Source organism: Gavia stellata, chromosome 4 (genome assembly GCF_030936135.1).
Source record: "Gavia stellata isolate bGavSte3 chromosome 4, bGavSte3.hap2, whole genome shotgun sequence".
NCBI lineage: Eukaryota > Metazoa > Chordata > Aves > Gaviiformes > Gaviidae > Gavia > Gavia stellata.
Window position 1 is genome coordinate 61,268,736 of NC_082597.1, and position 144,179 is coordinate 61,412,914.

A 144,179-nucleotide genomic window follows, 5' to 3' on the forward strand; every position below is an offset into this window, starting at 1 on the left:
CTTGAAAGAGCAACTTCCAGTATGCATCTTGCTTTGAATCTTCAGGCAACTCATGAAACAGAGTTTCTGGACAGGAGAAGACATCTTGCTTCCAATTTCAAAGGCAGCAGTGAACAGGACATCAGGACAGGGGAGACGAGAACTGAAGAAGGCACAGGGGGCTCAAGAACTGAAGAAGGCCAAGCAAATACAAGTGCAATGTACTCCATCAGCTAGTATATGAAAAAGTCTGTATTGCTGTTGCCTGCAACGTACCTATTGAGGTTAAAAGAAAGTATGCCCCAGTCCTTTCTTGTAAGAATTAGGACTCACTTCCAGAATTGTACCCCATAGTTACAAAAATCAGATGCAGTGACACACCTTCGCCTTGCACTGTGCATATGTGAACAACTTTACATAAAATATTACAAAAATCTTCCCTGTAAGCCATCAGTGATTAAGCATCTAGACCCAAAACATCATAAAATTCTTTAGTGACCTGGCAGAGCAGTTAGATATCTATCATACAATAGTCATTACGTTAACCTGTTCAGTTGGTGCTAAAGGACAAAAAAAGAAGTACAGTACTGATGAATTCAAGGTGTATTTTTGACACAGTTAAGTTTTTCTGCACTATTATCTGTCCTATAGTCTGCCCAAAGCAGTAGGCAGACAGAAAGGTACTTACGCTGTATTTTTTCAAGTTTCCACAATCAAGCAAGTATATGATAACGAGATAAAACTACTCAGTTTCTGAAAAGGGTTTAAGCAGCTCTTTGTGATGCTGGAAAATTTGAGAGATTTTCAAAAGAAGTTTAAAAGTTATTCCCATATGGTATCTCCCTTGCACCCAAACACAGGTGTAGAGCACATTCTCCTCCCCTTTTCACCACGTAGAAGAGCACCCGCTCCCCAGCCCTCTCTTACCATGGCCCTAAAATTGCAGCGTCAAGCCCACCCAGTTCCCTTGCATAAGGATCCTCTATTACACCATCAGATGCGTTTTTTTTCCCCTGATATGACCACTAATTAATTCAATGCACAGCAGACTGATTCCTCCACCAGCACCTTATCCATTTGCTCTGCCTCGCTCTCCTCTTCCCCACTTTCCTTTTCGTGCCAGCATATCCAAATCAGTCAGCTCCTACGTCCCTCCAATCTGTCTCCATACAAGCAGGATCAAAAACTGAGAGCATGAAGAAGATCAAATGGTGGCTCTATGCTCCGTGCCCTGGCAGGCCCTAGCTGGAGCCCGCGGTGCAGGGGAAGGCCTGCTCAGCCTTTCCTTGTCCTGTGCCGGGACATGCTCTGTTGGGAAGATGAGTGGCGCGGGCTCACGCCGACGTGGTGAGACAAAAGAGCATGCTCGGAGTGCAAAGGCTCCGCCGGGAATTTCGGTGCTGAGCTCCCGGGCTGTACGGAGTGTGCTCAGACAAAGCAGTGCGTGAAACCGATGGGAGTGTTTGTCGGGCCAGAAGCACTCCCTCCGGCCAGTCTAGGCAGCTGTTGTGTGCCCCAGGGACCAGCCGGATGCCAAGTCTCTGCTCTAGAGGCACTAGAAACGGGGGGCTGGGTTGCGTATGGAGAAAACAACTTTTTCTCCACACCTTGCTCTCGGAGCTTACTGCAATCCTATCTGCCGAAATCACAATCAAGCAAAATAGAAGTTGCTTGCGGCAGGAGCCCGCTGCGCTCTGCCACCAAAACTACATGCAAGACTAAAAACCGGCAGCAGGACGGAGCTGGCCTTGGGGGCACCTGGGGGCCGGGGGCTGCGAGGGGGGAAGCCCCGGCGCACCCCGCTCGGAGACCCCCGGGCCGGGTCCCACGGGCAGGAGCGGCCGACACGGCCCCGTCGAGGGAAGGTCTGTCGCCCTGGGGCTGGGCGGGGGCCGAGCCCGTGTGCGTGGCGGCTCCCGCCGGGAGGGACAAGGCCCGTCCCCGTGTGCGTGGCGGCTCCCCGGGGCGGGGGCCGGGGCGGGGCGGGGAGCGCGGCGCTGCCCGGGCCGGCGCCCCCGCCCTCCCTCTCTCCATCCCTCCCTCTCTCGCCCGGTCCCGCTGCTCCCGCTCCGCGCACGACGGCGGCGGCGTCCCGCCATGTCGGCCGCCAAGCACCGGGGCCCTAAGGGGGGCAGCCCGCCCGCCGCCGCCAACGAGCGGGGCGCGCAGCCCGGCGGCGCCGAGGAGGCGGCGGCGAAGAAGCCGACGGCGGCGGCGCACGGCCGGGGCGGCAGGGCCGCCGCGGGGAGCGGGGGGGGCCGCTCCGGCGCTGGCCCCCGCCGCAGCTGGGCGCTGCTGCTGGGCGCCGCGGTGGTGCTGGGCGCCGCGCTGCCCGCCGGCTGGTACGTGCGGCAGCTGCGGGAGGAGGTCGGGCGGAGCGCCCGGGAGAGGGAGGCTTCCGGCCGGCAGCGGCAGGAGCTGGCCGCCACCCTGGACGCCGTGGTGCAGAAGGTAGCGCGGCGCCGGGCACCGTCGGGGGGCGGGAGGGGTGCACCGCGGGACCGCTCCGCGGTGGCGACGCCGGGAGAGGGCGGGCTGGGGCGCGGGGACCGTCGGGGCGCGGGGACCGTCGGGGCACTCGGCATTGCTCAGCGGGGCGGGGGGCGGGAGGGTTCACGCCTTAAATAAGCAGCCGCGCAGCGCTCGGGTAGCCCGGCTTGCGGGAAAGCAAACGTGACCGATTCCCCCCCTTCGCCTTTCCCCCTCCGTAAAGATGCTTTCATGGTATTGGAGGGACAAATCGAGTCTGCGCCGCGGTTTTTCCCAGCGCCTGCAAACGTGGCCGCCCTAAAGCGATAAATCCCCGGCAGGCAGCGCAGCGCAGCGCAGAGCCGGGCCGGGGAGGGGAGGGGAGGGACCGCGGGGCAGGGAGGGACCGCGGGGCAGGGAGGGACCCCGCGGCGGGCGGCCCCCGGGACAGCCCGCAGCAGCGGCCGCAGCCGGCTCTTTGCCCAGCTTGCTCTTCCAGCGCTTGGGCGTGAAGCCATTTTATGCAACGCAGTCAGCACGCTTACGTGTTGGCAGCAGTGCAGACCTGCAGTTTCCAGAGCCTGCTGGCAGTAATTTTGTATCTTCAACTCTCGCAAATAATTTAAAACCGAGTGTGGCAGATGGGCTGCTCTTGGTTGCTGCGTCAACTGGGCAGGTGGGCGCGCCAAGGGAGATGGTGCGGCAGCGCGGTTGGACGTGGCAGGATCCTACCTCGAAATCCCTGCGCGCTCTAGAAAACAAAACCTGTGCCAGGTTCACCGCGTGTCAGAGACGAAGTCCTACCCGGGCTTCCACGTTCCTGCTGCTGCCTCTGGTCGAGGGAGCGAGACTCGCGGTGTCCATGGCAGCCCAGGACTGAGGAAGAGCTGTGAAGTAGTTAGCAAAGGGTGTGGCTCAAGCAAAGCGAAGGGAATGCTCATTTCCCTCATTTTTTTAACTCGGGCCTTATTAGCCCCCAAGCTAGAGTTTAACAAGTGGCACTGTCAATCTGGATATGTCTTAGGGTGCCTAAAACCTTTAAAAAATGGCATGTGTGAAGGCATATCATCAACATATAATCAGACTCCTCTCTGGCGAGTAGGTAAATTGGTTGGAAAGCAGTATGTAAAGTTTTGACTGAGTCAGATCAAAGAAAAGGAAATTCTTGTCTCGGCTTGACTGCTTTCTGCACAGCGAGCTGTACAGATTCCCCGTGTTCCCTGTGAGCTTGGGCCGGGGCCACTGGTGGGGGGACAGGGCAGTGGGACAGGCGCTGGCAGAGATCCTCCGTCCGTTCCGTGGAGCTCCCAGGAGCGCAGCAGCCTGCACATGTGGAGTTTGTAGGGTCAGTCTTGGTGTTTCCTCTCCCTTACAAGAAGGAGAAAAAGGAAGACTCATATGAGCAGGGAAAAGGGTTGCAAAATGCAGAGCTATAGTGTCATTTCTGAAGCTAATTTTAAGTCCTGGGGTTTTTACTCACTAATGACTGGACTGTGATTTGAACTAGCAAGGGTTGTTTTTTCCTAGTTTTTAAGGCATTTTTACAGACTCTTTGTATGAAGGAAGAGATTGCAATGGCAGGACATACGGGATGTAAGATTACAATACCTGAGTATAGAACCCAGCTGTATGTGCAATATATAAGCCCTTCTAAGCATAGGAATGGGTACATTTTGCTGCCTCCATCTCCATGTTGTTGCAGAAAATCCTAGATATATGTTACATATTCTAGGAGAGAGGTATATACCAGAATTTTATAAATAGTTTGTTTCAAAGGTAACCGAAACTATTTGCCTGTATATAGCAGATGGCTGATGTTAGACATAAATACAGTAGTGCAAGAATAAAAGGCGGGGGAAGAGACAGTTTCGATGTAACCCTTGAAAGCTTTGCTTGCTGTGGTTTGGTGTTGCCTTTACAGAAGAATGTACTTGAGGGAGAGGAGACCAGGCTGTATTTCACTGCTTTACAAAAGTGTAGGGTCCTGTGTTAGACTTTCAGAGTGCTGTCAGCGCATGCTGCTGTGTGGAACTGGCTTTGCCCTTCAGTCTTTTACTGCAGAGAGCTCCTGTCAGGAGTAAGCGTTATATAAACTCATCTGCTTTACACATCAGCAGTAGGAGGAGAAAGGAAATGATGTGGAAGTTTAGTCTTTAATATAGCACAGTTCTCGAGAGAGGCCGAGGTTGTTTGGTGTTTGAACACAAGATAGTATGACCGGTTAGAGAAGACTTAGTTGTTAGCTATAGACATACTTTTATGTGCTATTTATTGTGTTAAACCTTTCTGTGGTTTCACGTTTTCAAACCTTAGCAGCCACGAACACCAAACAGGCAAACTCACATGTACGTGCACACACAAACCAACTGTGTAGTGAATATGAACTCTTACTTTGAAGTTGTGAGTTTTACCCCCCTCGTGCAAAGGTTTGCTTTGGGCCCTGGTGGCTCTTGGTTAGAACAGATCAGATTAGAAGCTGGTCTAATCTGAAGACCTCGGTCCATTTTATTATATCACAGCTCTCTGATCTTCAAGTGGCTGGTCCAGCTGGAAGTATAGGAGAATAGCTTCAAGTTACACCATGAGCATTGCCCAAATGCCGTGGAGAAGCAGGTATAAAGTACTTCCACCGCAGGGCGGGGGATCCCTCTCTGTCAAACCTACAGCAGTGGAGGCCTCCTGGCCCTCTGGAGAGTTCTCCTGGGCATTTCTGGTGCCTTTTCTTAGACTGACGTTTGAAGATGGTTAATTGCAAATATGAATTTGGTGATTTGGTTGGAATGTGTCAAAGAAAAATAAATTCTGTTGTAAGAGGGAAAGGAGAACTTCCCTGTGCCCTCCTTCTAGATTTCTGAAGTCCATGTATAGTGATACAGAAAAAACTCTCTATGTGGAAAAAATTGGAATGAATGACAGCTAAGACATAATGAAAATCAGGTTGGTAATGGCTGGTGTCCTGCTGCAATGCATATGGTAGTACTACCTGCTCCCCCTCTCCCCAGCTCATTTCTAGTTTCGTATGTGAGCACTAGAGAATACAAATATAGGGATTGGAAAGTCATGACAAACCCTTTTACATAAGAGGGGGGAAAAGAAAGTAATCTTTATGGGTATTCTTCAAACTGCGGGGATCTATTTGAGCAAGGGCAGGCGTTGTGGCCAAACTCTACAATCTTTACACAGTGTAGACTTCCATGAAAACCAAGGAGGATTTGGCCTGGGATTTAGTCTTGCAAGAAGACATGTGAATAACTTAATTTCTAATTAGTAATTCTGTTAGGTCTTTTGAGATTAATTTCTAGGTTCTGATGGGGAACTGCTGGAGCCTCCTTCAGTGAAAAAGGAAAAAAAAAAGGAAGCTCTGTATATTTCTAAGAACATATAAAATATACTTCCTTCTATTTATAAAATAAAACCACCCCTCCAGCTGTGCATCTAATCAGTAAACATGGCAGCCCATGTGGCATGACTGATTAATATACCCCTCAGACATAGGGAGTAGCATGAGGCAAGGCATTACTCAGCACTTGCTGTCCTGCCAGAGCCTTGAGGTATTTTCTACGTGATGGATTCCTGTTGCAGCCAGTGGGAGTTCTTGCATTGCTTTACAAAGTTTAAAAAAATACAACCCACACACGCACAAAAAGATTTCTCCGCAGTCTTGAGACTGATATTCTGCTTGGCCTCAAAATTAAGTAACATGTGCTTCCCCGTTGGTGTGCCTGGATCTTACGTTTAAAGGTGAGAGTAAATGCATGTGGCTGCCACTCAGCCCTTGACCTTTTCCCTGTTGCTGCTACTAAAATCAACCATAGTTTTTGTAATTGTAATTGGGAAGCTTAATAGCATACCTGATCCAGTGGTAACAACTTTCTGTGAGTATTAACCTGAGATAGATGCAAGCCAGTCCCCTTGGCAGCTGCTATGGCTTTGTTCTCTGCCTGTGTACATACGTGTGCCCCTGTTCACTAAGAGCATGTGGGTGTATGCATGTGTGTGAATAATGAGGTACTAAGTATTTAGAACATAAAAGCCTTTCTGTGCTTTTTATTTTAAAAAAAGTTAACAAGAAAAATCTGTGTCTCCATTGGTGTCTAGGAGCAGCAAAATGTCGTGATTACTGCTCCCATTCCCCAGCCATTCCCAGCTCCGTTTTCCCCCTAATTTTTCCTGTTACTCTTTCTTGTCTACTTTGAGACTTCTTTCATGTTCAGGAATTGGCCTACGGTCTGATTGCCTGCCAAAGTCTAATCCCAGCTTTTCTGTATTCAGAAGCTGATGGCAGATGTTCTTCAGGTTTTTTTCCCCCCCTCTCTTTCCTCCCTTATGGACCTGTGGCCCATAGAACCAGGAATCATATAGGGGAGGGATGGCTCAGGGGTCCAGATGCAAACTCTGGAGGCTTGAGTTTGATTTTCACTGCCATGGATTTCCTGGACCATCTGTGACAGGTCAGTGGGGCCAAGGATCCTCAGCAGAAGTTGTCTGTATCTATAGAGCTGTAAGGCTCTAGATGTGCCTCCCGCATCTGTATACCATAGGGTCACCTCAGGTAGGGAGCATGAAGGATTGCAAGGTGATCATTTCATATGGTAACAAGGGCCATAAAGATCTTAGACACAAAGGGTAAGGATGTAGGTAAGGATGAAATTGTAAGTATTGACCATGTGGGTTTCTGTTTCAGGTGCGTTCCCTTCAAGCCACATTTGGAGAATTTGAATCCATGATGAAAATTGCTCAGCAGAAGCAGGAGGTTACTGAGAAGGCTGTGAAACAAGGGGAGAGTGAAATAAACCGGATCAGTGAAGTGCTTCAGAAGCTGCAAAATGAAATTTTGAAAGACTTGTCTGATGGCATCCACATGGTGAAGGATGCAAGGGAACGAGACTTTACATCTCTGGAAAACACAGTGGAAGAGAGACTAACAGAGCTAACCAAGTCTATAAATGATAACATTGCTGTATTCACTGAAGTTCAGCAAAGGAGCCAACAGGAAATCAACAATATGAAAGCAAAGGTTGACTCACTAGAAGAGGCAGACGTGTATAAACATGAAATTAAGGTGCTAAAAGATGCTTTTGATGAGATGCAAGTGTCCATGAAAACCAAAGAAAAGGACATAGAGACCTTGAAGAGTACAATAGACTCCATGGAATCTGATGTGTATACTGAAGTGAAAGAGCTGGTCAACCTCAAACAAGAACATGAGAAATTCAAAGAGGCTGCGGACACTGAACACCTTTCGTTAAAAGCTTTACAAGAGAAAGTTCTGAGAGCTGAGGATTCTATTATGCAGCTTCCTAGTGACATTAAAAGGCTCAATGAAGATTTACTGCAAGTTAAAGCCAACCTCAACAAATGGGAAGAAAATGAACTCTTCAGAAAAGCATTAGAAACTTTTGGGAAGAACAGTGAAGGACTGGAGTCTCGATTGAGGCACATAGAAGACAGCCTGGAGTCTCTAACTTCTGTTGCTGCTCAAAACAGTGAAAAGTTGCAATCTTTCCTTTCTAAGGAGGCAGAATATGAGAATAAGCTCAGTATCCTAGAACAAAGCATTACTGCTCTTCAGGGGATCTCAGATATGGATGTAACTTCAGTCACAGACATTCTGAAAAATCTTGGTGAATCACAGACCTCACTGTACAATGACGTGGAAAACTTGAGGAGAAGCATCAGTGACCTGCCATCCTCCAGTGCTCTTCAGGATGTCCAGAAGCAAATTAGTACTTTGTTGGATCAAGGAAATCTTCAGACAGGTCAAGCACCTTCTCAAGGCTATCTTGAAAAATTTTCTTCTGTGGAAGGCTCTGTAGATGAACTGAGATCTTCTGTCAGCCAGGTGGATTCCGATTTGAAAATGATAAGAACTGCAGTGGATAGTTTAGTCTCCTACTCGGTGAAAATTGAAAATAATGAGAACAACTTGGAGTCTGTGAAGAGCTCAATAGATGACTTGAGGAATGATCTGGAAAGGTTGTTTGTGAAAGTAGAAAAAATACATGAAAAAGTTTAGGCAGTGGTGCTCCTTGTGCAAATAATGGATTAAGGAGAATAGCTTTTGTATGCCCAGTTTTTTTACTCTTTTTAAAAGCAATTTGATACCTCCAAAGAGAATAAGAATACTTTTATAATAGAGACAGTTCTGCTTATTTCCTTTATTTCTCTTTTGTGTAGTGTTTTTGGTTTTTTGGTGTTTTTTTTTTTTTAATTTTGTTTTAAGAAAACATGAGTTTATTTGGGGGTTGAGTTTCTAAGGGCTCATCTTCTCTATATGTACGGCTGTAACGATAGTGGTGTAACTAAGGCACTACAGCCCCGTTAGCATGGGCACATATTTAATGGCATGAAGGTGTTTCACACTATGACACTAGATAGCCCACGCAGAAGGGCTACAGCTCTTCTGGTACAAAAAGCATACTGCTGTACACACAGAGAATTTTACTGGTATGTTTTGGTTTAAGAAACAATGAACAAAACTGCACCCCTATCTTAAACCATGTAGACCGGTAAACTTAAGTGTGGACCAGGTTTGAAGCAACTCATCTGTTTCTGCAGTTTGGGACTCAGCTATGTGGTCAGTTTACCAGGTGTCAGTTGAGCAGTAGTATATTTCTGTGAGTCCTTAATCTGTACCAAGGAGCTAACAAGGGGTTAGCTGAACCCCCCAAAGGGAAGGTTTGAAGTAAGTGGCATTGCTTGGGGCTAAGACCTAAGAGAGGTGTTCTGTCACATGGCTGGAGAGATTCCTTCTTTGTGATCACAGGCTTCTTTCCCAGCATCTTCAGCTGCTGATGCCGAAGATCAGTGCTTAGAAGGGACATCTGAAGGAAGGGATGAGTTTCAAGAGGGTACAGTAATATTTTTGTCCTATTTTTGGGCTGTTTACATGATGAAGCTGTGTCTTTCCTGGAAAGGCCTTATTTGTCTGTGATACAGTATTTTCTGTAAAAACGATCATGAATTTGAATGAAGAAAGAGATGGACTAAAATTGCACCTTTTGTGTTCCATGTATACCAAGCATGCTAACGATAATAGTACACTCCAAAACACACAAGGGGGGAAATCACCATGAAATCAGCAGAATTGCTTCTGAGGTGTATACATTTCCAAGTTTTCACACAGCTGACAGTGACCTGAACTCTTGTTACATATTCAGGTCTTGGTGCCTGATTTGTGTCATTGTTGTCACTGGGTGCCTGCCTGGGGCATTGGTAGCAAAGGATCCTTCTATGAACTGGTTGAGAGTGAGGAAAAAGTGTCTTAGTTCTTTAGATGTTCATTTAAAAAAACACTTCCTCATGAAACTTACTCAGTTTTCTGTCTTTTTGGAAACAATTTCTAATATCCCTCCTTTTCAAGTTTACTTTTGAACTTTATCCAAAAATTTGGTAAAGGGATCTGCACACAGATACCTTGGAAGTAGGTCGTGCACATCATGCCCACCTCAGCCTGCACTAGCCAGATCCTTGGCTACGTTAGGAGAACTCCTAGAAACAGCACCTCCCAGTAGTGGTGTGCTTGTGGGAAAAGGAGTTCTCCTCGGTAAATAAGATACTGATCCATATCTAATGTTGTTCCCAGTGTAAATAGGAAAGAATTGCTGGCAAAGAAAGAGGGACCCATGGCGTTAAGGTAACTGTTGTCACTGTTGGAACTGCACTGTTCTTTGTTGACTTATCAAGTTCTTGAACAATGTTGTTTAGGTTACTGTGAAATGAACTGTATGGCTTATTTGCGGTATTTTTAATACATAATAAACATTTGGAATATTCTTTGCACTTTTTTTGATTGCTTTTTACTTAACGTTGCGTTTCCCAGGATGCTTACAGTGGGGTACAGCAAAGGGCTTGGGGGGAGCACCAGACGTGACGCAGCCCTATACTTGTTCTCAGCTTTCATAGGGGAACGTGGAGGCAGTCCTATCTGTTGTGGTTTCAGACCAACTCTTGAAAACAGGATCTGAGTCAGATCAATGCAGCGGTGTTGACCCCTGGGCTCAGAAGCCCAAGATGACAGTTGCGAGTTTGAAACAGGTGATTTATGCAATGAATGAATGCTATGTCAGACACCACCAGCAACGCCTTAGTAAGACTTTCTCAATGTCCAAAGCATGTAGAACAGAAATAATGTACAGAAAGGACCTATATGATCTTTCCAAAGTGGCTGCTCCTTTTGCATAGCTTTGAATGCTGGATTGCAAGGCCCATAAACTGATACCGTCTTCATGATGGATGCCTCACTTTCAAAAGTTTGGGAAGGGCTGATTTCAGCAGTATGGGCATCATGATGCCCTGGCAATTCTGGAGGCCAAATTCACAGAAGTAGGTAATCCCTGTTACTAGACTACCTATGTTCAACAGAACAGGTGAGCACACAAGCCCTTCCATCTAAAAGGGATTCGATATAACCTGTTGACAGCAAGCTGGCCATGAGCGTGCAGTGGCTTTAAAGGGTGGTAGCTACGTGACGAAGGAACTTAAAGAGGCTGTAAAGCCGGCAGTGCAGCTGGGCCATATTTGGTCTCAAAGATTAAATGAAGAATTACTAGTTACACTTCTAGTAACTTAATTTTTATGGCAAGCCATTGAAATTATTTATTTCGCTAAATAAGAATAATAATTCTCCATAAATAATAATGTGGCTGGAGGCAGGCACAGCGGCAGGGATCCCTTGACAGGCTGGAGGTTCAGCTTTTCTATTTGGTTCAACAGTTTCATCGAACACAAACACTTCCCAATTCCCTCATAAATGCTCATGGAGCACATCCAGTCCACGTGCTGCTCTTTACCATTGTTCTTACACTTTGCAATAAAGCAGTGGAGAAGGTCTCAACCAAGACGTGGTCTATGTTGCCAATGTTCTTTTTACATTATTAGTAGTTCATCAATAACACGCCGTTACAGTAACAAATTCAACTGAAACTGTCCACCTGATTGATGAGGTATTGATCGAGCCAGTTCATTAACAGTTGTCTTCATTTTCAGCTCTCATAAATGGAGAAGCCATTAGGCGGAGGCACTGTGGACTTGATCACACTTGAAAGGACTTGCCCAAATAGCTACGCTGGCAAGTGTGACGGAGATAAATCTTGTGCTGCTGCAGGGACTTCACCCAGGAGGGCTTTGACCACTGCCTTAAGAGAGATAACCTATAACGGCAAGAGCTTCTGGTGGCCTAAATGCATGTGTTAGAGGTTTTATTAAAGCATGGATTAGTGATTTAGTCTTTTTGCCATCTAACTTGACATAATTCAGCTGGTAGTGTAAACAAAGCTGCAGAGAAGTTAAATGACTTACTCAGTAAAAGGCTTACTGAGATGTACAAACACCAGAACAGGCTAAAAACACCCAGCGTGGGCCCTCCGTTCTACTCAGCACTGCGAAGGACAGTCTCTGTACGGTTTGGGGCACTTCAAGGCGGCTGTGGCTGAGCTGGAGAGACTCGAAGAAGAAACTGATGATGATCAGAGGTAAAAAACCAGAAAGAACCAGATTGAACAATTGGGCCTGTTCAGACTTTAAGAAGAAAAAAGTGGAGGGAGGATTGAAGGGAAAAGAGGAAAGAAAGAATAAACAATCTCCAACTCCCTAAACGGCTGTTCTGTAAAAAGAACGAGCCCGTTTGCTTATTGCGGGGAGGGTGAGGTGCTGCAGGCGGAAATGCCGCAGGTGAATGGCAAAGGTGGCGTCATGGCAGCGGAGAGGCCGAGCGGGTAAGAAAGGCGAAAGCACTGCTGGCGCCGAAACGGCCCGCCGCCTCCGCCGCTGCGGCAGGGCGGGCGGGGAATCCCGCTGAGGAGACAGCCAGGGATAGGGGATGGCAGCCAGGCTGCCGCACGGCTCGGCCGCCGCCGCTCCCCGCCGCCGCGCCGGGGCGGGAGCGGCGCCGGCAGCGGGGCAGGGCGGCCGGCGGCGGCGGGCGCCCTCCGGTGGCGGCGGCGCGGCGCGGCAGCCGGCGGCTCGGGGAGGGCTGTGCGCCTGTCCTTCCGTCCGTCCGTCCGTCCGACCCACTGGAAGTCCTTCCCTGGGCGCGGGCCGGGAAGGTGCCCAGCCTGGCGCCTCCTGCTTGCACAGGCCGGGCGCCAGCTCCCCCCTCGCCCTCCTCCGGGTCCCACAGCGGCATCCGCTCACGTACTCTCCTTATGTGATATCATCCCCCTGAAAAAACCTGCGTCCAGTGCTGGGCTGATTCTAGAAGCAACTGCTACTTATCCTGCCCCGTTTACCCGTTTTCCTCATAACTGGTCCCTGGCGCATTTGTTGTGTCATCAGCTGCTCAGTGTATAGATGTTTAGGAGGGGGAAGCTGTGGTTGTTTTGATTTTAATATCAGCTATGTATGATACTTAGCACTGCGAGATGCTAATCCCTGTTCGTCCTCTGAGTGCTCCCACACTGCTGCTACCCTGTGCTTCCCGCGTGCATTTTAGTCATCATCAGCCTCTGCCACCTATGAGCAGATATTCACCGATGTCCGAGAGGCAGAGTCAGAATATTTACACACAGGACTTTATCAACACTTATTTGTAAATCCTGGCATGAGATGGTTGAACAGCATACAAAGTGATTCCTTCTCCCAAGAATCCCTTTGGTCTAATGCTGACCAAGGATGCTCAAAGAACAATTCTGCCTTGGACACCAAAGCAAAAAGTGTATTTTCTGCTTGCTCATGTAGCAAAGCCTCTCCAGAATCTCTAGGGTAAAATACCTTGCAAGCTCCCAATATAACATATCTTCTCAGGAGTCAATGCTTGCTCATGCATGGAGAAAGGGAACTCAGAAATCTGTTTATAAGAGCAGAGTTTGATGATTCCTGCATTTATAATGCAAATACTAAACCCTGGAGCTATTCAGAATTAATGCAGCACCACATTTGTAGCCTGCTAGACCTCAGACAAAGAGATCCTTGAACTCTGCTTTTTTTTTTAATATTGGAGCTTATGTAGCAGGTGTTTCTTTGGCTGATACGGATATACAAACAATACATCTCAAAGTCTTTTCCAAGATGATGGCATCTAGATGTTCAGTTCAGCATTGGGGGACAAACCTTTTCTCAATGAATGATTCCGTTTTCACTGTGAGGAAAATAAAAGCCAAAGAAGCAATTTCTCATTTTGCTACATACCCTGTTTAGAAAAAAATAGTTTAGATGAAATAGTTATTATGCAGTTAACTCCTGCGCCCCACCCTGGTGTCCATCCACAATTCTAGAGGAAGAAGCTAGTTCAAATAAGGCCGGCTTTGTTCCACTCAGAAAGATTTTCCTTTGGCACTCTTTAGATGTAAATATGTCAAATTCCTGTGGATAATCCTTTCCTGTCAATACTGCTTAGGTTGGGGTTGGGATGGAGTCCTACAGTTATGAGTAAGGACGGAAAACATAACAAGCAGAGAAAGAATCAGGGTTATCTTGAAACCTTCAACTTTTTGTTGTGCTCTGACTTTCAAACAAAGTTCTGACAATGCTTTCTTTTCCCCCCCTTTCTCCCTTTTTACCAAACTTCCCATCAATTTATACATGTCAGGGATGCAGAATATGATGTTTAAATATCTGCTTTACAGTAATAATTTGAAGCCACAAGCAAAAACAGGCCTTGAGATGATAGCCACTGCAGAGCCACCTGTTTAGAGAGAGCACTGCAAGAGACACGATCTAAACAAATGAGCTGACATCCGTGTTAGTGGCAGGTAAAAATGAAACATTGCAGTTCCCAGAGTGTGTTTGGATATTTCACCCTTTAGTGTCACTCAGGCAAAAAAAACTTTCCACCAAGTACTTTCCTGCCCCGGAAACTCAAAACGCTCCGCACAAGGGAGCGAGATCCAACCTGCAAGGTGGTCTACCTGGGAGCCAGAGACCCGGGAAGGGCAACAGGCTACCTCCGAGCTGCGCAGCCTGGGAAGCCTTGCTCAGATGACGTGTGCGGACTGCTCAAAGTCTGTAAATTTAAAACAGTGAGGTCTTAAAGAAAATTTCCAATCAGATGGGAAACTTAGAAGTTATGGAGAGACAAGGGTCCTGATCCAGATCCCACCAAAGTCAGTAGCTACACTCTCATTTCCTTTCCTAGTACAAAATCAAGGCCAAAGCACTTCGCCCAAAGCCACACTGAAAACGCATAATAAACCCAGCAATGATTTCCAGTACCTAAGGCTCAAAAAATCCTCTCCTTTCCTTCGAGTGCATCAGAGCTGTTTACCAGAACACCTAATAGCTAACAGATCTTCCCATACTGAGCAAACCTTTCCTTTTTGAAGTCCCCTTCTCAGGGTCTGGACACAGCAGTATAAGAACATTATCAAAGGAGGTGGTACAGGCTTGTATGGTTTATGTTTTAAACAAATATGGTTTATCGTGTTGGGGAAGCAGGGCCTCAGGGCATGTTTACTAGCTATTTCTGTTCAAAAGATTGCAAACGTTAACAGTATAGACAGCCCAATGCTCGTCATTAAGCTCCAGAGTAAACACCTAACTGAGGGACAGCCTTCTCGATGCTATTGTTTCCAGCTGCCTGGAGTTTCAGGCAGAGCGGCTACGCTGGTACACGTTCAGCTGATACCTTCAGGGATCCCATCACAACCCTCAGAGCTAGAAACAAAAGGGACATTGATCTGAATGTAGCGCCCTGAGTGAATGAAGCTGTTGTTATTCCTACGTCATGTGTAGGAATGCTGTCACCCAGAGGTTCAAACCCTATCCTAACAGGCACTGGATGAGAAGACTTATTTAGGCACCTGTCTGCTGGGATGCTCTGGGCACCAAACTGCTCTCCCAATGGCATATTTTGTAGGATTAAATGTGGACTTCAAGCACTCGATTCTGATCATTTTTGCCTCATCCCCATACCAGATTTCTAACATCTGAAGATGGTATGGTTCTTAGCACTTTCATTAAGTATTACGCATTCTTAGGATGGTTTATAAGAGAGGGAAAAAACCCTCAGTTCTGTCTAACGTGTTTAACATTTAAAAATAAGATATGCAAGAAAAAGATCAGATTTTCCATTCAGGAAGGAGATATTTGTATTGCTAAAAATAGCCCCACTCAACTTCATGAACATGAGATTGATGGAAGGATAATTAATGTTTGCTGGAGTCTGAATCCTTACAGATAATTAACTGAGGTGATAATAACCTCTTAGACCCATGAAAAATACCTCTGTACTTGAATGTGTTCAGTGATCAAACTGCATTACAGCATCCCAGAAGAATGTCACAGCCTTCCAGTGACTGCAGGTTGGTGGCACGACTGGAAAAAGCCCCGTACCTCCTCCTAAGTCATTGGGGTTTTAAAGCCGCAGCAGCTGTAGAGACAGCAGGATGACTCCTCATGGCCTCCTTTAGGTTCAGGAGAACCTCCTTTGATTAAGTCAGGCCAGGACATCGTAGAGCCTTCAGAGTGTATATCACACATGCACTTTTGTTTTTTTCTGTAACCACATGGGGAAAAAATGCAGCTGTGGATCTGTAGGAAGTGAGGGTGCAGGCTACATTCGTCCTTTGTGTCACTGTTCCCTCCCTCCACTGTATAGTCACATAAAACACTACCTGCCCAAAGGAGCTGTTCAACCAAAGACAGCAGAGTGACAAAGATGAGGTGTGCTAGAGCAATATGTGGCACACATCAGAGAGATCAGCCAGTCCAGGTGGCTGGTGCAACCACTGTGCCTGTAAGATTTTTATAATGTTAACTTTTAGGTGTTTCTGCACTTTCCATTTCCCGTCTTCTGTGGGATCACATCTTTCATGGGATATGATCTGAGGCCCATAGACATCGGCAGATCCTTCTGTGTTGATTACCATAGTCATTGGATGAGTTGTGAGTGGGAAGGGGATAGGGGAAGGTGAAGAATTCAGTTACAGAGCAGAACTTGCAAGGACCAAATAAAATAAGACACCTACTGCTTTCCAGCCTCCACCCCCCTTACATATTTTCCAGGGTTTGGGAAGCTTTATTAGTTTATAACTTTTTCCAGGGCAAAGAATGTTCTATTTCTTCTGTCCATTCTTTCAGTATGGACAGGGAATACTTACAATGCAGATGACAATAAATGGTGGTCTTATTTATTAAATACAACCCTCAAAAATAGTTTCTGGTTCAGGTCACTGAAGAAGATCAAGGACTTTAAGCATTGCAACTAAGTGCTCCAGAAGTGTTGGCAGCTCTGTAATGCAAGACAGAGATCACGTGTTTGAACTTTCTAGAATTAGTGTATTTTCAGCGAAGTCCACAGGACTCACCAAGGGTTAGGTGAGGGGTTGTATTTGGATTTCACTCATTTGTTCATCTGGTTTTGGGGATCACTACTCACATGTAATCTTGCTGTCGTAGTAGAAGCTCTGCACATACTTTTGGCAGAGAAGTATGTGTCTCATATTAATGTCTTAGGGTCATGCCCCTTGCAGGATGCATGCTGACTCTCTAATTAACATGGTTCTGTGATGCAGCTCTTGTGCATGTGAAGGTCTGCCCCCAAACCTCAAACTGCTGGATAAAAGGCGTCATCTATCCAAGGGTCCTACTACATTGTCCTTTGTTCAGAACTTGATTTGCCTTCACTTGTCTTCACAGAGCTTTTCAGTTTCCTTAAGTTTGCTATTTTGTATTCATTAGAACTGGTATAATTTACTACTTTACCTATAAATTTAATTCAGTAACAGAGCTGCTGTTTCAAATGGTTGCACAGAGCTAAATCCCTGTTTGTGAAAGTATTTGAACTATAAAAAGAAGCACATCTATTAAAAAGAGTTTTTGGAGTGATGTTTTTATTGTTCTTTTCAATTTCTCTCATGTCACCATAACAAAATGTTATTCTCCTCCTGAAGAGCAATGAAATAAATCTAAGTGCTTACAATCTTCACTGCACAATCCAAGTTCAAGACTAGATGTGCTTTCTTGTGTTGGCAAAAGAGAAGTGAACTGAGAAAAGATGCACTGTAGCAAGTGAAGTTCAGTATTTGCGGTTTTGTCTGAACTATTAGAAGCAGCCAGGTGGTTAATACAGCCCTGATTTCAATGTTTCCTGGATGAAATTTGGAGATAAGTTTGTCTCAGGATGATGGCTGAGACTAGCGATCTACACTTGGTTCCTGCAAAAATGAAACAAGAATGCAATAAGTAAATGCACGTTGCCACATTCTTCAGTGAATCCAGCCAACCTCAACACCGTTGCATGCGAAAGGGAAGGGAGTTTCAGAGGGTGCAGCTATAACATACCTTGAGTGTGAACCCAAGCCCATGTTCAAGTCAAGACTTCTTTCATGCCTAAACCATTTGGCCAAAAGCCTGTGCTCCCTTCCTCCCCTCCCTTCCAGTCTGTATCCAGAAAGCAGAAGCGGTGATTTACTATGGGTTTATATAGACAAAGGGGGCTTGGGGGCTCAGGCTGAGAGCCCACTCTCCCACCAGCACAGTCAAAACCTCCAGCCCCAATTCAAAGTGCTTACGTCCCTCTGAAGTTTGTACTGAGTAAAGATAAACACATCCTGAAGTGCTTTGTTAGTACCACAGGGATGGGTTTGACAGAGGGACCTGGTTTGAAAGAGGAGTTCTCCACTCCAAATGAAAAAATCTAGTCACCAGGTGATTTATTAGTCCCTCTTCAATGATACTTTTGTTTTAAGAGGGCTTCAGTTACCCTCTGCTGACTGGAAATTTTCATTTATGTTGGAGAAGTATTGCTCCTTGACTTGAAAAATTACTTCCAGTGAGCAATAAATGCTGCGGGCCTCATCCTGTGGCTTTGGGCATGACAGCTCACCACCGGTCACTTTGCCACAGGATCCTTGCCATCTTTCCCTGTTTTCTTTTTCTTGCCTGATGCTTTACACATGTTTGTAATTAAGTTTTGTGTTTTTTTAAAGTTGCCTTGTTACATCTCCCTCTGTTCCAGGCTGTCAGCTATGGGTTTCCCTGTATTTAAGTCCCAGGCATTCCTCATCCATGCGCTTGCTGAAATGCTTTTACCGCAGGAGAAATCCTTTTTCCACATTGTTTCCAGTACAGTAAGGTAGAGTGAGTCCTTGCAGTTAAGGAAAATTCCCTCTGGGGAAAGATCTTAAGTGCAGTGAAAGACTCAAGACCACCAATCAACCTGTTTTCAGAAATAATGGCAACATTTAAGTGTGGCTGAAATTCTTTTTGTACATTTTGATCTTAGACATTATATGCACATTTCTGACAATGAAACCTCTGGCTGGCTGTATTTTTGAGTCTCCTTCGCAGTTATCAAGGATAAAGGTTGGGTGTTTTGGCAGATCTCTAATGCAGATTCTATCAGTAAGTTTATTCAAATCAACTCTTTTCTTTAATACGAGTCCTGATCTTGTGGAAAATCTTACAGCTTCCTGTGCTTCTACCACAATATTGCTCTACCTTGTATTAACCCTTGGTAGGGAACTGTGGGGTCTGTCTGTTCTTTCCCTGCCTTCTCCCGCTTCTTTCATTAGGAGTATTTGTTACAGTCAAACACTGTATTTCAAGGCAGTTCAACTCAACTTACTCTTTTCAAGGTCAAAATTAAATCATTTTAATGTAGGCTTTTTACTTACCAAAGAAACTCTTGCATACTTACAAGAGGAAAAAGGCACTTTGTTATGATGCTCTAAGGATGTTAAATGTGTAAATGTGAGTAAGCAGCTGCGTGGGAGACCTTCCCAGAGCACCCAGATTCAGCAGGGTGCAGAGCTTCATCCATGCCTGGTCACCCTTGTGCAGAGGGCAAAGGAAGACTGCAGCACCCTTAGGATGAGAGGTAATGCTGAAGCCCCTAACTCTGCAGCGTGGTTTGTTGAGACATGAGAGCCCCTTCTCATCGTTCTGGCACTGTAAATGTACTTTAAAGTTAAAACAATTCCATAATCAGTCAAGAACTTGCATTACTTAAGATGTTGTGTAGAACAGGTCTGGTAGTGCCCATCTTTGGGCTAAACATGTTGATTAACTGTCTCTTGCTGTCCCAAATCCCATACTATTCTCAAACTGGGGCAGAATTTCCCATTTGCTGCCCTAGCAACACGTAGGGAGGCTGGCTGTTGCTGACCAGGCTTTCTGCGGCGATTGAAGAGATCACATGAGAAATTCACACACCATTTGCTAAAATACATGTGGACCTCTGAAGAAGAACATTGATAATTTTTTATAAATAGTGTATAATTATAAACATTACAAGTCTTCCCAAATACAAGGATATATTGCAGTTATCTTTCTAGCTGATTTGCCTGTACAGATTTAGACAGATCTCCAACACTCTGATAATATCTTCTGACAGTGGCTGATATTCTCCTTATATTTCCTTATATCCTTATATAGGATAATGGGAGTTGTGCCTGGGGATTCTTCCACAGCCTCCAGCTCAGCTACTGCAATAACAATGAGCAGTACTCAGTCCTGTGGGAGTAACAGCGCGTCTTGCTTCATACAAGATTTAGACTTCAGCTTTGTGCTGAGACTTCTTCAAAGGCAGCCAGGAAGAGCAAGGTTGCCAAACCTTACTGCAACCCTAATGGGATTCAATCATCCAGTTCCCCTAGGCGCTGTGAAAATCCCACTCTCAGCTCCATATCTTGCTATTTGCGTAATGTTCACACCCCCATGCTGTAGCTTGACTAGCATTAGTCCCTAGGAGGCAACTTGTCTTTGGCTGTCTTAAAGAGTTGCAACTTAGTTGATATGCCCAAAGAAAACACAGGAAACACTTCTGAGTAAAGAAGGAAATCAAGAGAAAATCAGATGACAACACTCATCCTCAGCATTGCCTTGAAAGAAATGAGTTAGATGTAGAGAACAGAAGGAGCAGCTACCAACTAAATAGGTCAGGTTACCAGCATGAGGCTATTTAGACAGCGATAGTAGGAATGGTGACCCGATATGCAAAGCTTTTGAGACGTAGATTTAAATTCCCCCTGTCAATGGCATTGCTCCAGATGTTCTTTAATGTAATGGGGCAGAATTTTTTCCACTGTAATCCTGCTTTCTCCTCCAGGTTTCACTGACCATAAACTTCTCATTAGTGCCCTTAACACGAGGCACGAAAGTCTTCGAAGTAACACCTGCTGCATTTATTTTTATAAGCCAAGGGACTGACTGGTTCCACAGGGGATTCAAGAATAAAACACATTTAGTAGCCACAAAGGTTTTCTATTAACTTTATGTTTCTTTTCCTTTCAAAACTTGGGACTATATAGCCTATATGTGCCACCTGCCGCTGTTCCTTTTTGACGTAAACCTCTCTTTGTTTTGCTCCTTTAAACTCGGTGCCAGATTCTGCTTGCGTTTGTGCCCATGTAGATCCAAAATGTCTCCTGGGACACTCATGATGCAATTCCAGGCTCTCTCTGGGGTAACTGAGAATAGGAGCTGGCCCTTGTCAGTTCAAATTTACCCTTGATGCAATTTCACTGCGGGTGAACAAGCTGCCATGAGGGTATTTTGGTATCACCGCCTCATGTCACTAAATGTTTCCTGCAAGCTGCAAGCAGTTTGAGTGTTGTCCAGTCAAACATGGTGAGTGCAGCGGGTCACATACCTCTCATGAAGCTCTGGAGCTAAACTGGGTCAGCGGAGGCATGACAGTCCACATCAGCTAAAGAGTGGCCTGAGATATTTATGTGAAGGAAGAAAAATATGTGCAGACGCATCCGTCCAAACCTGTAACTGGAAGTGACAGAGGTGAAGGGAGTTCCCCGCACTGCTCACTCATCGGAGATCCCTGATAATAACCCCCAATGGAGAAAGCCTCTTCCTGGGCAGCTGCGGATTTAATTTTGGTCTTTGTCCAGCCCAAGCAGCTCAGATCTCTAAAGAAGTGGATTTTCTATACAATAGGGGTGGTAAGCACCGAAGCGTGAAGAGGAGGCGGGACACCAGGTGTCTATGAATGAGCTAACGAGGAGCCCGAAATGCCTCCATATCCCTCCCCTGCCCCCTTGTTCTGCCCTTGGACAGAGCAGCACAATGAATCAGTATCAGCCCCGGCACAGCTGCGAGAGGTCAGACCCTGCACTTTTGTACGGGCGTCTTTAATTTAGGCTCCTCGGGGACTCATTTTTCAACCGACGAGAGGGCTAATGCTCAAGCTATTGGGGGAAATTACATCAGTCAGGGAGAGGACAAGCATTTAAGAAAGGCAGCTTGTACTTCAACCTCTCCTACCACACCCTCAGTGTGATGCTTAGGTAGCCTTTTCTGCCTTGGCCTCTTTTTAGTAGCCTGTACAAAGTAAATAGCCCAAATCCGTTCACTTATTCTGCTACTGATTTTCAAGAATGCAAAACTTAAGGAAATAGGGAATTGCTCTTGGTGGCATTCAGCACAAGGTTAAGTCCAGTGGGACAAAGTCTGACAGTAAAAGAGGCAGAGATAGATGTGTGCTTTTTGTTAACTGTATCATATGGAGAGTTAAGATTATCTTCATTCTGGTCTACTCTCCCGACCGCTAAATATTAAGCCCTTTTGATTGGCTCTGATGCTCTACAATACTGCCTGCTACTTGCATGCTATTATTTTCTACCTAGTTTTATTGACATCGCTTGTGTTATTAACTGCAAGCTATTTCTCCAGGGAATATTAGGTTGTGCAGTCAACCCGCAAGGAAGAGAAGGGATGCCTCATGCACATGGAGCAGGACCCCTCTGTCTCTAGTCTTTGGACAATTAACAAGTAGCATTAATGACCTACTGGAGGGCACAGCCCTTCCCAGCTAGAATGGTGATGGCTGCGATGGTGGCAGGAGGGAAATGCTGGTGAAGACAACAGGGCAATCCTCAGCACCAGGAATGGGATATGCACTAGGAAAAAAATCCACTCTACGGAGCGGGTACTGTACATGGGCACTGAAGGCCTGGCTGCCTTCTCACTGAGACTAAGGAAATCAGAAGTAAATGTAGAAAAATCAGAGAAAATGCACCTGCAGGAAAAATTAGAGTAAAGTAGGAAAGGAAACAGGCTATGAAATTTGTTATCTAGCATCTGCGCTGAAGAGCAAAAATAAAAATTTCCATGACTTACACTGGTATAAATTAGTATTATTCCTACCAAAGTAAGTCGAGTCACACTGGCATACACACAAAGGAAAATGAGATCTCATAAAGAACAATGGTATCTGGATTAAATCCATCACTGGGGTAAGCAAATACATTCCACAGACCTCAAAGGACCCATGCCTGCTTGTACCCATGGTGAATTTCGTTCATTTTCCCTGGAGGCCTTTTTCCATTTTAAATATAGCGTGCACGCAGATGGCCAGAGCTACAATGGGGTGCCCAGCTTTGTATTAAAACAGGCAGCTTGACTTCAGCTTGAACGTAATGACATGCTCCACTGTGATTATATTTTTAGAGCTATCAGTGAAGAATATTTCAACTCCTTGTCAGCTTGGGCCTTCAGATCCTCAAGCATCAACATAAACACAAAAGGATGTTTAATATTGATGGCTGATATTGACAGGTTCCCTACTATAGCTATTTAAGCAATACAAGCTTGCATGTGTAGACACATACATGTATGTAGATATAATGTAATATATATATGTATATACATATGCTGATTGATATACCACAGACACACACACACATATATGCACATAGTTATTATTGATTATAATAATCCCTTGGAAATCAGACACTGCCATGTGTTTTGACTCAATTTATCTACTTCCCCTCAGGGTCAATCCAGCCTTCTCTTCAGGAGTGCTGAATAGTCACTGCTTCCATTGAACACTGTGGCAGCCATCCATAACCACCTCCTCTGAAAATCATATTTAGCTCTCACAAGCTTGCTTATGATGGGTCCTGGTCTTCTGGTGCTTCTCTTATTTTCAAATCAAAATGTTCCCATTATATATCTGCAGTATCTTCCCAGAGGATGAATCCGACAACCATACCGCTGGCAGCTGGTGTTCTTGAAATGGGACTGTGCAAAGCTTCACCTCAGACTTCACCTCAGGCCCCTTTGAGCTTTGCCTGCCATGCTAAGAAATGTATTTTTGAAAGTGTATCTCTGTCATTAGGAATGCTGGGTCTTCTGATGCTTTTCCAAACAGCGGCACCTCAGGCATCTCTGGCGGTGTTGCAAGTTTGCAGGCAGGCAAACAGAATGGCCAGCGAGCACCTGCTGTATTAGTTACAGGAGTGTTAGCTGCTAGAGAAGAAGGTGGCCTTTTACTCCTCCTGGGGCTCTTTTCACCTGAGCAGCCCCTGTGAAGGGCAGAGACACCTTTGGTCCCCGCTGTTCCTGCAGGCAGAAGGGAGCTGATGTTGCTGTGGCACTGCAAAAAGTGAGTAACGAACACAAGCCTCAGTGTCCTCCTTTTTGGCCAGGAAGCAAGTAGGGGTCATTGGCTGAGACCTAATGATACCTACAATTGATGAATGCAGCAATTAAAGGGGGACATGATAGCTGAGAGGCATATTACACAGTGTGCCTTTCTAAGGGCTAATTACCACAGATGCAAGGGCTTTGCTCCTGCAGTGAAACCCGCTTAAATCAGTTTTACATAGATGTAGCCTGATGGTCTGGTCCGAGGAGCAATACTTTTAGTGTTCCCATGAGTCAGATTTGTGGGTTCAAGTAAGCCATGACCAGGACAATACCAGGGGCCTGGGCAATGTGGATGTCCTCTTACCCCAGATGCTTGTGTGCTCCTGAGGACCATGTTGGGAGCTGGGTTTCACAAGCAGTCCCTTTCTCTGCAAGTCTTTTTGTGGCCGGGGTAAGCTCGGACAGCCAAGCTGTTACAGGTCCCTCTCAATCATAAGAAGACTCAAGGCAAAGGAATCCTCCTTGAGTAGCAACCCTGAAGGTAGGGCAGCAACAGCTTATAACACGTCACACGAAAAAGTTTCACTGATCATTTATCACTGTCACAGGGCAGTTTTACACCAGGAGCCTTCCATGGAACCAGGAAGCAGACCCTGTCTTCATTTCTAATCACATACCCTTTCATAGCTGTCGAAATCTGATTTATAAATTCACACAGGTTTTTTTTCAGAAGAAAAGTAAATTCTGCTCAAAAACCATTAAAAGATCTTGCCTACCCCTGATTCCCGATACCACTTCCCAGTGAAAAATTTGTTAAACAAAGACCTATCTATCACTCTGTGTCTGTAGCACTCCTAATGCAGCCAGGTCCTGGTTCACAGCTCAAGACATCTGCTCACCCACAACAACAGGTAAGTGTTAAGGTTTTGTCAGTCGTCTTCTGACAGCTTTGAGCGCAACACGTCTAATACTGTCTTCACCCACACTCTGGCCAGCTTCAGTGATGTTAATCCCAATTTACATCCAGGTTTGCATGCTGAAAATCGTATTTACCATTTAAAATACTGTAAAGTAGTTGAAAAACGTTGCTGTGCAGTACTGCTGCATGCCTGTTTTGCAGACAGATTTTTTTCTACAGATGCTCAACCACTTGGTGGTGCTACAGAAAGGGTCTGCTTCGCTTTCTAGAGCAAAGCAGTTTTCTTCTCTTTCATGAACAGTATTCAGAGATCACATTAGATAAAGCTGTGGCAAGAAGCACCTTTCTTTCTCTTGCTTTTCTCATATAAGTATTGCCTTTGCAATGGTCAGGTTGAAATCTTAGAAGTCTAGCTATCATATTTCCCCACCGAATGTGTGTGTAAAGTTACAACCTCAGCTAATTCATTTCCCTCTATCGGATATTTGATCTACACATTTCCAATGGAGCTGCAAATTGCAGGAGAGGGGGTGTCCCGGGAAAACTCACCCATTTAAGAATGAATGTGCCCACACCACCTTATGCTTGCTTTCCCCAATGATCCAGCACTAATTTTTGGTTTTCTCTGGCATTACCACTCACAGACAGCAAACGTTCAGATTGCACATTCAAGAGTTCACATTGCACAGACAGTGCACAGAGACACAGAGCAGAGGATGTGGGTGACTCGGTGCAAAGCCAGTGAGATCCAGGCACCGACACCCATTTGGCTCCTTGGAAAACCCCAGGTACGCTCTGCAGGGGTCAGCTGGCACACAGGGATGAAAGGTGAAAACCCTCCTTTTTATCAAGCCAGGGCAGAAAGGTGATGAAAGCCCTGATGGAGCAAAGTTCTTGAGCTTCATGTCTAGGTCTTAAGGGGGAAATGCCCACAAGCCTCCGCATCTGCCCCAGCAAGTGAGAGTGGGTTGGGGACTGAGGGAAGGGAATAGAAGTGGGGAGGGATGAGCCAGAAGACTTCAGACAGCATCATGGCGAGGGGGGATGAATGGAGAGGGAAAAGATTAGTAATTTCCAGCCATTTTGCAGCAGCATCTGGTTGACTGTAAGCAGCGTAACTGGTGTTGTCTTTGTAGGCGTCAATGCCGGCAAAGGCTCCTGTGCATGGAGCCCTCACAGAGATTAGCAGAAGCAGAGGTAAAGTGAGAAGGATTTGGCCTTGCTAAAGCAATGGGAAGTATGCAGAGGTCACGTTGCTCGTCTTATTAAATTTGAATACTTTTTTCATCTTGGTAACAGACCTTCAGACATGTTCTTTAGAAATGAGTGTCCTGTTCCATTAAAAATAAATCTATTCCTTTCTTATGACACAATTAGTGTCAGTAAGCATTCTGCAGATCCGAGAAGATTTATTTTGGTATGATTCTTGGGAGGCAGGAAAGAGTATTCTAGTTCTGGAGGAGAGATAAGGAGACACAAGTTTAGAAGTGTTTTTAGGCCCTGAGCCAGATTTTCTGATTTGCCATAGCTCATGGAGGAGAGGGAGGCATCTCTTCAAGCCTCTGTGGACATGCTGGGGAAGGTAGCTCTTCCCTACAGTTAGCATTCTCCAAAGCGTTGTGCGCTTTGCGTTGATACGGGGAAGCTAGTGGCATCAAGGTATTGCCTTGCTTCTCCCTGTAGGATTGTAGCTGCATCTTCTCTTAAGAACTGTGTTATCTTTTTGGGCTGTTGAACCTTGACTGTCTGTGGCCTCAGTGCAGGCTGGAGAAACCTAGGGGTGGCTGTCGTGTGGATCAGCTAGCATCAGCTCTAAAGAAAATGACCTGTCATCTTAGCATAGCAAGAACATCTCTTCCCCACCCCTAAAACTGCCCACCCCAGCCCTGACACTCACCCTGCTGTGGGCCCGGCAATGAGGACAGCGTTGGAGTCAGAGGGGCTGTCGCTGTCCTCCTGGATGCCAGCGCACAAGGGGGTGGCATCCTCTGCTCCCCTACGCCCACTGTGGGGGTTTCAGAAATTTGCAATTCTCTTTATACTGCAGGAGAAGCACAAAGGAAACACAGAGAGCCACGAAACCTTCCCCCTCGCAATTCCCTAGCCACTGAAATGAAATTTTCATGCATAATGAGGCTTTGATCAAGTTTGTCGCTTAGCCAATTTGCTATTGATTTAAAGAGTTCTGTCTGCTAGCAAACAAGCATAAAGAATGGGATTTTAAAAAGATCTAATGGAAAATTATATTTGGTTCTTGGGCATCTGTATGCAAGCAGATTCATTTTCCATTTAACTGCTCTTTGTAGTTTGCTGCCTCAGATTCCTGGGTTATGTCCTTTTCCTGTGGAAGCCGTGCTGTATCGTTGGTACATATTCTAAAGTCATAATATTCTGTTTACATCTTTCTAATCACTTGCCATAAAATGATTACATTGCCATTAACAGTTTTTATTATTTGACCTATTTTTATTTACAAGTCACAGACAACACTATTTTCTAAAGCCAGGAAGTGGCTGCAGACAAATGAAAAGTAAACAAAATAAAGCTAAAGGAAGCTGGCAGCCTTTGCGCTGAATCTATTTTCTAATTTAGTATTGTTTTGTCTTTGACAAACTAATGATCAGTGAAGGAAAAATACAGCCAGTCTTACAGCTATGAAGCCATGATGCACACTATGCTGAATTCCAGTATTTCAGGGGGAATTTAGAGGGAGATGGGGAGCGGGAGACGATTTCTCAGGGCCAGGTTGTGTCCCTCGCATGGAGCCCGGGGCAAGGGGTGGAGCTGTCCACCATTCCCCAAAACACCCCCAGGAGGGGAAAAGTCTGCATTTCGGCAAGGCACGATTCAGCCCTTGCTCCCCTTTGTCTATGGAGGGAAGGAGGTTGACAGCCAGCCTGCACCACACGTGGGAAAGAGGGAATAGAGAGCCACTTTGCCATCTATTCCCCACAGATCTGTCTCCTAACAGGCGTAAGGTGGCACACAGTGCCCTTTTCTCCTCTACACTTGAACTGCGTACCCACACTGCCAAGCCAGGGTCGTACCCAGGGAAGTGATGCGTGTTATCAGTCGAATATAATGAATGCTGTTCTTTCTGAAGAGGTACATTGTGTATCTATCATAACATGGTAGATGTTATGTTCTAAGTGTTGTGGCGTCCACTTTCAGTAACCAGGCAGGATTTGCTGTTATTATCCCAGATACCTGCTGGTCAGTGATAGTCTTGGGGAAACGCTTGTTTAGATGACTGCATCCAAAGGCGTGAATGTCCAGTAAATCATTGATGCCACATGCAGCATGAGTTTTAGCATAACATCTTGTGCTTAACCTTCTTCACTCTAAAAAATATATATATCTAAGAAAAAAAAAATGTCTTTTTTACTCCCTGTATTATTGGAGTAGCCTTACTCTTGTATTTCCAAGCAAACTGGTTATGCATCCAGTAGCTGTGTGAAGAGAGTGATACATTCTAGACACAGATCCAGAGACCTCAACATCAAAGCAAACATCTTGTGCAGAACATACTTTTGGTTTTCTTTGTCACAGGCATCAGCGCAAGAAATGCCACACAAAAGCCACAACCAAGGCTAAAACGCCACTCCTTGTAGGATCTACCCAGTGGCTGTGATATCTCCATGCGATCGGATTGGGCAGGAAATCCCAGGGTCCTGGAGGGATGTATCTGCCCCATCTCATCCGTGAGTCATCCAGGATGAAGGGGTCAAAATGGCAAAAGTTCACGCTTCCCCATTATGTTCCCATACAAACATCTCCGAGTGAAGGCCCCTGCAGCGCGCAGCTCCCCGGCGCAGGCCGGCAGCCCCCGGCAGGATGCCCCCCAGCCCGTCAGCACCTCAGCTGCTCCGGCTGCACCCCCTTCTCTGCTCCGGCTGCCTCCCAGCCCCAACCCAACCGGCGGCCACACAGCTCCACCCTTTTCCGCCACAACCCACAGGCACTGCCGAAGTCTGCCCATGTTTACCGGTGTAGGGTTTGGGCTTGCGGCACTGAAAACCAAGCTTGCTTGCCCCACCACATGCACTGCTGTGCTGGGGGAGCCGGGGCCAGAGGCTTTGTGAAATGGTGGCCCGGGGATGACTACTCGTGGTGATGCTTTGGAGAAGCCATGTGCGTATAAGCTGCACCGAGAGTGGTTGTTCCACTTGTGGGAGCCCACAGTGGGCAAAATGGACCAGGTGGAGATCCAGCTGCCTACACATGGCCTTATGTGCTTATGGCTGAAAGTGATGCAGACAGTCAGCCTCTCAAAATAAGGGCAAAAAATAGAGGCGGCGGAAGGGAGGCAACCGAAGGCAAGTGATAAGAGAAGGGGAACGCATCGTTGAGTGACTTAATTACTTTTTTTACTTCCTTTTTACCGTTTGCATTGGTGAGATGCACAATCCGGTGACCGTAGCCCGCCACAACTCCCTGCTCATGACGATGAAAGCTGCAATGTTGGTTCTCCTTATTACAGTCTGCTGATATATGTGGACTTTAATCTCAAAAGGTTTAATGTGCACGGGGAGGGAGGAGGGCTGCTAGTTTGGATTGTATGGCTCATTTATTTAATAAAGATAATATATAAATAACAAAATAAACACACCATCACAGTTTTACTGAAAGAATATTTAAGCTGAATGAGAAATAGGAATGCAACAGAAGGAACTGTCTGTGCTTAAACCTTCTGGAAACCCTGCAACGGAAGAGACCCTGAGCCTCAGCCCCTACATTTCAGTTTTCTCTTCTGTGCAGTTTGGGTTGTTTCTCCTCACTTCTCAGTGGTGTTGAGTGCCCCAGTTTAGCAATAGCAGTGAGGAGTTTAGGTATCACGCAAAATTGTTGAGTGTAGAAAAGCAGATTTTACATGGATAAATCATGTGTCATAAGCATACAGGCACACACATGTATATGTAAATGAATTTTCAGATCTGGAGATGTAAATTCAGCAGGTGATTGGTATCCTCTGTGCTATGGATATTCCAATAAAACATACCAAGCGGTAGAAGAAATAACCAGTATTACAGGAAAAAATGATAACACATTCGTTGTCTAAATTCTCAGTGAAAGCCACTGAAGCAAAGGCTTGAGGCTTGGAAATGGAATTTTAAAAGATGTTTTATGGACATACAGCTTCTCTCCTATTGAAAGTCTTATACTCTTATAAAGAACCCCAGCCTAAATTCCAGAGTCCTCTCCTAACAGACATTACAAGTACTCCTCAGTTTCTTCACTGCCCATAAAGCTCTGTAATGAGTCCAGGATCCAGATTCAGAGGGCTTAACTCCACCTAAGTCTCTATATTTCCTATTGCATGGACATCTCAAGAGGCCTAGGGGCAATCAAATAACAAGAGAAAATACATGAATTTAGACTGAAATTATACCTTCTGAATCTGGGCCTTGGATCCTGGTCCAGGGTGTGTGTTTGGGCCAGATTGTTCATTACTTGATTGAAGTATTGTTTTAATAGTGAACTGATATCTGTGGGATGCAAACAAGACACATCTCAACAGATCAATACTTGTCAAGGTAAAGTTTTTTATATGGCTCACTACAGAGAAAATCAGTGTTAGTCTTAAACCTGAACTTGCATGACTCCTGTAATTTTCATAAAGCATGCGATTTCGAGGATCGGATGTGATCTGCCAGGGTAGAAAATATGCAGATACCTCCTGCAGGAAACAGATGGATGCCAGCCGTCCCTGCCAGCCGCCTCTTTCTAAAGGATAATCCCTATCATTGAGCGGAACACATTAACATGCTTTCACTTCATCCAGCCGAAAAGCTCTCTCTCAGTATGTACTTATACAGAGGAGAAAGTTCAGTTGAGAGAATGTCCCCCGGTTTTGCCTGCCAGCATCTTCCGAATACCTGCAGTTAGGTCGTACTTAGATCTGCAGACTGGACAGTGCTGAGCACTTCAGCTTGGTCCAGCAAATGCGTATGCCTACACTTAGCTTGATCATCAAGCATGAGCAGTGAAAGCAACTCAATTGACTTTAAGACTATGGTTATGTGTTTCTCCGCATACAGACGAGCTCAGCAGAGAGGACTGAAACCTAAGACAGCAGCACATTAGTTTTAGAGAATATATGTCCGTTTTATCCAGGGATCCCTTTAATAAGCATTTCTATTCTTTCCTCTATCTTACACTGTAGGGAACAGTCAAAGAAGGTATTCGAGTTCTCCAACAGCCCCCTGGAAGCCAACCTTTGTAAGGGTGGTTAACAACACCGTTGAACACTTTACAAACACTGAAGAGTGCTTATGAGCAAAAGTCTGTTTGTGTACAAATGACACCATTTCACCAAGTTAAGCTGCAATATGCATAATCGTTGCACAGAAAGTACCTGGCCTCAGTTTGCAAAATAAGTATTTGTAGCAAGTATATTTGAAATCCAGTGTTTGTTTTTTTTATTTAGCCAAGTACATGGGATGAATTAACATCAGCTCTACTAATCTTATGTTTCATTACAGGTGTTCTAGACTTTCTGAGGAGACCTAAACATTTGACTGAGAGCTATTAAGCCAGTGTTTTTTTATCCTGAGTGTCTCTATGCCAGATAACAAATAAGTTGTGCCATTTTGAAAGTTCATGGCAAAAATTAATCTTAAAAATGTACTGAGTTTTGTGATAAATTTATATTGCTAACATGTTGCAATCTTTTAAGATTGTTTTCCAACTCACACTGACTTAAGGAAGGTAAGCCTACTGAAACCAGTGGCTTTATTGTTGTTATTGTGATTATCTTTATAGTTTAGATTTGGTACAACATATCCTCCAATACTGTTTTGCAAATTAGAGCCTAATCCTATTTCCTTTGAAGCTGGCTAGCAGAACTCTGCTGGTTTCATTGGGAGGATAATTCCTTCTTGTGAATAAGGAAAAGCATTTACATAAAATAATACTGTCAGAAATGAAGAATTCCCTAGTGGTGTCTATAAACTCAGAGAGCTGAAATTCTCACCAAATGTTTATTTCAGAAACAATGAAACACTGCATGTTTAACACTGACATGAACAGCTAGAACGATGCAAATTGCCTACAAAAATCATTATTTAAAATTTTCTATGTCCATTCTGACGTTGCCTCGCCTTCCCTCTGTGATTTTTACTTCTTGGTATTCTTATACCTGTTGTGAAGAACACTGGTTTATTATTTGCTCTAGTGACTTTTATTCCTGTAGTGACAAGTATAATACTGATTGTAAAGCTGGCAATATGCTAAAAATTAAAAGGAAATATCTCTGTATGTCAGTGACACATTCAATCATATGTGTACTTCTATATTTACCATTATTTTCAATTCTCATTGCTATTACATATGAGCACAGAAAGTTTCTTGTGTCCAGTTTTAATTTATGTATTTAATTTGCTTAATGCCCTCTGGCTCCACATTTAAGACTGTGGAAATTTAAAAGGAAAAGTGGTATTTCTAATGCTACATAGTACCTGTGCTTATTCCATCACAAAATTGGCATTTTTCATTTTGGAGCTTCTGGTATTTTATTATGCCTTATATCTCTCCAATCACAATATATAACAATGATTCATGACATACTTCCTTATGGAACTGGTGATGTATGCTTCCAAGCAGCTAGAAGAGAATACTCTTGGGAATATTAACAATGGTTATGAGTATAACACAATGAAACCTATTTTCATCACCGGCATTCATGCTTTTCAGCTATTCAAGAGGTATAATGGACCTGGATATAGGCTACACTGAGTTCCAGCCTGAAGGGAGCTTCCAAACAGACAACCATAGGTGGACACTTCCCTGCTGCCTCTGGGGGGACCGAGGCATTTCTGAGCTGCTCATGCAGTCCAGTGAGCAGTCAGCTGGCACAAGATCACAGCAGGACCCAGGCTGCTCTCATCTTTGGTGGGACTAGAGCTTGCACTGGACATGCAAAACAACAAGGCAGTTGCTACTGTCATCCTGACAGGCTGCCGCACCCTTGGCACTCAGCAAGATCGAGACTGATTCAATCTATTTAAGTGAAGTTGCACTGAGGTGAACACATGCCAGGACATTTTTTCACTTCTCCTGGCAGTCAATGGCACCTCTCCCGTTCTCTGTGTTGCCAGCCCCTCTCCTAGCTCCCTCCTGCCTCTCGGTGCTGCTGCATCCCCATCCCATTTCCACGCCAATCCCTACTTGCAGCAGGACTCCGCTCCACGTGGATGTTCCTTGGGGTATCCCCCAAGTTTGAGAAGAGCTACATAAGTGGATTTCAAACTGGGAGCACAGAAGGGCAGCCAATACAGTAGCAGATCTCCCTGTCCTGCATGTTCAAGTAGCCTAGGCACCACTTTATTCTGTGCCAGCTGGCGGGAATGCAATAGCACTTCAGAGCATTAAAATAAAACAAAAAACCCATGAAAGCTTCAGATGTAGTCTTATTTCTTACAAAGAGAAGGCCACAGCATTTTCATCCTTTCAACAATTAAAATAAAGGAAGGGTGTACAGGAGGACACAGCGCTCTTTTTTTGTATAGTAACAGAGTGGGGCTTCCCTTATCCTTTCTGCTTTGGAATAGCCAGTTTCTGGTGCACTCTGCAAAAGAGATGTTAAATTTTATGCTCCGGGGCTTAAGCCAGTATCTGGCTCCCAAAGATCAAGCACCTAACGTGGGAGGTGTTACCTCTCTCTGGCCACTGCGGGATTCTTTCTGTCTTCTTACACGTGCGGCGTAGTGCTGGCTCCTGCCAGGAGCAGGGTTACTGCATTAGGCAGACTTGCCTTGAGCCAGTTGGGCACTTCTGCTGATTCTAAAATGAAGGTACAGAGATGGTAATTACAGAGAAACTTTTTTTTTTCCCCAAGTTTATCAAGTCAGAGGGGCTAAAGCTGCAACCTCAAAGCAACGTGTTCGCTATCTCAGGAAGCCACCTCGAGGAAGTCCAACCTTACACGCCATCCTGGCGAGCTGGAAGAACCGAACAAGAGTCCTCACCAAAGCCAGTGCCTGGATATCACCCCATCACCTTGACACTCCTGAGTTAGTTGCCTCTGACAAACCTGAGCTTTCACAGGAACCAGTTGTTCAAATCAGCTGAGAACACAGGCCAACCTCTGCATTAACAGGCCCCCAGCAAGATGGAGGGATGGGGTTACTGACTCCCTAAATTCTGTGCCTTGACATTGCTGTGACTGCGAAGCTGAACCCTGGATTTCAAAGTCGGTGCATTATCCTTGCATAGCAGATAATCCCAGCTGTAACCCACACCTTAAGGACAGTCAGTGGGGAGGAGACAACCAAGCCAGGGCTCTCACATGAAGGCCTTTGTGTTGGCTCAGCAAATTGGCCATACCGGACCATGCCGAAGTGATTTCACCCCACACACATTTCCCATTTCTGCTGCAACACAGACCATCCACCTTCTCTGGCCATGGGCTTGGGGATGGCTTCTTTTCTGAAAGAAACATCTGATTCATCTTAACTCTGGCAACAACTTTTATGTCTGCATTGGTGTAAGTTTTCAAGATGTCTTTGTTAAAGAAATAAACACCTTACTTTAGAAAGAAGAGTAAAACTGATGCATTCATTTGTATTTCGAAGTTCCCGAAAGCAGAGATGAGGGCTCTGTCAGCTCTAGATCTTGGCACTGATTTGCACGAACATCCGCCGCAGCAGGACTTGGGCCCAGGAAGGTTTCTTCCAGGCGAAAACCTCCTGGACCTGGCCAACAGTCCCTCCCCATTTCAAGGACAGGCAGGGGCTGGGTGTGCCCGTGTTTTTCTGCCAGTTCCAGCTACATGGAAACCCTGCAGGAAACCCTTGCCCAGTTGGTGAATGGGGAAAATTAAGCGCTTTCTGGAAAAACTTTCCAGACCTAAACTTGGTGCAGGGTCACTTGGGCCCCCGCCCGCCGTCCACACGCCCATGCTTATGCCCAGACTCTGCAGGTGCACACGCCAGAGGCGTGGCCCCGGGGCCTGCCCCCGGCCTCGCCTCAGCCCGGTCCCGCAGACGCCGGGGGGCTCGGCCGGGGGGCTCGGCCGTGCAGCGGGGGCTGGGGACAGGCCGCCCTCCCCGCCGCGCCGGGGATCAGCCCCGCTGAGCCGCCTTCCAGCGGGCCAGGAGAGCGGCCGTGGAGTGCCGTCTCCTCCGCCTACAAAGCCGGGCCCGACCCGTTCGCCCGCGGGGCAGCGGAGCCCGCCGACAGCGCCGTCCGCGGCGAGGCCGCCCCCGCCCGGCCTCGGCGCTGGGGGCGGTCCGCCCGGGGCGGGGCGGAGCGGAGGGGCCGCCCCTCGCCTGTGCGGCCGCCGGGGCGGGCGGCGGGGAAGGGGAGGAGAGCGCGGGCCCCACCGCCCCCCGCCCCGCCCCGCCCCGCCGCGCCCCATGGTGCCGGCGCGGGGCCGAGGCAGAGGCTGCGAGGCCGGCGGGGTGCTCACACCCCGCGCCCGCTGCCGCCGGGCATGGAGGGTGCCGAGGCGGCCGCCCGCGGCAGCAGCAGCAGTAGCCCCGTGCAGCCCCGCTGCTCCTCCTGCGGCTCCGGGTCGACCGGCGGCGGTGGCGAGGCAGCGGCAGCAGCGGCCATGGAGGAGCCGCTCGGGGAGGCTCCGTCCCCGGAGGTAACGGCGGCAGCGAGGAAGCAGCAGGGGGTGAAGCGGCATCACCACAAGCACAACCTGAAGCATCGCTACGAGCTGCAGGAGACGTTGGGCAAAGGCACCTATGGCAAAGTCAAGCGGGCCATCGAGAGGTTTTCTGGCAGAGTGGTAAGGCAGGCGGAGGGGCTTCTCTTCGCCGTTTTATTATAGATGCGTGTGTATATAATTTTTCTTTCCAACACCTACTTAAGAGTGGAGCCGGCTGGGTTCATCCCCTCAGGGTCCGGCTGCGAGACCCGTCCGTGTGCGGGGCTGGCTTCTCTCGGTGAGGGAGGGGCCTGGCGTGGCCGGCAGCCCGCGGCGGCCCGGGTCCGCCCCGGCACCCGGAGCGGGTCAGCATCCCGCCCGTGCCTGCAGTCGCTTGGCTCCCGGGCTTTGTTTGGAGTGCAAATCCCATAGGGAAACTTTTTTTTGTTTTTTTTTTTTTAGGGGGGGGGGGAGTGATGGCGGTATTGTAGTAACACATCGGTACATTTTAAAAGGATGTGTTATTACTGGAAAAATAGGGTGGCGTACTGTTTTTGTTTTGTTTTTACATGCGGGTCCACTGTGAACAGTTATTCTTTCCCCACTGGAAATTAACAGTTTAGCAAAACCTGTCACATCCCCCTGTCACATTTGGCTCACCAAAGCTGCTCACAAAGTACTGTCAGAAGGGCAAACGCTGGTTCTCTGGTTAAAAATGCTGTGATTCAGTTATACTTTTGTGACCTGAACTTTTCTGACACCTAAAAAAATTGGAGGGACTGCAACCCAGCCCCATTGTTTTTTATGATCCATTTCACCACTCCGCAGTGCCGGCTGGCTCGAGACTTCAAGCAGCCCGGAGGTTGTCCAGCAATAACTCAGCTTCAGCATTTCCTCATTGGTACAGCACTCCAGCAGGACGCAGAAATGCAACTGAAGAAATGTACACATTAGTCAGAGTTATTGTCATTTTTCCTTCCCCAAAATATGTAACTATTCTCAGAGGGCAAGCGAATGAGAGGCAGGCGTTGTGTTAAAGACTGCCCAGAGAAATAGATGCTTTTCTAAAGAGGTCTTAACGCTGCTTTTCATGTGAAGTAGACTAATTGAGTTTTCACTAGACTTCATCTAAAAGCAAGACATTTCCCTAGCGACGTTACAGGTTTTGTGTCATTTATCTTTCCCTTTCGGTTGCCTGGAAGCTCAACTCGCAGCCAGAGGCAGAAGCAACTGTAAAACAGACAATGAAATTGCGGATACCATGGGCTTTAATAAGGGACACTTACTTTGCAACTAAATATCTTTGTGTCGACAGTGAAAATGAGAGTTTCAGCCAAGTTGTAGAGTCATATCATGTATGCTTGCAGTTTATTAGCTCATTTGGAGGCAGGCTAAAGAGAAACCAGAGATGGACATCTCTGCACATGCTCACTCCCAGTCCATGATTTTTAAAGTTTGCTGTCTTGGCTGTTTTACAATTTCAGGCTAACAAAAGCTCCAGGGCTATGTTATATACTATTATTTTGTAAGTATGTTATTCTTGACTTGCATTACAAAACATAGTAAATAAGCAAATATATCAAAAACACCTTTTTTAAAAGACTTGATAAATTAAAAAAATGGTGACTGTATTGTAAATGAGATTTGGTTTTGGGAAGGGCCCTCTCAGAGAAAAGGATGTAACATAGATGTGTGTCTCCTCTAAGTTAACAACACACCTGGTCTTTCTGTGTTTTGCTAACTGTCAAGCAGTTCAGCTATGCAGCTAAGGATACTTAGATGATACGGTCTGAACTGAATATATACGGCTAACGCCATCTTGAAATGGAGAGGGTGAAAATCAGAATACCTGCACAAACTTAAATGCAATAAGTGTTACACTCGCTCTATCAGCTGGTATGTAGAAACTAAACAAATCCTTACTGGGGTGTGAGTTTTATACTGTAGTAATACAAGCCTTGGCGTGTGGCACTTAATAATTATTAACTAGTCTGCAGGCGAGTTCTGGTGTAATGTGTCTGTTTGAACTTTAACATCTGTGAGTGTATGTAAAATATCCACGTTTTGTCTGCTTACAGAATAAAAGCTAGTTGTCAGCAATCCAGCCAGACCTAAGTGAATGGAAAATGCTTCTTGTTTTCTGACAGTTCCCTTGTCTGGCTGCTGCAGTGAACACCGATTGCTTTCCGTGGGTGAGATGAGAGCACCAACAGGATGACTGATCAGAGAGGGACACAGTTTTCCTTCAGTTCCCCGCCCCCCTTCCCTTTCCTCTCCTCAGTTCTTACTAGCAGGCAGCGTTTGCAGCATTCATGAGCAGGATGGACTGGATGCTGCCGTGTGCCCAGCAGCGGACGCACAGTGCGAGCGATGCAGCCGTCAGTCTCTTGCATCACGTCCAATGCAAATCGTCTAGCAAACGGCAGCTAGGTAGCGAGAGTCCCAAGGTCGCTCTAGTCCAGTCTGTTTGCTTCCTGTTTTGCTACTGGTTTAGCTAATCATCTTTTTCTTTACTCACCAGTAAGCAGGTATTTGGAGCTGTATGGTAACAGATTGCGAAGTTGGACCTTGGCAGCAGCATTGTGTTCCCAGTCATCAGCCTTGTCCAAGTGATTCTCCTATTTGGCTTTTCCTCTTCTCTTGTCCGTTAACAATCTCTTTAGCTGTATGGCACTTCATAAAGATATTTGCATGATTAGTCAGGCTTTTAATAGGAAGCATGAATTTTAGATTTGTCGTCATCTGTATAAATAGAGAGCTCGGGAGTGAAATAGAAACTGGCAGATCTGAGTTAATGAAGTAAAACCAAGGTGAGAAGACAGTTCGATCCAAGGTACAGATGTGCTTTAGTCCTGTGCCACTGGAAATCAATAGCAGGATTTCTGTTGACTTGAATGAAAGTAATATTTGGCACTTATTAACAGGTTGCAGGTTTATTCAAATTGTTATAGTTTCTTTGTCTTTCCTCTTGACTCGGTGGAACGTGATTGTAAAGCTTCCTGCCATAAAGCTCCGGGGTAGATTGTATGATACGTTTAGTTTGTTATTGGGAACAACTTACATGAATTTGTGTATTAGTTACCACAGTGACTACAGACAGTATTGCGTGTTGCACGAAGCAGTTAAAATATTGCCCACTACGTGATGTATGAGGTGCCTAATTTTGCCAGCAATATTTCCTTCATTAGTACTGGCTCAGTATACACTGTGTAACTTATGATATTTTAAATTAAGGCACCTGTTAGTAAGTGTAAGGATGAAGAGATGATATCGCAAGCCTGTGAAGTAACACTCACGTTGACATTTCTGTGGGTGTTTTCTCCACTTGTCATCTTGCAGATGTTAAACCAAAGACCTGAGCTTTTGTTCATGTTATGTATTCAATGTTTGTTAGCCAAGAAATCCACAGTTACACTTATGTCAGCCTTAGATAAGCTGTGTATTGACCACTTCTGGCCAATCCCATGCGTGGTGCATGAAGACAGCAGATGCTGCTGGGTTCTTCTTGGAGTAAATGATTCCGCTGGAGTAAATGCTCCTTATAATGCAACTTTTAAAATACAGATAGGCATTTTCAGTCTTGTTATCTGTCTTTTCCTGACATTATAGAGAAAGCAATGCCTGAGTACAAAAATGCATTAATATTAATCTGATTAATGTTAGTAAAGGAGCATGTAGCTCTTTAAAACATGGAAGGCATCAGGTAAACCCTGTTAGGCTGCCTGGAGCACTCCCAGCAGAGTTTAACCCAGGGGTTCGATACCCTGGCCGCTTCACAGCTCCCTGTGGATGCTCTCCTGTGAGATGCTCTGCTGGGAGTCATTTGCTCTCCCTGCCACTGCTGGACCTGGAGCTTGCGAACGTTGCTGGTTGGTTGTTATAACCTCTCATGAAGCACCCTATATTATCTGCGCTTCCTTTTGGTTACCATCTGCCCTCGGGACAGATTTTGCCCTTTGCAAAAGCCAGGAGCTTTTCGCCCTTTCCTTAGGCTGCACTTGGGAGGCGATGGGGAGTAGCTGCAGGGGCTTCCCCTCCGCCTTCACCTCCCTCTCTCCGCCTGAGAGCCAGGACTTCTTTTCTCCTTCCTCACCAGCAGGTGGAGGAAGCACTATTCTCCTCCAGCCGTTCCTCCAGAAAGTTAATTATTTTGGGAATTGATGACAAGCTGCAGCCCAACGTGTAAAACAGGCGTGTGGTGCATATTTATGTAGGCATGTTATGTGTGGGGGTGCATGTTGTTTATCTCTTTTGCATAGAAGTGCAGGTAGAAGGATGCTGCCAAATGAAATTGGTTTCGGAATTAAAATCTTGTAAAAACCCCTGAACTTCAGAGCAACAGAAATATTTTTAGTTGCAACTCCAGTGGAAATCTTCGCTTTGAAGCAGCTCTGCTTCGTGGTGCTTTTTGAGAGTCGCACAGGGCTTTGAAACTCTGAAACAGCAAAAGATTACATGAAAGGAGGACCTTTGCTTTGCTGATTGTATTTCTCTGTATCATGACAAAACCAAACCATGAATACCAGCAATGACAGCTCTGTCATGTCAGTAATTAAGGCCTTGTTGGCCACACAACCATTTGTTTGTTTGCGGTGTGGTTTTTAAGGGTTCCAAATAACAAGATAAAAGTGTGCTCATGGGTCACTGAGGACAGTGAAAGCCAGGTGGGATGTTTGTCCCAATTCTCTCGTCTGCTTTGCTGATATTGTAGAAAATGTCGGTATTCCTCTCTTCCCTCTTATGCATGTGAATTCTCTTGTCTTTAATGACACTTGCATATATATTTCCATTTCTTTCCTGAGAACTTCTGCTTCAGTTACCACCTGGGACGCTACTTCATATTGATTTTTATCTTGATCAGTCAGTGTGCATCTTCTGCAGGATAATATCCAAATCTGACACAAACTGTTTATATTTTTTTGGGTTCTTTCGTTGTTCTTATTAAGATACCTTCCTTCATTGCAGACACCAGTGGAAGTATCTACACAACACTGCTGTGACGTGAAGTGCTTGTGCAGTACTTTGCACAGCAGGATCCTGATTTGTGAATGTGGCTTCCACAGCTATGATAATACACTTGATACAAGCCATTGTTACTATTATTCACTACCCCATTTTATGCATGAGGAAGAAAAACTTGCCGATTAAAGCCAAAACCATCAGAAGTATCAGCTAGTTTTGAGTGCACAACCTAATAGCTGATTTTTCCAGACACCTAGAGTACGTAACATCAGGGTCCTATGGATGACAGCATCCTCCTGCGTGGCTCAGTCTCTCCTGCCTCCTGGGCTCTCTCTTACCCTGGGCTTTTGTCCCTGTGTGACGTTCAGCTTTGGTCTCCATTCCCGGCCCCTTTGTACTCCACTTGCGCTGCTGCCTCTCGCTTTGTTCCGTGTGCCAGCACTGTGACCTGCTCAGAGAGCGCTGCCTTGCTTACTGCGTCCAAGCTGGTAGGTGCCAGCAGAATCTGTGCAGCCTGTGGTGGGTGCTGCATACACCTCTCCTGCCATGCAATAGTTATGTGGGGCCAGAGGTTCCTCAGTGGAAGAGGAATTCTTGCAAAATGTATTGCCAAAACCTTATTTATTTATTTAAGGTGTGCAAACTGAGTTCTTTTAGGGACTCATAATGTGCCTAAATCTGGACAACGTTTTCACGGTGCTGAACACGTGTTAGTGAAGCTCAGGTCATCCTCTGTAAAAATTGTACCAAAGTGTGCATGGAAATTCTAGATCTGGAATGAATAGAAGTTGGAAAAAGTATATGGGCTTGAAAATAGTTTTGCTGTGAATTTGTTATTTGTTCCACCCTTAATTATTAGATGTGTTCTGAGACTCTCGTTGAAAAAAGGAAAAGGAAAAAACCACTGGATTTAATCTAATGTAATTCACAGTTAATATTGTGGGCTTATTACAATAGGAGTTGTACCTGGTTGTATAAAATTACTACAGTCTTCACATAAACACTTGTATAACTGAAATGCCAAAGACGACCTGAACATCAAGGGCTGCAGACAGAAATAACTGATTACAGCATGCAGTTCATTAGGGGAAAGGCACTAGTACAAAATACTTGTTTTCTGCTCTGAGAATTCTTGTTGGAGAAGTAGATTTGTTCAGGGGGGTATGGTTCAGTGGTATGAAAGTCTGAATTAATGACTAGCCAGTGAGGGGTCATCTGAATATGTCAGCTTGTCAAATCTTTTACCAAATTAAAGAACAGCATGTTCTTTCTGAGCTTTGAGTGGACATCAGGTGATATTCCTTCAATGATGTTGGACTCTTACAGGTGAAGAAATTAAGTTTCCAAGAGACTGTTGCTTCTCCCAGTGCCTCCCCTCCCACCATTGCATTGAACAAGTTTGGGCAAATATCTTCCCTGTGTCTCAGTGTATCCCTTTCTGAAGGGATACTACTTAATATAGGGAAGTTAGACTAATTAATGGGGCACATTTTGGCCTGATTCATACCTAGTGTGATCCCTCTAAATGTGAAATTCACAACAGGATTTGAGCTAATGTTTATAATGCAGCCTTCAGCTAAAACCACTATAAAATCCTTAAGCGTTATTACAAATGGTTTCACAGCACCATATGCTAGAGAACGCAACAGAATGGAAATTGCTGTACAAAGGCTTTCATTAGATATGGCTAAAACATACTGCGTTTTTTGGTGGCATGTGTTCTAAAATTACTATTATTTTTTAAGAACCACAATGTGGATTTGCCATGTGGAGACAATTATTTATATATTGTAGTTTGGGGTCATACATGTTGAATAAAACTGTGTGGAATGTGCAGTTCTTGCGAGCAATTGTTTATTCTTTACAGAACTCTAATCATAGTTAGTCTGTATTTTGTCTGGTAAATAAATAACTAGAGAGTCTTTGCTGGAGTGAGGAACTGGGAGGAGGCACGTGGTAGTCATGACAGTGCCGAGGAAGAATGCCGAACGTAGGTTGAAAACCAGTTCCAGTTATATTGGCCTTGAACACCGGCGGGTCAACATGCGTACAGCCATGGTAATCCAAATGCAGAGCATATGGGACATGTTTCCAAAGCTTACATACCAGGGATTCGGAAATTGGCTGATGACCTTTGCCTTGATGTGGGCATCTCCCTGGCTCGGCTCTCCGCCTCCCGTACCATGCTTACATACCCTCTATCTATGTGAACCAGGATGCTGACGCCAAAGCATCTCCTCTTACTGTACAGCCATGCTTCTCTCAGCAGGACACTGTTGTTCTCCTTATTGTCATCTTGTACGCTCTTCCTGTGTAAAATGGGACCAAATCATATGTTTTCTGCTGCAGCCCTGGACGATGCTCCGAAGCCAGAAGCACAGGTTTGCCTCCAGGCTTGGGGTGGGGTAGGAGCTTGCAGCATGGATGGCAAGAAGCGGCGGTGGCAGCTGGCAGCTCCTCCTCTGCGGAGAGTGGCTAGAGCCTTAGCAGCTCCTTAGCTGGGCAGGGGTGGAGGCTGCTGCCAGTGCCCAGCTCTGGTGTACAGCTTTGGTGGTTCGCATGCCACCAGTGATGGGTGAGTTGGTGTGGGAATCTCTGACCTACAGAGAGTATTGATCTTGTCTCTTCTCGCCTCCTATGTAGTCAGGATTTATCCCTAAATCACCCAGGCGTGCACTGGACACTTTATAGAAAAAAATTGTCGTTAGCTCTGATGGGTCGATGTACTTGGGATGGTTGGTATGTCAGAGGAAATGTCTTGGAGGAAAAGGTCTCTGACTAAATATGCAAATGATATTTGTCAGCGTTTCCCTCAAGCTTCTTCTAGCAGATGTGAGTACCATGTGTGTCCATTTAATAAACTAAACTCAAAATAACTTCCACTTTGCCAGATATATGGGGAATAGCTGGGGGGGGGCAGGGAGCAAACTACAAAGCAAGGTAAAAACTGCATATGTGTGTTGTTATATTTGATGACCAATTCATTAAAGCCATAAGTGTATCCAGGCTTTCAATAGCATTCTCCTGCTGTTGCTTCCTGTACTCCCTGGCTACAAAATCAGTCTCTATGGCTCTCATTTGTCTTACCCACATGAAAGACTTTGAGCATCTGCAAGTTATGATTTGAGAAGTATCTGCTTTTAAACAGAATATATTTATCACTGTGTCTTCACAGGCAACGTAGTACATTGTATAAATTAGGGGATCCTAGACCTTTGAACACTAGGGGGCTGGGTGGGATACTCCGTGAGCGTATGGTGTCTGGCCATACCCATCAAACATCCTGGACCCACACCAAAAATGCCAGATGTTCAATAGATGTGGAGGCCCTCCCGTAACCTTTGCTGAGTGTTGCAAAGCGGGGAGGGTGGAGGGGACGAGATTGTAGCCATCCCTTGCTCTTGCGCCATTTTAGTACTTTTGTTTGAGCTTGGTATTTCTTATATTTTGAACTAAAGACCATGGACCTACCCTCAATTCAGTCTGTTAAACTATTGCATGGTATAAATGCTTAGTGTCCCCTAACTCTCCAAAGACAGATGGGATTTGGTTCTGGCTCTGGTGGTTTATGAGACACCAGTCCTTAAGCTGCCACTGACCCACGATGGGATGCAAGTCCTGGGTCTTGCTCAGGTGTGAACTTTTTCAGGCTCTGTTCTTACCAATGGAGAAAAATAATAAAATACTTTAATGGGTAGTTCCTTTCATTTAAAAAAAACCCCAGCCACACAACAGCTATGGGAAAAGGGGTTGGCACGGCTGGCATGTTTGAAACCGTCCCGGCCAGTTGTAGGTGAATGCAAAAACCACAAACGCGGGTCTTATGGTTTCTAAGTATTAAGAAGGCAGCTGAGGCCACTTAGGTTAATATGCGACCAACTTAACTGTTAATTTCTGGATGCCTCCTTGGCCTTCCCGTCTCCCTGCTGGCTCTTCCCACTTCACCTCAGCCACGCTTCTGGCATGGTGCCTGAGGCCCTTTGCCATTGGGTCCCCTGGGATGCCAGCCTGGTGCAGGGGAGGGTCTCCTGCGCTTGTGTGGGGCTGGCTACCTCTGTGATGAAGTACCGGTGCTTGGCGGGCTCTTCTGTACCCATTGCCTTGCCTTCCTAGGGGACATTGGCCTGGTAATCCCAGAGCCCCTCGGCTACCCTGGCCCGACGGCCGGCATGTGGGACGACTTAAGCAGAGAGGCTGGAGGAGCCAAGTGTCTTTGTTCTGAGGTCTGGCAGCTTGAGGGACTTGCAATTATCCTAATGTCTCGCTGTGCCGAGGAGCTGAGTCAGCATATTTGGGCTTGAGCACTACTGCCTTGGAATAAAGACACTAGTTAAGGAATATTAGGCTTAAAAAAAAAAAAAAAAAGAAAATAATTGTTCCTGTGAAAAGATACCATGCCAAGTTTGGAGGCTAAATCTAGCCATTCATGTGTAGATCAGAAGGATTCGGGTCCTGCTGTTGGTGGAGGTCTCAAAGCCTCCATATCATGTTTCCTGTATGCAAAAAGGCATTTCACCTCTGCTACAATTTCTGATCTCCATGAAACGCATGATGGTGAATGATATCTCTCTTTATTTGAGGTACAAGTGTTATTTTAAAAGTGAGTGGGAATATTTTTTTGATCACAAAAGGTAGTGATGAGGGTTGGATAAAAATACCTGTTTGATCCGTGTGGTAACTAAACAAATGTTCCTTTTTGTTAAACGGTGTTTTGTTGTGGTTTTTGTCATTGATGCAAAAAGATTAAGTCTTTTGCACACAAGTTTGACAGGGGAAGATGGCGAAGCATTTGTTAAAAAACCAGCTCCTGAGGCACGTTTTTGGAGCTGTCATTTATTTGCCTATTTTTGCCATTGCACTCTGCACAAATCAAATCTCGTAGCTTCCCCAGCGGAGTTTGGCTCAAGAAGGAGGGGAGAAGGCCAGCCAGTCACTCGGGTGGCCGGGGACGCCTGGGGATGCCTGGCACAGTGCCGTCCTCAGCAGCAGTTTCAGCAGGGCAGTGCTGCGGGTTGTTGTTTTGGCATGGGGGAAAAAAAAAGCCTTTGGGAGGAGAAGAGGGGAGAGCGCAACCTTCTCGGCTGGTGCAAGAGATAGCTGCGCCTCCAGCACAAGGTGAAAACACCTGTAAAAATACCCGCTGGAGGCAATACAGGCTTAGCTGACCTGCGTAGGGATACAACTGAGAGGTGTCCATGTTGCCTTCTCGGGAAGACACGTTTTTAACCAGGCCTATACATGAGGCATAGCGCCCTTCACACTCCTTTCCTTGTCACGTTTCTTCTCTTCAGGGTGCCGAAATGAGGTGAAATAATTAAATGGTGATCTGTGGGTTTAAGCTCCATCTCCTGTAGGAGCCGGTTGTCACAGCTGTGCTTCAGGCACCCAGGGGGTGAGTGGTTTCCCTGAGGTTTATCCAGAAAGTCTGTGGCGGAGCCGCGGGGAGAGCCAAGGGCGACGACAGCTCCAGCGCTGCACTGAGCCGAGCTGTTCCCTGTACAGGTGTAGCCACCTCAGGAAGGTCCCTCGTAAAGCAAAGGTCCTCTTTCGTGGCTGTAGTCACGCTTCAGAAGGGACGGTGCCACTTTTTCCAAAGCCCGCCAGCTGTTGTGTCTTGGAGCCTGGCTACTACTGTGTACCACTGTTGGTCACTAATTGGTACCACTTGGTCACCGTTGTGTCCTCACAACCTGGGAGGAACAAGGGCCTTCAGCTGGACTGTGCAGTGTATCTACATCTAGACCAGGGACTAGCCATCTTTTTCAACAGTTTTTTTGTTTTTTCTGTGTACACTTTGAGAGTTTTCTACCTGCCTCTCTGTTTTGGTGGAACAAATGTATTCTCTCAGTTCATCCTGTCTGGAGTTTCATGATGAAAACGTGGTGTAATGGGACCTGTGTAGCGCCTCATTGCGGGTTGTGCATTGCTCGCGAGGAATTCATCGGGAAGGAAGATTTCATGCTGTACTTAAACCTCCTTCCAGCCTTTCTTGGATGAAAGAAAAACTCTGCAGCCGTGAATGTAACTGGTTATCATTATTGGATGTCATTACTCAACTCACTCCAAGTGTAAAACAAAAAATCGCATCCCCTGTGATATCCGTGGGTAAAATGCTGCTCTCAGTTACATTAACACTGTTGTAAACCGAAGAGCAGAGTTTGGCCCTTTGTTTCAATTGAAATACTCGTCTAACACAGGCAAGGACTAAACAATACACTTGAAAGCGATTTGTGTTATTGTCTGTAGAGCAGAGCTTGTATTTTATGAACTGGCGCATCATAAAGACAGCATAAATCATGTAAAGCATTCTCATTTACTTTTTCTTTCTTTTTTCTTTTTGCAGATGGGGCTTGTAGAGTAGAGTTGCAGTCAAATGTCTGCTCCAGGATATTTTAGTTGAACTGTGTGAGTCCATTAAACAAATGTAATGGCTTTTTGGAAAGAAGCGCTGCGTGTTTTAAACCAAATGTTTTACATAGAGAACATCTGGGTAGTTCTGGGTGTTTGTATGTAGAGCACATCAGACAGCAGCCATAGTGAGCTCAGCTGGGAGGTTGCCTGGGATGTAGTTGTAGGATGACAGTTCGGTTGTTATGGGGAATAATTCCTATGAAGTATTGCCATAAACTGAATGTTTGGCACAAACAGCTATATCTTTGTTTTACTGTACGCCCAAGTTATTCTTCTTATCTGCCCAGCAAAACTCTAAACGATGTTTAAACAACCCAGTAAATGTTGGCACCTCTGAGCTGCGGCACGTGCATTAAAGCAAACTTGGGGAAGCCGTTACCGTTAAGGGGAAACGAAGCTTGCTCTATTTTCAGTGAAGCACTATTGATTCCTGCCACGGGCAAGGCAGTGCAAGTGAGCGATGAATGCAATATGTGCAAATGTTTGTGGGGTTGAGTTGGAAATGATTGATGTTACAGTGGTGTTGCCTGTTGTTGCTTTGAGGAATGTGAAAATGCAAAACCGGTGAAATGCATGTAATTAGCCTGACATTAGACTTTATTGGGGCTACTGGAAGAACTTTAACCTGGTTAAATTAATAAGCCTGCTTTTACTTCACAGCATCAGAGGTAATGTATTTCCAGGAAATGTAGGAAATGTTGAGAAATGTCTTATTTGGGAGCCGGTTCTTAAATTATTTCTGCAGTTTAACTGAGGAATGCGTGGTTCAAATGAGATTAAAGTTGTAATTTCCAGAGTAGCAACGCAGCTTCCCCTTTCAGGATTGTTTAAGTAAGAAGTTAAACAAAGTGGGTTAGGCAGTCTCTTGCTCCAGTCCCTTGTGGACAGCAATTCACATTGCGCAGCAGAGCTTTAATAGTCCTGCTCGGTCTGACATGATTTGTGGTATTTGCTGAGATGAATTTCTGGACCGAGCAGCGTGAGAGGGAATTGCTCCTCACTCTGAGGAAGGTGGTATGTCCAAGTCTGTGTGAAGGTCACTGGCAGGGTGAAGTGGGAAGCCTGCGCTGCCGTTGTTGCACTACCTAACAGCTTAGCTTTTGGCAAGGGGATCCCAGAAATCTGAATGCTAACTCTCCCTTGTTCAACTGACCCCGTCCAAAACACATGCCAAAAAAGGTGTCTGTGCGTGTTGAAGAAGGGGGCAACAGTCCTGCAGATCACAGGGTCTGGGGGAGTTCTTAGCCAAAAGCTTTCCATCTAGAAAAAAAAATTGCTTTGCTGTTTCTTCCCTCCAAAGTTAACCCTCCCCATAACTGCTTATAACAACTGCCTGCAGTTTTGAACTCCTTTTCTAGCAGAGAAAGCTAGAATTATGTGTTTAAGGCTGCAAAATTGCTTGATCACCAGCCACTTAATTGTAGGAAAGCGTAATTCATTCCTCACCCTCTCACATCTATTCCAAGCCCAACTGGCTGCGGGGAGCAAGAGTGTTCCTGTTCCTGTCTTACTCTCTCCACAGAGCTATTAGGGTGGCCCTGGTAACTTACTTTCAATAAATAGAAGGGAACAACAGGAGGTTCCTCTGCCTTCAGGGGTATAAATATTTCTCAGAAATCAGAGATGGATGGAGAAAAATGTTAGCAAACTCCTTTCCTCCCTCTGTAGCAATTCCACCATGTTCTGTCATAAATTTTAGGACGGTCCCTTCCAAAAAGGGACCATTAAATAGGTAATGTCCACGCAGAACAATGTAACGCTGAAGCAGTGCTTTTACAAAAACAAATTTAATATTGCAAAGTGATCTCCAAGCCCTGGAGCAAAATAACCTGGGTGAGGCTTTGATATACATGATTGCCAATCTTTTTGTTTTCCAAGAGTGTTTTTCCAGCTAGGATGTGGGTTTATGGTTCACTAGATTCCCACCAGGAAGTGGAGTTTCTCTTTTGATCCACCTCAGGTCTGTTTAGAAAAATATACTAGGTATAGGTGCTTCTGATAGTTCTGTGTCATTAACGCTTCCAACTGTGCTGTTTACACACATCTGTGTACCTTCCGTGATATAATCTCTATGGCCCACCATCCTTGTGCAATGAATCCTTGCTCATCAACGTTCATCTAAAAGCCTAAACTTTATAAACTCAACTTTAAAATCTCTCCACACTTCAAAATTCCACTGGGTTAATTAGGAATTTGAGGTGGTCAAGCAGTGTGGTGTTGGGTTTTAATGAGTGTTGTGGTGCCTGAAGGTATGGACATTTCTTCAAAAGAAGAAAGACTCCTCCCAAGTTTTCCTTGTACTATTGTAATTCTCATGGTGAAATAGCACTTCCTTTTTTCTTTGAAGGACTGCTGAACCAGCGGAGCAAAATTAAGAGCCGTACAATACCAGGTGACTTTGCTGTTGTGGCAGAAGAGGCATTGTAAAGACTTGCAGAGTTCTCAGCGGTTCCAAGGCTTCTCTGAACTCATAGAAACTTTTGTGAAAGAGAGAGGATGGTCTGAGTTACATTTATTTACCCACAACTTCCTCAAGCAGAATGTACCAATGAATGAAAATGCGCTGTCAGGTGGCTTCTAGTTCTAAGAAAGAAACTAGTTCTAAGAAAGAGTTTAAACAATGTCCAGCACCCTTCCTTGTTTAATGTGAATTACAGCCTTGCACTGATATAGCACCTTTCACCTAAACATGTGCAAAATCACTTTAGAGACTCTGGTAACTGCTGAGGTTACTGTTATTTAGCAATTATTTAGCAGCACATTGCACTAGTTTGCAGCAGTTGCTTAGAGGCTGTGAATAACCCCCAGTTTAAATTATTGGGAGGAATTACAGGAGACTGTGTAATTTTCGAACTGGAACTAGACCCAGGCACCAGGGCTTTATACCTCTCTTCTTAAGAAAGTAATAAAAGGCTTTTTCTAACGAAGTAGCCAGGATCTTGGTTTTGCGTTTCATCCCCAAATCAATGCCTTGAACAGCATGCACTCCTGCTTCGGAGGATTACTTCAGTGTGGTTCACTGCTTATTCACGGTGAAAAACAACGCTGAACTGAAGTCCCTCTCTGCTGCCCCAGGTTAGCATTTTGCATTACATCAGCAGCTGTGGTAGTGGTGAGATCAAGCCTCAAAATTAATGTGAAATCTATCTTCCAGTTTTTGGAGGAGGAATCCGTAACACCCATGTAACACTGAGAACAGTAAACTTGGGGCTTGTGAATTCTTTCACTCCTCTTTAACCTGACTTGCCAGTAATTTAATTAGTGCTAAACAGTCTGCACACAGACTTGCAGAAGTTAAAAAAGACTGACTGACACAGGATTCGCTTCCAGTGACTTTTCCTCTTTTGCACATGTGCTGGATGGAGCTGTGCTGTGTTTGGAAGTTGATCAATAATGATTGCACAGTTCTAACCTTATTTAAACTATGATATAAACAGACATGATAGAAACAGATGCTACCAGGTTTTTTCCTACTTAAAAGTGAAGTCGGGGGGGGTTTCTGCTTTTTTCCCCCCTCTCCTTTTCTTTTTCCTTTTTGGTTCCAACAAAATTGTAACCTGGAAGAAAAGCAGTTAGACTTTGTGAAATCCCAATTCAGTGTAGCATTTGGCTTTAGTAAATGTAGAAGCCAAAAATAAACATCTGCTTGGCAACTTCACCAGAAGTTAACTGTAAAGGCAGTTTTCATCTTTTCAGTGAATGTGGCATTCAGTGCTCGTTAACGTCTATGAAGGAGGAACGATCCGTAGTTGAGATTGTAAAACTTTTTTTTTCTTTTAATTACAGTTATGAACCTCCATTGCATCAGGGAAATCCCCTACCCCAGTTTCTTTCCAGATATAATTTCTTATGTGCCAAAATGTGAACTTCCCTTGAAAGCTTGAAGGTAGTTGGATGGGATATTTGTGAGTTATTAGACTTTGGAAAAGAGATGGTCTTCCATCGATCTGTGCATGACAGCCCCAAACTTCAACTTGGACCTTTTTTTTCCCTTTTCTTTAGTCCTTCAGAACTAGTTTATAAGCCTCTTGTTTTGCAGGCTGAGTTATAGGCATTTTAAAATATTAGATATTGCATCTTTGGATATTCAGAAGGATAGGGAGTTACATTTAGAAGTGACTTAGAAAAAATGTAAGCAGTCCCACTCTTTTCTCCAGGAAGGTGAAGTCTGCACGTGACCGGGACTCTCCCAGGATGCCAGCCTTGGGCTCCAGTCCTGGCAGGCCACGGCTGCAAACACCTTTAATAACTTCGTCTTGTCAGATCTCTGCTTTTCAGCAAATCCTTTGCAACCTCTGCTGCTACCAGGGCAAATTTGTTTCACTCTGTATCAGGGAGGATTGAAGTGGATGTAGATTTGCCGTAGTATGCTATTGGGACAGTGGGGAGGGGTGAGAAGGGGCAACTTGAAGCAGCACTATGGGAAACACTTCGTTACTGCTAGGGATGGTGATTACTTGCAGGATCTTTCTTCTAAAACTGAAGAGTCCTACGACTTGGGATTTCAGTAATGCTGTATGAAAAACTTTTATTTTGGGAAGGGAGAAGTTTTTTGGTACATTTCTGACATGTATCAGTGAACTGTCCATTTCTGAATTCTGCAGCCCTCCCTTCTCCCTGTTTTCAAGATTCACTGCCTCACAATGAAGAGTCAATAACCAGGTTGCTAACTTATGTTTTTAAATGCTATTGGAAATCAGATCTATGCTAAACCAGATGGATGCTTTTTTTTTATTCCTAATGGTAAATAAGTCCTGCAATGATTAATACAGAGCTGTAAGATCCATCTGGTAGTAAGGATGACTTGAGGCCAGGATTCTCAGTGTTAAATGGAGAAAGGTCTGCCAGGTAAATTTGTCAGAGGATGCATGGTGTGAATATGCTGGGCTTCATATACATAGCTGAGAATAGTGGGTACCAAACAATGAAGGGATGTAAATTTTCCAGTAAGGCAGTAGTTACTGAGGAAATGCGCTCACAAATCCTGTTAACAGGCACCATATGCAGGGGTGAGGAACGAAGTGGAGGAAGGGTGTTGTATGTGTTCCTCCTGGCACCCACTTTGTATATGTACAGAATAAATGTGTTCATCTGGTGCCTTCTACTGCTCATTAAAATTTGGTTCCACAGGTGTTTTTCTCTGTGAATAAACGGGGAACTAGAAAGAAGATGTAACCCTGTTGCCTAGTATTTGTGATTAGTTAATTCCTCTTTGCTTGATGAATCATATGATAACAGCAACTATGTGCAGCAGAACCAGAAAAGGAAAATTAAAAATGAGGTAATCGTACCCTGGTTCTCCAAGAGGCACTGACACATTGTGCCTCAGCTTATGCAAACAAAATTTTGATTTAACATTTATCACACTGACTTGGGACTTCTAGTGCCTTGGTGCAAGAGTGAGTTTCTCTACAGGTAGTGAGTGATAGAGTGGCAGTAAATCAGCTTTGGATTTTAGAAATATAATCTTTTTTATGTGATACATTGGGAAGAGGGGAGTGAAGCAGAGCGGCGCAGATGTTTGCTGTAGGCTTTTACCATACAGAGTGAGGCAGCTGTAAAAAATACCCTTGCCTCTTAAAAGCAAATGAACTTAAAAGGTGCATCACGGCATGTGCATCCTTGCCCTTTATGTGTGCAGCTGCTGGCTCGCAACAACAATAACAGCCGTTTGTCTTTGCTAACATCCGTAACACGAACAAACATGCCAGGGGACACAGTAATGGGCAGAAGCCCTGAGATTTACATCAGCAGAGTCTCACTGGGTGCAGATGGCACCGGTTACGGCTTCGAGCAACTCCCCTGATTACTGCATAGTTTGCCAACATATCAAACAATAGAGTTGGGCCGTTGATAAATAATTAATAAGGATTTTGTTGCACGCTTGTCTCCCAAGCAGTATCACCATGGAGATGATCTGGCTTTTAGGATCTGAAAAGTTAACAGTCTCCAAAACAATGGCATTGTGTCAACCTTACTCTCTCTCTGAAAGAGAACTCTCAGAGATGTGTTAGCAAAATGCACAGCGCCAGGCACTAATTTTGCTTCAACTCACAGCGGCCTTTTGTCCAACTTTTCAGCGAGTGCATGAGGTGTTTTTTATGACCGTGCAGAAGCTTGTTCTTAGAATTGCACATCCTGCATCATGCTGTTTATTATTGCATTTGGCCTGGAATTGGAGTCTCAAGATAGCTTTTTTTTTTTTCCCCAGCAAATGAACACAGCAAAGAAATAATCATGTGGGAAGAGGCTTACAAGAAGAAGTCTGCATGAGGATACCTTTGCAGAACCCCCTGGATGCTTCCCTGTAGGGATATCTGTCCATGGCTCCTTCTTTCCACCTGGAAGGTCCAGAGGCCGGAGAGACAGTTATTCAGCCCATCCCCTGCCTTTCCTTTCTCTCCTTTGTGCAACCTCTGGAAGTGTTATTTAAATGCAACTGCATTATCAGCATCCCCCTCCTTATCATTTGATTGCAGCAACCTCAGGGACCACCCAATTTCATAGCTTTGTTTCTCTTCCTCTTGTGTTGGTGATGTCTGGGCCAAGAGCCATAGGCAGAGACTCCCCTGGAAAAAACATAATACGGTGCCAGACTTTATTCTTTCTTACTCAGCTCCGTGGAGTTGGAGAAAGAACAATGTGCCTTTTCTCTCCCCACCCCCAAACATCCTCTGCTCTCCCTTTCTCTTCCCCCCTGGTTGATCCACCTATTCTTTACCTCCCCACCCCTGTTGGCACTTGGCGCATTGCACTTCCCACCTCAGAGTCTCAAAGAAAGGAAGCAGAGCTGTGAAACGGGCTGGGCTCACCCACTTCCCATTGCTGGGTGGGGATGGCCTCAGCTCACAGCTTTCGGAAAGGAGAGGTTTATGTGCTTACTCTCTCCTCCCTCTTCACCCAAAGAAAATTGTTTTTAATAATTTTCTTTAAGCTGCATTTCTGACATATCTCCCACCAGCAGCAAGCTGGTTTCCCTTCCTTGGGGGCCTGCACTCTCTGTCCTGATGTCATTTTCCCAACTGTCCACCATAGTATTGCAAGAGCCCATTGGAATTTGCTCGAGCACGGGTGGTATGCACAAGCACTGGAACCAGCTTAAAAGTCACAGCCCCCACGGTGGAAAAAAAGCAGTTTGTTCATATCTCGCCACGGTCCTAAAAATAGCCTTGATAGATAATAAAGAGTGGAAGATTGTTTTCAATGGGACTGAATGTACTGCATGCAGAAATTGCTGGGGAAGGTTCAGAGGTTTGTGGCATTCAGGTGGTCAGTCTCAGTTACAGCACTAGCTGACTTAAAAATCTGTGACTTTCTGCGCTGTGGCTAATTCTGCCTTTGTTTATATTCACACACCTCGGCTGGACATGAGGCAAATTTCCTGAAATCAAGAAAAACAGCTTTATGCTTTGATGAAAATACAGCTTTGTTGCTCATCCCATAAATGATGATGCCAGCAGTGACTCAGCAGACACAGATTTGGTATGGAAATGGGCACCTACTGCCTGCCATGCCCTTTGCCAGATATTTTGAGATATTTTTCTGTATTCAGTGGTCTTGATCTGCCTCTGTAAAGAGAAAATTCCACCCTCTTTGCTCTGCCCAGCAGCCGAGAAGCTCATAAAGGAGCAGAGACATTTCTCTTACCGATAGGACTGAATGTACAGAAACCTTTGCAACTGTCATCTTTTTGAAGTATTTATAGTTCAAGTCAAGTTATTTGTACCAAACAAAAGCAAAGAAGCATGAAGTGTGGTGGAAAATACTTAATAATCTCTCTACACCAGTTCAGAGAGTGAGTATAAATCCTCTTTCCAGCAAATACAGACAGGTAATTTATTGCAGCCTTGAAGAGAGCAGTTTATTTCTCCATACTTCCTGCCCAGCAAACTCTGCAAGCTGACTCATGGAGGGATGGGAAGCCAAAAGCTGTGCTCCCTCTCTCCTATCTGCTTCTGGAAGGCAGAGCAGCAGAGAAGTGGGGGGCTGTGCTAGTGCAGAGCCGTTTGGAAATGCCTGCCAATATTAGAAGTCCACAACCCTCTGCTTTCTCTCCCCTGTGCCATACATTTTGGGGAGGGTATTCTTTCTACCTGCTTCTGAGCAGAGGCTGGTACCAGAATGGGCAGCACGGGTGGAGGTCATTTCAGTCCATCTCTGGTGCTCCTTTCTCCCCCTCTAGCCCTGTGTGTGGGACCATGTTGCCATCAGAACCGCAGAAGACATAACAAAGATGTTACTGGGGCGTACAGCCAGTATAGATCCCTGGAGGGTCCATTGCATAGCCTAGTTTTGAGCTGTGACCTAGGTGCTTATGCATGTATTTAATTTTACATGTGTGAGCTATCCCATGAAAGCTAATGGGCTGCTCACATGTGTGAAGTTAGGCAAGTGCTAAAGTGTTTTGCCAGATTGGATACTGTGTCTGTAGGGGCTTTGGGTGAACTTGAACCTGTTTTGTTGGGGTGAGAGGCTTTAGATTTCATTATTAAGAATCTGATATGTTACTCTGTCTGAGTGCAAGGTCTTGGAGTTATCTGAAATTCTCATTAAGACAAGAAGCTAGGAAAATACAAATTCCTCCACTAGTAAAGTTACTAAAAATACTATAATTAAACTAGCTAAGTCTTAAAGCCAGTAAAATATATTGAGATGGTGTGGTAGGGGTATAAGTAGAGTGTTCTGAGAGTACCGAAGGGACTAACAGCACTTTCTTTGCAGATCTCGAGCTGGAGTATTTGGAATAGTTAATGTAGCTGATATAAAAAAGCATGTTGCATTTGCCCTTCTCTTGATTCATAGGCTGTGACCCTTAATAAATTTTGATGTTGCACACAGTGGAGCTGTTGCTTTCAGAGAAAGCAAGGAAAGTAAGCAGGCAAGCAAGAAAGAAAAGGACCTAAAGAATGAACAAACAAGTTCTTTCATAAGGTATTTCTGAGTCGAGATTATTTCTTATTAGGCTTACGTTGTTCAGGTTCATCATGTGCCATATCTGGCAGCAGTCCTGTAAGTGGGGTTTTGAAAAACAGAGCCAGCTCCGGTGTTAAAAGCATAAGCACACTTTGAAAATGTATTTTCTGAAATATGTTTCTGAGTAAAATAAATTTCATGAAAGAAATTCCATTATTGGTATTTTAGACTACCTGGAAGAGAGACTTATTTTACAGCCTGATACCATAACATACAGCTAGGGATCTTTCTTTGCTCAGAGAGATGAAAACAATGAAATACATAATAAATACCTAAAATGTGATCCTGACTCATAACGTTTCCATGAAATACTAAAAAAGAAAACCCTGGACTGCTTTCTTGTTTGTGGTGTTTTTTTCACATCAGTAGACTTAAGCCCAAGTACCCTTGCTGACATGGTCTGAGCAGACTGATGCAGGTGAAAGACGTTTGGCTGGCAGAAATCCCTTACTTAGAGGAGAAGAGCTGGAGCGAACGCTGTCCTGCTGCTCTGCTAATCCTGCTTTGGGATGCCGCCTCTGACAGTGACTCTGCTGACAACAATCGCTTGCTCTTTAGCATTTTGGACCAGGTCACTGGCAAGGCTGTGCACTCTTGATAGCCTCTGAGATGTGGAGCCTGTCCACTTGGGAATCGTGCAGGCCACCAGGCACATGGCACAGGGTAAAAAATATTTGAGATGTGTTCAAACCTTTCACTTTCCTGAGGCTCTTTTTGAGGGGAGAAATATCAGTTGAACATGGGGAAAGGTATCAGAAGTCAGCCTTTAGTAATGGGATGGCTTGTTGAGCAAGGCACTCCTGTGATGTGTTGCACAGTTTGGGAGGGAGAGGCAGGCAGCAATTTCTGAGATGCTGCTGTCCTCGTTTCCTTTAGGAGTCATGTCAGCTTTCTGTTTCAATTTCCTCATCTCCTAAAAGTGGATGAATAGTGCTTTTTCACTACTTGCCTCCCAAGGTGTAATTAATAAATAGCTGTGCTGTGCTTTGAGCATGCTCGTTTGCTATGCAAATAGGCAGTGATATTATTTTGTTAGTACATGGGAGTGTTTGAGGCCTTGCTCTGCTACAGAGTGCTCGTACTGGTAACGTACTGTGCCCTGGCTAAGGGGCATTGTCTCCTCCACAGCCGCCTTGCCGTTTGTCAGGATTGCAGGGTATGGTCTGAGCACGGACAGGTGGATGCTTAGCAGGATCCATTGACACCACGGGAGTTAAGATAGTTCACACCTGCTGGGTGTCTTTCCCTGTTTCTAAATGCTGGTCACTGTGATCTGAAGTAGCTGAGGGAGGGAAGAGAAAGTCTTGAATATTAAAAGCCGAGAGATATGTTTGGCATGCGTTCTCTCCTTATGTTGGGATGAGATCTTGCAGCCTGGATGTCACTGACAAAATCCCAAGTACTTCGGCTGGGCTGCTGAATTCTACCCCTGCAACTGGGAAGTGATGTTTTCAGGAGAGTTTAAGTACCATCTTCAAAATTTGGTTAAACTTTTAGGAATAGCCTTCATAAATTGAGGCTCCTACGTGCCTTAACAACTTTTCAGCGCAGGTTGTGAGACTGTAAACTTTCTGGTCCTGTTGAAAAATATGTTCCCAGGCAACACATCTGTTTGCATTTGAAGATTAATCCAAACATATATTTACAGAGTGCCACCACGCTTTTCAATCACATTTGCATTTTTGTATCTAAAAATATATGTTTTCACATATGCAATTATTCCACGGAGGCCATTTGCAGTAATTATGTGTAGACTTACAAAAGTCCTGTCTGTGAAGCACAGAGTCAAGTTAGTAGGAGATTGGCATGCCCTCTGGGGTGCCGTTATTACTTTACCAGCCATGAATGGTGAAGAATTTGCTCCCTGTTGTATATTTGACAATGAAACCCTTCTTAAATTCTTCCTCAGAGCCAAGTACAAGCCTGTCTTTTAATAAAAAATGTGTTTTTACCCATGTCTATATTTATTTCTTGCAGGAATGCACATGCTGCTCCAAGAGCCACCCACATCCTTCTTGTATACAGGGTGTATTTGCATTTGCAGCCTGTCCCAGTGCAAACATGGGAAGGGGGAAAAATCCAACCTCATCTTTAATGTTAGTTGCCTTCTCCATCTCTAGAATTACTTGGAGATTATCTTGATCACTCATTCAATTAAAATCTGTTGTACTACCTTTTCTAGAAATATGTGCCATATAAGACCATAGATATGTTGTTACTTTTAAAATCTTTATACCAAATGTTTGTGTCAAGAGCAAGAAAATAGTTCTTTGGTTTTTGACATGCGCATCGGTTTGTCCCTGGTTTGAGTTCTGGTTTTTCTTCTGCTGTCCCAAAGTGGGGTAGCACTTGAGCATGAGCTTAATTTTAAGCATGTGCTGAAAGCTTTCAGAATTCGAGGGGATGGGGCATGAGCTTAATGCTTTTTTGAACAATGTTGCTTTTCAGAGTTGAAGGCTTTGTAGGAAACCTGATCCTTTATACTAGCTCCTGTTTATGTACATTTCAATTTTATAATATTGTAAGTTTTTCCCTTCTTTCTTCAATATCCTCGATGCTACACCATATAATGAAAACAATACCAGTCATGCCACTTGCAATTACTGCAGTAGGCAGTGATATTATTTTTTTCTGAAGGAACTGGGGAAATCGCATAAATCACAGGTTTACAAATGTTTTCCCAGGAGAGGTCCGCAGTAGTTGGCTGCATAGAATGACAAAAGTGTTGTTTACCCATAAAAGAGTGGTCATCTCAGCAGGTCAGTGATGTTTTTCAAAGACTTATTGTTGATTTTAAAGTAGCTGGTAATTTATTCGTTGAACTCTGGCTTACAAAAATAAAGCAGGGTAAATATTGAGTATAATAAAGGCTGTGCTGCCATTCAGTATGCACAATGTCCTCACCTTCCCTCTCCCACCAGCTTCTCTCCATTGTTGGCTTCTGCATTTCTCGTAGGGCATGAGCTGACCTCCACGATTATTTATGGCGTTGTTCAGATAAGCCCTTTTTTCACAGGCAGCAGATATACACACACTCACAAGGGCTGTTATAATTTGCAAGTTCAGCTATCACTTCCTCTGTTCCCACCCTGCCTTTTGGAAAGATACCCAGTCACACGATGTGCTTGAAAAGAGGTTGCTGATTGAGGAAGGATGCAGGAAGGATATGGTTTTGCAGTGATTGCATAAGTGCTGTGTAGGACCTGAAAGCCTTGGGTTTATATGAGGATGAGTTTAGATGTGAATTTCAAATATTTATTTCTTCTGATTTTTCAATAAGTCATAACTCCTGAGCAGTTTGCCTGCTTTAGAGAACCGTGGAGCAACCTGTGTTAAATGTGATCTTCTGTGTATTAACATGGACAAATATAAATTTGTAATTGGCACCCTGGATTCCCTGCTTCCATTCCATCAGAGATCTCAACCTTATTTCAGAGGAATTGTCTCCAAAGCTTCTGTTTGAAATTGTCAGATGCAATCATGTCTAAGCAAATGTACTTCCCATCAAAATCTTTTGGGAGTTTTGCCATTTGCCTCAGATGGAGAGTACTTAGGCTAACACAGAGATCTTTCCAAAAGATGCTGTTTTCCCCCTCAGTGAAGTCCTAAGACCTGAAGACCCTAAAACTTCATGTCACCCATTACTGTAAGGAGAGTGTATTTATTGCTATAAAATGAAGGAGCTGGGGCATGGAGGTTTGTATTCTAAAGCTTTGTTTTGGTCATTCCACGCTCTGCCAACATCTAACATCTGTATTTATTTTTTGAACTCTCTTTAATGGATTATATGCATCTGTTCAGTTCCAAGAATAATGCTTGATTTCCTGAATTTATAGGTTGCAATAAAATCCATTCGTAAGGACAAAATTAAGGATGAACAAGATATGGTTCACATCAGACGAGAGATTGAGATCATGTCATCCCTCAGCCACCCTCATATCATCACCATATATGAAGGTTAGTGAATGTGATTCTCCTCCCTGACTGCTCTGTTACGTTCTTGCAGACCTGATATTCATGTTTCTTGAGATCATGCACCAAACAAACCCCTACTCCTAGTGTAACCCATCACTTACCAAAGAGACTGTTTTGAGCACTACCTTCCCCCTGAACCACCAGTGTTTCACAGATGCATAACCCTTTGTCTGGAGGAGCTTCTTCATGTGTGACTTGAGCGTTGTGTCCTGTCCATGGCAGGTGGGAAATTGTTGCATGTATCATCTCACCTCCTTGCTCCCGTTGGACAGCTCAGTTTAATTTCGTCCTCACTCATGCACGAGCCTGATGTCCGCTTATGTCCCCAGCTTCTAAACCAGTCCTTGTATGCTTTATTTTCCCTGGACTGCAAAAGACCAGTCTCGTCTGCTCTAGGCCTTTGGTCCTCCCTTACCTGCTGGTTAGTCTTGCTGGTTCTGTCATCGCTGCTTTTTTCCCCTGAATCCCAGCATCCACTTCCTATCCATCTCTGCACCATTTCCTGTCAGTCTGGTCGCTGGCTTATCCGTTCCTGTTTCCTCATCCTGTCTTCCCCCTCTAACTCCTTTCTTCCTGGGACACAGGCGGGAAGCCTGCTAATTCCTGCCTCCGGGAGCTGCTCCCTGGTCTTACAGCAAGGAGCAGGAAGCCAGGGGCATTCCTCCCTGATCTGCCTGTTTGTTTGTTTATATATTTATAGAGTGTCACTCTGCAGTAAAATCTCCTCCTCCTTCCTTCCTTCCTCAAGTAACATCCCAGCTTTAGCTGGGGTGTTCGGGCCGGGTACGTGCTAAAAGACACAGGCTGAGAGGTCTGTAGCTGTGAAGAGGGCGGCCGCAAGGCGGACCCGGGGTGTGCGTTCCAGAGGTTTGGAGGGACCTGGGTTGGGCAGCCTCGTCCCCAGGGATCACCTCTTTCCCTGGGTGCAGAACAGGCAGCCCAAATTTAGCCCTTTGTATTTACATACCCGTGAGGTAAATGCGTAAGGTGATGATATGTATATGGCAGCTCTGCTCTGAGAGTTGATACGACTGATTGAAACAAGCTGACTTGGAGTACTGTTACAGTATCGCATATTGAGTTATTCAAAAGCATGTTCTTGTACTTGAAAAGAGATGAATATCTGTCTTTTTATTGAATAAACTCATAACAGGATCTGGGAACAGAAAAGGGGAGGGATGCTGTGTCAGCATGTGGGTTGCAAATGGAACAAAAGTTATTTCAAATGTGCACGAGAACTCAGAAAGAAAAAAGATTAAGCATGCTGCGGTCCTTTGACCAATTGCCCTTCTCATCCTTACTTTAAATAGTTTTTACTGAGTTAAAACATTTGTAAAAGTTAAAAAGATTACAGCATTTTTAAGAAGCAGACAATAAAGCCCCGTGGGAGCAAAACTTTCCCCTCTGGCCCCGTGGAGGGAGGAGCAGTGCTTCTGCAGCAGAGCCTGTCAAGCTCTGCAATGGAGGGTTCATCCTGTCTGCAGGAGGGCGAGCGCCTACAGCAGGTGATGTGGTTCTCGTCTGGTCTGTCAACAAGCAGCAGCACTTTGTGGTGACAAACCTGGAGGCAGTTTTTTCTCTTGTTTCTGGGAAGTTTTCCATTCTGTTACTGGTTTGTTTCCTTTTCTTTTTCTAGAAAGCAGAGCAGCCTTTCATGGCTTCTTATGTTTAATTCCTGGCCTGAAGTGATGGGCAGTGGAAGTCAGCTTCTTGGCTGGACTGTAGTCCATTGGAAGGAGTGACATAGAGCAGAGCTATAGCAGCTATACAGCTCATCCAGCCTTTCCAAGCAGTCAGAGTCGGTATTTGGCCTTTAGCAGCCAATGCTGTAACTTAGATATTGGGAAGACGTGTGGTTGCACATCTGAATCCAGAGGAGCAGTTACGTACTGCCCAGAGATAAGGCATGTGAGCTCAGGGATCCTTAAGCGTGTGTTTCATTTTAAGCTGAAGGGCACTTGTAGTGAAGTTAAGGGACTACATCTAGGACTGAAGTATTTGTATCCTCTTGAAGTTGGATTTTAAACACGTGGCTAATCTCTTCAGTGATGCATAAAGAGTGATAATACTGCTGTCTTCTGACACAAAATGTTGAAGTTATTCAATCCTCAGTAAAGGGCTTAATCTCACCAAATTTAAGCCATCCAACATTTAGGCAGTTGGTGTACACTGGAAGTCTAGTTTTCCTCTCTAGTCAAGAGAGATCAGTATCTACACAGGGTGGTTTGCTCCCTCCTGGGAGATATTTTTTCAGATAGGTGGGATAAATGACATACTGGAGGCTCCTGTTGGCTATAGATGGAGTCTAGCTGACTAACTTAGATCATATGCTTAACTTTCAAATTGAAGCCACCCCACAGATATTTTTCTCCTTTCTCACTAATTTTTACTGCAGGTTTCACTGCATGTCTGACAGCGCTTTCTGTTGGTGCCAGGTTGCCCAGATCTCCAAGCATGGACAAAGCTGTGTCTCCCCGTACTGTCTTTGAAAACTCTTTGTACTGCATTTACAAACATGTGTTTTCCTTAAGTAGGATCCTTGTTTAGGTATCCTTTTGACCTGCCTACTTAAAAGCAATTAACCTCTGAATTTGTCAACTTGATGTAAACACAACCTTATCTTTTTTTTTTGATACAGAGCAAATTCAGATGTGTGGAAGCAAAGCTTTCTAGTTTAGAGAGATTTTTTTGTAACCTAATCGAAAGCCATGTACCTTGCCCATTGCTGCGAGGGCAGACGTACAGTTGTGACTCCAAAGAAATTCCATCCTCTCAGCAGGGCTGTAATTGGCAATCTGTCGAGTGCGGCTGCAAGGGAAGTGCTCTTTCAAGTGACTTGAAACTCCTTGAAAGGGACTGGATAAATGAAGCTGGCTTTGCTAGCAGTGTTCTGATTTCAGCACATAAATTTTAATTTATAGAATAACGCCTCTGTCCATTCATCTGTCTGTCTGCTTCCCGCCCTTCCCCTGCCCTATTTCTTTTTTGCCTTGAAAACTCCAGGATTTGATAATAAAGCCTTTGAGAGCAACCATATTTTTCCAGGGGTAGCCTGAGTACAAAATCTGTGTCATCTGGCAATACTTTATAAAAGTTAAACCAGGGAAAGAGCATCAGGCCTGATTCTGCAAACATTTAAACATGTGTTGGACCAATTATGAGAGTGAAGTTATGCTTGGTACGTTCAGGAGTGAGGTCTTGAGTTTTTGTAGTGTGAAATACAGTGCCTACGTGAGTGTTTCTGTGCTGGAAGAGTTGTCCTTGGTCAGCATAACCATATAGAAAAGTCCACTCATTTGCAAAATGCACTTAAAAATGAACAGATTATTAGCTAACATGTTTGTAGAAATAGTTTAATGAAGATATTCCCTGAAGAATGAATAAATATTAGGATCACAATTTGTGCCCGTGGAACGCGATGGCATTAACGTGAACAAGTAACTGAAGGAAAGCATGTGCAGAAGGGCTTTGCTGGATTGGGGCCAGGATGCTTAGAACAGTGCTGGACCCTTCACAGCAACAAGGCACCAAAAAATGGATTTCCTGTGTAAGAGGGACTTCTGACTTTTTTTTTTTTAGGTTGCATTTTTGGTACTCTTAAGAAAAAGCACAAAGATTCTACATTATATATCTACCAGTCCACAATGACTTGAGCTAGGTTGCATCCTTTGGTTAATCAGGAAACTGGTTCATCTCTTCTGTACGTCCACATCCCAAAGGCAACGGAAGAAGATCTGACAGTGTGTAATGGTGGTAGCATAGTATTTCATGATACTCCTCTTACTTGCCAAATACATGTTCAAGCTCATACTTTGTGCCAGACTTCAGGCAGCAAAAAGCAAATGCACGCTTGGTGTTTCAGAGACATAATGGCCTGTCTCCAATGCAGGGCTCCTTGAGTTGGGTCAGTCAAGTCATCGCGTCGTCAGCGAAAGCAGCCGCGTTGCCAAAAATCTGTCTGGGTGGCAGCTGGCAAGGTGCACGGACGCGAGCCATTGCTGACAAACTGCGTCCCCTCCAGCAGCACCAGCTCAGGCAAGTGTCCTCCGCCGTAGGCTATGATGCGCACCCCTGGATGGGGCAGGCAGCCAGGGACCCAGGTGGCAGCTCACACCATCGGTGGTTCTGTGTGTGGGCAGAACAGAGTTATGTTTCTCAGGCTGACAGTGCTGGGGAGGCAGTCCCAGCCGCTGTCCCCGCCTCTGCTATCTCCTGGTTTTCAGACATAATCAAAAGAAACTTTGGTGCCTAATGACTTCATCCCTTCTGCCTGCAAAACACCTGAAAAAGTCAAAAGTCCCTTAAAGCGTCATGTGGACGATTGGGCTTTAAACAAGAATGATGAAAGTTGGAAAACTGGAATGATTTTTTTTATTTTTTTATGTAGCCGAGAGAAAGTACTTCAGCAGTGATGCTATTTAACCACATTTCTAATTGATTTCCTCTAATTATGTAGGCTTTTGACCTTCGAGTGCTTTATTCCCATTGTTTTCAGTTGATAATGTCCAAGAACATAAAGTAATGTTTTGAGAGTCTGGCAATAGTAATGAAACAAGTATAAACAAACTTAACTCTTTAGTTACCATACCCCACCTTTATGAATTTCCTGTCATTCAGGGTGATCGCCTAAACAACACTTTGTCGGACATGACATGAAAGCAAATGTGTGAGATCGCTGACAGGTCCCATTCAGATGTCAAAATGATTGCAAGCAATGATGAAATTTATTTCTATCTTTCCATTTACACAGTCCTCCCACTGCAATGTAAATGTTTGCTTGTCTGAAGTTTCTCAGCAGTTTGTAATCATAATTTAAAAAAAAAAAAAGGGAAATTAGCTCTGGTATTCTTTGCTGAAACAAAAGACAATTAGTGTAACATGTTATTGTGGCTGAATTAGCAACTCTCATTTTTCCTCCCTTTTTAAAGAGTAGACCATCAAAATCTGCATATCCTCAGTCTCATTCTCTGAGAAACAACCCCGGCAAGGAAAATGGCTCTCATTCTGATTTAATAACCTTACTGGGGAGTAAATTCTAGCATGCTGTCTGATTTAAAATGATTATTGCAGGATCTTAACTACATTCCTTTAATTTAAGAAGGGATGCAGTTTGACTGAATAGGGCCATAATTCAGGAAAACAATTTAACACAAGCTTAGCTTTAAAATGCATACTTTATATCTCACTATCTTCAATTATTATTAAGCATATGCATAAATTTATGCAGATGCACACAAGTGGTTTTCTACATTGGACCTTGGATATTTTCATGTCTGCTGTATGCTCTATTAAAAAACCAGTCATAAAATAATAATAATAAAAAAAAACCAAAATAAAAAATACGCCAAGGGGCTGTAAGGCTTTCACAGCAGTCAAGAATGCAGAAGATGCATCGGGCTGAATTTCTAAGGTAAAAACCACTTTTCAGTACTCGCATGTCTTTTTGAAGAATAATTCGAGCCTTATTACACAAGTGAGGTAATTGGGTCATACATGACTTTTCTGAATGAAAAGGTTATTCTAGTCTGCATCTCCAAAATTAAAAACAAACTTGCTTGTTCTTTTGATTTGGCTGACCTTTAATAAAAGAGCATTTTGTAGCAGTGGAAAGGTACTTCTGTCTGCGGCTGTTAGGAGAGTAATAAAAATACCGCTGAATGGAAAGACACCAGATGGAAGGAATGTCAACATACTGGAACTAATTTAGGAGATTGCTCTGATAGAGAGCAAAGGCATGAGGAGAATTCAAATGGTTCCAGTGCGAAGAGATTGGCTGCCCCTCTTAAACTAACAAACTAAAATCCTTACCCCAGGGTTACATGTAAACCAAATGGAATCAGCCCACAAAGAGGTTCTCCATTAAGGGGGCAAAAAAAAATTCACCCCCCTTGGCACTCGCTCTGACTTTAGCATCCTGTAAGCTTGGAGGAAGGGCAAAAGCCTTCTGCTTTGTTTTGTTTTTTGAATTTGGTAGTAAGGAAGTTCAAAGCAAACTGTCCTAATAGAGACATGTACAATGTACTATTAAATCTTTCTGACTGATGTTTGCAAAACCGTGCCCATGTGGGCTTTCAACACTTTTAGGGTGAAGTCCATCTTAGCATTTAAGAGAGAGAGTGAGTATGTTCATCCAGTGTCAAACTTGTCCCATGAAGTTTCAGTGGAGGTGACTTCGTTGTAGCTAAAGGGAAGAATTTAGCAGTAGGGTTGAAAAGAAAAGAAAGAGTGCTGATCAGCAAGAGGTCCCTACAGAACCAGTGCTATTTGGAAAATGGAAAGCTGTAGATAAAAGCTGAGTTCATCATTTCACGGCCTCTGAATATAGATAAGTGGAGAGATTATATCCAAGAATTATTGCTGTAGTAGAACAGCCTGTGAAAGAGACAGATTGTTGATGTTACAAAATGTACTTTGTCTCAGATGTGTCTTTGGTAGTGAGAAGCAAAGTTCTTTCCTAGTATCACATTTATATTCTTCAATGAGGTCTGAAGCCAGCAGATTTGGTTTCAATTATCAGCCTAGAAGTACAGAACTAACTTTCTGTCATTTTAAAACAAACAAACAAACAAACACATTAGAATTAAGTGGGGAGTTTAAAGAAAAGCTGTTTGAAATCTTTCTTTGACCATTGCATCTTAAGCACCCTTTGCTGCTTGGGTAGAATGCTGCTCTTAGCCTCTGCTAAGGCTCTCGGGGTGAACAGACCAAGCCCAACCTTGTAGCCCACTGGAAAATGCTGTTTCTCCTCGTTGCAGCGACCTATGTCTTAGTACATTAACACAGTACTCTTGCTCATCTCTGGGGGATACAATCACGTTGTTCCTCACACCTTGTGGTACATCCCATTCCTGCTCCCTGGTTCCTGATGTGCTCTCACAGTGCTGTCCCTCCCTCCTCCCCTGTGGCCAGGTGGAAGTGTAGCCGTTTCAGAAGTCAATCCTTCATCCTGCAGGATCTGTCTGCAAAGGAGTGCTATTGTTTTGCAACCATTACCTTGCACCACTTGACTGTTATGGCTAAGATAGTGCAGCAGCCCTCCCACCACACTGAGGTCTTGCTGCAGCTTTCTCAGTGTAACTCAGCTTATAGAGTGGTGGAAATAAACACAGTGGCCCAGAAATAAATGACACACAGCTCGTAGCAAGCATTTTTCCTGCTGCTGTCTCCTCTAATACGTGGAGCTCATGCCTCATATCTAAGCAACCCCCATCTCTTGATTTGTGATTGACAGACTATCTCTCCTGCTACCACGTCTGGGTCTTGATACTGACAGTTCTCCACTTATCTTATTTGGCCAACTGTTTGCAGAGTATTGATGCTTTGAAAGAAGCAAGAGCAGCCCCACCTTTCTTATACATAACCTCCCTCCTTCCCTTGACCTTGGTCAGGGTTGAGGAGCAGGCTTGTACTACATGGCCATCCCATCAGTTGCAAGCTGCGGGGCGTTCCTGGGGCACAGTATTCTGCCAAAGCTGTACTTCTCTGTCAGCAGTAGCTGCAGCCAGAGTTCAGGCACACTTCTAGGTGGGGGCGAGTTTCGGAATGAATATGCAGTACGATGGCAGGTAATAAATCATCTGCAACAAAAACAAAGAGTGAACCAAGCAGTCCCAGAAGCTATATGGAGGCAACCCGTCCATGATCAGCCCGCAGGTTATGGCCCAGGTGTTAACAGAGCAGTATATTTATTACCACGTTATTATTTGCAGTAAGTCAATCCAGCCTTTAATTAATGCCTCTCTCTCTTCCCCCAGCCGCTGGCCACAATGCTTTCTTGGAGTGTATGTTTATAAAACTACAAACTGTGCTCAGAAGGGAAATTCAGAAGTGTCTGTATGAAGTCTGCCTGGCATCCTAACTGCTGCTGTGAAAATTAGTAGTGTACATGGCTGATAGTCTGAGACTTGCCAGAATACCACCTTGTCACATGTCTGATTGTTTTGACCACTAAATTCCTCTTTTAAGATTGTGTGTGTGTATAGACGTAAATCCTACTGCCTTTCCACTCCCTCATCCTTCGGTGGCAGCTCTCATTCAAGACGTTTTTGTCCACTGTTCAGTTCCCTCTCTGCATGAAAGTAGCTGCACGCCTTCTCATGAGATTCAGCTGATACGATGGAGGTGCTCTAAACTGAAATGATGTCGTTGTAAAAAAATACCTCCCACTTCCCTGGAAAAAAAAAGATTCTCCATTCACCTCTGCTCCTTGGTGAAGAGATAAATTGCTGTTCAATTCTGATTGTAGTGTGGTTTTGTGACAAAAATTCAAAATTTGGAACAGTGATTTATGCTCTCCTAAATTCAAACATCCCCCCCTGAGCACCGGGTGGTCTTCGGTCCTACTACTTGGAGTGTGCACTCCCATGAGAGTCCATTGAGATCAGTGGTGCCATGTGGCGACTTCACCTATATGTGCACAATATAATAACCCCTACCTCTGAACCAGCTGGTTTCCTGGGGGAGGGAGGATTGGGATTTTTGTTTTGTTTTGTTTTGTTTTTTTTTAAATCAAATCTCTTAAATAAGAGCATTTTTAGTGATTTGTCTAAGCTTACCAAAACTATTTCTTTTTGCCTTCTTGAACAACCCTGTATCTAACAACCCTTTCCAAGCTTAGAGAAATGCGTGTGTGCATTACGGCTTTATTGGTAACACATCACAGCACTTGCCTATATGACACAGGGCCTGTTCAGTTTTTCCCAGACAATATCAGTCTGTCATTCTTGGAGAGGATACTGTAAGTATAATCCATCCAGAGACGGCTCTTCCAGTTTCCGAAATTTATTGCTAATGAGGATGCACATAGGATGTAATCACTGGCAGGAGCCTCTGCTTTGGGGTACAGCGAGGCCAGCAGACAAATAAGCGGCCAATTTTATCTGGCTGTTCGCTCTCCCTTTTATCAGAGCTGTTTGGCTGGAGTTCAGGGGTGTTAGAGGGAACTGCAGAGGCTTTGGCTTGTAGACTTGAGTGACAAGGTGTGAGAGGACATGAGACAAAGCCTAAGAGCAGCAAATATCTGCATGTTGACAGAGGCAGCTTCTCATTTCACTGCAAAAGCTGAAGCTTTTTTTTTTTTTCAAAGAAACCACTAAGGACTACTGGCTGAGCTTTGCTAAAGAGATATAGGAAGGCATCATTCCAGTAGGGCTGGTCAAAACTAGCATCCGTTTGTAATAACCTCTATAACCTCATTAATTTGCAGATGCTTTGCTGCCAGCATGACCTGGCCTCAGCAGGCTGCTGCCACAGATAAAAAGAAAAGGAAAATCACCATGTTTTAATATGAGCAGTGTTTTTTTATGGCAGGTGCAGTTAGTTTCCAGTGGGTTGCAGTGGATTTTTGGTGTCAGAAGGGAAAAACTATTTAGCAGCCAGGGCAATTCAAGACTACTCACAGCCTGCTTTACTAGATTAAGTGTTTAGTTATCTGCAACTCCCAGGGAAGTCCTTGACAGCATGTGGCACAGGGTATCCTCAGCCCCAAAGAACAGTCAAGTTGTGACATGTATTAGATGAATGTTCCTTGCACTGCTTACGTGGGAGTTCAGCATTGCTGCCGACTCTGTGCAAGTGGCAAAGGACATATCTACAGCATGGAATGGGACATGTGGTGGAGGCAGGAGATAAGTAAACTTGAGGATGGGTTGGGTGCATGAGATGGGGTGCAGAGCCATGCTGACAAGAGCTGTACAACTCCGGAGACATTGCAGCCACTGCTAGCTCAGGCGTCTGTGCCCACCATGCTGTTGCAGAGTTGGGCTGGAAGAGGACGCATGCATCAATTGACTTGCTGGATTTTGATGGTAGGTGAAAGCCAACCAACAGTCAGTATAAGCCAAATGGCAATTCTCTATCAGCCAGTCATTGAAGACAGGGTTTATTATGCCATCTATTAACCCTTTCCAAATGATGTAATAGCTCCTGTTTCCTTCTGTCCTTTGGCCTCAAGAGGCAGTCCCTGTTGGAGTTGGGGTTAGTATTCAGATGTTGCTGGCACAAGTTTCCACCTCAACTCATTAGGATCAAGTTGACTTTGCCACCCTGTGACGCCGTATTATAGAGGCAAAGACCTTCTTTCATGTAACCACATGAAAGTGAAGAAGATAGTGTCAACTTCCTTCTCTTGGTCTGAAATGTTGTAATCTTCCTCTGGAAAAATTTAGCTTTGGAGCTTGCTTTTTGCAGTGGGGTTGGTAGTACATCTCTCCAGGCTGCAGTGATGACACAGGATGTGTTCAGTCATCCTAAGTCTTCTTCACCCTTTAAAGTGTCAGTTTTCAAATGTATTGAATCAACTGGGGCTTTTTTTTTCTTTTATCCTGTGCAGTGTTTGAAAATAAGGATAAGATTGTGATCATCATGGAGTATGCAAGTAAAGGAGAGTTGTATGATTACATCAGTGAGAGGCGGCGCTTGAGTGAAAGAGAGACAAGACACTTCTTTCGACAAATAGTCTCTGCTGTACATTACTGCCACAAGGTGAGCAAAGGATTTGATATTAAAAAATGCTATTTCAAGGCTGAGTAGTGACATGTATTTCAAAGCATGTCTGAGGCAACAGCATTCATTATTAAGTACGACAGCATGTGATTATATCAGTACAATAGGAGATCTTCATTAAAAGTGCTACAGTAATTCACTGCCAGTTTTTGAAGACTAAGGATGTTTTCCTGTGTTATGGCAGATACCAGCCACTCCCTTACATTAGCCCCACATTGCATTTTTGCCTTGGAAATAATTCTCCTGACATTAAAAAAAAAAAATATTAACAGCATAAACTAGAAAAGGCATCCCATAGAGCTTCTACAACATTAATATTAATACATTCAAACAAATTATAGTTTGCAATTTGAATACGCAAGTGAACAGCTTTGGAATAGGAGATAAAATATATGAAAGAAAAAATCCAAGAGAAAGGTATGAGTGTTCATGTATGAGCTTTAGCATGTACTCCTTCTGGATAGGCAAAAGTAACTTTTCCAGATACAGCAGGAGCACTAGAAAGATACCCTTTGCTAATGACTTTATCCATCATGGTACCCACTAGAATGACAATTTAAGCAATTAAACCCAAGGTAGCTGACTGGCTGTCATCATGGACCTTTTATTCTTGCTTATGAACCAACTGCATAGAGCCAAAACTTCCATGAGGCTAAAGGCAATGAGCAGCTAACACAATTTTATATTTGAATTCTTAAGGACTTTAATCTCCACTTGAATTCTGATAAACAAGGGTGGTTTTCAAAGTCCTCATGGTGCAGCACTGAAAAGCTGCAGCACCCTTCCCTGTGCAGTTAATTTTTACCAAATTTCTTAAAAGAAGGCTCTGACCTAAAGCCAGTTTGTTTGCTTCCATCCCTAACAGTTACAGTCCATTAGGATTATAACTCCCCTGATCCACGTGGCTGCACATTGGAGGAACGAGGGCTTTTGTAAGGACTAACGTCATTGACAGATATTGTTTTCTGGTGCCTGGGAAGAATATATTGCTTTCACGCAGTGGGGGCAGGATCCGGGCTGGAATTAAGTTCCAAAAAGACACCCCCCAGCCCCCCACCCCCCCTGCTGTTTTAGAGTCTTTGTGGGAGGACAGATTCCAGTCATTCTTCCCTTAACCACACACCAAGTGACTAATACATCGCCTGTCACTAGTGACTGGGCTGTGAGTGTTATGACAGTGAAATCAGCCCTGAAATGTAGATGCAAAGACCACCCTGCCAGCTCACCTTTAATTTTCCCAATGTTTTCTCATGTTCTCCCCCCTGTTTTTTTCTTCCTTGTTTCAGAATGGTGTTGTCCACAGGGACCTAAAATTGGAAAACATCCTTCTTGATGACAATTTTAATATTAAGGTAGGATTCTTTTTCTCCACTTCTCAGAATGGATTTGCATGTTTTGTAACATTTTTATCCAAGATATTAGAAGAGCCAGTGTTATGGCAACAGCTACTAAGCAACAGCATCTGGCAAGAGGCTCAGGGGTTTGGAGGTTGGGGAAGGAGCACCACTGGTGACGAGTCATACACGCTAAATGAATCTTTGCACAATTTGAGGGAGAGGGTCCTGTCCTACCACCCATGGGCCATGATTCCCAAAGCAGCATCTATTTACTGGTAGGAAACAGCAGAGCATTTCGTGCAGTCGGGTTTGTTGAACAAATTATATTGCTGGCTGCTGCTGGGGCTAGGAAGAAGCTCTCCTGGTCTACAGGGTTCAAGTGCCTCCTACAGAACACTCTGAATGTCCTTTTGATCATGGCTGGAAAATAAGCAAATAGAGTTTCAAAATAAACCTAGTAAAGCACATGTGCTTCATTAGGAAATGGCTTTGGAACTCCAGACACAAACGTATACTTTGGATAGTGATGTCAGTGCTGTAATTTCCATGTCATTTCTCCCCAGTGAAAGCATGGGAGTGACCTTTTCTCCCTTCTTCTTTTTTTTTTCCTAATAGCTGTAGCACAAAGATAAATAATGCAGAGATGAGTGCAGTTTCCAGATGGCTGAACCTGTTTCACTTTCAACTTTGTTCCTCCCTGGGTAGCTGGATGTGAGGGGGGCTGGGTGCGCTCATCTATGGGCAAACAAACAGGGAGGGATGCTGAAGAGTTTCTGCTGACGCTTGGGCATCCTTGCCTAATTAGCAAAGCAATTGAGGAGCTCCCTGTGTAGCCAAGTATCTAAATAGCCTGCATCTTCATTTTGCCTCCAATGAAAGCCACGGAGCTGCACACACTGCCTTCTGCGCTTCACGCTGGAGAGATTGTCTTCATTTTAAGCTGATGTGCAATGGAAATGGAAAGTAACATATGGTAGCTGCCATCTGTGTAATGCTGATGACAGAAGCTAACTTGGATCAACTAGTGGATTAAGGCCACATAAATATGTGGTTTCTAAAAATAGGCTTTTACACAAGGCCCATCCAATGCAATATTTTGCTGCTAACATCCAGTGTTAGAGCGAACCTCCCCACTCCTGTTTCTACAGGGACACTGGCTGCAGCAGCCTGAGCTGTTCTCAGCAGAGCTGAAAACAAAAAGTAGCCTTTCTAGGACATTGTATACGAAACACGCTTCCGCAGGCAGGATGGCCTTTCTTTCCGCATTACACGCCAAACTATCTTCCCAGCTAATCAGAGAATTCTTGAGAGAAAAGAGGAATTCGGGGAATTTGCTAGCTGTGGTGGCCTGGATCTCCGCACTGTGGTCCTCATATGTAAAACCAATCACTTCCCCGAGCCTCCGAGGAGCTGTGCTTTGTCAGAAGGCTCCGCTCCCTCCCCTCTCTTCTTTATGGGAGTCTAATCGTCCTGCGGGGAGAGCGGGAGGATGGGGCAGGGACGGGTAGTGTTGTGTTTGCCTCCAGACCATGGAGGTGACTTAGGGGCTTCAGAACCACAGATGCCTTTCAGCTGCCATAGTGAGTGGCACTGCTGTGGAAGAAATTTGGGTAGCTGCAACTCCCCACATCCTTTCCAATCATTTTGACATCTTTCTCCTGAAGGCTTCCCTTTCCTGAACAGAGCTGTGTTTAAGCTCCCCTGTAGGTATTTTACATATTTCCAGCCTTTCCTCAGTTACTTCTCTGCAAACCTAAGGCACGCCTCTGAGCAGGCAAGGCTGCCTCAGCATGGGTAGGTGTTCGCAAGCTCCCTTGTTGTCCGCTGGTAACTATTTCTGCAAAGGGTCAAAATGAAGCTAAAAAATAGACCGAGCTTGGGAAGCAGTTGGCATTTCATACATCTTACTGTCAATAGTGTTTGAATTTGAGTTACTTCAAGAGATGACTTTTTGTATTGTTTCCCTTTTTCTCCCCGCTCTCTTTTTTTACACCTCGTGACTAAGATCAGCTTTGAATACTTGATGTTAAGCACATGGTACTATTTCCCTGATGCTGAAGCTTTGAATATGTTACTGTGGTTTCTATGCTGCACAAAATTTTACTTCCCACTTTTTCTTTGTTTCACTAAACAGTAACGGTTGGCAAGGAAACACATATGGAGCTGTAAATTATTTATTAGGAGTAAATTTATAAGGTCCTCATTCTGAGAGTATTTATCTGTTGTTTATTGAGGCAGAAAAAGAGAAATACGCTGTTTGGGGTTTGGTATTGACTGATGGCTTCAAATACTCAGTGGAAGGTATTTTCTAGAAATGGAGTGATAGTCTTATCTGTACTTTGCCAGTATTTATATTTCATTCAGTGGATTACAAAGCACTTACAAAATTGGCAGTTTGATTTTAAGAATGAGAAAATGAAAGGAATCCCTTTGTTCTTGGGTGCAATGTGCAATTAAATACATGTTTCTGAAGAAGCCAGTGATCTATACATTATGATATACACAAACATGTCATAGTAATGTGAAGAAAAAATAAGATACTGTAAAAATAGTTCCATATATAGCAACTTAAGCAATTCTTTTAGAACAGAAAATAAAGAAGACAAGTAATCCATAAGAAATTATTATCCCGAGCTAAAAGACCCCTCAAGTCATTTTACATGATTCTATACTAACTTGGAAACCATTCTTAAATTTTAGCTAATTAAATGAAGGTCATGAAGCAGTGTATGGAGACATAATCAGCTTTTTTTTTGAGAGATAGTGGGTAAAAGTCTCTGGAAATGGAGTCATGTGTTGGAGTACAGCAACTAGGAAACACCAGTGTCTGAAAGCTGACAAAAAATTACATGTTTTGAAGAGTTCTGCAGGTCCACAGGCCAGTTGGAGGGTGATGAGAGGAAGAAAGTGATCTGATCTGTGGGATATAATTATGTTTTTCAGAGACTTGGTGTATGTGGTAATATTTCCTGCAAACTATTACTTAAAACCCCTAAATGCAGCAAACGCTAGTGAATAAAAGGAGTTTTAAACACTTGTGAGACTCAACATGCACGCCGATCTATGGGATACAAGGAATTCATCCAGCCAATTAATCAAACAGTACCTTGCCTCACTCCCTTGATACGCACTCAACTGTCTAGCAGAAACCCTGAGTGTGAATGATTCTGCTGGGAGCTAGCCTGTCTGTGGAGGTCAACAGTGGGGCGCAGTCCTAAAGCAGTGGTGCCTTCTTCTCTTCATTAGTTTTAAAAGGACTGAGGATGCTAGTTTTTGGTTCATTGTAGGTATGAATTTACTAGAAGAACTAGCAGCGGGTGTAGCTGTCTTCATTCTCCCGTAGCTCCTGCAGTTTGGTCTGATGAGGGCCACGTGTTCCCAAGCACTGCAGCTCTCCCCAGTGCCTAAATACCCAAAACTGCATGCAGGGAGATGGTGAGAAACTGCTGCCCCGTGCAGCAGCCAAGGAATTAGTGGCTTTTGCTGGTCTATCCAAATACCGTGCCCATGCCCCATGCCACAACCTGCCCCCAGGGACACCTCTGTCACACAGCCTGGCACAATGGAGGGGGCCTCCTTGTTCACAGTAGGGCTGTGGTGGCTCCTGGACTGGGAACTGCACCTAAAAGAGATGTCTAGCAGAGGTTGACGTAAACTGTCTGATCAACCCCGAAGTGATAGAAGGAGAGAAAAATGCAAGTGTAATAATAACGTAATCCTAGTAACTGCACTTTCTCTTGGGCCAGTAAGGGGTCACCAATCAGACTAACCACTAAAAATCCATGAGGGTTTCATAAGCGTATATATTTGGGATTTACCTTGCTGAAGCCTCACCCGCTGCACATACGTTTCATTTGCTTTAAGAGACCTAATTATTTCTCTATCTATCTACAGTACAAAGAGATTGATTTTAAAGTGGGATAAACCTGACAATTTCCATGAGTGTGAACGTCATGGAATTTATAGTCCACACTTAAACAATCAATTACATCTGGTTTGTCACAGCTAACAGTAAATATGAAACATACACCTCCTGAAGCGAGTGGAATAAAAGTCCACTTCCCCGCTCCTCCCAATTTAGGAAGTTTTTTTGACTTGATGCCTTAGTTCCATTTAAGTGCCAAGAACATGAAGTAATGTTGGCTTCTATTAATCTTGGTTTGGGGGGCATGACAGTTTTAATGGGAAAAGCTGATAAACATCAGTCTGTGAGTATGGGAGTGGACTGTAACATAAATACTCTTTTCCTGAATGGACAAAATGAAAACATGAATGCCCAAGTCTGAGAGTTTCTTAATGTGAACAATGGTATGTGTATCCCTATATATATATTCATGCACATCCACATGCATTTTATACATTCCATGGTGTTAAGGGAATGTATTTTCTTAAGGAATCACACTGTGCAGTGTTTGTCCTTGTCTTAGTTGCATCCTGAACTAAAATAAAACTTAATGACCAGCACGAAGTTTTAACACTGAAATGATCCCATTCTTCCCCTGATTGACAGGGTACACTTCATAAGGCTTAAAACCAACTTCCTGCAAGCCGGACAGGGTGACTTGATAAGAAAGTGGAATTTAGGGCAATTAAGTGCAATCTGAGCCATGAGAATATGTTTGCAGACTGCAGTTGTACACCAGCTGTTTTCAATGACATTCCAGCCATGCAATGAAGATTTTACAAACCACATTTATTTAAGGACTGAATTTTCTGCTGTGGGTTGATAATACGCTGTTTGGGGGACTGAGTGAATTCAAACTATGAATGGACATGGTGAGATGAATTAACATTAATGAACAGGAATGAACTGCTCTTTGAGCAGGACATTATGAGTCCAAAGTGTCAGTGGAACACCTGCACAAGCAGAACATCAAAATAGGAGATGGTGAAGCATGAAATCTCATATTTGCTCTATGACTTTAAAAATTTTGTGAGGATTATATTTTTTAAAAAAGGTTATATTTCTAATATAAAAGTATCTATATCTATATACCTATATCTGTATCTATTTATAGATAAAGCATGTATATATATGTTTCTATTTTGGGGTAAAGAAAGAAAATTGGGAACTTAAGTCCATACTTCACCAACTTTGTTCATTTTGGTCTCAACTGTGACATTTTTAGGTGTAGCTGTAGGAGTTTAGATAGTAGAGACAAAGACTTTATGTCTCCCAAGAGTTCACTAGACATTGCAATTAAACAGGTATTAGAGGCACTGATGATACACATATTAGAAAGCCAGGAGTGAATGATGCTGCTGGTAAATCCTTTTCTTTTCCGTTCACTTTGTGTTTTCTTGAATTTTCTTTTGTGAAAATTCCTGGGATTTAATTTCTTTCTGGTAGAAAAGACCTGAATAAGGTGAAGAAAACCCAGGGAAAACTCCTGTCTCTTATAGCTATAATACCCTTTTTATGTCTGTGCTTTATGCCTTTTATTTATGCCGTGTGTCGATAGTGGGCAGTAATAAAAGTATCTCTGGGAAACAGAAGCATTTGGGTTTTTAACAAGATAAAAAATGAGATGTGTTGTCTTGTGCTAGAGAAACAAAGGAAATGCAAAGGTTGTGTGGGTATTTAGTGTTGCTATCCTCAGCCTTTGTTTTGTAAGAACAAGAACAGAGAATTGAAGTAAACAAAATATTTGGACCTGATCCTGCAATTCCTACATGGGCAAAATTCCCAACAGTCTCAAGGGAAGTTTTGTTTGTATTGGGAAAGCTGGATTTGGGCCCATTGTTTCCACTTAGGAACCAGACTTGTGTTTATTATCTCGTGATAGACATCTCGTGTGCTTAACAGCTCAGATTCCTCAGCTGGACTCCCTAAATCTGGAAGAGTTAGCGAGTGCCTCACTTTCCCCCTCCTTCAAGCATAGCTAAGTTCCAGATGATTTCAAAAATCACTTTCTTCTGTAATGCTTAGTTTCCTGTGACACTCCTGCCTCACTCCTCTTGTTGGATTCAAAGGTCTTGGCTTTCGGCTTGCATGTGCGTGATAAGAACACTAGTACTTTCTGCTCGCTTTCCTTTGATATTAATGATTATACAAGATGAAGAGCAATCAGTGGACAGCAGGCCCAGTGCCTCCCAGTATGAGATCGTCTTTGCGAGCATATGCAATTCATCCAGGATAAAATTACTGACTGATGGTTGTGCAGTCAGTCAGTGACCTGTCTGTGAATGCAACCAAAGCCTCCTTGTTCCTAATCTAGAAGATTTAACCTGGGGACCCTTCTCCTTCTCTGGAGGATCTTTAGAGAGAAAAGTCAAAAAATCATAGAATAATGGGTTGGCCAGGGAACTTGAAAGGTTATCCGTGTTGAGATCCTTGCCCTACAGCAGGGTCAAATACAGCTAAGTTTTTCCTGTTAAAGGATTTTCTACTGCATTAAGGTATGGTTAATACTACAGATGCCTTGTGCAATTCTATTTGCAGATTGCTGATTTTGGACTCTCTAACCTTTATCACAAAGACAAGTTTCTGCAGACCTTTTGCGGAAGCCCACTGTATGCTTCCCCTGAAATAGTTAATGGACGACCTTACAGAGGCCCAGAGGTAAGAAGGGTCAGCTTTTCCGCGGTGGTATGGGGATGTCTTTGATGATAAAGTTCTTGAGGGTTAGTCTTAATGCTAGCATTATTGCACATGTGGGTTTGCTTGGGTCTCTCCCGTATTGAAAGTTCTCAAGCTGCCTCTGTTTGCTTTCATTTGCTTTGCCTGTGGTTAGTCAGATGTTAGATACCAGTTTGGCTATCAGTAGGCGCAGCTGGACATCATGCTGCTCTTGTGGTGTTAATGGCAGTGAGAAGGGTGGGGATTAGCTTTCTTGGGCTTCACACGCGTTGTCTCTGTATTTCAGGTTGACAGCTGGGCCCTTGGTGTATTGCTTTACACTCTGGTTTATGGAACGATGCCCTTTGATGGCTTCGATCACAAAAATCTCATCAGGCAGATCAGCAGTGGAGAATATCGTGAGCCAACACAGACCTCAGGTATAAAAAAGGAGTGAGGGCAATGTATTGAGCTGACAGGAGTTCAGAATGGAGGGTTTGCCTGGCCCCTTCCAACATGTTTTGGTGTCATATTAGAATGATGAAGAAAAGAAGTATCTCATTTCCCCTACTGACTTCATCTGCTATCAGTTCCCATCTGGGTACAGCATTTACCAAAAGCCCTTTTGAAATCAAAGTTTTATAGCAGATAGATTTTATTGCCTTGGGGAAGCTGTAACGGGCTCTTTTAACTAGATCTATGACAGTGGAGGGTCTGTTAGCTATTGCAAGTGGAATTGTTCAGACAAGCTGTAAACCAATACAACATAGTGGTACAGATCAGTTCTCTAACTACACCGTGGTATATCATAAGCAGAGAGAAGATGAATGGTCAGAACGCCGCAGTCTCTCATCCAAGAAGGCAGGCCAAAATCTGAATTAATGCCACTATGTTCACATTTACTTCTGCTTAGAGGATAGCACATTAAGCAGTCACCTGACAGAAAAGCATCAACTAGGTCCGGGTCATTGATTATAATGACTCCTTCTAGCCTTAAATGTTTATGTATATATTATATTTAAATGAATATTTATCTTATATCATTTGTTTGCCATCCCTTTCAATTTTCTGCCTTCTTCTCTCTTTATGAAAACAGACCCTTAAAATATACAGAAGACTACACTATTTATGGAAAAAGTAAATACAAAAGCAATAATGTGTAGATAATTTAAAATATCCCAATTCCCCTTTGTTTTCATCTGAGTTTTGTAATTATTAGAGTCGATAGGTTGGTGACTTCCTTCAGGAATATGGAAGTATTCACTAACAAATACAGTACAAATATTAATTTCTTTGATAACCCAGTGTACATTTCCCAGGGTGAATCATACTCTTCTGATAAGAAGCAGTACTCAAATGCATTTTCCAACACTGACAAAGCCTTGCCCCCCTTCACTTATCCTGTTATAAGAAGCATTATTTTTGCTCATTTGGTTGGCTTCGCACTTCCATTTTAAACTGACAAAACTAAGAGTGCCCATATTCTAAATATTTTATATTCCATTCTTTGTCCATAGATGCTCGTGGTCTTATCAGATGGATGCTGATGGTGAACCCTGAACGCCGAGCAACCATTGAAGACATTGCCAACCACTGGTGGGTTAACTGGGGCTACAAGAGTAGTGTTTGTGACTGTGATGCCATGAGGGACTCCGAGTCCCCGTTGCTGGCAAGGTTCATTGATTGGCATCACCGTTCTACTGGCCTCCAGCCAGAGGCTGATACCAAAGTGAAGTGCCTTTCCAAGCCCAAAGGTCCTGAAGTCACACTAGAGAGACAAAGGTCTCTGAAAAAATCAAAAAAGGAAAATGACATTGCACAGTCCATCCAGGAAGGAGGATCTGAAAATGCATCCAAACCCACCTCCAAGAGACCCAAAGGCATCCTGAAGAAAAGGAGCAACAGTGAACATCGATCTCACAGTGCAGGTTTCATTGAAGGAGTGGTCAGCCCAGCGTTACCCTCTGCTTTTAAGCTGGAGCAAGAATTGTGTAGGACTGGTGTAGCTATTAAAAGTGTTGTGGAGGGAGAGGTAGCAGGCAAATACAGCACTAAGCAGTCTTCACTAATGCCAAAAAAAGGAATCTTGAAGAAGACTCATCAGAGGGAGTCTGGCTATTACTCCTCTCCAGAACGAAGCGAATCTTCTGAACTCTTGGACAATAATGATGAGACAGTAAACAGTGACACGTCTCCGGGGGTCACAGAGCCATCCAGAAATGGGTCTTACAGTCATTCCTGCAGGCGTAAGGGCATCTTGAAACATAACAGCAAGTATTCTACCAGCAGCACCGAATCTGCTTTGATTAGCCCTGACACACCAACGCTGGAGGCCATGGAAGAAGTGGTCCTGCCTGGGGATGCATTACCTCGAAGTTACAGTCGCCCTTCCAGTGTGATTAGTGATGACAGTATTTTGTCCAGTGACTCCTTTGATTTGCTGGATTTGCAAGAGAACAGGCCAAACAGACAGAGGATACGGAGCTGTGTGTCTGCTGAAAATTTCCTGCAGATCCAAGACTTCGAAGGACTTCAGAACCGCCCACGGCCACAGTATCTAAAACGTTATCGCAACCGTCTGGGGGACAGCAGTTTTTCCCTTCTCACAGACATGGATGATGTGACTCAGGTCTACAAGAAAGCCCTAGAGATCTGCAACAAGCTCAACTAGCAGAGGGAAGATGGAAAGGGAGGGAAGGGAGTTTTTCTGTGTACCTTTATGATGGAGTAAGCCAGGTCACTGATTTGCTGACAATGGTAGGTTTTGCTTCAAAGGAGCTGACTGTACCTATTTAGCTGAACTAGTAAAGTAGCCCCAAAGCCATCTCACACTTCTGTAATTTTGTGTCCTCAAAATATTACCTACCTGACCAGAGAAAAACCTTTGGTCTTTGTATACGTGATAAAAGCACATCAGGATCTAGCAGACAAAAGCATCAAGATTTGATGGCTCGAAGTCAAAGCTAGACAGAATTAAAACTGGAAGTGAGGGACACACATTTTGAGAGGGTTGTAATTAATATTAGATTAGCTTTATCAAGAGATGAGCTGAATTCTTCAAGTCAAATTTGGATATTTTTTAGAAAGAGAGCCTTTATTTCCCCCTGAAGTTATTAATCTGGATACAGTCATTGCACACTGGGAATCTTTGGCTTGCATTTTATGCAGGATGCCAGGCTAGGTGGTCAACATGGTCCCTTCCACTAGGGTGACCTGAGGGGTTCTGAACGCATTCTGGGACAGATAGTTTGAGAGACTCACCCCAGAATAACATCACAAGGTGTATGTGGACAAGCAGTGGAGCAGGCATTCAGATCTGGCCCCTCCCACAGCCATTGCTCTTCAGTGAGCAGGAGGCCCTAAAATTGTTTCCCACTACCACTCCTAGCAGCAAAAACAGAGTCACAGAAACGATAACGGGAACTGGAAGGAATGGATGTTATCAGCAGCTAAATGACCTTTTAAGGCATTTCAACCTCTGTGTTCAATTTGTGACTCTTTCAAAATGACCAGCCAGATGAATGCCCAGACAAAGATGGATCTAACAAGGGGTCTCAAGGGTTAACTGACCCTCCAGTCTAGAGTTCAGCCACTGTCAGCAAATGGTGCTGCCTTGCTGTTAGCTTGTAGTATTTGAGGGTGACAGGTAGTTTGTGACCAGAATGTTAGGTAAGGAAAAGGCTGTAGCATGTAGGAAATGGATAGAGGTCCAGAAGTTAGTAGGAAGATGCCTTTGTCCAAATGAAAATGTTTCTATGTATGTAGTAATGGAGCAGAAAGAATTGAGCGATGAATTTATAACAGTAGATTTGATAACAGAGTTAGCATAAACATGCAGGCCTCTCTCTATATAGTGTAGCTGGTACTGCGTGTGCAATGATACCAGTTTGGAAAAAACGAGAAGGGTATGTGTTTATATTCTCAGACATATCTAAACATCCAGACTGAAGGCTTCAACTCCCATAAAGGTACCACATGGGTCTACTGGATTACCTGAATGTAAGCCTATGTCAGAAAGGCACTGTGTGTTTGACAGGCCTGGGCAAACTGGAATCTTAAGGCCCATTTCAGTCTCATTTCCGTGAGTGCATAGCCCCTGGCTTTCTTGGAGGTGCACTGGTGCGAGTAAGTGGCAGGTTTCAGCCTATGATGTCAAATGATCCACAGCTGCAAAACTTCTATCTACACACATACCCAGAGCAGAGGAGCATGGGGCAAGCTCTGCTCTCACTCCTACCCTGTAACTGGAACTGAAAGCAGAATTTGGCCCACTGTGTCCAAAATCCTAGAGATCGTGCAGAAACGGAGTAGAGTTCCTCTGGGGATTCCCTGGGAATCAGGGATAACCCCATAAATCATTGGTGTCTGGAGCAGGGAGCTATTTCACTTGCAGACTCCTTATTCAGTGTATCATGGTACTTAAGTCTGCCAGTTCCTCCTAAAAATCAACTGGGCTGCCTAGCATAAAAATGAATGAGCTTGAATTTCCTAAATCAGTTAATCTGATTCTATGGAGAACCTTTTCTTATTGTGAAACACTGGACCAAATTTGGCCCTGGAGAAAATGGCATTAAAACCATGAAATCTAGGAGAGATGTGTGCTCTCATGTGGTTGGGTGAAATTTGGCTCACTGTCCAGGAAGGGCAATTGCAGGGGTCATTTCTCTACAGGTGTGTACTTCTCTGTATGATATTCAGACATCCCATCTTCTCACAGGCCCTGCACGTGCTCTTTTAGGTCATCCAAAATCAACACCCCATTTTGCAGTGTATTGAGTTAACAAGTTTGCTGTGGTGCATTTTAAAACAACTCGACGTAGCCTCGGTGGCCTTTCTGAAACAAGGATGTGCTTTGCAGCCATGGCTTTTAACTCGTGCCCCGGAGCATAAGAGCCAGATCCTCAGCTGGTGTAAATCAGTGCTGTCCTATTGATGTGATGGAGCATCATGTCAGTTGGGTTATGCTGATTGACACTTTCCCTGCAGATCTGGTGCTAAACCTTGAATGGATTTATAGAGGTTTCAGGATGAAGGGAAGGGAACTCAGCTGGCCATGGCAGGAAAGTGAGGAGCACCCCGAAGGCTCGTATCTCCTGAGGCTTTTGCCCAGGCCTGCTTCCTCGTGTACAAATGTGAATGATTGAGTGACTGCTTGCTGCCAAACTGGAAATGTTACGTAGGGATTTACTGGCATGTTACTGGCATGTTACATGTTTACTGGCATGTTATCATTCCTAGAAGAGAAGAAAAAAAAAACTTGACTGCACATTGTTATTATTAGTGTTGTGATTTTTATTTAATTTTTTTGTAATACAAAGTTGACTTTTTTATTTGAATTTGTCTTTTTTTTATTTATTGGTCTGAAAGCCATTTCAAAGGTATAATAATATATTTGGTATAATTTAATTGGTGCAACATTATTTTACAGCTCCGGCCAAAATTGTTTGGTGTTATTTTTGGGGTTTTTTTGTTTTTTTTTCTTCCAATCCTTGGTTGGTTTGAGCTCTATGAGGCACACAGGGGAAAACGCTGGATAATCACCCAAAGTGTTTGTATTTTTAATCTGATACTGTTTTTTATTAAATAAAATGAAATTAATGTAACTGTGAAGAGTCTCTCTCTTTCCCTTTTCTTTTTCACTGTACATCAGCATAAGCTGAGGCCAAACGGTAATGAACTTGTCATGCAAAAATACAGCAGCATCTCAGCACATTGTACCAAGTTGTTTATGCAAAGCTTCTTGGCTCGTTTGTGCATTTGAATATAACGTGGGTGGCCACAGAGGCTCCCGTGCTACGAAGCATTTGGCACTGCGAAACACCCAGAGCTTTCAGCTATAGAAATGTTTGATGGAGAACAGTTGGCTGGGGTTTCTCTGCTGGAGATGAATAAGGTTTGTGGGCTAGGTGTGCTGCAGGTGAGACGGAGCAGGCTGGCTGACCAGACACAGCACAACTCGTAGCCCAGAGACAGATGATCATGGTCCTTTCCCCTCTCTGATGGGCAGAAGGACAGTTAACAGTTTTAATGTTCCTGTTGGTATAATTTAGGGGGGGTTTGGGCAAAAAAGACTGGTGGCCATCCACTGCTGTCAAACGTGGGATGATTTCAGTCACATGGCTTTGAGCAGTCAGTGTAATCATCTGGTGAGAATGAAAAAGGGAGTTGATTTTTTCTTTTTTTTTGGAGTCCCCTTGATAAACAGAAGGCTTTAGATAGTTTTTCTTGGAAAATGGGTGGGCATCATAAGGGAAACTGGGTGTTAAGTGTGCTGTGTGTGTTGGGGACTTGTTAAAATAAAGGAGATGGTTGGCCACGTCCTAACGTTGGCTCTGAGCAAGACACCATTAAACTTCACCCTTGATGCAGCCAGCCAAGATACCTGTGGTGTATATTCTGCTTTTTAAATTACAGGCAGTTTGGATTAGGATTCAAGGTTTGGGTATGATGCAAAGAAGGCTTTCATTTTTCTAATTAATTTTCTCTCTCTTGAGCTTTTTAAAGCAAGAAGCCATGGCTGTAGGTGCTAGATTTATTCATCATGACTGCTTAACAACCAGTGGGAATAAAGGGAAAAGCCAACTCTGCAGAAAGGCAAACAGCCGTTAATACATTACAAAGGGAATGATTAGCTGCTGTATGCTAATTAAGTCAGAAATTGTAAGGTATATATTAAAAGTCAGAACACGTGTTCTTGTATCTGAGGTGAATAAGGTCTAACTGTGTGGGTGCTGGGTGGTGGAAAATGTAATGCAAGTCTCTTCTGTAATAGCAATTATGAAACTACATTTTTTTTTTTAAACACACTAGGAAAAAAGTGAAGTTGAGGGCAAACCATTTCTTCTGTTTTAAAAATAATGACTTTTAGAAAGAAGGTTCTGGATGGCTGGGTATGGCGCGCGTATGTGGCAAACACTGAGAAGTAATTACGTACATGTTTGTACAGCTCTGAGAGTGCACACTTCTGGGGTGGGGAGGTGGGCGTCGTAATTTTCCTATTTATTAAAGGAGATAAGTGTACAGTGATATGCCTTAGCTGAACTTACATAGTGAGTCTGTAGCCAGACCTGGTCTTTTATGCTTGCTCCATGGGGATTCCAGTGTTTCTCAGGAATTGTTGACTTTTTATGGATTGGGCAAGACAGGAGCCTTGGGAGCTACGCAGTTGAGTGACAAAAGCAGTAGTGGTTTTCTTATACAGCCATAAATAGTCTTGTCCATTATAACCCTTTCTTGACCTCTAAAAGTCGATAATCTGAATTTCTGATCCTGCAAAACCTGTGCATGTGCATCACGTGATAATGTCAGGGATCCCTCTCACTTCTCTGTTAGGCTTGCTGAAGTCCAGGGGCCAGCTCTCACAAGCGGCGCTGCCTGATGCTGGGCGACGCATCCATGTATCTGTAGAGCACTTGGAAGCCAGCACAACAACTTGCAGGAGAGCCTGACATTGCTTCTCAAAGCTCACCAGCCCCAAGCCACTGGTGCAGAGGGAGAGGACTTGTGCCGACACAGCGGGAGGCAGCTCTCTTCCAGTGCTGTCACAGCCTCTGAGGTGGTGCCCACAGGCAGCCCGTAGTGCTGGCAAGAGAAGCAAAATTCGGAGCAAAGTGATACAGCACAATTTCTAGCCATAGAAGTTTGCATTTGATTTGTAGCTGTGTGTCTCCATTTAGAGACTTCAGGGAATACGCAAGTAAGGTGCTAAATTGAGGTGAAGAGATGGCTTTTTTGGTTATAGCAGACAAATGTATTTACAGATAAATTTGCTAGTGACTCCATAAGCACGTGTAATATTGAACTTTGCAACACCAGAGCCTCAGTTATAGCTACAGGGTAAGTCATAACCAGTCCAATGAAGGGAGAAGTCCAATACTCATGTAAATTTGGTGTATATGAGAAGCTTATCAGTTTAGTTAAATATTTATCTCAGTGATTCACATCTCATTTTAATGAGATACTTCTGGAGACAAATCTGCAGGAATGCTTTTGTTGAGCCAATAGAAACTCCAGAGTTTGCTAGCATCAGCCCAGGCTCTCTGGTACCTGTCCCAGGGTTACCGGTTTCAGGGTTTCAACTGAAAGTTTCACCATGGAAGAGAATAAGTCATGTTTCCCTGGACTAATGGTATTTAGTATTCAACTAGGGTTTTTTTTTTATTACTGTCTGGTGGAGCTGTCTTTTCCTCCTTGCCAAACCAAGACATCTTTCTCATAAAAGACTGAGCAATTTGGCTGGAGAAGAAAATTTTTTGGATAGATGATCTGAGCATTTTGTTTCTGGCTATCTTTCTCTAGCCCTTACCCCCCGCCCCATATTTCCTGGAATCTCATCAGTGCAGAAACCCCTTTGATTTGCTTATCATCTGGCCATACGGAGCCCTGCACTTTTAAGGACATTATGTGTATTTGCACTGTTGCTTAAATGTTCCTTGGAAAAGCATTTTACAAGACAATTTTATGCGTCACCAGAAGACTCCTCGTCCCAACTCATGTGCTGGGCTTAAAGCTCACACTGAGAAGTGCACCAGGCCCAGGGCCACAAAGGGATTAGATAGGTGACTGCCATCAAAATAAGGAAATCAGCTGTGGGTGTTGGCCATAGGTGCACTTGCAGGTCAGGACATCACCCTACTTCATTCAGCAAAGCAGCTCTACTGCCGGCGTGAACTCAGGGTTTTTTGACACTGAGCACCTCTGAAAACTCAGGCCTGAGCTTTCTCACAATGCACACCCAGCACTGAAGCCTTTGCTGTCAGAGACCATGTGGAAATGTTGGCGTCAACCTGCCTTGACATTTTCTTTTTGCCCTTTCCCCTTTCACTTTATTCTATTTATTTAATACAAATAATATCCCTCACTCTCTCACACAGTCCAAATCTCGTTTGCTGTCCTGTTTAGTTTTGCTCCGTAGACTGTGTAATATCCTGTCAGGACGGTGGGTTGAACTTTGCTCACGAGGTGCTTTTGCAGCGCTAACCCTTGCTGTGGCATCGCCTCTGCTTTGGAGGCTGTTTGGCTTGCTGGCCAAAGGCAGTCTTGTTCTGCAGCGATGGCTGCAACTCTGGTGCTTTCCAGCAGGTAACTTTTCTTCCTGGATGCAGAAACTGCGGACGGGACCTTGAGCTAATAGCAGGGCACTCTCTGAAAGAGACACCATACCAAGGAACAATTAAAAAGCTGGGCTGCCAGGACAAATGAGTTAGACCAACTGAATAGAAATCCCTGGAAGTTGGTGGTGAGATTATACCCTACCCAGCAGGAATTCACTTACTTAGAAAACTGTGCTCCTTTCATAAGCTGGGGAGATACTATTGCACTTAGAAATACAAGCAAGGAACAGCCGTAGAAAAACTGACTGAAAAGCTGGGGAGGAGGGAGAGTTTGTCCTGTGGCTCTGCAGTATATAGATTTTATTAACAGATCCCTCCAAATTTCAGCCTTGGAGATAATAGGACAAGACATACTTTAAATAGAACCAAAGGGAAAACAAATTCATAACAGATGTTAGGAAATATGTAAATATATGTTTATATTTACATATAAAGCCCTAGCTGCCTGCCAAGCGAGTTTGCTAGGACCAGAGTGTGTGTCATCATCCTGGCTGCACTGGGAATTATAAAAAATATTTCTTTAAGTGTTCCTTCAAACTCTGTTGTTCTCTTCAGCTGCACATCCCAGAGCTTGACAGTTTAATCGGAAGATTTCTTGAGGCAAGGGATCTGCTGCCTGAGAAGAGAGGTTTGCTAAATTCCCATACAATTCAGTGCCACAAGGAATGTTCAGTCAGCTCCGGTCCTTAGAAACCCCAAAGTAGTTAACCCCCTTGCGCTCCCAGGAAAAATTTTTGTCAGAGTGGAAAGGGCCAATGGGTAATGGTCGAGTACTAGATCCCCAGATAGTGTAAACTGATGTTTACCCAACCTGGGCAAGCATCCAGCCTTAAAAAATAAATTCATATAATTGTGAAACTGTGGTTGGATTCAGTGGGGTTGGCTTCAGATCCCACATGCTCACCAACTGATTTCCCCATATGAAGAGTTCTGGATTTTCAAAAGTGGTTTTAGAAATATCTCTTTCTGAGAAGCCAGTTTGAGCTGCCTACACCTGAATTTTTGAAACCAGTGGCCACCTTCTGGTCCCCACGACCTCAGCCTGAGCTGTGGTCACTTGGTGCTTACAAGGACAATAAGATTTACTGGACCTCAGGCTGGACATTTCAAAATGGAGATACTCCAAGCGAGTAACTTTGAAATCTTTAGCCTTGCCTTAGCTGGCAGGGGTCTTTCAAGTCATTGACACACTGGGGCATTGTATAAGTATTATATAAGTGGGTTTTTAGGAAATCAAAATGTTTTTGATTTCTTGGGATTGGATGACTTGGAGTACTGCTTAGGGAACAGGAAGCCTCAGCCCCTTGCACACAAGACACTTGCAAAGCTCCCAACAGCCCAGAGCTTGTGTTACAGTTCAATAAATCTGCCATTTCCTAAGGGAAGTGAACTGGGTGCTGTTGGTCTAGTTTCTAATGTGGTCTAGTTTCTAACGTGGTCTTAACCCAGTGTATTGCATCAGATCAGTGGCAATAGGATGCAGATCAATCCATGTCTGGATGGGCGTGGAAATTGGCCTCCTTTAAAATCAGTAGAGAAGGCACAAACAGCCCAGGTAGGTAGTACATGAACAAGGTCACCTGGTCTGTGAAGAAATAGCTACAGTGGCCATCATAGTTCCCTTTTTCACCAGAGCCAAAATGCTATTATTTTCTGAAAAGTTCCAAATTAAGGCCCTTATGTGGCAATGACTTAGGTACGTAACTCTGGAAGAAACAAAACTATTGACCGTTACAGAAAATGAGGCAGACTAGGGGCTACATTTCATCTTGGTGAAAGAGCAGAGGGACAGTCTTTTCTTGCACTGGAGATAAGTGAATAAATCAATTTCCTCCTGGTGTTTCATTCTAAAATTGGAGCAGATTTATTGGAGTCTCCCTCATTACTTTTCCCATGGCAAGTACAAGTGGTTAGGTTTGCTCGCAAGAGTTCCAAGTTTGCACCTTGTCACCGTTTGCAGCAGAACTGCAATATTGCATGGAGCATAGGATCCTGCTTGATACCAGGCAGAGGGAGAGCTCTTAGAGCCCCTCCAGGGATCCCTGGTACAAAGACAACTGTAGCGTGAGAGAGGGATCAGAGCCCATAATGTGCTTGAATGGGGCTGTTAGGGACAGCTTTTGTTAAAGTCCTGCCATGCAAAGCAAGGAAGATTTACATACTTTCCCCTCTGACATAAGCACACCCCCCCAGCACCTGCAAAATCACCCTTGCCACAGAGGCCATCTCTAAAAAAACTTCAAAAAATGCATGTGTTGTGAGAGAACTCGATTGCTTCAAACAGCCGAAAAGCCATTTTTGTCAACACACTCACTAAACCTTAATTAAAACTGTACCCATTCCACCGTAAAGTTAATCTGGCTTTTCTTTTGGCAAAGCTGGTACTGCTGAGACAGGAATTCCCATATCTAGTTTATATGTCTTCCCCCTTAAACCATTTCTTCTGAAGAAGCCCTGGTCAAAAGCTGAAGCAAGGTCCTCTCCAGTTATAGAAACAATGCTCAAGTCAGTCTGAGAAATGAAACAAAAAATTACATGACTTGTGACCAGTCACAGCTTGTTCACACAGCCTGCGTTGAACATTGCGTATCTAGTGGCAAATTCCCAGAAATACCGTGAGGCCATATTGACTAACTGCTCACTGGTAGGAAATGTGTTGGAAGCATCAGAAGACTCTAGATTAATTTAGTCCTCTGCCCTGGTATATATACTCCTTGCTCCTGGTAAACACTCCAAACACTGAGTTGGCTGCTTTCTGAAAGGATGGTGAAAGCCTCAGAGATGCTACAATTAGCCTATCCACTGCAAAGTTCAAAAGAGAGATTTGATCTTTCACCACAAAAAAATCCACGCTCTCTTTCACATGCATGTGAATAGAAAGCCTTTGTTCAGATCAAGCCAAGAAGAAATAAACTATTGTTGGAAGGTCATTTCAGCTTGCTTTGAGGGGTGAGCAAGAATTACAAAAAATAACCAAATGTGGTCTTCTTACCAGTGATTACAGATACTGTCTTTCAGCAGAACAGGCAAATTTTGTTAGAGAGAACTATTCTTGTGTTGGACTAATTTGTTGTAGGTTCAGTCTAGGTTTTTATGAAATGTCTAGCAGTTTCAGGTACCACAGTTCCTGAGTGTCCCACTTGAGACACCCTAGCAAGGTTTGCTTTTTAGAGAATGAGTCATTCCTATGAGGAAACAGCAAACGTAAGCACTCAATCTGCCTTGCAGATCTTGGTGGCTGCTTCTTTGACTAGTGCTTGTCAGCATTCAGGAAATTATGAATCTAACTTGCCATTAGAATAGCAAAGACTTCCATTTGGAAGCTTTGCTTGGATTTCATACTCCACCTTAACATAAGTCTACCACCACATTGGCAGCAAACACATTAGATCCATCTTCCAGCAAACCACCACCACTTTTATAAAGAGGAGTTTTGCTACAACTAACAAATTCATTTTAAAGAGAGGGCGGGGAGGGGGCACATATGACATTTCAAATATAACTCTGCCAGGATTTCCTGTAGTTTAGTCTTTTTATGAAATCTTCCCCCTTATCTCTCTCATATGGGGCCTGATTCAGTAAATTACTCCTATAAATAACTTTCACATGTTTAAAGGTAGGCCTGCCCATTCCTTGCTGACTCAGGGGTATGGCTTTCTATCTGACAGTGAAATGCTATCCAGGAAAATCCCCAAAGGTCAGTTTTCAGTATTATTTTTTGACAAGAACTCAAAGAAGCTGGCAAAAACTCTTCAGTAGTGGTTTTCTAGAAAAAAACTAAGGAATATTATGTATCTGTCTTTCAGCAAATCTGAAGCTCTGGTACAAACCACAGCTTGCCTGGCTATGTCCTGTTTTCTTCTATTCTGAGTATTTATTTCTGCGAATAAATGGCTTGCAGTAGTCCATCATGCAAATGGTCATTAACAAATCAAAGCTGAGATTTTCAAAAACATTCAGCATAAGCCTAGCTCTGCTCTTATTCAAGTTACTGGCAAAACCCCCAGTGATTTTTTTTTTTTCTTTTTCTGCAGATAGCCCTTCAAAAGCCTATCCTCTGCTTTTGCCCAAGAAGAAAATTTTCCCATTTCTGGTAGGATCATTATAGGAATTATTGCATAAGAAATTAACACTACGGCAAGATTATAATGGCAGCCCTGATCTTATTTTATATAATTATGAATTTAAAAGGAATTAAATCAGAAAGCTTAGTGATGGAGAGAAAAGCCGAAGAGGTTGTTCCAGTACAGCCAGGGTCCCTGTCACTTTTTAATTTTGTAACCCATAAAATCTTCCCTGCTGTAGTAGACAGGTCATCCTCACCTACGTCTAAAATGACTGGGTTTATATGCAGATTTTTCTTTCCCAAATAGCATAGGTAATCTCCTTAGGCTATGGTTTAAAGTTCTTAAAAAACCCAACAAAAATAATAAAGCTGACCTTTAACCTGCCTGATTTCTTTTTAAGTGCCAAAGTAAAGTAAACAGACTTTGAAGGAAAGAAAACGGGCAAAGCCAGAGCTCAAAGCAAATGGATATTTCAGGGACTCTCTCCTCAGCTCTTTCCATCCTGACTTTCTTTGTCACACCACGGGCCACGTAGCATGTCCCAGCACAGGTGCAAGCAGGGCACGTCAGCAGCAGCCTCCACCGCAAGCCCAGACCTTCTTGCTCCCAAAGTGCAATCACGCCCCGGAAACCTCCTGGATCCCTGCTGTGTCGTCCCTCCTGAATATCCTTGCTCCACACGCAATTTGAGTTGAATGACTTTGGGGATCCCTTTGGGGTTTTTTGGTACCCCACTTCCACCATTGTTTTCATTTTTTTTCTTGGAGCTTGGCCACTGCTGCTCATTGCTAATCAGGGGCCAGGGTGCCAGGACCACATGATTCCCTCCATTTTTTCCAAGCTAATTTGATTTCTGGGTTTGCACAGGCAACAGCAGAGACTGATTCTTAGCTGGACATCACATCCTATGGTTCATTCTCACTGGCTCCCCTAAGACAGGGCTAATTTACACCTTCTGCTGGGGCAGGCAATTTACTTTAAAAGTAGATAGCCAAGTACAGGAAGGAAGGAGGGGCTGGGGGGCATGAAGCAGTTGATTTCTGTGCTGGGAATCCCCATTAGGCTGAATGAAGGCTATCTGTGCTGAGCTGCAGAGCAAGAATGGAGAGTCACACCGGGACGCCTCAGACCTGTAATAACCTGCCAAGCTAGCAGCCTCTGCTCCACTGACTACAGTGGATGGGGAGGACAGATTTCCTGCATCCAGATGCATTTCTTTCAGTTGAGCATCTGCTCTTGGCTGCTCATCAGTTTTCTTCCTATTCGTAAAAATGAGTAATGTTATAATATTATTCTTATTTAAAAAAAGATGAACTAAAAAATAAAACTGTAAGCTCCATCTTCTGTGCATCCTCCTGTATTTTTTGATCATTGTTGTCTGTGTGGAGCACATTGCAGGTTGCGAACTCCTCATGGGGGTACAGTAACACGTACACAGCTATGCAATTTCTATGCCCATTTATACCACAGTCCTTAGCTGAGCACAACTCTGACTGATGTCATGATAACTCACACCAGATGTCTCATGGTGGCATTCAGGCTTTGTTTTCACTTTCATGATGATGATGGGGAGTGATATTGGGTAGATCTTGCAGAAGAAGAACCATTGTCAGGAAAAGAAATGAAAATCAGCTAGGATTTTGCTTCTGTCAGCGAGTGAAATCTGCTGTTCAGGACATTTTGAGCTATTGTAATAACAAAAGCAGCTCCTCTCTTGTAATAATTTTCACTTGCTTGGACTTGGATCTTTCTCTCAACTTTTCCACTCTTGTATTCCTTATGAACTTGCTGTGAGCTAAACCAAAGAAACGGGAGGCCTGCATAGCAGGATTACTGTCTAAGTGATTTTGGGTACAAACACATTCTCATGCAAAAAGTTGTGAAAACAATATAAGCTGCTGGGAAGAAAGAGACTTTTTTTTCAGCTTCCCTTTGAATTGTAATTAAGGCATTTTGTCTAAATTCCAAAATTTCAAAAACTTCAAGCAGCCACACTGATCACACATTCTGCTGAGCATGCTTCTACCCCTGCTTCAGGGGATTTTCTTGCAGCGGGGGATTTTCCTGCTTCATTTGCTACTTTCCCTGAAGGCATTTCGACTAGTCGGATTCCTCTTAACACTTTTTGTCATAGCTATGGTATTTGAGGGAGACAAAGTGAAAATGTACGAATCTGTACGCATACAATGAAGGAAGGAGCTGTTAGTATATGCTTAAGGGCAAACAAAGGATTAGCTTCTAATCTGCCCCTTTTGCTAAACAGAAGTTACAGAGATTTACCAGACATGACTTGCATCTGTTTAAATTACAGTTTATCATTTAGAAAATAACCAACCTTGGTACAAGCATTCCAGCGGATGAAGAATCAATTGCATTCCTTAGGAAATCGTTTCAGTCATTTATTACTAATGCATGAAACTGAGATTTTCAGAGTCACCTTGAGAACTGAGCAGCCCAAGTCCTGAAGGCAGTTCATCTTTAACATCTCCATATGGACGAATTTCTTTAGCATTTCGATAGTGTCCCTCTGGACCATGTCTGAAATGGAAAGTGTTATTAAGTCCCTGAAGTCTTTTGATCTCAAGGAGAAATTTAAAAATGGTTGGAGAATACTAATACTCAATGCATGTCCACCGTGCGCACTTAACCCCCTGCCCCTTTCTACCCGAAGATCTGCCTATATACTAAATAATGACTGAATGAGTAAATAGATATTGCCTGTGGCCAGAATCAATAGGTGTGCAAAACATTTCTCTGCTTAAGCTTCCATCTACTCCTGTGGGATGCATATGCTGGGAAATGTTTCCTTCTGGTTTACATAGATCTGAAAAATGGAGTTTTGGCATCCTGTAGCCAATGCTCAGAGAGTGAGTGCTGGGACACTGGAGCACTTGCTTTGCTCGTTCTAAACAAAAAAACAGTCCTGGATAATATTTTCTAAATTGGTTTTGAAAAAAAACATCATTTTTCCCCATCAGTTAACAAACTTTCATGACAAGTGAATTAATCTTTCAGTAGTGTTCTACTGTTGCACAGTCTACCCATAAAATGTGCACAAAATGCCTAATTAATCTTACAGCAATTAGCTTTGAAAATACTAGACAGGGTTTGAATTCTGTAAGTATTAATTGATATAAATAGTCAAAGGAAACCCTAAATTATTTGACAGTGAAACTAAGTTTGTATTACAAAGAGCAAAAAACTAACCTACAATAGAAACCCTCCCCAGTCTACTGTCTGATTTTCTGATGCCTCTTCCTACTGGTATCAGTGATGGCGTGTGAAAAACAACAACAAAATATGTAGCTTCATCATACCAAAAAGACACGTAAGTAGGAGAAGGGGACTGGATTTCAAGAAAGCAAGCTGGATTTATAGAGGAAGATTAAAAAAGCTAATTATGTTTAACTTGGCTGACAGACAGCTAAAAAGGGGATATGATAACTGCCTACAAATATTTGAAAGATGCAAAATACACCAAGGAAAGAGAGAAACAGTTTGAGACGAAGTCTGATAAAGCAAAATTTAGGCTGGGTAGAATGCTAACAATGAGATCTGTCAGATTGCAGAAAACTTTCCCGAGGGAATTAGTCGACACCTCATTAAAAATACCTTGGACAACATGCACTGAAGGTGATTGCAGGGAATAATACTTCAGTGAGAAAGTCAAGGACCGGGGAGCTTCAGAGGCCACATTCTGCTCTAGTATCAGTGCTGTTGCCAATAGGATATTATTTTAAAGGTTTTCCCAACAATGTCTTTGAGGCAGAAGATGTTTATTTCCACCCTGACAAACAGTAGGTGGAGGCAAGCCCTTTTGAGGGAAATTAGTCTTGTCACGGAAAATCTGAAACGTCAAGGGAAAGTCACCATATTTGGAACTGGAGCTGTGCAACACACCAAAATGGTGTCACGCTGACCTTCCTTTTTCCCAGGAAAGTTTCAGTGTGGGTGACAGAAGTGCTCTGGTTGAAGTGCCAGGGAATTGGAGACAAGCTGGGTTTGGATCATGTATGTAGCTCCTGTTCAACATGAGCTCCATGGTAGACTTGCACTTGAGCAGCTATCCTGTGTCAAAAGACAGCCTGCCTTGCATCTGTGGTTTTTTTAACCTAAATCAGCTAATTTGATTTTGTCAACCCAGCTCCAGAGCACATTATTTTTTTGCAATCTAGACCTGCCTTCACTATTAGGGGTGCAATTTCTATGCCAGAAATACCAGCCTATATTTTTTCCTGGGACTGGCTTCCCTGCATGATCTACCACCACTGACACTTAAGATAGCTGGAGTAGAGCAACTGTGAATCTACTTAGCATCGGTCTTACGAAAGTCAGTGGAAACAGCTGATCCCTTAAAATGAGAAGGGAACCAGTGTTTCACCGCACATTTATGCCGATGTAACTCCTCTGCCTCATACTAGCATAAACTGAAGCTAGGCAGCAGTGAATCAGACCTAATATGTTTAGTACTTGTATGCTAAATTTATGAGGCACCCAGTGACATTTGCCTTATGTATAACGGTAGCACTCCCAGCAGGATGATCTAATCATTCATGAGGAATTACGGTACAATGTTGGAGTTTATTTAATGCTTAACGTTCACAACAACCTCCAGCATTGATTTTAATCTGGTTACTGCACATATTGTGAAACAGACCTCTGTGGAGCAGCAGCAGCAGAAGAGATCAACCACATCCCGTGCTGCATGGCATATATTAGCAATGCAAGGTTGCGCTGTTTTTCTGACAAGCAGGGGAAGCAGAGTTGATTCACACACCAGAACGATTCCTTTCACCAAGACACTTAGGAATGCATCAAAGGAAACCGGGCTTTCTCTGCAGACTTCCTCTGAGCAATGCGCTTACTGTAAGTCTGAGGCTAAAAGAATAGCACTTTTTAAAAATGGTGCCCTTGACAAAAAGAGCAGGAAAACCTGTGGAAATTTGGAGCCAGCAGAATGGATATGCACGCCAAGGTGTTAATTTTGCAACATGTACTTGGAGTGGCACATTTTTCTGCTGCTAACGTTGTATTCCCTCCAGAAGGGATACTCAGGCCAAAAAAGCTCTCCGCCTCCAGGAGATACACTGGCCTTTAAAAAGAACCAAGAATGGAAAAAAGGAGGAAAGAGGATGTTCTTCCAAGTTGGTTACTCAAATTCTAAGGAAAAGGTTTCAAATCAATGAATGAGCTTTTCATAACCAAAATCCCCTTCTGGGGTCCCTGCAGTTTGGAGCTGGAACATGCTTGGTTCATGTTGCCTTCAAGTCATTTTAACAGCAACTATTTCCTGAGCAGGAAGGGCAAATTGTCCTGCTAGTGGAATTTAGTCACAAGGTTTTAGGGAAATAACATTAATATTCACAGCTGCTGTGTCAGTGCCACAGAGAAGCAGCAGCTTCAGGAGGATGACTGGTTTGTATCCTGTCCAGGCTTCATCCAAGGCTGGCGAGCTCATTTTGCTGATTTTCCCCTGGAGAGATCACTGCTTTATCCCCTCAATGATTTCTTGAGCTACTTGCTTAAAAGAAGTATTTACATGGCATCTGTTTGTGTGATTGATTGTTCTTATGACTTGTTGCCCAGCAGCCACTTAAATATTACATTAAAAAAACCAGCATAAAAATTTCCTTCATGGTAAGTTAAAGTTACATCAAGGAGGTTCTCACATTTAACAGTCCTCCTGCGACCACATGTGACAACGTGGTGAGCAACAGGACCCATCCAACTTGTTTGCCTTGGGCTGTCAGAGAAACAAATGACCGTATACTTTTCCTAAAGAAGCTTATAACATAATTTCAAATGTCATGGGGCAACAGACAAGGCTCATATATTCTCCAAATGAAAACACACTGCCCGTGTTTGAGCACTACCGACACAAATCTTGGTTTCTGGCTAGGAGGAGAAGCAACTGCACCACGTCTCCCACAGCTATGGAAACAGCTGGCAGAGTGTGACAGCCTCGTGTGGCTCTTCTCCTCAGCTGCCCCACATTTGCAGCACGGTCTCCCAGCTTCCCCTCACATGCTGCTTTGCTCAGTTAAACCACCCTCAGCGTGCCACTTGTAGGCAGGTCTCTTTGTGTGCCCCAACCGAGGATGCTTCGGGGCAGGGACATGAGCCCTTAGCCTGGCATGGGGTGGTAAGTGCCTGCCACAAACTCCCCTGAGCAAGAGTCTAAATTGCAGCTGTGTCCTGGGCTGCACCATGGGGAAATCGGGTTATCCGAGAGTGAGATGGAGGAGGGAGTGAGGTTAGTCATAGCAAGAAGCTCAAAAAATCAGATAGGGTCAAGTTGTGACCCTGTATCATTCACTTTTAGGGTAGCTCTGATGAAGTTCATGGCACAGGATGTTATTGGGTACCCCTGGCCTTCTCCCCCAGGAAGGCTTGGAGGGGCTTGATCTTGCCATTGGCAGTGGCCGTGGGGCTGGTGGGGGGCACACCCCCACAAGCCTGGCAGCTAGTGCTAATTATCAGTCACTCTGCAGACGCTTTGCATGGCTGGTGTGCGCAAACAGCCCAGGAACAACATTATTATCCAGTAACATGTCTGGTTACTTTATAGACCCAGTTAACAAGAAAGGGGGGGGGGGGGGGAAATTCCTACATTGTGCAAAGGACTCTTTTCTGCCCCCCCTGTTGTTTGGACCTTTGCCACTGTTTAAATTTAAGCAGATTTGCTATCCCAACATCTGCAGTTTGATTATTTGACTATTGCCTGGCTCTCGGTCAAACCACAGCAGAACACTCTAGTCTGTGATTTACAGCTTGGGCTGTGATTATAATGGTTTTATTTTAGTTGGACCCCTATTTACAAGCTCATTTGTATTAGCGCACAGTGTTATAATAACAATGGTAGAATTATTAGGTCTCGCAGAAACAATCACACATAGTAAATGGCTGCAGCTCACAGGGCGCTGCTTAAGTGCTATAGCAGCCCGGCAATGTCTGTAACACAAGGGTTTCCATTTTAATAACGAGATGGGGGGGGAGCAAGAAGAGGACCGGAGAGGGGAAAGTAGCTGAGGAGAAACGTGGTTATTATTCATTCTTTTCTAAGTAAATAGAAAGGACGTGTGTTTCCTGGATTAGCAACTGAAAACAAATGCTGAGAGGGGAAAGCAGTGGTGTTTCCCTCACCAAGGTTAAATAAGGTACTCTGCCACAGCGCTGATGGCTGCCGGCTGCTGGGAGCTGCGCCGCAGGCCCTGCGAAACGCCACGGGCCGACGCACATAGAGGCACCCGCAGCCACGGGGAGGGTGGTGGATAGCCCCAGGCATCTCGGCTTGCCCCAGCGGCCCGCAGCCACTGGTGGTGGAAGTGCCTGGGGTGCACAAGCGCAGCCCCACAGGTCTTTCCCGGCAGCAGGCTGGGGGAAGGATTAGGCGAGGCCGTGGAATTTGGCGGCGCCTCCGATGGGAGTGCACTGAGGCCTCCCCACAAGCGCTGGCTCAGGTTGTCGTGAACCATTGTCAGGGTGTCCCACCACCACGCAGGGCTGAGTTGCTGCTCCGCAGGCATTTTCGGGGTTTGCTTTGGGACCCCGTCTCACAAACCCCCTCCCTTTATTGATAGCAGAAGGAGTACTCAGGGCTTTACCTAGCACACCATGGATGCTGATCAGCCAGAGCCCACAAGACCTTGGCCACATATGGCTGGAGTAGACCACCGCCGCAGACCTCACACGTTTGGTCTGCTGGCGTGAGGAATGCCGGCAGCTCCCACCGGAGACTTACGGGTGTCCAACGTTTCTGAAAATTAGGTCCTCATGGTGACTCATGGCCCCAGGGGGTCAGCAGCAGAGCTGGGGTGGACACGATGGAGGGGAAGCTGGGCTTCACTCCCTGAGGCTCTCCCGCTGTCCCTGAATAGTGCGGGCAAAGGGCAGCTTGTCTCCTCTGTGGAAACACTGCCCGAGGACTTCTACCTCCTGTCCCACCGCCAGCCACACATGAGTATTAAAAAATGCTGATTCTCTAGTCTCAGAGAGGAAAAAATATCTAACAGATCTGAAATTACTGCCCAGAAATATAGAAATCACAGCCCAGGCTGCTCTTATACTTGAGTGGTTGATTTTAGGCTGCATTTTTGCTCTGGCTTTATAGGCCAAAGCACATGGGGCTGGAGCTGCTACTCAGGTTACCAGGAGGAATTAAAACCACCTGTGGCAGGTGAGGCTACCGGTGGAAGTGGCCAAGGGGAAAATTTAGATTCTGTGAATTTGAACGCCAGGTGTGGATGCTCTGCTTTGAGCCTAAGGAGAGCTTTTTGAATTTGTTTGTTTTTTTTTTTTTTTTTAAAAAGCTGACTGCTAGAAAAGTAACATTTTCTGAAGAGAAAAAAAAAAAAGGAGGTATAAACCAAATCTATGCAAAATACATTTTTCTAGAAATTCTCCTCACCTCCTCCCACCATTTTCATTAAAATAGTAGCTGGAGTTTTCCATACCTTCTGCATGAAGAAAACTCTGTATTTGTTTTCTCTCACCATTTGAAGTTTTAGGCCCTCCTTTTACCGCTATGTAACAAATATACAGAGGATATTCACACAAGTGAAGTCAGACTCTGCTGTAAATAAAAATATGAAAAACCTATACACATGCCTATAAGGATATGAACAGGGGAGTGAAGCTAAACATATTTCAGTTCCATATTATCAAGATGCCCCTGAACAAATATGACTTATCTAAGTCCCCTGAAACTGTGACCACAATATTGCAGGGACATTTGCTAGTGAACATAATACCTTGGCTAGTGAACATCGTAACTTTCCAAGGGGCCCATTGGAAAGTTTTGTTCAAAATAAAACCAAGTCCCCACTTCTGGGGTCCTCGACTGCTTCCATCCAAGGCAAGAGCAATTCTCCTGTAGGACTTGCTCTATATATTAGTGTAATAGCTGGAGATCTCCACCTGTCTCAGAGACGCCATTATCAAGCAGAAAAATCAAAGGGAGAGTGGGACCAAGAGGTATTATCATTCCTTGTGAAGAATGTAAGACAGGGAAACATCTCTGACCCAACTTGCATGGCTTAAGTCCCTTCCTTGACAGGACTCCCTCAGCCATCACCCGAGGCTGCACATGAGGAAGAGATGAGCTGAATCACCCTCTCTCCTTTGACTATGGAAAAAGCATAAGGCAACAAAACACTTTGTATGGATGTTTCAGATAAATTACTCAAGATGCCTGAGATTAAATCAGGTTTAAGATATTCTAGCTAAGATGACGGGTATACAATTGGGGGTGTTGTTGATGCCTGTCCTGTTCTTAGCTACCCTTGCTCTTACAGATGTTGTTTGGTATTGCTGACCAGCTCTGTTCAAGGGTAAAACCCTTCAAAGCTAAGAGAAAAAGTAGTATTTCTCTTCCTCTGTCTGACCTCTGTCTGTCTACCTCTGTTTAAAAGCTGCTGGTTTCCTGGGTGTTTTGGTCTTTTCCGAAAGAACCTTCTGACAAGAATTCTGTATAGTGAGTTTTTGGGGCTTTCTGCAGTCCCTTTGTACTAACTGATTCCCCAGTGCATTACCATCACTAAAGCTAGATTAATCTTATTTCCATTTTAGTGCTGAGATCAATGTCTCTGTCAATGTAGTTTATTGAACCTGGTACAGTTTTACCACTTGCCCTTACTTCCTCTAGGATGACTTTTCTCTTAAGTATGTCCTGAGAAAGGATCCCTCTTTAAAACTCTCTCTGGCCAAGCTGCGGGGTGGAATGTGCTCCTGTGGGGCATGATCCAGTGCCAAAATCCCACCCGCTTCACTGCAGCTGCCAGATTTCCCAGCAGCTGGCATGTCATCCTTCAGCTTTAGGAATCAAGCTGTGTCTTTTTGTCGGGGAAAAATTAGGATGGACTCCTCTGCTAAAGTAAGGGACTAGTGGGAGATACTTTTACACATAGGCTGTGCAGCCTGGGCTCTTCTCACAGACGTAACACAACAGTTCTGCAGTACAAAACTTGTTTTCTGATGGAGCCAAACTTCTTCCTTGTATTTTTCAGGTGCCATTGTATTAATTCCTTCAAAACTTGGCAATAACAGCCTTTCTCTGTTTCCATTTCTTTTATTATCTCTTTTACTCAGGCCAATTGAAATTTTATGACTTCTTTTTTTTCAGAAGAAAGAGCTGGAATAGGGTTGGCACTGAGAACAAAGCCCTGAGTCAGTCTGTATAGCCACCGGCCAGCACTGCGAGAACATGATATACGCTGAGATTCAGAGCAAGCCACTACGGCTCCATCATCCTCTGCTGTCTCCATGTAAACTTTTCCCCATGGAGCCAGCCTGTAAGGACATTGCACACTAACAAGAGTGCCAAAACTCTTAATAACTGTTCATTCAAAGTCAGTTTTATTGTACTGTATCTTGCCTACCATCTTTGTCTTATACGAGAAAAATCAGGCTGAGAAGTCATTCCTATATAATTACCCAGCCTTATAAAAGAGACTGCAAAGAAGAGGATTTGTAGATGGTCATGCCTGAGCTCATTTATTTCATGCCACAAAGGTCTGGGAGAAGCAAACTTTCTGTTTGCTTGTATGGATGGCATAGACAGCAGAGGGTCCAGCCCCTCCTTTGGCGCTGAGTCTGCTTCTGCTGAAGCTGGTGGTAAATTGCTGCTGACTTCAGTGGCAGATGGACACAATCTCTCTTGGATTAGGTTTGCCCTGTTTTCTCTTCTCTTTGCTTATATAAGCATCAGTCCCTGCAAACTTTCTGTGCATCAGCTGCTTCCACCAACTTCAGGGATATATTTGAGTCGATGAAGATTATTTGCTTGTATGTGACTTGCAAGATTAGAGCCAAAGATGAATAACTAGATGCACAAATCTTGCCTCAGAGGGCTGAAATGGAGCTTAGTTTACTCATCTGCTTCTGTCACATGCAGTGAACCTGACTTGTAGCCTTGCTCTGGCTTCAGCGTCGTGCTAAATCCTTTGCAGCACCGCACTTCCCAAAAGAGCTGGGAACTCCCACATCTGCAGGGAAAATCAAACAAACAGATCGGAGAATTTAATTGTAGGGTTCCCACACACAGCTCTGCATTTAAAACAAGTGTAAACAAATAGATCTGACAAGCTGAGCTACTTAGAAAAGAAGCTAGCAATGCAAACCAGAGAAAAATCAGTTCGCATTTATAAGTCTAATCACTTATACTCCCATTAAACAAAATACTTAAGTAGATCTTATGCTTCAATGAAGTTGAAGGAACTTAAGTATATGCTTAAAATTCTGTAAGTGCTTAAAAGTATTGCCAAACAAGGATGCAAGTCCTTAAAGTGCTTGGTCTGAGTGTATACTTAAGTGTTCTGCTAAATCAGACCCATGGTGTCACAGAGCCTCAAAGTGAGCTCAGAAGCTTCAGCCTAGATGAGGGATAAAGCCAAACAGCATAATAGGAAACTCTCAGGATTTTCCAGAGTCTAGTGCATAATTAGATTAAACGTGCAATCCTGTTTTGGGATTATGAACAGGTTTGGGTTTTTTTAGCTCATTAAAAAGAAGAGTCTTCCTTTGCAGGCATATACAGTAGCTTATCAGATAGCTTTTCCTACGCTTGCACTTTCCTAGTATGTGGCATTTCAAAATTAAAGAAATGTCAGTGACACTGCAGTTTAGCCCTGAGTAATAAAAAATGACCAGCTCATGAGGGCAAATCCTTCTCCTGTGTTCATTCAGATAGCGTTAAATTCCTTCCCAAGTTTCCCTTGGGCAACTAAATGGATTGTAATGGTATAGCAAGTGCAGCATAACACTGACCATAACAATTACATCTAAGCTGTGCTAACCATATGTTTCAACAAACAATTCTTCTTGATTGTATACTTTATGGCATGAAAGTGCATTTATTTTAATATACATTTTACATATTTAAAATATGTTTCCCCTACCTCTGATCATTGTTAGCCACATCCATTGCCTGCAGAAATGCATGAAACAGAGCATGTCGAATAGCTTCTTCCCACTGCTTCATGTCTTCATTCCCCTTAAAATTCTAGCCTATTATTCGGCCCCAGCCTGATCATGCCCTCCAGCACTGCTGAATTTCAAGGAGGTGATAACCGCTTTGAAACTGATGGAAAGAGCCATAAAGAAGACTAAAGACATAAAAAGCGTCTGTTACTTTCTCACCGACTTTGTCTGCATCTGGTATGTGATTCCTTTCAACTGTTTGAATTTAAAGTTTTTATTTATTCAGTCATCCCAGCATAGGTCCTGAAAGTGTACAGCCTGTCAAGCAAAATTTGTTTTTAACAAGGACATTGCACCTCTGAGGAGAACTAGACTGTCTCTTGCTCTTATCTACACTAATCTTACGCTTGATGCACCCTGTTTGATGATGTTCTGCAACTGCCCCACTCCTGGGCCAGGGCCCTTGGGGCAGGAATGGCTGCCAGCCCTCGTAATCTGGGCTCAGATAGCCCCAAATATGGGTGACCTGCCAGGAGCTGAGCTTGAGTGACCCAGGCTGACTCCTTGCAGAGACGTTGGGGTGTCTCTGAGCCACGCTCCGCAGGTAGCAGCTTTTCCCTTTTCTGGGATATCTCAGCAATCCACCATCGTCTTCCTCCCTCCCTCCCGTGAGCACAGAGATGAGAGCAGCTTCAGAGCAGTGCCCACCCCAGGACCTCAAAATGTGCCCTGATGCCTGGAGTTGGGGTCACAGGCCAGAGTTGGCTGGACAGTGCTCTAGCAAAAACAAAATCAACTCTAAATTTGTGAAAGCAGTTTCATTTCCAAGATGTCATTGGCTTCCTTTGCCTTTCATGCGCCCTATATATCTGACTTTAAAGGGGCTTAGCAGTGGGGCTTAGCGTCCAGAAGTTTTGAAGGTATATGAGGGCTTGATTCCCTGTGGGCTTCAGCACCACTGCTGCAGCTCCACAAAGGTGTCAGAGCAGGTCCATGGGACATAGCCCAGAGTCCAGGTGAGGGTCGCCCCTTCACCCAGCGCAGTGGCTAGGCAAGCCATGCTGAGGGCCCTCCCTGGGGGTTACAAGCAGCTGCTTTGCCCCAGCTCGGGCATCCTCACCTTACCCTACACACCGTTGTATAGATGTCCCGTGTGTCCTTTTTCTCAAGGCTTCAGCTCCACAGTGCAGTAGCCAAATGCAGGGAAGGCCGTAAGTTGCCATTTTCTGCTGATTACTACACAGATGGGCCCAAAAGGAGGTGTGGAGGCAGGCACAGCACAGCACTTGCATGCTGCTCACCACTGCTCCGAAGTGGACGAAACCTGGGCATTAACTTTTCCCACATACATCTTTAAAGGCATGATCTGACTATAATTACTTTTAAAAAATACCATCATATCTCAGTGGATAGTATCCTGCCACATCAGCTTTGAAATCTACTGAATACAGGAGCAGTTGAGATCTAGACCTCCTGTGAGTGATAGAGTCCTCAGTGATAAGGAAATCAGCAGCTGGAAGATAAAGATGCCAAGGAAAAATGAAACAAGCAGACCTTTCAAAAGCACTTGGGAAAATATAATTGAGAATGCTCAATTAAATATGGATATTGTTTAAAACGTATGGGTGGAGAAAACAGGCAAGGAACAGCTGTGCCTGTTGAACCCCATCCCTTTGTTTGGGCAACAGCACAAACACCACAGATGTGGGATCTTTTTTTATTAGCTTTCCCCCCGCCCTACATATACTTATCATTATTTATAGCATCTCTAACAGCATCTCAGGTTGTAACCTTGATTTATAATATTGGAAATGCTGGCACACCATTTTGTTCGCATAGAAGTTAGCTAGGTGAATTGCATAGCTGAGCTGTAATGTTGCCATGAAGAATAGCAGATGTTTAGCTGTTTTTATTTCCACTCCTTGGTGGACAATCAACAACGTCTGATAAGTTCTCTCGCTTGCTGTGAGGTGGCCCAGAAATCTAAGTGGGGGGTCTGGCCAGAGCATCGTACACTACTGAATCAGCAGAATACCTCCATCAGCCTCTACATGGGTTTAATGACGGTGGATAGCTCAGTAATTTGGGCATCGTTTAGAGCTTTTTATGTGCTTCTGATGGCCCTAGGCCAAACTTTTTTGGGATGTTTTGCATATGCTGTATAGTCCTTTTCTGGGACTTCCCCCAGGACATCAGGCACCTTTCTTTTCTTCAGGAATGGAAAGCACACAGTACAGATGGCTGAGAAATATTTTTCCCCTAGTGAATATTTTCACTAAAATGGAAACTTCTTTATTATAACTGAATTTCTCATAAACTCTTAATGAGAAACTTCCTGCTTTTCAGAGGGAAACTTACAAGCAAGCAAAATCCTCAACACACCCTTGTGCTCAGCAAGTTCCCCCAGCTAGGGAACTAGCCAGGCTGCAAAAATTGTGTTGTGTAATACCATGGAAATGTAAGAAACACAACAAATCATTCTCACTTGTCCCTCAGTCAAGCTCTCTTCCCACTCTTTACCACCCAATTTAAACTGATATCCATCCAGTGACTGCAGGGGAGCTTCTCTCTGGGGGAGTCCTAGACTGCATGATGCAGAACCTGTGTCACCCAAACCATGGCACTATTTGTAACGGTACACTTCAGCTCAGTTGCACTCATTACTCTTAATAGATCTGGATGCATTGGAGCTGCACCAAGTTGTAAATCAGTTGATTCAATCCAATATCAAAGCTGAATCATGCCAAACCAGTGTAGGCTAATCTAAAATTGCTCAAAAAGCGTGGCTACTTGAAAGAGTGTTAACTTCATGAATTTCAAGGGAGTTACTCTTGTTTTATGCCACTATAAACAGGAGCAGAGCTAAGCCATGAGTCATCACCCATCTCTCTTTTGCTGCTTCTATTTTCAGAGCAGATCTGCTGGCTTTGCTGCTGGCTGAGCTTGCAATGATACTTTTTGGAGCTTCTTGCTATTTAAACAGGGGTAGACTTTGTTCTCTGTGGGAGAGCAGAGAGAATTGGGATGTTATGAGCCGGGAAAGGCTGAAACCCAAAGGCTCACATAGTATTTTTAGTAATATTATAAAATACAGGTGCCCCAAAGCCTAGGTTTTGTCTCAGCTGGTAACAAGTATTTGAGAGCAGTCATTCTGTGGCCATACCGGGTTCCCAAAAAAAGCGCTTGTCCTGAATGATCAAAAAACAGGTTCTAGGGAAAGCAGTTTATGGTATTATATGGACCTGGACAAAGATGCCTGAGGTGAATAGTTACTTTGAAACCCTTAAGTATCTTTGCATTGCCATATAATCAGGAAGTATTTTTAATAGAGGCAGCTATTTTAAAACTCACTCCTCTGACACAGGTGTGCACAGGCAGGATGCTTCCATTTTCTAAGATAGGCGATGTAGCAATCCATCAGCTGAGAAACATCTGCAAAAAGGTGGTGTTCCTCAAAAGGAAAATAGCTAAAGAAAGTGTGTGGCTTTCAGAGGAGGAATACTTTATTATCATTAAAGAATCCAGTCCACAAAATATTTTTAGTCTGACATTTAGCATTTGAACTATCCCATGTGGTCTAGTGTTATAGCTATTAAAATCACTTGTTTGCACCCACCAGTCAGCAAGTAACTCTGTGGCTAAAGTGCTGTGTTCATATCTACTTTTTCCACCCAAGCTGCCATTAGCTATCTGGTCTTTGCTTTCAGAAACCACTCATTGCTTTCACCAGGCCTGAAAACAAGATGTGGTAGGAGCCATTACAAATAGATTCTGTTTGCAGACTTAAGGATGGATGCCATGTCCATAGGAACTAATGAGAGTCATGTCTTCCACACATGCATGGCTTTTGGGTACAGTTTGTCCTGAAGATTGCCATGGTGGCAAAGATCTGCAAAAGAATAGGATGAAATTCTCCCCTGTGTAGGCAGCCAGCATGAGGTGCGTGCTTTACCACAGTCTCCTATGAGCCTTATTTTGACAATGCAGTAATGTACAGCCATTCTGTTGGTCTTCTGAAAATGAATGAATTTCAGTCTTAAACTTAACCAGTGTCATGTTAACATGAATCACCACCAAAATATTTTCAGTGCTCCTTGGAATAAATAGAGAACTCAAGCAAAAGCAGAAGAGCTAAATAGGAATTTAGTACTTAATAATTAGGAGCCATAAAATTACTCTAGTTAGAGCCCTGTAAGTCTTGATATAGAATATGCTGAATAAAGTTGCCTCTTTGTTTCTTTCAGGCCACCTTTTCTTTAATTTGCAGTCAAGCCAGCTCGGGCTGATTTGTGCTTCTGTGCAGCAGCCCAGCAATCAAACAAAATATCATAACATGCTGGCAAAGCTAAAGAGAGCTCATGGACTGTGAGCTCTACTCTGGTGTGTATACATGCATGTGTGGATCTGCCTGGGTCAGAAGAAATTGGAAGAGATCCTCCTACTGCTAGGATGGATTCTGCTGCTATTGTACACAGGAGTTTTCCATGCAACCCTGTTGACTTCAGTGGAGTTACTCCATCTGCATGGCAAGGATCCTTAAAACAGAACTTGGACTATTGAAGTCAATGGGAACTTTGCCACGTCCATTGATTTCATGAGGAGCAGGGATATTGTTGGCTTAAAATTACAATCAGCTTTCAATTATTTTTCCTGGCTTGGGAGGGAAGGAGTTAGAGAGGAAAATGGATGGAGAGAAACATTGATCAAAGCCAAGAGAAGGAGTTTGAGAGCAGCATCATTATGCTTTCTCAGAACTCCAGGAACACAACACATCTCCAGAAGAATGTAGACTGAAGTCAAATTGCAAGACTTGTATATTTTCCCCTAGAAAAAATGCTGTGGTGAAAAATGTTAATGATTTTTAAATAGTGCTCCATTTTGCAGGGAACAATTTTCCAAGCAGTCTTTGCCTCCAAAATTGCTGACCATTTAATTACATAGTAAGTATAGTATAGTATAGTATACTATAGTATACATAGTATAGTAAGTATCAAATACTGGCAGAAAGTGTATGTGGTAAGGACCATATAATCACAAAGTAAATTCAACATTATTTTTGCCTTAAAAACCAGCACAAGTGTTAAATGATATTTTTGGGTCTGCTGTGTATAATTACCAAGCATCATGTACTTCAGGAGCACATAATTACTATGTATACTCCTTGCACTAGGAGTATACAATTAGTCCCTCAGGTTACAGTTCTTCCCTTGGATGCTACAACTGCCCTGTTTGAAGGGTCAAGTGTGAGCCTTAGTATAGGAACCTCAGTGACCAGGACATCGGGGGCTTTCACATAAATAACCAAGTCAACATCTTACCCTATTCTGGTTTCCTTGAGAAAGCTTTGGGTGAGGCCAAGACCTACACAAAGGAACTAGAGGTTGGCTTAGTTGCTTTAGCTTTATCACAAAAACAAAGATGCTTTATCTACCTGTGTCTTCCTCTTGCCATTGCATTACTGTGCTGGGTGGCAGTGTGTCCATTTTCAAAAGGAGCTAGAAAATTTCCAAAATGGTTACAGGAAAAAATGACACTGTGGCTGGAAAACATGCCTGACAGGCAGATGCTTAAGGTGTTTGACGTCAGTCTGTCAACAGGAAGTTCAAAGAGGTGACTGGAGAAAATGCCAGGTACAAAGTCAACTAAAGGCACAACAAAATGGGTGCCTAGAAATGAGCGTCAGACAAGATCAACTAAAAAATTAAGGGTAGCAGTTTTAATGTTCAAGGTAGTTAACCACTGAAGCAAACTGCCCGGGAAACTATAAGTCTTCACCTCTGAATGTCCCATAATCAAACTCTGGACATCCTTCTGGAAGGAAAAGACCTTTGATATACAGGCGGTCACACTGGTGCAAGTGTGAAACGCCTTGAAACCCTGCCCTGATAGGAGAATTCAGGAATCAGAAAATCTGAGGTCAAGCACACATAAGAGACTCAATGCCAAACCTGACCCTGAAGGCTGGTCTGTTTGGATAATGACCCCACTGCCATCAAAGGTGCTGAGTGGGGCTGAGCAGGGTGCAGATGGGAGCACAGTCAAGCATGTGACAGCCCTTTGGGCCACTGTTTGGTGTGTGCTGGGATGGGCATTGGGCAGAAGCAGCCTCTACAACTCTGAGGAGCAGAAGAACAGCTCCCACCAAGGGAGCACAACATGGAGCATTTGGAGAAGGGGCAAGGAAAGAGGAGAAAATAAGAAAACTTCTCAGGAAAGGCTCCTCCCAAAATATGGTGCATAAGGGCATTTCTCACCTCACTGCATATTGAGCAGATGAATGTAATCGTCTATCTGCCTGAAGCTTAATTTCCCAAGCCCTTGCCCTGGGCAGAAAATTCCCTGTTCCCTGGAAGGAGAGTGGTAAAACCACAAGGATCATCCAACTGCTGGGCTCCTAGAGGGAAGAGAGAGTGGGGCAATTTCTGGGCTGAATGGCTGAATGAATCCCTGGGGGATGCTGCCTGGTGCTGTGGATGTGATAGCCAGTGTCAGTGTTTAACACAACATAGGGCAGCAAGAAAACCAGAGCTATAGCCAGACATGATATCTGTATCACACTGAATTTCCAGAGAATGCACAGAATGGTTAACTAGGGTAAAATATTTTGCCAGAAAACTGCCAGTTCTATAATGTTATTGGCTATTGACTGCAAATCTCTAAAGGCCTGTTAAATCCTTTTGGTGAGGAAGAAGAATCCTTTTAGCTGTGAGAGGCAGAATTAGTTGATTTCTGACACCTTTGAGTTCTGGGAGTTCACCATGTGGGCTTTTTTTCAGCCAAGTTCCCGAAGCCTCTTTTCTCAAAGGATATGCAGCATGGAGCAAAAATATTCTCTTTCCCTTTTGGGTTCCCGCTTTAACATATTTTTCTCCCTCTGGTCAGTAGCTGGCAAGTGATCATTTGTTGTGTCTGAGGAAAGGAAGAATATCACTTGAGCAGATGAATGTAACCACAGGACTATAAAAACAAGTCACACACACAGAATCACACAGAATCATTAAGATTGGAAAAGACCTGTAAGATCATCAAGTCCAACCATCAACCCAACACCACCATGCCCATTAAACCATGTCCCACAATGCCTCGTCCACACGTTCCTTGAACACCTCCAGTGATGGTGACTCCACCACTTCCCTGGGCAGCGAGTCACTAACGCTCTGCTATCCCTTCCTATGACTTAGCGATGCTGGTACATCTGAGGCACATCCTGGCACCCTCTAATATTGTCTTACCAAGCACTTGATGCCTGAGTTTTAGAAACCTTTCTTAGTCAGAGCTGTGCTGTGTTGTTGGAGCTAGATAAGGGCTCTGGGTCACTGCAATTCAATGTGTGCCTGGCTTGCTTAACCTGAAACCCATTATACAAGGGTTTCAATTATCTTGATTTTCTCTGTCTTCACATTTCTTCTGTGCAGTCTAGGGATCATTAGCAAATGCTGATTAGTAAAGATCTCAATTTGAATTTAAAACTACACTATAAGATTTTGGGGAAAGTTTAAATTTTGCTAGTACAGTCCCACCAGTGCTAACCAAATCCTACCTGCTCATATTTTAAAAGTCTCCCATATAAATATCACAAACATTAATTATTTTATCATCAATTGCCAGTGGAAAGCAACTGAGAGCTATTTCAGTGTGAAGCATTTTGCCATGCATCTAAGTAGGTGATTCAATAAACTTCAGGCTAATGTCAAAGGTCCAGACGGCTCTCACACTTACAGGCTACTGCACTTTGCACTGCCTGATGTCTGCTGTGCCCCAGCTGCAGAGATTTTGTTCAGGATAATGCCAGCGAGTATTTCCTTTGATGCTAGACAGCATTAAATGAATAAGTGGGACAAAAATAAAAAAGCCATCCCTGAACCTAGAATCCAATCTTTCTGAAATATTCAAGATAATAGATGGTCTGTTTTCATGGCCAGTCTACAAGAGTCCATTAATATCAGATTAGTTCCTGATGCTGTTTAGTACTTCAGCACCAACATACATTTCATAATAATTGCAAAATGGTGCAAAACCTAGGACGCAGTTTCCACTCCCGCCCTGTGCCACTTGTCAGAGGCTTGAGTCAAGCCTGATGTGAGCAGGAGCAAACTGAAGTCTACAGTCTTTATTTGTGAAGAAATAAAAATAGCGGTGACACAGGAAATATCTGGAGGCACTGTGACTCAGGGCATTAATAACGGTGACAAATGGCCCTTGTCAATTTACAACTGCTCACATTTGGTCACATATCACAGTCACTTTGTGTTTCCTTTGCCCAGATGTAAATGACCAAATGAGATGCTGGGCACTGGCAAATTAAGCCCTACATGACTATTTCAGGTCTTGTGGGTAGTGACAGACAGGCCATGTTGCCTGAGGTACATGGTGCAATACCCCTCAGTGCACCTGGGCACTGAGGCATTAGGGGATAAATGGTACAGGGAAAACTGCAGCTGGGGAAGGAGACCTGCATGCAACCATGCTGCGCAGAACAGCACACAGGAGTGCCAGTACATGGAAGGGAACCAAGGCTCAAGGAGCATGGAGAGGCAAAGGAGCAGAGTTAAGAAAGACTGTGGGTGTTCAGGAGTGCCTTAGAGACAGACAGGGAGGTTGTTTGGCAGAGCAGAGGGAGCAGGAGCCCGGACAGCACAGCCAGGTCTGCAAGGCCCAGGGAGCAGGAGGGAGCATCTGCATGAAGTGCAGCCCTTGCAGCTCTTCTTGCCAACTTTTGTTCTTTTTTCTTCCTCTTCTCAAAATAGTTACTTGTTAGAACAAGCTTCTTGCCAGGATGTCGCAATTGAGACGTTTGCTCCAGATCCTGGCTGGCATGCCTGTAGCACAACTATGCTGGGTAAATCACTCCCACTCCCCCCCCCCCCCCCCCCCCCCCCCGCCAAGTGGCAGAAAACACAATCCTGGCTGCACTGAAAATAACAAACTTTGACTCACTTCCTCTTCAGAAACTCTCCAGTATGCCTTATTATGCAATTCTCCAGCCTTCTGGTACAAAGAGGGACTTAATATCCATTTAATCCATCAACAGCAAGCTTCTAGGGGATACTTTTCCCAGCACAACTCCTTCAGTCATGGTCATTTTAAAGTGGTGCAGCTATTCCTGGCCCTGTGCTGACCAGGGAATGTTCTGCTACTATCACCAACCAGTTTGTGTGTCTGTATGTGCATGTGATCCAGATGTCTGCTTGCTACTCGGTTTACAGAAGATACGAGTTGCTTAGCATTTTAGCTAGAACACCTCAAATATGTAGCTCAGATTCCAGCAGATCAACCTTTCAGCTTTTCAGATGTATTGCAGTCTCCAGGAATTATCCCAACTGTCTGTCATCAAACCAGAACCTGACATTAAAAAGATGTAGGTTCTACTTCAGTGGATAGCATACGTTTCTCTGGTGACTGCTGAGAGGTAAGCAGGGAAAAAGAGATGGACAATTGCTCGGATGTGAAATGCGCATGAAGAACATTTTTTTTAGCCCAGAACTGAATCAGGATCCCAGACTGCAGTCTTGCTGGGCTTTACAGCTGTCATTAAGCTCTTCAGACTTCTGAGCTGCAACAATAAATCTTTTTTCTGATAGTGACATCAAGGCAGCATGGCAACTATTTAGCAAAACTGTCCTGCACACACACAAGACCTTTTGGTGACTGCTTGTTGGAAGAAAAGTATTCAATAGATCAAGGACAGATGTGCAAAGGTAAAAATATCTTCTTAGTCATTGGTGTGAATGAACGTTTGCTAAAGAACCAAAAAGGATGAAAGGAATTTCCATGAATTCAGGTGTTGGCTCAGCAGCTCAGTCTGTAACAAGACCATTGCTCTGCTGAAAACTCTGGCACATGCATATGAACAGTACTGTATCCATGGAAAACCAGGGGAGCCACAGCATATTTTTCAGCCAAATCACCCCTGTTTTAATTGCAATTTCCCATTGAGTACAGCAACATGGAGGACCTATCCCAAGCATGAGGAGATGCAGCAAAACATCAATAATGTATCATGAAAATGAACACTAAATGTCCACCTCTAAATACAGTGCATTGCATTGCGACATTTTCTGGTGATATCTTGGTGGAGTTTTAGCAGAGCAGAAATACCTTTAATGGGGTAGAGCACAGAGTCCTTTTGAAAAAAAATCCTATTTTCATTGCCACCCAGAAAGATGCCCCAGATCCTGCTTCTCACAGGGATCTACTATTAACTCTTACTAAAACATCTAACTACTTTTGAAAATCTGGGCTGCTGTGTTTTATTTAGTGCCCCTATCACAGTCAAAACCCTACTGCCCCAGGTCCCATTCACACACCATCTCTAATCCTCCAGGATTTATAATTTAAATAATCATATCAGAGACCTGAATCAGGATCATCCAAGAATTTCTTTGGGGTTTTTATTCCAGATTCCAATCAAAGAGATAAAGGGCTGGGATCTGAAGTCTTTTCTTCTGTAGTCAGGTGTTTCTTCTAAAAGAGGGACAGGGGTAGGAAGAACACCTCTGGCTGACCCTGGGTGTCTGTATCCCCTCTCAGATCACATCAGCTCTGCTGCATGATGAATTCTTAGTTGGGGGTCATACATAGACGGTGTTGATGAGGTAACCGGTAGTGAGGTGGGCAGCCACTCCCTTGTGACTCCTCCAAGGTGCTGGTGGTTTGGATGCAGCCAAACAAGCCGAGTGCCTGTGGGCAGATGTGTACGTGCATGCAGAAAATTAGCAAAACATCCGCCTTGCCAAAGAGGCTGGGTTGCTGGGGGCACGTGCTCGGCAGGCAGCAGCCTGTGCCTCCCAAATCTGGAGGCAGCCGTGGCCCAGCTGATGCTGTGACAGGCAGCCAGCATGTGCGCTTGGCCTCCATGCAAGGGCCAAAAAGGCAGGTGAACATGCAACGCAGCCCGCTTGCCTGGGCCTGCCTGGCATTACGCACCCAACTCGTGTACAAAACCACTGCCTTCATTCTCCTGGAAAGGTAAAACAACCACAGTTGGTTATTGTCTTTGGAGAAGCTGTTTACTGTGCCTGTTCCTATGGGGAGAAGAGCGGGTCTCTTAGACTTTTTGGGGCTTTCCAGAGAACAAAGATAGGCCCAACACAAGGTAGAGTTACTGTCTGAGGAACAATGCTGCCCATCCTTCTGCCCCGTGCTATTTCACAGACCCAGGTGAGCCAGGCAGGTGCCCACCGAGACGCTCTCCAAGGTCCAGCCAACATCCATAGCTGGGACCCTCCTTCAGGGCTGCTAAGGGTCTGCCCCTTTTCTGGTGCCACCTCACACTACCTAGGGAAATGTGGCTTTGAAGGGGCAGTTTGATGGCACAGTCATCTGCAGCTCATTGGCCAGCTGGAGAGATGTCCTGAAGGTGGGACAGCTGAGACTGCTCTGGCTCCAACACAGCTCAGTGTCTTTGGAGGTGATGTCGAGGGTGGGTAGAGATGGCGTTTGGTTGATCTGTGGAAGGCACAAAGCTGGGAGACCTGCAGTGCATCAGGGTGAGGAGCGGAATTTAAAATTATCTCATCAGCTTAGAACAGACTGGAGAAAGTAGGATGAAATTCAGTAGAGACAAGTGTGGGATGTTATACTTAGGCTTGAACAAACAGCTCCTTAAATCTTTCAGCTTGAAGGTGTGAGAAGGAGTCCTGCTCTGCTAAGCCCTGGAAAAACCTCAGCTGGATTTCTGTGCTCAGTTTCATGATCAGCCGGAAGGCCAGATCTCGACACAGTTTCTTTATGACTCAGTGTAAGACAGAGGCTTTGTAAAATAACAGACAGTGGCTGTTTAAAGATCTGTCATCATTTCCCTCTGGCACAAATATTTCTGTTAGTTTTGTTGACAGTGTAAGCTTCTGGGGCTGCAGTCTGAGAGCACCAGAATTAGACTTTGAATTTCTCATGGAAGATGGTGGCCAGAAAGTGCATTGGAGAAACTCTTTGAGTGAGAGAAACCACGGTGATGTGGTTGCTCTGGGGAATATGCCTTGCGTCCCTCCTATGTTTCTCCAAGTCGATAGTGGTATTACTCCAGTGACATCAAGGGAGTTAGGCTGGCATGAAACTGGAAATAATGCAGTGTTTAATTAGATTATTTTGATAAAAAGAACCCGGGGTAACATGTGTAGCAAGAAAAGATTAATTGCAGCTTCATTTCCCAAGGTAATTCCATGTAGGATTGCCTCTGGTCACAACACAGTTTCACTGTAATGGTGCTGCACATTGTTAAAAGTCAGCAGTCATTTATTTTGTGCTGAACAGACTACATTATGAAGGAGATAATCCAGTTTGCTGTCATTTTGGCAGCTTGTTAATGACACAGGGCAGCATAATATCACATGGGTTCAGAATTTAGCTGCTAAGCTTCAAGCTTTACACTTTGCACATACTGTCATTCTTCAGAAATAGTTTTTGCTTTATCCCAAAACTCTGCATTAAATTTATTGTCACTTCTGGCTAGTGTCTAAAGGGCAACCAAATGACATTTTTCTTCATGCCTATTAAATGATGTAGTAACAGGAGGGGAAAAAAAGCACTGGCAATTAACATGGCCAGACCCTTTGTAAGAAGCAGACAGAATGGAAAAGAGAACAGATCTGATCTGACTCATTCAGAATAGCTTTTAACAAATCCTCCATTGCTCTAAATCTATGTATGTCCTTCATCTAGAAGGAAAGAAACTCCAGTGGTGTGGATACTAGCCTAGGATCCATGTCAGGCTAAGAGCTGGACTGGACCAGGTTCCTCCCTCCCTCTCATACTCCATTCCTCTCTTTTACTTTCCAGGTAAAGGAAAGTCAGGCCTGTGGCCCAGCCAGGAGCCACGGCACACACAAATGGCAGCACCAGGCCCTCAGGTTTAAGCCCAGAAAGCAGGGGTAGATGAAGCTTTACGAAGGTGAGTTCCATGACATCCTATGGATGGTGCTCTGGGGGCATTGCCCAACTCTGCCCTCTGACCACAGCCTGGTGTCCTTCCTGAGGTACGGGGAAGCATGGGAAGTCTGTGCTGGGGGATCTGCAGCTCCTTCTAGTGTGGTTTCTGTGGCCACAGTAAAGCTTGTCTCCTGGTTTTGGTTTGCATGAGATCATATCTTCTGAGTTTTACTTTGATTTTCAGGGAGAAAAAGGGAAAAGCTGCTAAAAATGGATAGCTCGCTGCCATTTCCACCACACATTATCAAGATTGCTCTCCACTGCATTGAACTCTCCTAGGCCAATTTTGCCACAAGTTTGTTTTTTGAGGGTATTTCATGCTAGAAATTGTTTCACGTTCACAGACCATAACAAACCCTTTTGGAAATCATGTAGAGTTTGTGTGGTGATCTGTTGGGTTTCTGATTTGGTTTGGTTGGTTAGTCTGATTTGGTTCATTGTTCATTTGGAGGTTCCCAATGAGTAGAGGACAATTGGCTCTCCTGCTTGCTCCTATTCATGAAGGGTGGGAACTCAGGCACCCTCTGACAGTGCAGGCTTTATAAGGGCAGGTAGGCAGAAGGATCAGGCTGTGGAGGACATTCAAAGTGTATACAAAAAGCCTGACCTTCACGTCCTGAAGCCAAGGGAGTCTGAAGAGTGAGTCAAAGAGGTTGGGAGGAGCTGACACTTGGCAATTGATGGGCAAAGAATATGATCTTAGCAACTGCATTTTGAAGGGTGGCCTTTGGGGGGAAAAAAAAGGATGAAAAAAAAAAAAGAAAATGAGAGCAAGCATTAAAGTTTTAGCAAAAAAGGTTAACCTTTATTGATGTTAAATGCTATGAATTATATCAGTTTATACCAGCAGAGGAATTGAGCCTGAATTTATTTTTCTTACAGACTTCCCTACTAGATGAATTCACTGGTGAGTGAGATAAAAGTAGGAGGAAGCTGAGTGCTGATATTGCTAACAGCCATATCTACCTCTCAGGCCAGCCCTTCATACAAAATAGCTGTGATCTCATACTTTTGTGCTTTATGAAAAAGACTGAAATATAGTCAAAACTGCACTGTGCTGCACTGAATTGTATTTATGGCAGTGGGAGGCGTCCCAGCACCCTCATCCTCTCACCTTCCTCCCCTCTCCCCACCCAGTAAAATACGGCCAATTGAAAAGGGTTAATATTTGCTGAGATCTGGGCTGGGTCTTTTGGGACATAAATGGGTTGCCATGCTGAGTGCATTGGGATTTAAGTGGCTGGAGTGAGGAGCAGAAGCTGGAGAGAAATGGGTGGCAGTAGGGCTAGCTTCTGGGTGTCTGGGGACCCTGGTCCCGGCAGCACCAGATCCATCTTTTGGCAGAGCAGTAATGCCAGGCTGACATTTCTTATTGCCAGGCTTTCTGTTAGCACCATTGCTTCTGGTGCATTTGGCCATAACAAAATACCACCACCACCACTACCACCGCCAAGATGTCCCAACCTTGCATCATGAAAGCCTGCTCAACCAGGACTGCAGATGGCAATACTCTTTCTGGAAGCAAAAAGAGGATTGATGCACCCATTACCAGGATAAAACCTGAGTGGCAGCATAAAATGGAGCTTAGCACAGTCAGGCTCCCAGCTCAGCCCATGTTGTCCCCAAGTTAAATCCTGCCCTTTCAAATGTTGCAGCCAAAATAAAGACAGACACAAACTGGTGGTCTTAGAATGAAGAGAGGGAGGAAGAGAGGAAAAAGGAAGCCTATTTTTAATAGTTGAAGGCTCTTAGATGCAAAGGGTCACCCTGGATTAGAGAATACAGAGTAGGCAGAAACAGCAGCATTTCTGAATGGCTCAGGAACAAGGAAGAAAGGAAAGCTAAGAGCTGAAGATTACTCATTTTAAGGACCTGAATGAGAAGGAGGATGGGGTATTCAGCAGTTTCCCAGGGAGAAGTACCTTTAAAAACAAACCCCATCTTCCAAAGAAAAAAATGTAAGAGAAACAAAACCCAGAAGTCTTTCACAAGATTTTGATTAATTTATAAATGTGTTTCACATTTTTCTCATCCTTAGAAAATTCCTTAAGAGATCAGTGGATCACTATTGTAGGCGGGCGCTTTCATCACCGTATTGATGAGCAACAATGTTTATGTCAATCTCCTGCCTTTGGATCACATTAAGAACTGTGTGTATCATCACAATGGCTGAGTTTGCACAATGCCTTAAGACACTGTTGCTGATGCTTGTGGAAAGTACAAAGCAGTCCCCGGCAGGCGCTGCACCCCATTGTCCCATACTTCTTGTTTCCACTCTTTATCAGCTGGTGATAACAAGAAATATTTGTTTTTCTGCTAACATTTTTGGTTCCAGTTCTCCTATGATTTATACAGGGTGTGAATGAGAAGTATCTCCATCAACACCCACAGATTTACAAGAGCTTTGAATTAATAAGCTGAGAGAGTGTAAACCTTCTGGATTTAATTTGTATAATCCCTATTTTACAGAACTGATTTTTTTAAATTGTTCTCTCTGGAGAGAGTATATTAAACAGTATGACACCACAGTTTGATATGCCCATTATCTTCTTGGAAAGATATATGCAGAATAAGGGACGATCATCTTAATCCTTTGCCCATGAAGACAAAAAAATCCCTGTTGTTTCATGCAATTTGGTATGCACGGGCATCTCTCCCTTGCTCCTGATGTCTTCTCAGTCTCCTCTGCCATCTCCAGCTGGAAAGACCTTAAAACCGTACATGCTCTGTAGGAATTAAAACTTGAAGGCATTTCCTATGCTCCTTCAGATTACCCTTTCTCCTGCGCCCAAACACCAGTGTGTGTTTAGCTCTCTACTACTGGGCTGCTGCAATTCAACTCAGAGATAAGTGCATTCCAGGTGAATATCTGCGTACAGGACAAGATTCTCCACTTTATGTGGGAAAAAAACCTGGAAGAGAGAATGAAGAGAGTCTCTGACGTTTCCTGTGCAGTGGTCTTCCTGGGTGGTCTTTCTGATGAGAGGTGATAGGTAGATTGGGGAATTCGAAGGCTGCAACCATCGCCCTCTCTTGCAACTCCTCTTCCTCACTAGGGTGTGGAAAAATTCTTCCTAATTGAGCCAAGCACCATCTTCCAGGGGTAGCTCTTGTTTCTGGTGCCTGTTTTCGCTGAACAACATAGCTCTACATACCACCTTGCAGCACTGCTCTGTATTGCATTTACAGGGCTACTTTATCATGCTCATCCTGTTGTTCCTAGATAAGTAATTCCACTCTCCATTGGGTGTTAATCCCTTGCAAATATTTATGTACACCTCTCCTCATACCATCACTCAGCTAGTGCCTTCAAACTTTCCTTTGAAGCCCCTCACATCTCTGGTAACTGCTGTTGCATTTTTCCTCCACAGTCACTCAATACTCTTCTGATAACAGCCTGGCCACTATATACGTTCCTCTCTAAACTTCTTATAGACCTACCCCATCTCTGTCGTTTTTCCATAGCCAACAGCTGTTGTGACAGTGATGGTGACATCCCTCCTCTGTGACATGAACCCTTTGGTGCAGGTATTCCCAAACTGCACAGCTAGTGTTTTCAAGTCCTGTGGTACCCAATTGCTATCTGTAAGCCCACAGTCTCCCACAGTGCTCCTGCATGTGAAGTTATTTCCTCCCTGCCTCTCCACCATGCATTAATTTATAATGAGGGAGAAAGTAAGTTGCTCACTGCTCTGCTTTATGTAATTATGTATTCAGAGCTTTAATTAGAACACCGCTAAAATCAGAGAAGACAAATGAATCTAGCTCTAAGACATTATTTAATCACCTAAATGCATTTTCAAATTAAGACAGAGGTCTTTGATAGCAGAGCCACTTAAAGCAATGGTAACATTATTTACTAAGGAACCATGCACACGCTGCCACCTGCATCCATCAAAACTAAGGGTGCTTTAAATCATCCATTGCCGAAATTAATGCAAACAACCAGCAAAAGGATAAAGAACAAAGAAAATAACATACCAGCTTGAGAGTTTTCTCTCTAATCTTTGGAAGAGCCTTAGGGTAGACACGTCAATTATTTTCTTTGTTCCTCCTTCTGTACACTGTTTGCATTACAATTTGGTGTAATGATTTAAGAAGCCCTGAGTTGTGTTGGATGTGGGTGGTGGATTCATGGCTTGGAGATTGTGTTGTTGTTGTTTGTATATTAGTGTCTAACTCTCAGGAGACTGAGCTTACTGTACTCCATCTGCAATTAATTTATCACTTTGCATGTGCGTGTTTATATAGTGTATATATTATGCATAATGTATGCATACATACCCCTGTAGCTTTTAAGCAACATAATTTTTTTTTTCCTCTTTTTGCTGTAGTGAAGTCTGCCTAGACTTCTCCAGTTTTGATCACGTAACACATGATAGAGTGAGTTTTGCAGTAAGTGGTTGAGCAAACAGCAATGTCAATTTTCTTCTCATGTTGACTGTTCTCAAGCTACAATGATGTAACTCCAAACAGAGAGCAAGACATTGTAGGTACACAGCAAGATCTGCAGCTCATAGATGGAGCTTGGATATTCAGGCAGTTCATCCTAATTTTCCTCTGCTAAGGATTTGGTTCAGAAAACGATCATCTAGAATCTGTGATATTTCTTCTTAATGAGGGTGATAGGAGAGATGTTGAACACATTGAGTCAATAAAATTGTGCTGGAATAACTAAAAGAAGGATATGATCCATATTAGCCTCAGGCTGTACCATTGGCACATCATCCAAGAAAGCTGAAATAGTTGCGTTCTTCTAAGATTCAAGTATGCTTTGAGGTGAAAATACCATTTAGCAAGCACATATATCAACAATTCATCTTGTGGCCTTTTTCCTTAATACCACAGACTGTAGGCCAAATTCAAGACTGATGTCTGCTCCCTGGCTTCAATGGGCTTTCATCTGAGTTAACATTTGGTGTCTTCCACTTAAACCAGACCCAAATTCCTGCAGTGAAATAAGTGCATAAATGTCAATTAAGTAATAAGGGCAGTATTGAAATATATGTAGGTAGTGAAATTACTGCTGAAGAAGCTTCATGCTTTAAGTGTAACTGGGCACTAATCAGGAAGAGAAAGTAATCATTAAAAGCATTAGTAATTCTCTCCCAAACTGACATGACACTCGATTTGGTAAACCAATCCTTTGACAGCACAGCACACAAGCCCTGTCACTTTACAGATTAGATATTGGCTGGATTTAGTCACACCCTGTTAGGAAATACTCAGAGCTGTACAGCAAATAGAGCAAATGGTAGTTTTTCAGTACTGTCTAGTTACTAAGGAAACATCGGGCAGAACAACTTTCCTGTCCTTCCTAAGCTCTTGCACTGCAATGTCTAGCTCACCATCATACTCTACTGAGTAGGTGGGTGGGGGCTTACTGAGAGCAGAGCTGATCCCTCTCCGCTAAACACCTCAGAACCACAAAACACAGGGTATATAGAAGCTGAGAGTCAAGACCTGCTGCTCTCTTGGGACCACCTTCTTCCTTGCAGACACAGGGACTGATAACCTTGGCTGGGCTGAAGTGACTGCTGCAGAAATGGAGCAGGCTGTGTGGAACGAAGGATCGCATATTGTCTAGCTGCAGGGAAACCTGCAGGTTGTTTCCACTATATTGGGGCAGGTAGGAAATGAATACACAGCAGATGCCTGGCAAGTTGTGTCATGGAACTAAAGAAATGTGAGAAAGCTCTGCTGCTGTAGCTGGTTCTGAATCATACCTATTCCAATGCTACTTATTCCTTGGACAATATAACAGGTCCTTGTAAAGAGTATGAGTTAATTTATGCACATGTAGGGTTTCAGAGCAGTATTTGTAAGCCAGGCTTGCAAGATGTTTACCATCTAGTCAGAGCACTCTTTTACAGTCAATCTCCTCTCCCCACACATAAGTGGGAGATGAAAAAGTGCTACCATGTAAAAGCCCTTCAAGAATGGGGGAACGCCAAGTTGTGCTCTGTGTTCACACAAACTAGCCCCCTTATGGCCTTTACACCGTAAGGCTCTTTGTGTTTGGGGTGGTGGCAAACATTTTAATTGAAATTCTAACATTTTAATTGAAATTCTGCCTACCATAAAGCCCAGCTTGCCGTAAAGTAGAAGCGACAAGTGTGTTCCTCCTTCCACTCAAAGAAATCTCCTGTTGACTTAAAATCCAGTTAGGTTGGCCAAACTTGGCTTCTGAAAAGCCTTAGCTACGTCTTTTGCTTAGAACCTGAGTTAAAGCCAGACGAGTTTTGTGTGTCGTTACCAAATTTGGCAGTGCTCTGAGGTAGATGTCATGCTGCAGAGCAAGCAGTGTAACATGCCTGTTGGGCGTGAGGCCACAAACGCAGTGGGAGGCAGTACCTGGCAGGGCTGAGGAGCTCCCACAGCTTTCTGCTCACTTCTCTAGGGGGCAAAACTAGGGTCAGTAGAAATTACTGAATATTTCTCCAATGCTAGGAAAATCACAATGAGTGCAGCCCCACTGCACTGTACATTTATTAGACAAAAGAACTCATGCATATGCATTAATGGGTCTTGTCAGGGAGGCAAAATTTAAATGGTTTAGTCCCAAAATCCATGCTACCCACACTTCTTTGTCACTTGAGCTAGAACTTGTTCCCTGCTTTAACCAAGTAGGCACAGTCTCCTATGCTTAGTTAACTTGTTCACCTTCTACAGGCAGACAATCTGCTTTCATCACCACCTTTCGTGACTAAGACATCTGAGGATGCACTAGCCACTTAGAGAAAAACTAGAAACTAGAAAGAAGACGTATTGCTAGAGACTCATGTCCTTTATATCTGCTCTTTGATGTAGGAAAGCAAGAAGCCTTGAAGACACAAGCCGTGAATATTTTCTCAGATAGTGCTACAGTAATGACATGGTTTTTAACTTCAGGTTTAAGAAGGGGTCAAGCCCTCAATGATGGGATAAAACAGTCACATGGCAGCACAGTACTTCTGAGGGAAATTGTTTGGCCATTTCTGCTTATATTAGCAGAATATGTTAGCACAGTATATAATTCAGACATGAATAAAATTGTACCGAAGTGTGAAAAGCAAATCCTCTTATTTATGAATAACTGGATAAACCCAACCCTTTCTGAAAATTTCTGTGTAATTTGATCATTATGTCCATGGCTATAATTGAAAGGCACAAAAGGGTATCACAGAGGATAAATAGAGTTGTTACATGGCAGGGGTCTCATTTTTATTACATTTGTAAGGCATAGTTGGTAAGCTTTTGCTTACATCCTAATTAATGAGCATGTGCGTCAAAACCATTTGCTACAGCTCAGAGTAAAGCCAGGAGATACATTCTTTACCTATTATAAGTAATATGACATCTGTAGAGAGTTAAATAAAGAGTACGTCTCCACGGGTTTTTTAAGCATCCTTCTACTACTGAAATGGGAAATAAATTCCAGGTTAAAATGTCATTATAACACCAAAACAAACAAAGCAAGGACATGTGCCTGAAACTTAGTGAGCTTCCAGAAGAGGTCTATGTTCAAGGCAGAGTACGTGGAAGAACTCAAGGAGAAGTGGAAATTGTGTGCCTGATTCTTTACTTGATTGTACTAGTTGGAAGAGGGAAGATGAAGTTTCATCAGTCTGATTTGCTGATTAAAGAGTGGACAACAACGGCATGTGCTTTTAAATAAAAGTGTTGCTGACCAATTGGTCAGCAAGGCTGCAATACAACCCTAAAACCTCAATAAGAAAGAAGATGCACTATGTCAGAGAAGTATTGCATTGTATGGTGGCACATGGACTATGAAATCTGCTCACCTGGGTTCAGCTCCAAGCTCTGCCACCAACCTCTCCTGTCATCTCAAGTCAATCAAGTATACCAGGGTTCGAATAAATGATCATTATTTTGCATCTGACTGTGAAAACCCTAAGCCTGACTTTTTGCAAGCCCCTGAAACTCGAGCTGAAACTGAAGAATATTTCAGCTGGGCAGAACTATTAAAAATCAGGACCAAAGTAGCTTGATCCTGCAAAATTAGAAGGTGCTTATTACTTACTTATGCACATCACAGACCTACTGCAAGGCTTAACCAATGATATGCTTTAAACCTTGGGATGGAAAATAACTCACACAATAAATGGCAGGTTTGTTCTTCTTCTGGTGCCCATTCTTTTTTCTCACACATAAAGAATTTTAGTTTAAGTTGTGGAGTATTAGCCATTTTGATGTTTTAAGGAGTAGTCCAAACAATTATAGGATTAAACCAACACATGATGTCCTAGGAACATTTTAAGAAGTGCAATGAGATTTGAAACAGAACTTGGCCCTGATGCAAAACAAATATGAAGTTAAAATACCATCTCAAAAACTGAGACACCAACTGTGACATTTGATAACCGGGTTATTTACTGTCTCATGCTTCAGGTAAAATGTAATCACCTGGTGCATATGTACTAAAAAGAAGAGCTTTACAAAGGGTCTGCTTCTAGCACTGGTTTATAGCTGATTCTCACCCACCACTCATGAAGTATTAAGGAACAGGACTTTCCTGTGCAGCTTGTTCACAGGATCCCCGGCATGTTGATGTTTAGGAGCCTCTCTATACCAGGATGTTCATATTAATTAGGAGGAAAGGGGTATTCACAAAGTGAAACATCAGGTACAAGAGCAACCTTGTTAGGTCTTATTACACCAGATGGAGAAATACGAGTCACCATGGTTGCAGCCACTTGTCCTCTTAGGTACAGAAGTCTTTCCCAACAGCATGTACGCAGCAGGGAGGCTAGTCTCCTGGAAGCAAATCTATATATAAATGCATGGTCTCTTCAAGTGGCTGATAAAGGTGACTGGGAGTGAGCACTGAGTACGGTTCCTGGGTAGTGCAGGACTAAACTCCATGCTGCTGTGCAATTAACCTTGCAGTCAGTCTGCACAGTTTGAATTTTCCATTGCAGGTAAAAGATGCAGCAAATCTCTTTGATAACAGCTGTGGGTACCTCTTTCAGGACATAAGGTGGGTGCTTCTGAGAGCTACCCAAAGAATTTATCATCTGAATGGGCCTTTACTTCCTGTTTTGTGGCATATGCTCTCACAGGTTAACATTGTTCAACTCACATGCCAGGGACTCCCATTTTGCTTACCCGTGACTGCTCAGAAGAGACCCTGAGAGAGGCGTCAAGGAGGACATGTCCTGTTCTTGACCATCGCTCCCACTGCTGCAGCCACAGTTGTGCTTCCCTTTTGGATCAGACCATCCACCCTTGCTTATTCTACCTTTTCCTTTCTGACACAAATTACCTGGCAAAAATATCTAGTCTGTAGATTATAGCAGAAGCTTCTCTGTGTTTTCCAGGGTATTGCAAATGAAGACTTATATCCATGCAATTTCTCTTGGGTGATAGATTTCTTTTTTAAGAAGCATTACTTTCAAATTTTGTGCTTCCAAACATGCTCGGCACCTTTGTCGTTCATAGCAGCAGTGATGCGACATGGTGCTCATAGCATGTCTAGTAGTATTTGAGAAATCTGATATCAAGTTCTAAAGGATTTTTGCCTTTTTGTTCCTTCTGCAAATTTTCCTCTGATATTTCCAGCTCCCTTTCCCTTCCCTTCCCTTCCCTTCCCTTCCCTTCCCTTCCCTTCCCTTCCCTTCCCTTCCCTTCCCTTCCCTTCCCTTCCCTTCCCTTCCCTTCCCTTCCCTTCCCTTCCCTTCCCTTCCCTTCCCTTCCCTTCCCTTCCCTTCCCTTCCCTTCCCTTCCCTTCCCTTCCCTTCCCTTCCCTTCCCTTCCCTTCCCCTCTGTGTTTTTTCCTCAGGGGACAGAGTCTCTGAGTGATTTCATTAGCTAGGATGCTGTTAGCTCTGCTTGTGATTCTGTATTTGCTCAGAAGGTTCTGATTTTAAGTTTTTAAAATTTTCCTTGTGGCTCACAACATCCACTACATGATATTACAGGACTAAAACCCTTAATGGGAGACATGGGAAGCACAGACTTCTGTTGCGTCTCCAGTAGTTACTGCATCAGAGATGGACACAGGCTTGTCTCTTTGCTGTAGTACAGCTCCCAGGAGAGCGTCAGGACCCATGTAGTTAATATGTCTCATAATTTTGTAGATGGGCTGTGAAAACTTTGGTATCCCCAAACTGGGTAGAAATGCAGAGCTAGCCGTGACTCTTGCAAACCAGGTGAGGTTCATTTTTTAGAAGTCCTTACTAGCACCTTTATGATCTTATGACTGCAACCTGGAAGCCCACAGAAAAATGTTCAGTCCTGCAGAGGCTCCTAAATCTCTTCATGCTGACAGTGACAAATATGTACAGATTGTGCATAGACCAAAAGATGAGTGATTTCACCGACCCAGTGGGAAAGATTCTTCTCTTAATTACACAGGAACAAGTAGGGAATTGCTCGAGTGACGTGAATGGAGTTATTTTGGATAGACACCAATACAGGAGAGAACACAATCTGGCGCCTTGAATGCTGCCAACAAAAGCCCGGTTGTATTATCCCATGATTTGACTGCGGCAGCCAGTCTCACTGAACTGATGTCTGACCCAGCTCCCATGGAAGTCAATGTGAGCCTTTGCACTGATTAAAACGCTTTTCAGTAGACCCTTTTGGCAGCCGGATCAGATTTCGGATCAAGGCCTCTGTTTGTTACCTACTTTGATTGAAACTCACGTCCTCAATGGTGCTGACCTAACTGCCATCTTATCTCAAGACTGGCCCCGCTTTGACTGGAGGGTTGGATCAGGCGACCTTCTGAAGGCTGCTCAGACCTGAAATATTCTCTGTTTCTCTATAGATTGGTAACAAATAGGGCTGTGGGAGACACAGCAGCACTTTCATCCATCAGCCCAACCTGTACTTTCAACGGAAGAAAGACTCCTGTGCAAGTGTCCTTGTGAATTTTAGGCATTATTTAACTACTGTATTAGTATACCTGCTCTTATTACCTTATGATGCTCTCACCATGTTACAACATAGATCAGGACAAGCCACAAGCCACAAGCCACAAGCCCCAGAGATTTATCTTCTCTAAAGGAATGTTTCCAAGACTTTAGCCCAGCAAACACTGGAGCTTAGCTGGGATTTAGGAGGAATGACTTTTCCTATTTGATTTGCAAGGTCTGTGTTTCCCTGCCTCACCACAAATTTCCAGAATTTGGGGTGATAGGGTTTCACTTAAATAGTTTAAACTCCTTAGAAAAAAATCAAACTCATTTAATTTTTCATCTAGAAAATACCTCAGATGACACAATTTGGAGCTATATGCCAGTGAGACCAGACTGCTGAAACATACAGTTTCTTCAGCATCCAAGGTTTGTGCCCAGCAAAGTTTGCTTTAAATATTCACTTTTAGGGCTTCTGGGCTTTGCAGTTTCTTTCCTCTTCCATCTTAATCTGAGTTTTTGCACATTGAAAAAAGCTACATTTTTTTTCCCATGGAACTTTGGAACAAGGGTGGGGATGTGGTAGCAAGATTAAATAAGTGTGTGCAAATGAATATCTATTAAAAATCAGAATGGAGAAATGGAGACAAAGATAGAGACTTTCCAGGTCTGGCCTTTCTGCCAGATTCCTCTGTACAGCGTGGATTATAGGAAGACTGATGATTTGCCTGACTGACCACTGAACCATATCGTTCTTCTTCCTTATTACTTTTGACCTGATGAATAGCTTATGAATTGCTGATGATGTTCCCTCCACTAAGCAGATTGTACACTTATAAAAGGCAGGCTCGTCTCTATCCACTCCCTCTCCCTCCTTTGAGGATTCAATGTCCCTGTCCTAGTTTGGATAGGTTTTCTGTACAATCATGTTACAGTTTGGAGATAGCAGTTCTCTGATATCAAAGATATCACATTAGGGTAATTTATCTTCTCCCTTTCCTCTTGAAAATCCAAGCACAAATTGCACAATTAGGAAGAAAAAAAAAGCCCAGAAATCTCCAGATTACCTATAGATTTGAGGAATGACTAAATTAGAAAAATAAAAGACCCGTAGCAGTTGTTATATAAGTGGAGTATGAATTATCCATCATTAATGGAGAACTAGTCCAAATTTTACCATAATTGCCGTATTCTTACTAAAGATGACGTGGTCAACAGCACAAGCATTTTGGCAGCCAGTTTGGTACCACAGTAAGAGAAGCATATAGCATGCAGGCCCAATGATATTTGGTATGATTATGCTATTAAACTGGCAGTGTTCTGCACCTTAGTTGTAATCAAAAGATCTAGGGCCTGAGATTACTATAATTTCGTAGAGTAAAATCTTAGGCAAAATTGTATTTAATCTGATAGAGCCCACTACTGAAATCCTTACAAGGTAAAAGGACTCATTGACGTCACTGGAATTTTGCCTGAATAAGAACTTGAGAATAAGGCCCTGAGGGATTAGCTGTGCTCTTCTCTACTTACTCACTAAGTAAATCCTGTGCAGCTTCTAATGAATGTAAAATGGCATAAATGGAAGGATGGGTCTGATACAAAGTGAAAAAGGATTTACTGGATTTATTGCAGACACCTTCATTTAGGGTACTTTTTACATGTTTTTTTTTTCCTTCAAAAGAGTGCTCTCTGTAGAAGAACAGGAACAAGAACATCTGTAATCTGGATGTGATAACCAGTATGACAGAAAATCTCTCAAGGACTGTGGTTTTCAACCTTTTTTGATGTGGAGACCCCTAGAAAACTTCCAAGGGAAGTGCAGACCTCCTTCTAAGGAATTCAGGCAGCCTGTTAGTAGAAAGAGTTTCCTTCATTATTGTTCATGGACCTCTTGAAAGTAGCCCACCCACAGATCCTTGATTTAAAAACAGTGCTGTAAGAGGCTGGCTTTTATCAGAGAGGCAACTACTGATACTACTTGGGTTGGTGCCCGTAAGCATATAAATAAACATTTGAGGGTGGAACATTTGGATCCAGTGCAATCACTGGCCAACTGCAGGGCCTTCAGCACCTGCTGTGCACCCTTCTTGCTCCAAAATGATGTAGGAATTGTCCTGCTGGATAAGACCCAGGATCCATCCCTGACACCTGTCCTTCCCAACCAACTGCTCTCAAATTGAACAACATGGACAACAGGAGGAGAACGCCATGATGCTGGGAAAGGCGTCTGTCCTGCGTTCCCCCTCAGCGCTACAAATAATCTTGCAATTTGCTAGCAGCCAGAGGAGGGTAAGATTTCTAATTTCCCCAGGCATAACGGCTCTTTTTCAGAGCCAGTTTCCAGCCATCCTGAAGGAGGTGGTGAAAGCGTAAAGCCAAAAGAGTGCCTTTTACACGGGACCATGGCATGTGCCCACATTAGACCAGGTCTAGAGGGCTTGACTTCATGAGGGACTCTGGCCCCACTGATTCTGGAAAATGGTCTTTTCGTTCCCTAAGTCAGCTTCCTAACCCGCCCCGGGCTGGTAGATGCTTTACTATTCGTCCTAACAGGTACCAGCACCGCTGCCCCCTGCCGGTCCCCTGACAGCAGGATGTCATTCTACCTTGACATGACTTTGCCTTATGGAAAACACCAAAAAGCCGTTAATATACCAGAAGCACTCAATGGCAACTGCATTTCTTTCGTACAGTATTAAATTCACTGCCCCTGTTCTCCAGTGCCACAGACCTTCCCATTCCACAGCAAGTCAATGTCAAGATGCTGCTGAATGCTCCCTGGTGCCTTCAAACTGCAGGACACCCTCTGATCCTCCTGACTGGCTGGTACTGCTGCAGCCTTGGTGTGCGAAGGTGCTACCCACCCTCCCCTATGGATGGCACAAAGCGGGACACATCAGTTACCCAGCCTGGAGCTGGGCCAGACATAGGCAGGAGGGAGATGGGCAAGGCTCAAACCTCCCCCTTCCAGAATTAATGCTTTGATTAATCACATTGACATTCAACTAAGATGTGGACTAATGCATACTAGGCCAGGCCTGTAGAGAGTACTGGGCTTTACTGATTAATTCTTTCTAGTATCTCTCATCTTGTTTCGGACAATCCCTTTCTCAGCCTCTCAAACAACACCATAAACAAAAGACTAGCCCAAAATGTTATCCCATTCAGTGGTGAAGTATTTTTTCATATTCTTCCTTAATATTAGGGCTCTTTTTTTTGAAGCCAGAAAATTTAACCAATTTTGCCATGTCCCAGCAAGCACAGAAACTCTGTTTGTTGTGTCATGAAAATGAACAACACATTTTCAATGTTAAATAAACATTTATCCAAAGGTTCAGCATGACTGCTTAAAGCTTGAGTAAATCCATCTCTGTTAACCTTTGCTCACAACACTATTTTTCCTTTCCACTGTAACCATCAGATCTCAGAGTTACATGGTTTTTCAACATGCCACTGTCAGGAGAAATACTTAGTGGAGAAATCTGGCACAGCAAATGCTTTTCCACCCAATGCTCTGTGGAGCTCAAGAAGTTTGTGTGTTGCTGTGCTGTATCTTAAGGACATTAAAGATACAGTTTCAGCTACAATCCATCTGGAAAAATACCATGAATGTAAAACTATTGAGAGTTTAGGAGAAGTTAATGTTCCCTGGCACATGCATATCAGCACAGTTCAATTACACAGTTACAAGCATGCTTTCCTTCTAAATTGGCTCAGTGGAACAGATCCTAACATGTCATACCAAGGTGTTTGCGTTACAAAGGATTATTGTGCTGTGGTTTAGCCAAAGGAGATGAGAATAAGAAGATACAAGAAAACATTTGCAAGGAATTTAGGCCATGGTAAACAATGGCTGCTCTCTGCCCTGACAGAGCAAATATTTTTGTACCTGCAAAGCTCCAATTAAGTTGGGTAAGCAGAAAAGTTGACCAGCTTAACTGAATACTAAAATGGAAATCTGAGACAAGCAAGGTGTCTTGCCCACTGCAAGGCAGCATTTTTTGTTTAGAGTTTATTCCCTCTGCCGGCCAGTATGGATGGCTGTTTCACTCTGTCTGCACATCTAAAACAGGCGACAGCACTGCACAAAGTCAAGACAGGAAAAACACATGGACCGAGAACAGAAGTGGAGTGCTTTCAGCAGTGGGAGACTATTTTTAGAGCAGAGTAGATGATACAGCGGAGGTGGACAAGGTGGGATCCTTTTCACTGCATGTGGCTAAGCCAGCTAATGCTTGCTCCAGAGGCACTCTTAAAGGATCTTCTCACTTACCTGGAAATTCCTTTTTCTCTTCCTGTAAAATCCTAGCACACTTTTAGTTTGGATAAAAAACAGACTGTGACAGGAGCTGGGACTGTGGGGAATGCACCTTATGTGTCCTGGCTACTTTTCGGACAGCTGGAAATGCTCCCCGATTTTCTTTGACTAAATGTCTCAGTTCTTCCTTCTGTGGCAATTTTCAGTGACAGCTAGAGGAAAAATCTCAGCAATGTTTAAGCTATGTACGGTCATGGGATCTGCTTTCTGCATCTCAGCTGAACTGGACTGTAAGCATTTCCCATCAGAGGTTGAGCACACTGCAGAGATCTGCAGATGGGAGCTCTGGCACAGGTCATGGGGCAAGAGGTCCCACTTCTCTTCTGACATTCCCTGAGAGAGATGCTGTGGCTTCAGCACAGTGTATCCCAGTCACCAGGGTGTCAAGCAGAGCGTGGGCTTTGTAGAAACCCCTGAATGTGGCCTATCCAGGAAAATGTTCCATCTCTTTCACTCTTTAAAGCCAAACAGGAACTGTTCTTGAAGGAAAGCTCCAGTCAGACACCAGTTTGGTGGCTTATTGCAGAGATACCTGCAATAAGAGAGAATCTGCAGCTGGTAATTGCAGAAGGTCATACTACGTGGGCCCACAGTTTCCTCCTGCCTCCATCACTGAGGACCCGTGAAGCCCTGGTGAACTGTTGCTGTTCTCCCCATATAGCAGCTGCCACCTTCCCTTGCTCTGCCAGACCCAACAGTCTCTCTCAGCAGTGCTATTCTCCAACATACAAGGCAGACCTTCTACACCCAGCCAAAGCTAAAACTTCTGGAGATACCTTTCTTTCTCTTGCCTGTGTCAGGACTACTGCAATAGTTTTCTTCCTCCTTACAGGTTTGCTCTTGCAGGTCTCTAGGGATGATTCAGCTATTTCCTAGCAGTGTGTAACCAGGCTTAAATGTATGGCTTGAAGATGGAGAGGCTCCTAAGGAATCTATAGCCTGATTAGTGTCTCTTACTCGGTGTTCCCACTTGCATGAGGCCCTTCTGTCCACCCTCTGTGTAGAGAACCCATTTACAGGGCTAGCCATGGATATGACAGTTGTGTGGACCCCTAAAGGGACAGGCCACTCTGTAACAGCCTCTCTGAAGTACTATCATCAGGCATAAAAAGTGCAATAATCAACTTCCATATTATTTGCAAACTCTGTAAATGGTGGGTTTCCATGTTGACTTGGCCACACTCCATGTGCCCTTTGAATTAGGCCACATGCAACTTTTATGACTGAGTGAAACCACAGGAAGACCTTTCAAATCCCAACACATTCCAGCCTGCTCCTGGAGGACACGCAAGAGAATACATGAAGAATGTACAACCTGCAACTCAGGTGATACTGGGGATGTAAACGGAAGCCAGAAAACCCTGTGAGATTCATTTCCTCAAGTTCAATGGAGAAATAAAGCAACCTATATAGGATGGTTGAGAGTGAGCACCTAACTTAGCTGCTTCGCATCTCTCCACAGAGAAAGCTGTCTCTGTATTGACTAGAGGAGAAGGCTAGGGTTATCAGACTCACTGAGATGAAGATATCTATTGTGAATCCTATTTTTCCCTGACCTGCAGCCTCTCATACCCTCAAAATCTGCAGTCTGGTGTCGGTCTGCCAGGGGTGGTAGACGTCTGCTTATTGCTCAAGTGATGCTCCCTTAGTGGCAAACAGTGCCATGTGTCACTTTCTACCTGCTGGGTCTCGATGAGATGCAGCCCCTCCACCCTCTGTTGGGGTTTCTAGTGCAATCCAAAGAACATCAGATCAGACTGATCTCATTCAAAGCATATCTTCAGATGTTAAGAAGGAGGTGGTTTCCAGTCTGGACGTCAGACTGCTTCAGGCTATAAATACATCTGCTGAAAAAGCATGTAGGTGGGCAAGATGCTGGCCTCTCCTGCAGTTACTGCTGGGATGCCCTGGATGTGGATGTTGGGATCCTCACAACCCAGCAACCATCGCTGCTCACTTGAGGCCATGCTGGAAAATCCCTGAGCTCTGCCACAGCACTTTGCCTTTTCTCCACCTCTAAGTAATATCCACCAACCCATGCTGCTGCAAAACCACTATGGCTGTTGTAGTCTTCTGCTTAAAGAGCTAAGTGATTTCCTCCATTTTTTGAGGTAAACCACTAACCCAAGTCGATTGTGTACAGTATTACTGGTTTAAGCCTCACTCTAAAAAAGCTTCATCCAGCAATCAGAGAGGTGTTAATACACACTGTCCCTTCCACTACTAACGGCAAAATGAGCTGTGGTGGGTGACACAGGAGCTCCTGTCACTGCTCTCTGCTCACTTTGTGGGCACATCGCTGTCTGCAGGCAGGGAGACAGACACACTCCCTTCAATGAGTGCCCTGCATGGACAAATACAGAGATTTTCCTTTGAAAATAGCCACTATGAGAAAGGGATTGGCCTTGAAGGTACTACTTACCTTCAATCAAGCAAGCATGATTTAGACTCATCCCTTTGAAAGGAAAACTGCAAACAAACGGTTGTTTTCTCCAGCCACACAGCAAAGTCCTGTTTGAAGTAATTTGCCCTTGAGGCAGAACTTATAAAAGATACACCCCTGTTACAACCAGCTGCAGCTTGCTGGGGAAAAAACACCCCAGCAGCGCTGCATGCCTGTTTCAGAGTGACTCACTAACAATGTTTATCCTTCATTATGATGCACGTTTGGTTCATTAATTGCCCAACTATTATGTCACTAAATAGAGAACCCTAAATGACTAGGACAGGAGATGTTCACAACAGCTTGGTGGGGTGGAGGGAGTTACAAACAGGTCAGATACTAGATGTGACCCAGCTTTAGAAAGGTGGGAGGGTTGGAAGAATCAGGAACAAAACCTTCTTGTCTGGGGCCACCGCAAAAAGAAACACATTTTTCTCGCTAGGCTGTGGGCTGCTGAGGCAATGTTTTGCCATAGCTGGCTTATTCTGTGCTTTTTGGTAATATGGGGAGGGAAAAGAGATGGACAAACTGCATCCTTTTAAACCTAAAGAATGAAGTCTCATACAGAAATCAGCAAACAAGAGTAATGTCTTCCTTGGGCTGAGTGACAATGCTGGATGAGTAGGTCATGGCACATGAAAAAGTTACCTGGAGAAAAAGCTACTCTCTGTCTTTATAGCACTTTAATTCATCTACTGTAAATATGCACGCTCTTAGCCCTCAGTAGGTATGAGGTCTAATAGCATGCTTCCAGACAAAGACAGCCAAGTATCTAGCACATTGTAGGTTATTTGCTGCTTGCTTACTCCAAAATGAGCATGGACATTAATTACTATAATAAAATGGCAAAAAAAGTGCACCATGGATGTCCATAGCATCTATAAGTAGCAAAGCTGTTAGCTGGATAGTCTAAACTACTCACACCAAAATACCCATGAAAAGAAGGCAATTCAGCTTGGAAACAAACTGCCTGAAAGTAGGAACTTGAGGAAGTTGAAAGAACAGGCATAAAAATGTCTGTCCTTCATGTTTGCAGTTAGCAACCAAATATATGGGGGAGTGGGAGGACTCGCTGCTTGCTCAGAGTGGAGCATCTGTTACACAAGAGATGCAGCAGTGCCAAGCTTCCCAAGTCCAAGACACACAAACCTCCTTGCACAGCAGATGCACAACCGTGTGTCTTGCCTGCGTGTCCCATCCTCACCGTTGCACAGAGCCACGGCACTTACAAGTGGCTGATTACACACTGCTAGCTGGAAGTGGGACTTGTCATGATTAGCATTTGACAACACAGTTGTCTCAGATGCCAATACGTCTTCTACCTGTCTCTTTCAGTCAAGGCATTTGATATTGGTATTCATCACCAAAACATTGGAGCATCCCATATAAGCAGGAACCGGTTAATGTTTAACCTCCTGTTTTTGCTTTTTCCTTTTTCAGTGAATCACTCTGTCTCACATGTTTTGCAGTAGAACCAGCTGAGCCCTCCTTTTGCTAAGCCCTTGGTCTTGGCATTCACTGGAAACGTTTTCCAGCTGTGAGATGAAAGGTAAAAGATTTAAAATCATATAGTGGACAGTAGACCTCTGACACAGTTTATTCACAGTGAAACTGACATACTCCCTGTTAAATGCCACCGGCTGTAAGAAAACCTTTGAGTGTAGCAACCTGGCAACATTTTTTGGAAAATGTAAAAATGGGCCACCCAGGGATCCAAACTCTTCTGGCTGTGTTCCCTGGCAATGGGCAAAGTCCACTTTTTACCGGAGGGCCCCAGAACTTTTCGACTCATCAAGTCCAGTTATATGCAGCCCTGGGACCCAGCAAAGGAAGCACTGGGCAGCAGCCATTGCCCAATCCTCTAGGTAACCTTCCTGCTAACTAGCAGTCTGGCACGATTACTTACCAAGTCATGTGGCAGCTGTATAGGGTCATCCTGCTTAGGTGTCTATGCCCTTTCATCCGTGTATTGTCTTTTCACAAGTGCTTCACTCTCAGAATTCTAAATTCCTTCCACCTCCATCAAGAAAGCACTCCTTCTCCCCCCCCCCCGCTTTGGTGGTTTTCCTTCTCTATAGTTGCTATTGCTTCAGCTGCTCAGATCAAGAATGGTAATGTTTTCACCACAGCTAAATAAAATACACCCCACCCACTCATTGCCACAACTTGCCTTTAAACTAGCTGGAGCAAAAAAACATTCCAACAGGTAAAATATTAATTTACTGTGGGCTCAAATAAGCCTTGGAGCAGTGCAATGCTCTATGAAATTGTGCTGGACAGAGCAGGTATTGTCTGCACCTGAATTCATTAGACTTTAATATAAAAGGTTGGAGGTGGGCCTGTCAGAAATCGCAGGTCCAGGTTCTGCATCCTGTTGTGACTGCATGCTTCTCTCCCGGGCTCACCACAACACCTCCCAATAGTCTGGGGTGCTTCAGATCCCAAGGTGCTTAAAATCCGAATTCAAATTTCCCTGAAGGAAGGTATCTAAATTCAATGGCCAAATGGAGAAGTAGCTCAGCAGTACTATTTCTGTTGCTTGGTCACGAGCCCAGCATTTGGTTCAGAGACGTATCTGTGTAACTTTACTTTTGCTGTGAAAACCTCAGCTCCACTCAGTGGCAATCCTTCACCCCAGGAGGCATGCTAGTTCCTCTCTCTTGTGCTCAGTCTGGTTCAAGGCATCTTCACTCTTAGAAGGATGTAAAAAATCAACCAGAAGAGCTATGGAAAGAACAAGAGGAGGCACGACACCTGACCTGTTCAACACAGTCTTGCAGAAACAGGCATTTGACAGCGTAATCTGGCCATTAGGCTCTATAATCTAAGTTGACAACATGGACTGCTGTTACAAAAGAGAAAACTGAAACCACGTTTTCCCAGATTGCGGATATTAATCTGGTCGGAGGGGATCCCATTTCCACAGTGACAGCAGATGGCTCCTGACCTCCCCCCTGCAGCACCTCTCACTTGCAGGTCACCAGCTGGGATTTGGGCAAGAGGGGGTTGCTCAGAATAGCAAGACCTCCCAAAACTTGAAAGAGCAGCAACCTACAGGTCAGCCCTCTGCCTGCGGGCACAGAAGTGGATGTGAGGGTCCGAGGCCTCAGCCTCACCCTGGCTTTGGCAGAGCACTACGTTTTGAGGGGAGAGCTGCAGGGCACAAGCCTGTGTGGAGTTCAGGAGGTCCCACATAACTCCATCCCAAACCACATGCCCCCCTGAGAAGGGCCTGCCATGACAGGTGGCAAATAGTGGTTTCCAAGGACTTTTTGTGGCTACCATTAGCTGGTTACACTACGGTAAAAAAACCTCCCTTCAGTTCAGTGCAATGAACTGAGCCAAAGCAGAGTCAATGCTCAACTCCAGGAAGAAAGGATGGGGAGGTAACCCAAAACTCCACATTTAGCAGTGACTGATAGTGCTGCCCCCAGGTGCGCTTCCCTGCAGTGCTGGTGGTGAGGAGCACCCTTATTCACAGAATCACAGAATCACAGAAACATTAAGGTTGGAAAAGACCTGTAAGATCATCAAGTCCAACCATCAACCCAACACCACCATGCCCACTAAACCATGTCCCACAATGCCATGTCCACATGTTCCTTGAACATTTCCAGGGATGGTGACTCCACCACTTCCCTGGGCAGCCTGTTCCATTCTCACAGTAAAGAAATTTTTCCTAATATCCAGCCTGAATCTCCCCTGGTGCAACCGGAGGCCATTTCCTCTTGTCCTGTCGTTAGTCACTTGGGAGAAGAGACCAACACCCACCTCTCTGCAACCCCCTTTCAGGTAGTTGTAGAGAGCGATAAGGTCTCCCCTCAGCCTCCTCTTCTCCAGACTGAACAACCCCAGTTCCCTCAGCCGCTCCTCATCAGACTTGTGCTCCAGACCCCTCACCAGCTTCGTCGCCCTTCTCTGGACACGCTCCAGCACCTCAATGTCCTTCTTGTAGTGAGGGGCCCAAAACTGAACACAGGATTCCAGGTGCAGCCTCACCAGTGCAGAGTACAGGGGCACGATCACCTCCCTACTCCCGCTGGCCACACTATTTCTGATACAGGCCAGGATGCCATTGGCCTTCTTGGCCACCTGGGCACACTGCTGGCTCATATTCAGCCGGCTGTCAATCAACACCCCCAGGTCCTTTTCCACCGGGCATCTTTCCAGCCACTTGTCCCCAAGCCTGTAGTGTTGCATGGGGTTGTTGTGACCCAAGTGCAGGACCCGGCACTTGGCCTTGTTGAACCTCAATACAATTGGCCTGGGCCCATCGATCCAGCCTGTCCAGATCCCTCCGCAGAGCCTTCCTACCCTCGAGCGGATCAACACTCCCACCCAATTTGGTGTCGTCTGCAAACTTGCTGAGGGTGCATTCGATCCCCTCGTCCGGATCATCGATAAAGATATTAAACAAGACCGGCCCCAACACTGAGCCCTGGGGGACTCCGCTTGTGACCGGCCGCCAACTGGATTTGACTCCATTCACCACAACTCTCTGGGCTCGGCCATACAGACAGTTTTTTACCCAGCGAAGGGTACACCTGCCTAAGCCACGAGTCGCCAGCTTCTCCAGGAGAATACTGTGGGAGACAGTGTCGAAGGCTTTACTGAAGTCCAGGTAGACAACATCCACAGCCTTTCCCTCATCCACTAGGCGGGTCACCTGGTCATAGAAGGAGATCAGGTTGGTCAAGCAGGACCTGCCTTTCATGAACCCGTGCTGGCTGGGCCTGATCCCTTGGTTGTCCTGCACGTGCCCCGTGAGCGCCCTCAAGATGAACCTCTCCATAATCTTTGCCGGCACTGAGGTCAGGCTGACCGGTGTTTTCCCCAATAGAGCAGAGTGACTGTTTTGACACTGGACTATCACATTTTGCTCACTTGCATTACAAAGCCACAAATAAGATTTGGGTTCCCTGACACTTAGCAGTGTAGAGAAAAATGAAAGAAATCACACCTGTGCCTCATTTTCTCTTCAGAGTGGAATAAGAAACAAGCACAAAGAGATATGGTGGCTTGCTCAAAGCTACCTGAGCAGTCAATAGAAGATGATAAACCAAGCCTAGATTTCTTGACTCTCATCCAACTGCCTTTCCATGGGACCTTATTCTTTTCATTGACAATATGACCTTTTGTTTGCGTAACTTTCCGTTTTAAAAGATCTGTGAATTGGGTATTGATTATGTACATTTTAAAAAAAACATAAAAGAGGCTAGATATGACTGTGAAATGGCTTACAAAAGTACATGCAAGGTTCAAGCCATGAGAGTAGGATGCAAAATATAAGTGATTTGCTCTATAAAGAAAAAGGAAGGTTGACTGGCACATTCAAAATTATAAAAGGTTGAAAACAAGAAGCACAAATTTCTTTGCATTATTTTCTCCCCTAAGACTGGAAAGTACAACATTTGATGCAATTAGATCAGTACAAATGAGCCCCAATAAAAATGGATTGCTTCTTCATGCAGTTTATTACTAAGCCATTCTGAGAAATTGAGTGGTAAATTGAATCAGTCCTTGAATCAAATGTTGCATTTGAATTTAAAGAAGAAATGCATAATTTCATTTAAACTATAATAACTTTTGCTGCGGAGATGATAACTAGACCCAGACAAATTTAATGATGCAGGATATAGGAGGATATAAGTTGATAACTCTCAGCACTAGGAAGGTCTAGCAACCATTCATACCCTTTCTGTCATTTTGATTGGGCAGAGGGCATATATTTTCCATTATGAGCTACACTAAACTTATCCTAAATTTCATCAATAGTGGTAGGGGAAATGTAGGTGATTTGATGGCTCCTGAGTAAGTGAGGGTCACCACCTAGCATTGCTCTGGTGAGTGGGAAATGCTTGTCCAATGCAATGTTGGTGGTGGACTGGACTGTCAATATGTAAGTACAGGTAGGACATGCTCAGGGAGCTCCTCATGTTCACACCAACTTGCAGGTGATGTTTTTCTTTGATGTCACATGCCCCTGACCAAGGTATATTTGGGCTAATGAAGCAGTATTACTATTACTGCTTGAGGCCTCATCCAGGTCTGAGTCCAAGATAAATAAAAGTAAAGATAAATTTCTCTTTGCCTTGTGTATTAAGGCCTTAGGGAGGACCAAGGCACAAGAAAACAACTGGAACAAATCTGATCTGCTGTAAAAGGATTTTGTTCATGTAATAAAATCAATGTGCATTTGAAGAATTTTACAAACAGTTTTGCATAGCACTTAATATATGATAAACCCCACACAGATCTTTCCTATCTGGATTATAGGACAGTGTTAGTTCCTCCAGAGCAAAAACAAGATCTGAACTGCAAATGAGTGACAGCCTGCAGCTTTAAATATCAGGTCTGGAGGGCAGCTATTTCAGCACAACAGATGCCTTTCTCCTGTGAAATTCCCACACACAGGAGATCCTTGGGTTCATGTATGCTTAACTACTCCATCCTTCAGCACTTCCTTTCCCTAGAGTGAGGGAAAGTTAAGGGGGGCTCCACTTCCAGCAAGGATGCAAATGCTGTTTTGAATTACAAAGAGGAAAATTAAGGACTCTCCCTGGGCAGCCTGACATGTGTTATAAATTCCTTTGTTGTAGGCATAGTCTTGGGTCTTCCCCCGGCGAGTAAGAAAACCAAAGGGTTCAAATGCTTTAGCAACACAAAGAGCCCAGTTTAACTCCAAAACTTTGAGCAATCTTTCCTCTCACCCCTCAAAAAAACCCAAAACAACAATAGGCAACAGTGTCCCAAAGGCTTCTGTTGTTGTAACATTTCTCAGTGTAGCAGAGTTCTGGCTGGCAGTGGCTTACTTTTTTTAAGCAGGCAAGAAGAAAGCATACAGGAGTTAGGACAAACTATAACCCACATGAGCTGAAAGCTGCTGGAGAAGCAGGATGGATTAAGCAAGGAAGGGTTCCTCTGTACTAGCATTTCTAAGCCATTTCTTCCGGATTTGGTCCCATTGCTGCACATAGAGATTAGGTTGGTTGTATGGTTAGTCTGATCCCAAACAGCTCCCTTCTTTGCTCATTCACCAAGCCAGACGTGAAAAGGTTAGAGAAACACCTGGGCTTTGACATAGTCTACTGCAAGAAGAAAGATGTTATCAGGGTATTATCCTTGCATTGTTGAAGTATGGGAGGACACATGGAGGAAGATTGGGCATCATAGTTTAATATAATATGGCTAAGCAATAATAGTGAATGCAAAAAAGAAAGAGAAAAAATGACATGACTAAATAATCTTTCAAAACTGGTAGTTAAAGATCAAGAAATACAGAATCAAAGGGAATTTGAACTGCCCTGCCCAACAACCAGGGACATAAGCCTGACCAGTAATACAAAAATAGCATCATCTTATAAAATGAAAAATCTGTTCTAAGCCACAAAGCTTCGAAGTATCATCTGGTTCTTCCTTTAAAGTATCATCCTTCTCTGCCAGGCACATTCCTGTTACTGTCCCTCTAAATAGAAAAAGAGAGGGAGAAAACTGCTCAAACATGGTGAAATAAACTCATTACAAAAATTACAGACTATATAGCAATTACGGATAAAGATGTGGAAAAGGATTCTTAGAGGGAGGTTTGTAGTGTTTCTTCCAAATGACTCACACCTGTCAGCGTCCTGAAAATTATCACCTCTGAAAGATGCCATCTTCTAGCACTCAAGGTGGAATTGTTTTATAGTGTAAATAAAAAGAGAAATATATGGGGGTACATGTGAGCAAGGGACCAATGTTCCCCAGCTGGGCCCTTGTGGAGAGAAGAGGGCAGTTTGCTGCTGACCCTTGATTTGAGAGATTAGAAGGTTCACCAACTTGCTGCTTCCAATACACAGAAAGCAAGGTTTCATGGAAAGGGTTTCAACCTTTGCAGTTGGCTTCCTGGAACCTCTATATCTACTCTGATGGATGGATTAAATCTTGAACGGTCTGGAGGTATGAGCTGGCTTAGGTATGGCACCAGGCCACTAAGTTTAGGTGCTTAATTGGGCTCCTGCGCTTTGTGGGGGTGGGGCAGAAATACAATGGGGACCAAATCCTTACAAACCTTGTGCACAGTGCAAACCAGTGAGGGGCCTGTGGTCAGAACTTCATGCTTACATTGGGTCACAACAAAGCTGAACCAGCTTTGTCAAACAGAACAAAGCCAGTGAGTGATGACAAGGCGAGTAATCCCAGCAAAGATCGACAGAGAAGTTAGCTGGGACCCACAAGCGCTGAAGCATGATGATTGTGCACTGAATTGCTTGGAATTCCCTCAGGTGGTCACAAAAGTGTCACTGGCTGATCCTTGCTGCTTCTGACAAAACTGTTCATTTGTCTTTCTCTTCTGTAACACCTTGTCTTCCCTGCTGGATATCAGGTGTACACCCTTCAGCCAGGTCTTGACTCTCAGCCAAAGGCTTGGGTTCAACAGCTGAGAGTGCCCGTGTAAGCCCTACTTTAAACGTCCTATTTAGGACTGTGCATTCTGCTTTCAAGCAACAAGTTAAAAAACATTGGCTAATTAAACCTTGCTTCATTGTGTGAAGACAGGAAAGAACAAAACAAATAGTCCTCTGGAGGCCAACACTACCTCTGGTTCCTTGACTGCAAACACAGGGATGAGAATCGGAACCTCCTTTTCCTGGGAAAGGCAGGTCCCTACTACCATCCCCTCAAGCCCTTCAGCTCCCATGCTTCTGGACCACTGAGCGTATGAGTGCTGATGCCATTTCACTCACCCCTGCATAAGCAGCTAGGCAGAAGCTGGAGCGGCTGGTTGGCTTGGAAGAGCTGAGCTGCCCTTTCAACCCCTGCTCCTGCTAGCAGCCCTCTCTGCCCACTACCCCCCTCACCTCCTCTCTTCATTGGGTTTCAGCTCCTCGGTAGATGACAGCTGCATGGAGGCCCAGGAAGACTCCTTCCCACATAGGGACGTTTCCCAGACAGCCTCCTCTCCTTCACCCTGTGACCAGACCTTCAGGGCCTCAAGGCTGCAAGGTGCATCTCTAGGTTAGGAAGACTTGGGTTTGTTGGATACCTTTGGGTTGACAAAGACTTTTCACGTCCCTACTATATCTTTTCCAGTTCCTTCAACTTTACAATGTGTCTATTTGTGTGGGTTTCTCTCTGAAATGTAAACACCCCACGTATTGTACAAGGTGCAATGAAAACAAAATCTTTTTAGGCATTCCTGCTGGCTCTGTCCATGTCTCATCACTACCCTTCTGGCTTCTGGTCCTGGGTCATTCTTCAAGGGCATCTACTCTTCTTCCGCTTTAGACCTCAGCCACCAGCCTAACAGAACCTCAGCCATCAGACTAACAGAAGCTGCGTATTCTTAAAGGCTATAAACATAGCTGGGTTGTCTGAAGAGACCTTGGTTTACTGAAATTTTGCATTAAACCCACATTTTTACAGTTGCAAATGTTTTGTATGTTACTTATTTTTATAAAATATGTAACAGGTGCTTAAGAATAAAGAAACAGTCAACAAAAACACTTTTCTTATATGATTCAGCATTTGGAAAGTCAACAGAAAAATTTGGACCAGTGCTGAGCCACTGGAAACTCAGCGGCTGCCTTCTTCCCACCCATTTTCACTCCCCTGCACTCTCTCCACACACACTTTATTACCACGTCACTTCTAAATCCGTTGGAACAAGATTGCTGATGCTGTGTTTGCTCACAGACCTCAAACTCTCTAAGCATCTCTAGTGTTCTGTGAAGGTCTGTGTTAAAAGCTTTTTAAAAGTATGGATAGATTAGATCTACCACTTTATTCCTGTTGGCTCTCTGGCTGTGCAATATAAGCATTCGAGCTTTGAGTTAGATGGAATTATGGCATTAAGAAAAACACAAGTAAAATTAATGACCGGACAATGGTCTACCTAAAGGAATATATTTATTCCTTATGACCTTCATGCTTAACTGTAATATAAGCATTTATTTTTTCATGATAAGATCAGTCAATAGTTCAAACATACCAAAATTAGACCTCCCAGGGAGGGGTACTCAAGCTCCTTACTTGGTGTGACCTATGAATACATTCTTTTCTGAGTCCTAAAGCTACTGTAGGCCTTCTAACACACATTTTGTTGAGGCTTTTTTCAAGCCCATTTGTGTGTTGAACAGGAAAGGAGGGAGCACAAGGAAAAGTTAATGATACACCAAGAGAGGGAGAGAGAGAGAGAAGATAATAATCCATATTACTACGGCTTATGTAATTTCCAGATGTTTGTTAATGAAAAAAGCATAGAAGGAATGAAATTAAGAGGAAAACTTAAATAAAAATAATCCAAAACCAAGTTCACATTTGTGTGAAGTTTGCTGCAGCTCAGAAACCCTTTGTGTGAACCTGGACTGATTTATGATTTCACATCAAAACCACACCAGCCAGGGGATTTTGCATGGTTAGGTTGTGAGACCAGATGATTCTCACTACTTCCAGGGTTTATTCAATTCCCAGAACACAAAAGAAAAGCCAGAGGGTGCAAGCCTGCATGAACTGACATAAAAGAGAAAACAGCAAATCTCTGAAAAACACAAGGGCCAAGTTTTACATAGCTCCAGTTGTGAACTAGGAATTTCCACATATTCTTTCCACACTA

The 144,179-nt window shown here is 44.0% G+C and overlaps 2 protein-coding genes across 2 annotated transcripts; both read left to right on the plus strand.

Moving 5' to 3' along the window:
• The first annotated feature begins 1,559 nt into the window (after positions 1 to 1,559).
• CKAP4 (cytoskeleton associated protein 4) lies at positions 1,560 to 10,224 on the plus strand. The gene is given in 3 exon segments (XM_059816708.1): positions 1,560 to 1,898; positions 1,900 to 2,430; positions 7,133 to 10,224. Coding segments are annotated over 3 exon segments (2,202 nt in total). The 3' UTR covers positions 8,465 to 10,224.
• Positions 10,225 to 35,060: 24,836 nt separating this feature from the next.
• On the plus strand, positions 35,061 to 83,552 carry NUAK1 (NUAK family kinase 1). The gene is made up of 7 exons (XM_059816393.1): positions 35,061 to 35,363; positions 59,405 to 59,525; positions 69,874 to 70,025; positions 71,333 to 71,398; positions 77,826 to 77,945; positions 78,250 to 78,382; positions 79,460 to 83,552. The coding sequence occupies exons 1-7, from the start codon at positions 35,061 to 35,063 to the stop codon at positions 80,611 to 80,613; spliced, it is 2,049 nt and encodes a 682-aa protein (XP_059672376.1). The 3' UTR covers positions 80,614 to 83,552.
• The last annotated feature ends 60,627 nt before the right edge of the window (positions 83,553 to 144,179 follow it).

Coding starts and splice junctions, on each gene's coding strand:
- NUAK1 (XM_059816393.1), top strand. CDS start 35,061: ATGGAGGGTGCCGAGGCGGCCGCCCGCGGCAGCAGCAGCAGTAGCCCC. Junction 70,026..71,332: donor CTGTACATTACTGCCACAAG/GTGAGCAAAGGA, acceptor TCCTTGTTTCAG/AATGGTGTTGTCCACAGGGA. Junction 71,399..77,825: donor ATGACAATTTTAATATTAAG/GTAGGATTCTTT, acceptor TTCTATTTGCAG/ATTGCTGATTTTGGACTCTC.